General features: G+C 44.8%; 1 protein-coding gene across 3 annotated transcripts; it reads left to right on the top strand.

The window, feature by feature from the left end:
* The first annotated feature begins 20,923 nt into the window (after positions 1-20,923).
* On the top strand, positions 20,924-116,995 carry VIT (vitrin). Of its 3 annotated transcripts, XM_036334863.1 has the most exons (15): positions 20,924-21,157; positions 38,870-38,939; positions 47,218-47,283; positions 61,806-61,962; positions 66,947-67,080; positions 70,387-70,464; positions 75,635-75,826; positions 81,454-81,501; positions 87,138-87,182; positions 89,029-89,091; positions 94,220-94,367; positions 110,594-110,697; positions 112,136-112,362; positions 114,136-114,649; positions 116,412-116,995. In XM_036334863.1, the coding sequence occupies exons 2-15, from the start codon at positions 38,888-38,890 to the stop codon at positions 116,588-116,590; spliced, it is 2,007 nt and encodes a 668-aa protein (XP_036190756.1). In that variant the 5' UTR covers positions 20,924-21,157; positions 38,870-38,887; the 3' UTR covers positions 116,591-116,995. The 3 variants fall into 3 exon arrangements, with proteins under 3 accessions (XP_036190756.1, XP_036190758.1, XP_036190757.1); XM_036334865.1 differs by lacking the exon at positions 81,454-81,501; XM_036334864.1 differs by lacking the exon at positions 87,138-87,182.
* Positions 116,996-137,291: the final 20,296 nt, after the last annotated feature.

The raw sequence follows: 137,291 nt of genomic DNA, 5'->3' as shown, positions 1-137,291 counted from the left end.
CAGTGAATCACAAGGCCCTAAGTTATCTGGCTTCATTAGCCCTTTGACCTTCTTTATACCATCCTCCCCTTGCACTCTCTCCACTCCAGACAGCTGGCCCCTTCCTGACCACTCCCGACCGAAAGGCTTTGTACTTTTCCCCAGATATGGCATAGCTTGGACCCTGATTGCATTCTTGACTTAGTTCAACTATCACTTCATTTTAGAGATTCCTGAATATTCCAAAATAGACCCTTCAAACAACATCTATTTCCTAAACTGCATGCTTTATTTTTCTTCATAGCACTTGTCAGCACCCAACATGTTATAAATGAATGTGCTTATTTGGTTGTCCATATTTCTCCTCTAGGATGTGAGCTCCCCCTACTGGGAGAGTATGGGCTTTCTTTGTTCACGGCTGCCTTCCCACAATCTAGTGCAGTGCAAAAATATTTGTTATGGGCTTCATACGGCCCGTGGGCCGCGAGTTTGACATGCTTGTATTAGTTCATAAGATATACGATACATAAAAACAGTCACTTATGGTTTTACAATTTAAAGCTTTGATCAGCCTTAAATTTATTTTTGTATAAGCAGATAAAGAGTTAGTGCTATTTATTTTTTGTTCCAAAGGGCTATTCTATTGGCCAAGCATCATCTCCTTAATAACCCGCTGATTTGCTAATCTATCTTTATTGTTCATTTATGTACACATTCCTTCTTTCATTCAACAAATATCAGTTGGATGCCTACGGAAGGAAGGCCCACTGGATTTAAGCTGGAGCTCCAAGAATGAGGTTGAGCCAGCCTCGCAAAGAGCCAGGGGACAAGCGCACCATATGGAGGAAGCGGTGTGTACAGGGCTCCCAGGGAAAAAGAGAAAATGGGCCAGTGTGTCAGAGAGATGTGAGCATGGAGAGATGTGCTGTGAGATGAGGTTAGCGTGACCAGTAGGTCCAAATATTCAGTGCAAGACCATGGATTTGACTCCAATTGCATTGACAACCACTGAGAGCTTTTAAGCCAAAGGTTTTTATGACTCTGTTATGGTTTTAGGTAACAACTGGATGTTTTGACGAGAAAGGCTAGAAGGAGGCTAATGAAAGAAGTATGAGGACTACAATAAAGCAAATTAGGGCATCACTGAAGTAAATTTGGGGAAACAAAACTTCCATATACCTTGAGGTCTAGTTCAGATCTCTATTCTGTTCCATTAATCTGATTTTTATTCCCACACCATAACACATTAAAAACATTTCTACAGCTTTATAATACATTTTATAATAAAAATTATATAATATTATGTTATATTATATTACATATATAATATAAAATAAATATAAATTATAACTTCATAATACATTTGTGGTAAAGCAAATTTTCTCATCCATACCAACTCAGATTTCCCTATATATTCCTGCATGTTTATTCTTCCATTTGACCTTTGAAATCATATTGTCAAATTCACAAATAATCCTGATGAGATTTTCATTAGGACTGCATGAACTTTACAAATATGAAGTCTTCCTATCATCCAATAGCAAGGCACATCTCTACATTTATTCCTATCTTCATGTCTGACCCTCAGTAGCTATTTTTATAATAATTTTGTTAGTCCTGTACATTTCTTTTGAAGTTAATTTCTTTTTTTTGTTTTTTGAAGTTAATTTCTTGATTCTTTTTGTTATCATTGCTATTCTCATTGGGATTTTTTCCTTTATATTTCCTAACTTAGCTTTTGTCATATGTCCTCATATTTATAGTGGAAGGGGAAAGGATATGGGAGAGAGTTGAGGTGGTCGCATATTTTTCCCAATTCCTCAGTCTCACACCTGGATTAAAATTCTTGAAATTAAAAATCAAGAATTTGCAGCCTTTGCTATCTGGTTCTACCATCACATCCTCCCATGAAGCACAGAAAGCCTCCTGTCTCCTGACCCATCTGGGGAAGTGCTATAGAAATAAAAAGAAGTGTGTGTGTGTGGGGGGGGGAGGGGATAAATCAATGTGCTTCTAAATATCACCCCATTATATTATACAAAAGTATACATATTTACATGAAAACAGAATGTTGAATGCCATTTTTTTATGCTGTCTCATATTCTGCTACTCCCCCAAGACGGAGGTCCACACACTCAAGGAGATGTGCTAGACATTTTCTCGGCACTTACACACACACACACACACACACACACACACAAATCATACACACTCTAAAATGCAAAATGGAATCCTCCAAGGGATACAAATACAAATTGTTTTATTTTATTCTCATTACTCTTCTATATTTTCCAAATATTTGCCAATGAACCAAATTTACTTTTATGATTAGGGGTTTGGGGGAGTTAGCTACCTAAAAGAATTTCAAATAAATCAAAATAAAGAGGAGGAAGGTTCGATGCCTAGATATTCTCAAAGTATGTGGTTTCAAAGTAATACATGCATCTAAAAACTGAAATCTGACCATAAGATCCTCCGTAATTCCAAAACGATTGGAGGACAGAAGTGAGGGGAGACAGAGAAGTGGATGAAAGGGATAGAAACCGAAAAGCATAATGAACTCAGCGTGACTGCACGGGGAACTCTGTGATAAGTGGGGAAAGCCAAGCCTGTCAGGTTACTTGTTCTTCAGTTAAGAAATGGAAAACACGCCCTCAACAGGTAGGAGAAGGAAACGCGCCGAATGAATTGATCTCAGGCTCAAATGCCCAGAGTGCAGAAGCAATCCATCAACATCACAGCAAAGCCACTTCAGGTAAGTGTTACAAGATCACGGACAGTGGTAGGACTATCTCAGGCAGCCTGAACTTCAAAGAGGAGAACAAAACACTGTATAGAAGCAACAGACAGAGGAGTTTGATAGCCACTCCAGGAAAAGTCTAGTTTGAATTAAAAATTGGCCTTAATCTTTTGAAAAGTGCTAGCATTTCAGCTTTGAAACCCCTGAAAAAAAAAAATAACTCCAGCTCTCTTTCTACCCATTAAATTAGCTCTAATTGGCAGATGCATGTGATATTCTTTGAGCAACAGTTCCATTGTGCTCTGGTGGGAATGTAACAGACAATGATAGAAAGGCTGGAACCACAGGCCAGTCTCATCCCCAGAAATATTAATGCAGCAACGAGCATTTCTTCAGTGGCTGCTGTTTCCCAGGCATTGTGCCAGGGATGCAGTAATGACTAATGCACCGTCCTGCCTTCCAGGAGGCCACATCCCAGAGGGGAGATAGCTGGCAGGCCTATTACAACTGTGATAGCACCCAGAGACCATCATAAAAATGACACATAACCTTTCAAGGCCATAGGGACAAGACCTTGAAGAATTTGCCGTCTGAAGAGGTTGCCCTGACAGACAAAGCACTGTCTTTCCCTGGGTGTAGCTAAGCAGAAGCCAAATGGCTTTGTTTCTGGGATTCTTTAGATCCCTCTGGAAGCAAGTCTAGGTTTAGTGTCCTCTGACATCCCTTGTGTTCTCTACATGCCATACTTCGGTAAGATCAGGAAGGACTGAGAGTTAGTAAAGGCTTACAGGACGAGTGAGACTTCCAGGTGTTGGCACTCTCTCTCAGTATAGGTTTTCATTTGTTCTCACCGCCTACCTGACTGTACCATGTATTTCTGCAATGCGTTCACCAGTGGGGTAGGAGATTTTACCAACAGGCCAAGAAGAATAGAGCAAGATGCCACCAGAGTACATGTGTCCCCTCTCTGAAGTAACACATAGAAATGAAACGTGATTTACATAGCACATTCATTTCCCCTTTCTTTTCAAAATTGCTCTCTTATGCAAGAGCTATTTCATCCAAAAAGAAACAAAAGCATCAGTAAGAAAAATACAATCTTAAGTATAGTTATTAATAATAAAAAGATAAAAGAACAATTATAAAGGAATACAGAACCAATACATTAATCATTCCATCAACATACACAATACCAAACAACCAGACTGCTGTTTTCATCAAATTACCTGAAATTGCAGGTTATTTGTATAGTATACTACCTCAACCTAAATTGGTACACTGCATTATATCTGAAAAGACTCAAAGTAGACGGAACTTTAGGGCCTTTGGAATATTTAAAAATAATCTAATAGCTGAAATAATTCTTTCCATATTCACAAATGCAACACCTAAAATAGAATCTGTAATACAGCATACCACTTGCATATTTTAAAATTACTCTATGCTGTTCACATCCCCAAAGAATTCAGGCCCAATTGATACCATTCAACAGGCGAGTGTGGCACTTTTGAAGTGAGATTATACTATTATATACCCAGCAATTTGGTGAGGACATGTCTTCACTTAAGAATAATACATATGACATAACTCACTTATGAGAAACTAAAGCATTGCTCTAGGTTATCATTTGTATCAAGGTTCCCTTTCTGCCCACTGAAAGGGCAAGATACAAAACTCAATAGCGCCCCATTGTGGAACTGTGGAACAACTGACAGCTAATAAGGGTCGCATTATTTTTCTTTCTGCTTTGTTTTAAGGTTTTCTCTTTAAAAGAGAAACTTTCTCTAGTTTAGCTATAACAAAATTCTTTAGGAATTGACAAAAGCAAAGGATAGATCATTTCCATGAGTGTATTAATATATGCATGTTATAAATTTATATTTCTTAAAAACAAAATACCCTTCATATATCCTAACTCAGATGCTGTGACTATTCCAACAACTAAAGAGAAAATAAAAGGTACTTGTTCAAAATGCCATCTTATTTTTCCACTTGATGTCTTCAAGGTAAGGATATTTAAATCATAAAAAAAGAACACTGGCAACATTATAGAATTCTCTTTCCCCTAAAGGAAAGAGGCAAAAATGGGCATAAAATATAATGGCACTCTATTTCCAAGCTTCATCTCATAATTAAATCAATTAAATTTTATGAGAGCTATGTATATAATTCACACACTTACCTTTTTCTTTCTATTATGGAATGTATATTGTGCAGGTCTAAAAGCGAGCAGAGCCTGGGGCAAGGGCTTGAAAACCGTGCCTGTTCCTTCAAGCCCCACTGGCAGAAGGCACCTCGCTGCAATGTGGTCCATCTGCTTGTTGCATGGCTCCAATTAACATCTTTTTCTGCATATTAAAGCTAGGACTTCTTCCTTGTTGAGCCCGTTCCCCCCCCCCACACACACCTCCCCCGTTACCCCAATATTTAGGGCAGTCCTTATGCTTTCCTGGGTGTTCTGGTTTGTTGTTTTTTTAGATTAAAAAAATAGATTATTAATTCTGTCACATTTTTTAAAAATATATATTTTATTGATTTTTTACAGAGAGGAAGGGAGAGGGACAGAGAGAGTCAGAAACATGGATGAGAGAGAAACATCGATCAGCTGCCTGCCTCCTGCACACTCCCCACTGGGGATGTGCCCGCAACCAAGGTACATGCCCTTGACTGGAATCGAACCTGGGACCCTTGAGTCCGTAGGCCAACGCTCTAGCCACTGAACCAAACCGGTTAGGGCAATTCTGTCACAGTTTTAGTGCTAAAACTGTGAAAACGGTGTTCTGCTTATTAGGTGAATTTTTCTCATGATCTTAAATGCTCTCTCATGCAACACTGTTTGTCTGCTTCTCACTCCCCTAGTGGCGAACCAGAGGGCTGCACCTCCAAACTTAAACTAAGACATAAATGCAAAATGATCTGAAAGAACCAAAACAATACCCAGTGAGATGCGTTTTTAAAGCAATGAACACATCTTCAAAACACTTGAGTTTCCATTAAAGAGGTACAAGTCACCAGAAACCTAGAGAAAAAAAATTCCAAAAGTGGTGGTAGTCTCATCACAACAGTAACAAGAACATACATTTTTGCCCAAGTCCTGAAAGCAATGGCCCTGGCTCCTTTAAAAGAATAAGTAACGATGGTTGAAGCAGGAGGTGCTAAGACACCTGAAGAATGAGCCACATTTGTAAACACTAAGGAGAAACTGAAAGCACAGGTTGAGAGAGGATGCTGCGAAGCAAAGAATGACTGGCACACGGATGGGCATTTACCAAACGGAAGTGCCATGCCATTAATCAGAAAGATGACGACGGCTCAAAGACGCCGATAAACAACAGGACTATCTGCAACTACAAATAATGAAGTAATCCCAAAACGCCAACAACGAAGGACATATAAGCAGGGAATTTAAAAAACAAAACAAAAACTAGTTGCTGATCTGAAGGATAATTTCAGCATGTTATTATTCGGCAAATAAAAAAAGAGCCCATTCCGTTCGACTCAGAAACCATCCGCGCCGACATATACTTGTCACGATTTTACACTTTAACCAAGGCAACATTTCAAGACTGCCAGGAAGAAACAAGAAGAAACACTTAAAGATGGAAGTGATAAAAATGAATTTGGGCCTTTTATCCAGGCTTTTAAAAAAAAATCTTATAGAAAAACATCTTATAGAAAAACATCTAGGAAGTGGGAGAAACCGACCTGGAATTGTGGATTATGTGCTCATCTTCCTTGAACGTGGTCTGCTGCTGACCGGGGCAGTCAGCATTGCCAGCTTGTGTCCCAGAGCAGACCTCTCTGATCAGTGCCCAGAAAGTACAGTGTGCTAGAAGTTTAATAATCAGAAGTTTGGGGGCCGGAGGACGGGAGGACCCTGTGGCGCCCAGAGAGGAATTGAGGGAAGATACCGTGCTTCGGGGCAGTGTGTCCGAGCGGAATTATGTGGGAGATACAATCAGACGTCACGCCAAGCAGACTGCAGTCCTAGACGGACGTGACAGTTTTCAGGTAGAAGGAAACTGAACACTGACAGTCTAGGAGGGCGTGGCAGACAGGGGAGCGCACGGCAGCTACCTGCCCTTCCGTTTCAGCCCAGGGTAGCTTCAGTTCTTGGGGTACTCTTTTGCCCTAAGTGCAATTTTAATACATGTTTTTAAAATTCTTGGGCCCTTTATGGAATACCTGGTTCTCCATTAGAGTCAGGGGCCACTCTGTCACCAAATCTCCTTTCTCCCGAAAAAGAGAAGGTCAAAGTCACCAAGCAGAGATGGGACATGTTTCCTGAGCTCCAAAGTGTCCAGAGTGACGTGTTATGTTTTCTACGTGGTGGAATGCCCTGGCGTTTCTCGGACTGAATTAGGGGTTGAACTAATTGGCCAAGGAGATGAGAATGAAGAGTAAACAGCATCCTGGATTCTGTAGCTACTGGGAAGCCTGGAGAAAGCCCATCCTTTTTTCTTACCAACCTATTCTTAGAGATGCTAAACATTCAGCTGGCACGAGAACTAAATAGATCAGTTTACTTCTTGTTTTTCAGTAAGCTCTCACACAGCCCTCTCTTCTATTTTTATGATTTTATGCATGTGCTTTGATATTTTTCTATTTCTTTCCCCCATTTTCCCCTCAAGAGCCGACTGTTAACCACGAAGCGTAATGATTGGAAACATATATTTGTTCAAGATAGCATTAGAAGCAGTTTACATTTTTGCTTCGCTTTGCCCAAATGGGAACTTTTCTTCCTTTTAAGGTGTTTCCAACTACAAAATTAGGGAAGGAGGGAGGGCAGGCCACCCACGGAGAATCTGAACTCTGGTTGGCTTGAGTTCACTTTTAAATTTAGAGCCAGAAAGCTTGAAACTAAAACAAACTGCAATGCATTTGGCTACGTGTGAGAGGAAATGAGCTTTCCAATGCTGAAATCATAAAATAATTTATCATCAGAAATCCTCTTTAATGATAAGTAATAGCTTTTTCAACTCATAAATTTTACTTTTTTTTTTTTTTTTTTTTTTTTTTTTTTTGGTCTCAAGACAGATCTTAATTTGCTAACAAGGCAGGATGGCCATTGTTGAGGTAAAGGGGAAGGGACCACACTCCACGTGTCCCACCTGGCCTGACACTGACCTCAGAAGCCTAGTGCTCGGGGTGAGGGGCCGTCACGTGCAGAACGGAGGTTACTGACAGATAGAGAAGGGAAGACCACGGGAACCTAAGAGGAGAGTAAAATAGAGAAAGGAGCCTAGGACTGAGCCCTGCGGACACCAACAAACAGGGGAAGCAGAGGAGGAAAAGCCAGCGAAGGACACGGAGAAGGAGTCGGTGTGGTGGGATGAATCAGAGAGGGTGCTTCGGCACGTAAAGGCTGTGACCTGCCCTTGGATATCACATACCTGTGAGCCTGTTTGCCAAGTCCACTACTTTACAATTCCACCTTCATCTGAGAATTCCAAAAGGACATTCTCATACTGTTGCTATTAATGAAAGAGAGACAGAACTCTACAAATTGTTTTTTAAATCCTCAAAAATATCGCACATAAACCATGGCATTAACTTCAGTATCAGAACAACGTGTCAACTGCTACCTGATCAATTCAGTGAGAGACAGCCCCTCACTTCCTAAAAAGAAGGAGTTCTCTTCTGGCTTCTTACATTTAGTATGTAGCAACAGCGCCCTTTGATACCTACATTTAATGATCACGCCTTCAGTGACTACGAGAATTTCATGATCAAAATTGATGGTGTCTGGGCAAAAGGCACTTTGCACACTGAAATTTAAAAGCAGATTCTACAAACCAGTTATTTACTGAAACCCTTGAGCTATGAGTGGCAGAGTGAAATAGAGTGGTCAGCAATTGTCTAGTGAATTTTTAATAAGTTAAACCATTCCCAGAAAATAAAATGTCTATTCTTTTTAATGGTAGCTTTGCTTTTAAATTTTTCCAGGACAGTCTGATATTTAATAACCCCAGTTAGTACACATGCTCAGACAAAATATTCACATTATTTATGATTTTGTAAGCTATTAACAGGAACACCAAAAACATTATATTTCTATCACTAAACATGTATTTATTTAACAAACATTTATCAATGTCTGCCTGTATTCCAGGCTCTGTACCAGGCCCTGAGGACAGAGCAAAGAGCAAAACTTAGCTCCTGGATTCAAGTTCACAGATATTCACAAATAATTCTAGCAAGTGACACATACCTTGAATTCCCTTCAAGGTCCTATGGAAAGTGAAGACACATATGTAGAGAAGAATGAGCAGGAGTGTGCTAGATGGAGCCTGGCAGGAAGGACATTCCTGGCTGAAGAGCTGCACCTGCAAAGACAGGAAGGAATCACCTCACACAGAACAAACGGAGCAGGAGATCCGCTCCGCCTGTGCCCAGGGTAGGGAGGAGGGGGTGGGAAAGAGGTCAGTACGTCAGTACCATAGAACTGGCAGGCCATGCCCTGGAGTTTAGACCTCCTCCTGCCAGGAAGCAGGATGTAATCAGATGTATGCTTACAGATTCCTCTGGAAGCAGCGCAGAAAGTGGACTGGAGGTGATAAGACTGGGAGCAAAGAAACAAATTAAGAATGTGTACAACTGTCCAGTCAAAAAGCGATGAGCACAGTGGAATATTATTTCACCCTAAAAAGAACTAAAGTACGGGCATATGCTACAACACAGATGATCCTCAAAAACAGGATGCTAAGTGACAGGAGCCAGTCACACAAGCCCACATAAGTGTGTGCTCCATTCCTCCGAAGAGCCCAGAATTGGCAAATCTATAGAGACAGAAAGTAGATTGGTGGTTGCCAGGGGCTGGGAGGAGGAGGGGATGGGAGAACAGGTAAGGGGTGCTCTCTGTGGGGTCATGAAAATGTTCTGGAATTGTTTGTGGTAAAAGGTGCACTTATCTGAATTTCCTAAAAGCCACTGAATTGTACACTTTAAAAGGGTGAATTTTATATGTGGATTACGCCTCAATAAAATATTTTTTAAAGAAAAACAACGAGGCTGAAACAAGAGTGGGGACCATCCTCTGATGCTGACCTACAAAACTGGGTGAATAAAGCTACCACAAATCAAGGCATGGAATTCAGAAAGATGACAAGCCTCTGTCTGGACATTTCTGGACTTCTGGTTTGAGGCACCTGCGAAGTATCAGGATGATGATGAATAACCGCGAGGGGAATTCAGAAGAGTCCAGAGATAAGGAATAGAAAGAATTTAGCATATACAGGGTGTCCCCCCCCCCCCGCCCCCAAATTGTATACACGTTTTTCCTGATAGCTCAATTGCTGTTTCTTTCTTTTCAGATTTAACCCATGGAATTAATAATTATTCAAGTGTGTATGCATTTTGGGGGACACTCTGTACTTTGTACTTAAATCTATGGAAGTGAATTCAATAAACCAAAAGGGCCCCTGGGTGGAAAGAGGCCCAGGCTAGACCACTGAGGGCAGGCACTTTAAGGAACAGACAGAAGAAAAGGTGCCCTCAGAGGAAGGTGAAAAGAAGCTGTCAGAAGGCAGAGGTAAATAAATACCCCAACCCACTCGCTGAGTCCAGCCCCCGTCACTACCTGTGTCTCAAAATCCTGGGGAGCATCTCTCAGTACAGTTTTGCTAAATTAGGGAATCGGGGGGTCAAGTGCACTCCTCCTGGACTCTGTGAGATGGCCATGGCCCCGGAACTCAGCCCGCTAGCTGGACACTGACCACCAGACTTCCACACTTTCATGAAACGGAATGTTTCTGCCTTGGCTCCCCTGTCACCTGGGCGGGAACGTCATACTCTTCCCGCTGTACTGTTTTCATTTTCCTGTTCTGCTAATGAAGTGGTTGTGCTCAGCTGTCATCATAATTAGCATTCATTTAATTCAAGGGCTTTGTCATTAGTCGTTAATGCTAATTAATCTTTTCATACACTAATACATCACAAAACATGGGAGAGAAAACCATTTTTCTTATTAGCAAATTAAAGTAAGCCTAGTCAACCTAAAAGCAAGGTGGAAGGAACTCTAGCTCAACAAATCAGGCCAATGAAAAACCCCCTTTGCTGAAAAACGAACTCTCCCATTGTATTAGGTATTCTCAGTAATCTAGAGATGATTTAAAGCAGGGGTCCTCAAACTACGGCCCGCGGGCCACATGCAAATACAAATATTGTATTTGTTCCCGTTTTGTTTTTTTACTTCAAAATAAGATATGTGCAGTGTGCATAGGAATTTGTTCATAGTTTTTTTTTAAAACTATAGTCCGGCCCTCCAACGGTCTGAGGGACAGTGAACTGGCCCCCTGTTTAAAAAGTTTGAGGACCCCTGATTTAAAGTATAGAGGATGATGTGTGTAAGGTCACATGCAAATACTACACCATTTTATGTAAGGAACTTGAGCGTCTGGATTTTGGTATCCCTGGGGATCTGGAACCAACCAAGGGATGACTATATTCGTCCTGTATCCAGGTACAACCAAATGTGTGTCTAGTTTTCTCTTTAAGATAGATTCCCAGATTAAGTCGAAGATTACAAACTTTTATTTAATCTCATAGCACAACTTGCCAAATTGCTTTCCAAAAATGTTTTTAAAATATATTGTTACTGACTTCAGAGAGGAAGGGAGAGGGAGAGAGAGAAAAACATCAATGATGAGAGAGAGTCATTGACTGGCTGCCTCCCACACTGGTGATCAAGCTGCAACCCAGGCATGTGCCCTGACTGGGAATCAAACTGTGAGCTCCTGGTTCAGAGGTTGACGCTCAACCACTGAGCCACGCCCGTGGGGACGCTTTCCAAAAATTTACAACAATTTCTACTGCTTGCTGTAAGTAGTGCATGAAAATGCTGGTCTTCACCCTTACTAGTGTTGAATATTTTCTTTAACAAATCTGTGTCAACAAGCTGAATAAAAATGGTGTTTCGGTGTCATTTTAATTTGTATTTCTTGAATGTCAAGATAGGTTAGATGGTTCATCCCACATGTGTATTGCCCATTTGTTGTGTGTGAGTGGGTATGTGTGTATGTGCATTTGTTTATATCATTGGTCTGCTTTTTCCACTTGGTGGTTTTCTGAGGTTTTCTTATTGATTTTAAGTATTTACATTTTACAAATATTAACCATTTGTCATATTTATTAAAAATACCTTTGCCCATTTGGTCATTTGTCTTTTAATTCCTTCACAGTGTATGTGTGGATTTTTTTAAAACCACATTATAGTTTTTTGCTGTTGTAAACCTATCGCTATTTTCTTTTGTGATTTCTCCCATGGCTTTTCTTCCATTTTAGTTTTGTCCCTTTCAAACAGGAATACCATTCTCCATAGGACCTCTTTCCCACAGCAAAACTCTCACCTCTATCCAGAGGCGAGTCACTTAGACATGCTTTTCCAAATGGCAACCTGTCGTCGTTTTCTACATTAAGACCCAAACATTATGGCAAACACATTGACCTGTGACCAGGCTGTGTGAGGCATTCTTGGGGTCCCTTCCATAAAGAGACCCAGGCCCCCTGTTTGTGTTTAAAGGGCACTCAGAGCCCTCCCATAGGCATGTGGTGGGATGTGGTGTACCTCCAGCGGCACTACCTTGGTTGCTCCCCATCAAGGCCTGGGGCCTGGCTTCCATTTACTTCTCGTTCACACAGATTTCACAAGCCAGCACAGCTGGGTGCCGTAGGCAAACAGTAAAGTTTGCTATATACGTCTCCTCCAGAGCAGCTATAACAAATATTAAGAAAAGGATCTGAATCCTGGATACTCTGATCTTACGCATAACAAGGGCATATAACAAGTATCATTAATAGTAACAATTTGTGCAGCAATTTACAGATTACAGGGTGTTTTATTTTATCAGCTTCACCTCATTTGATAGTCAAAACAGTTAGGCAAGTTACTTTCCTCATTTTACAAATGAAGAATCTGAGTGTTCAAGTGACTTTTCCAGACCGAAGAGCCAAAGATGTGAAGATGGATCACCTGACACAAATATGATGATGTTTGTACTAAAATTTATCTATTTCTAATCCAATTTTCTATTCATTACATCATCTCTTTTCCTTTTTTAAAATTTATTTTCTTATATTGAAGTGACTTCAGATTTACAAACGTGCTGTAAGAATAGTATGAAAAATTTCTGAATACTTTTCATCCCGCTTCCCCAAATACTAACATTTTGCATGACTACAATTCAATTCTCAAGATCAGAAAGTTAACATCGATACAACATCATTATCTAATCTTTAGACTTCATTTAAATTTTGCCAGTGTTCCCATTAACATCATTTTTCTGGTCCAAGATAGACTCTAAGAGCACATATTGCATTACTTGTCCTATCTCCTTAGTCTTCTTCAATCTGTAACAGTTCCTCAGTCTTTGCCTTGCATGACCTTGGCACTTTGTAAAGGCATTAGCCTACTGCATTTGTAGACTCTTCCTCTCTTTGGGTTTGTCTGATGTGTCCTCATAATTGAAGTCAGTTACGCATTTTTTTTTAGCAGAGTACCTTAGATGAAAGTTATTGTGTTGTGTTTTCTCTGGGCACCATGTTAGGAGGTACATGATGGCAATTTGTCTACTTACTAATAGTGTATATGGTGATCATTAGGCTAAGTGGTGTCTTCTAGGTTTCTCCACTGTAAAGATATTATTTTCCCTTATTTAATGAATAAGTATCTCAGGAAAGATGCTTTGAGACTGCATAACTAGCCTGTTTCTCATCAACATCTTTTCACTCACTACTGTGTTATTTGCTGAACAGTAATTTTCTATTTCATCAACCTCTTTTCATTTATGAGTTGGAATTATTTTGTAAAGAAAAGCTGTCCCTCTCCCCCCATTTACTTATTCAATTACTTATTTATACCAGTACAAACCCCCAAATTATTAGTTTATTATATGTTTTAAGTTATTAATATCATTATTTGGTCTGTTGTTCAAATTGTCCCAGATTTGGCTATCGAGAGCACCTTTACATTGGCCCCTGCATCGTTTTCACATTACCATCATTTTTCTCACTTATCAGCTCCAAAATGTTCCAAGCACATATTATGCTTTCCCATCCCCAGCCCTAGAATCAGGTATTTTCCAAGGATATGTGATTCCCTTTATTGGAGAATGATATTTAGAAATCAAGTTTTTGTTGTACATATGCTCATTGATAGTGGGGTTTCATTGCTTCTAGGCATTCTCAGCAAACAGAGCTAAGAGCTATATGTATACACACACACACACACCTACATCAGTCTCTATACTGGTAAATAGGGAGAGCATTACTTGCTTTTTACTAATCCTTCTTTAATAGATTTCACTTTTTGAATTAATTAGCTAACATCTTTACTACAATGTGAACAGTAGTAGAGATAGTAGATATCTTTAATGAGTTTCTGATCTTTATATAAATGTCTCTAGAGTTTTCCCGTTAAGATGATGTATTTTCGGACAAAGGCATATTTATTTTATGTTAAAGTATCTACCAATTCTTATTTTCTTAAATATTTTTATCAGCAAGAACACAGATGAATTCAGACAGAAGACATGGGAAGAAAGACAGTATGGTAAACATGGACACAGATAAAATATGCCAGTATGTGTATGAACTATAAAAATGTTCACTCCTGCCCTGGGCAGTTTGCTCAGTGGTTAGAGCATCAGCCAGTGAACCAAAGGGTCTCAGTTTTTATTCCTGGCCTAGGGCACGTACCTCAGTTGCAAGCTTAATCCCTGGCCCCTGGGTGGGGGCATGTGCAAGAGGCAACCTATCAATGTGTCTCATATTGATGTTTTTCTCTCCCTCCCCCTCCACTCTCTAAAAAATCAATGAAAAAAATGTCCTCAGGTGAGGATTAAAAAAAAAAAAAAGTTCACTCCTGCCTTCATTCACACCCTTGCCATAGTGCAGGGGTCCTCAAACTTTTTAAACAGGGGGCCAGCTCACTGTCCCTCAGACCGTTGGAGGGCCGGACTATAGTTTTAAAAAAACTATGAACAAATTCCTATGCACACTGCACATATCTTATTTTGAAGTAAAAAAACAAAATGGGAACAAATACAATATTTGTATTTGCATGTGGCCCGCGGGCCGTAGTTCGAGGGCCCCTGCCATGGCCTCTTTATGGGCAGAGTCTCATTCCCTGCCCCTGGACTTGGGCTCAGTCATAAAACTTGTCTGGCGAATGAAATGGGCGAGAAATGACAGCGTGCCAGTTCTGAGACTAAGCCTTAGAGACTTCACATGTTTTCTGTTGTTCTCTTGTGACTTCGCCATGGCCCAGAGAAGCTCGTCCCTGCATAGCTGTTACTGTGCAGCCTGAGCACCCAAATCAACACATGGAGGACAGAGGCTCATCAGCCAACCCACACACCTGCAGCGAGAAGCAGAGCTGCACGGCACGCCATGGCACAGCACGGCACAGCAAAGCTTCGAGCAGCAGAGCCCCAGCTGACCAGTGCTCAGTGAACCAATCCTTTAGTTTAGACTCCATTTGCTTATTTGGCATAAAAGAGAGATAGAAGGCCTGTAATCTCCAGCCAACTATTTTGAGTAAAGTACTTGTTTTGAATAAAGTACTTTTGTATTTTTCTAATCTGCCAACCAGCAGCCTTTTGTTAATGTGAGGATCGACGTTATAACCACCAGTTCCCGATATCCTCCTCGTGGTCTCTGAATCTCTTTTATGCTATTCACAGTGACTTATCTGTATTTATTTTTCTGTCAATTTGGCCTCGAAGATTGTGGATGTTGTCCAGTATACAGTGGTTCCAGCTCATTTCTTTCAGGGAAGCATTTGGGAATAGTAATCTTCCTAACATTTAAAGAAAATGTTTTATTTATTGATTTGAGAGAGACACAGGAAGAGGCAGGAGAGAAACACTGGCACGCTTTCCCACCCATCTATGCATGCCTTGGTTGCTCCTTGCCTGTGCCCTGACCAGGGATCAACCTGCAACTTTGGCAAATAGGACTGGTGCCGTAACCAACTGAGCTACCTGGCCAGCCCCTAACATTTTTTTTAATAGACTGAGGAAGAAAATGAATTCTATTGGTTCACTATCTCCTTTGTGCCACTACATTTACCTTTTGCATCATATTTAGTAACTCCTATCTAATCTCTAATCCATGTTTCCCCTCTTATGTATACCTAAGAACTCTTTCTTCTAATTTTTGGAGGCTCTTTTACATTCATGGCAAAATCTCTTTGGGCCACCTACACTCTACCTGTTTGTAAGTTATTAGTGGTCCCAATTTGGCTCCATCAAATTTTTGAAAGATGTGTTTTTCTTCTAATACTTCTTTGCTTCTAACAGATAGTAATAAAATAAATTTAACAAAAGTCAATTATGGTAGTAAATTTTCCACTCTCCTGGACACTACTCAAAACATGTGTTTTGAGGAGGAACATTCCACAGTGTCCGGGAAACTGCAATGACACCTGCGCAGCACGTGGGGGAGGAGCCTCAAAACCACTGAAGAGGAGTTCAAGGCAAATCACATTTCTGTGAAAAACGGATGCAGCGTCAAACACAATAGAGCCTTCAACATTTCGGCGAGCTTGTGTTATAAAAGGTGTAACTCAGTAAAAGTATCGGGTGTCTGAAAAGGCTGCCTCAGTACTTGGACTCTTAAATTGCCATCCTGCATTTTTAAAAGTCACATAAAAGAATGGATTTGTGTGAAATTCAAAGTCACATTGAATTCCCTGAGTTCTAGCTCTGGGGTCAAAAAAAGAAAGAATGAGGCAGCATTTTAAAGAGGCATCAAGTCCAATATTTATGACAACAATAAGAAACTTTTAATAGACACTCTTCTAAAAGAGATTTGAGTTTTTGTGCTCAATACAGTACAAGACTGGGGCCCCAAGTTTACATAATGACACACAGCTAGTTTAGAAGGTACTGGTGCTTTCTCGCAACCACGGGTGACTTATAAGCAAAGCACAATCTCAAGTAGCAGTGCAGGAAAAGTGAACATCACAGTTTCTGTTCTCAACTAGAAATGATCCAGAAGTCCAGTTCATGCCAGGTAGCAAGCTCACGGCCACTTACCAGGAAGCCGTGGTCTTGTTTTAAAGAAGTTAGAAGACTTCCCTGAGGCCGCCCACTGGACTGTTTTATAGGTAAAATGCTGCGGCCTTGGGTGTGGAGAGTGGAATCAATTCTCTGCATCATCCTCACTGGTCCACACAAGACTCCAGGACTATTGCTTTAATGTTTTTTATTCCATTGTACCCCAGTTCTCTTTCCCCATAGGTAGGCATTCTAGTGTATTTGTAATCATTCATTTAGTTAACACTTATTGCATATATGCCTATTATGTGTCCATTTCAAGGACTAGGGATACATCAGTAACCAAAACACATTTTAAAAAAAAACCCTGCCTTGCGCTAGCTGGTTTGGCTCAATGGATAGAGCATTGGCCTTCAGACTGAAAGGTCCTGGGTTCGATTCTGGTCAGGGCACATGCCCAGGTTGTGGGCTCGATCCCCAGTGTGGGGCATGTAGGAAGCAGCCAATCAATGATTCTCTCTCATCATTGATGTTTCTATCTCTCTCTCCTCCCTTCCTTTCTGAAATCAATAAAAATATATTTAAAACAAACAAACAAGCAATCAAAACACCCTGCCTACATTCTAGTAGAGAATGCATAGTTTAAAAATTTAGTAGTAAATATTATTAAAGAGTAGTAAGTACTGTAAGGAAAAATAAAACAGAGAAGAGGGAGAAGAAATGCTGGGGGGTGCGGGTGCCATTTTAAACAGGGTGGTGAAAAGAGGCCCCACTCAGAGGGCAACATTTGAAGACTTGCAGGAGGTGAGCAATGGGAGCACACAGGTATCTGAGAGAAGCCCCAGCACAGCAAGCATGGGCTCTGAAGTACCCTGAGGCTGATAAGTATACATCTATACTAATAAAAGGGTAATATGCTAATTAGACCAGACATCTTCCCGACGACCTTCTGGACGTCCTTCCAGACAAAGCCATGGTGGCAGGGCCAAGGCAGAAGCGGTTAGGGACTATCAGGCTGGCAGGGGAGAGCAGTTAGGGGGATCAGGCCGGCAGGCAGGTGAGTGGTTAGGAGCCAGTGGTCCTGGATTGCTCTCTCTCCTAGATTGGAGAGGGTACAGACCAGGCTGAGGGAAACACCCCCCCCCCCCCGCATGAATTTTGTGCACCAGGCCTCTAGTTCATTTATAAGTGTCCTTGGAAAATGTGTACAGTTTTAGGTGCATACATTTTAATTTTTATAATTGTATTTAGACTTATCTGGGTTCTCCAGAGAAACAAAACCAATAGGAGATTAGATAGATGGATGGATAGATAGACAGACAGATAGATTTGTGGGAAGGAATGGCTAACATGAGGACGGAGGCTGCAGTCAGCAAGTTGGAGACTCCAGAGAGCCAGCGGTGTAATTCCAGTCCAAAAGCAGGAGAAGACCAATGCCCCGACTTGGAGAGAGGCAGAGGGGACTCTTTCTCACTCAGGCTTTCATGCTATCCAGGCCTTCAGTGGATTGGTGGAGCCCCACCCACACTGGGAGGCCATCTGCCTTACTCTGTCCACAGATTCAAATGCTCGCCTCATCTAGAAGCACCCTCACCCACCCACCAGAAATAATGTCTATCCAAATCCCTGGGCACCTGGTGGCCCAGCCAAGTTGACGCACAAAACTAACCATCCCGTATCATATTATATTTCTCATTCGTTTCTCACTCTCCTTCAGAACAATGTTCTCAAGGTCAATCCTTATGGTAGGCAGAATTTCAGATGGCATCCATGGTCTTCACCTTTGGGCATGATGATGCTATGCTATAGGTCAAAGCAACACTGAAGACACAATGATAGTTACGAATCAGTTGACATTAATATCCTATCAGCCTAACATAATCACATGAACCCTTTAAAAAGGGTTGTTGAAAAAGAGGAAGTCAGAGAGAATTCAAACCTGAATAAGATTCAACATGCAATGGGTGGCTTAAAGAGGGAGGGAGCCATGTGGCAAGGACTGGGGTTACCTCTAGAAGCTGAAAGCAGACCTTGACAGATAGCCATCAGGGAAACAGGGACCTCAGTCTTCCAAAAGCAAGGAACAGAATTCTGCCGACACCCTCAATGAGCGTAAGGGGGATTATTTCCCAGAGCTAGATAAGAACCCAGTGCAGCCAACACTGATTTCAGCCCTGTGAGGCCCTGAGCAGAACGGTGAGATAATACATGGGTGGTGTTTCAAGACAGAAAGTTTGTGGTAATTTGTAACACAGAAATAGAAAATGAATACAGTAGTCTTGATGTGCATTTTATTTTTTTTAAAAAAAGCACTTATCTAGTACTTGCTTTGTTAGCATTAATTACATTCATAATGCTATGCCATCATTGCTGTCCATTCCTAAAAGTTTTCATCGCTGCAAACATTGCTTTTTAATTTGCATTTCTCTTTGTGCATCTCTTCATATGCTTTTCAGTACATGTACATTTGACTACCTTATCCTATATAATAAAAGCCTAATATGCTAAGTATCCAGTCTTCTAGTTGTCCGTTCAACCAATAGAAGCGTAATATGCTAATGATAAGCTAAGGCCGCTTAACCACTTGCTATGACATGCACTGACCACCAGGGGGCAGACAGTCGACTGGTCAACCAGTTGCTATGATGTGCACTGGCCACCAGGGGGAAGACGCTCCGACCATTAGGTTAGCTTGCTGCTGGGGTCTGGCTCATCGGAACTGAACAAGACGGGCCAGACAGGTACTGGAACCCTCCTGTGGTCCCTCCCCAGCTGGCCAACCTCACACGTCCCTCCTCAGTCCCGACAATACACTAGTGGGGTCCCTCAACCTGGCCTGCGCCCTCTTGCAATCTGGGACCCCCTCAGGGGATATCGGAGAGCCGATTTTGGCCTGATCCCGAAGGCCAGGCGAGGGACTCCACTGGTGCATGAATTCGTGTACCGGGCCTCTAGTTCATCATAAGAAAATAAATTTAACTAATAAAAGAAGTTCTAAGTCCTAACATAGCACCTTGCTGTAAAATGGAAATAATAGTACTGACCCCTCTAAATTCTTCTAAAGTATTAAATGAGATGATATATGTAGAGGGCTTATCACCATGCCTAGCAAATTTGATGAGTGGCATTTAGCATTAGTATTAATATTAATGATATGATATTAATTCTTGCGTGCCATTTCATCTGAATCTTCCCTAACTCACACAGTGGGACAGGCCGCCTTCCACGTGACAGCCTCGTCCTTATCACCAATGGACCTATGCTCAGGACTTTATGGAGGAAAGAACAGGATTGAGAAATAATTTAAATGGAGAATCTACAGAAGAAAAAAGGATTAAATAACATTCAAACCATAATCTTAAATACGAAGCAACCCAGGGCCACCAGCTGAGGAAGGGAGGGCTGCTGGCAGGGGAGATTCTCCAGGCTGCCCAGTGCTTATCCCCCACAGGAGGGAGGCTCTGTGCTAGCTCCCCCTGCTGGAGGAAAGATGCTCTGCCACGCTGATACACATCTGACTCTCAAGGAGCACCAGATGTAGTTGTTTATGGTCTGTTTTTATAATGCTGTGACATGCTAACGCGTGTTTTGGGTCTGAATCCCTTCCATTTAATTGATGACACTAATATGTAAAGAACGAAAATCAGCAGATTTCGCTTATGATGCGAGCTATCCACCACTGGGCTTTTGAAACATGCATGAGTCCAGTTTTGCTTCCCACTATTATTATCTTGTGTCCTGTTACTAGCAGAAAACACTACAGTCATTTCAGTAAGCTTGCCAAAATGCAGAAGGGACCGAAGCAAACGAAGCCAAAAAACAGCTCTGACATGTCGGAAAAGCAAGCATCTCACTCCAAAAGCGAGAGGCTAGTACACTCAGCGTGTGGTGTTTGCTGTGCCTTTCTTTCCGCAGCTTGTTCACTAGCATTTGAAAAAGAAAGAAAATGGAATTGCCCTGCTTAAGCTGCCTTTAAATTACATATTTTCATTTTTTCTAGGTGTTTCTACTTATTAGAATTTCTAATTGTAGAATTTGCTTACTGAAAATGCATGCTTTGGGCTAGAAAAGAATATTTAGAAGTCCTTACCCTCCCCACCCCCACCCCCACCCTCATAAAAAAAAAAGCAAGTGGGAGTGGAAATTTGAAAGAGGACCGCCTAATTCAGCACTAAAACCAGTGTGAGAAGCAGCGTGTGTGTGTGTGTGTGTGTGTGTGTGTGTGTGTGTGTGTGTGTTGTAAAATGTGCTTTTCAAAGTGCTCAGAGGTTGATGGGAATGTTTGATTAGCTCCTCTGAGAAGAAAGGGTGCTTGGACCTCTATTTCTTCTCTAGAACAATTTGGATGGGATTTGTGATGCAGAAAAACTTAAGGAAAAAAGGATATTCATTCTGTGTGGTGGAAAATTCCTGAAAAAAAAATTTGCTTTCTTCAAACAAGGTATGTCTGATGAATTATTAAGCCATGCAGCTAGTTTGCTTTCCATTCCTTATTATGAAAACATGAAAATGTATTTATCATTAAGAAACTACAATACATACCTTGACCAAGAAATCAGTCTGTACAAATTTCAGTCTCAAGAGAACTGGAGGTGGGAGTGGGTAGTAGCTGACATCCTTGTAAACAACTAATATCAGGCATATCAACTATAAACAAACTGCACTGAGATAAGTTTAGAAGAAGATTTTTACTGTATCTTTAAGCCAACTTAATTACAATGAAAATAAATTGAAAAGTGTGACATTTGTGTAGAATTTTAAAGTACATGTAAGCCTTTTTTTTATACCTGGCTTCCTATATGAAATTTAACAGCACTGTAACAACTTGATTATAACAAGCTATCAAAAGCAGTATGAGAAACAGGCACATTGGTGCTAAGTTAAAAGAGAAATTATTTAATGTGGATCTGTGCTTCTCTCTACTTACACAGATCGGGGGGGAATGTGGCTGGATGTGCAATTCTGTGTCTTGTTTACACTGGAAGTGTTTTCTCAGGCTGAATGCTTTTTTACTGATAAGCCCGGGAAAGGGCTGGCATTGTTAACTACTGCAGCTCAGATCTGCACAGGAAAACATGGTACGGAATCTCATTTAAGCATGATTAGTGTCAAACCAGCATAAACATGAAACAAATGCCTCAAGTACAGATGAAACAGGGAGGGGAAGACTGAGTTATTAGACTTGATGGTTTGCTCTGAACAACCCATGGCATCTTTGCCACCTCCGAATCGAGAGTGGAATTCAAGATTTTCTTTGGGTTTATTGTAAAAATAAAACCAGGCATTCTTGGCCATGGTGGTTATTCAAAAATGTGAGCGCCAAGAAAATAGCATTTTGCCATTACGTTGTGTTGCAACAAATTTGGAAGTCTTGGTGGTCAAGTTCTGAGGTTATTTTCCCTCCGTCTCTTAAAAGATAAAAACACCCTGCACAAGGCGGGACTCATGCTTGCGTGCTTCCGCTGTTGTGTGTGTCCGCCGCAAGCGGTAGCTGTGCGCTGGAAGCGCCTGTCTCTTATTTACTGAATTAAAATACCCTCTTTGGTAAAAGGCTTTAGACAAAGAGTTGCAAGACTGCAAGGGCTGCATTGTTCATCGCAATAGGATGAGTTCCCAGGCTGAGCTTCATGTAAATAGATCTCACACCTCACCACTGAAAGGAGACACCCCAGGAACATCGGAAATGCTCCCTAACGATCCTGAAATCGTGTTGACTTTATGAATATGGTTGAGAAGGTCTAATTATCTTTTTCCCTAAGTTACTGAACAAGTGAAGAATAGTTTCTTTCAGAGAAAATACCCTGGGTTTGAAAATAGTTTACGAATAGCATCAGGAGGACAAAACTGCGTGCGCTGCTCGCCTCTGTAACTCCTGTGAGACGTGCCGTATACGGGAGGGCAGTGAGGCTCAGGGCCAAGAGTCCCAAATTACAGGAACAGCCCTGCCACTGCCGACCTGTGTCACCTTGGAAAAGGTGTGTAGTAATTCTTGACCCGTGTTTCCCCGTCTGAAACACAGAAACATCCATGTCTGTACACCCCTCTCCCAGGGTGGCCAGGAGGCTCAATATTGACTCTAGGTTTCAAAAAGGCTTTCAAATGTGGAAAGTTCTATAGAAATGTAATCTCTTTCTGCACATATTCAAGAAAAAGGATTATACTGAAAGTAGCTATTGGCCTTCAAAGTAATGCCTCTTGGACCCCACCATGTTCCTGTCACTTGTGCCCACGTATGTAGCTTCTCTCCTTGCTCGGTTAGAAGTATGAGCCTGGTATCAATGGCAGCAGATGCAGGACACGGGCCTCTCTGTCCTTAGAAGGGCACTCTCGCTGTGTGATCTTGGGGAGGTTACTCAACACCTCTGTGTCTCCGTTTCCTTGCATATGAATTGAAGAAGTTAGACAAAATAGTGTCTAAGTTTCCCTCCTAATCCTACAATTCGCCAATGTCAAGACATGGCCAGGCCAATTTCATTGACGGGACTTTCTGTATGTTACAAAATGAAGAAATATCAAAATGGGGTTTCAGAACTATGATATACTTAAAATGTTTATGTTTACCTAACTAAAGATTTTAACATATACAGAAATGGAGTGAGTGTGTGTGTGTGTGTGTGTATCTCCACAGGGTACTGAGGACAGTGTGGTCCAAGTTGTAGGACAGACATTTCTCAGGTCTCTGTTGTACTTCTATGGCTGCCTGTAACATATCATGTGGAGATAATGTCAAACATCCCAATATCAGGCCTTCCAGACACGGCCAAGGCCAAGGCCAAATGGCCCTCCTGTACTATGGATCCCATGGGAGTTTGTCAGGCAGGAGGTTCTGCCACTTCTTAAATGTATTAACTTTGGCAACTTACTTTTCTGAGCCTCAGTTTTCTCATCTCTAAAAAGGGTCTATTGTTAGTGCCTCCCTCATAGGACTGTGGCAAAACGCTTTGATCAATGTTTGGCACACCGTCTGCACCCAAATGTTAGCACATACTTTCTCCATTACATGTGACTAGAATGAAGAAATCAGAGAAGCTGTGAAGCAAAGCAACTGTGATCCTCTTCTAACTTTTCAACATTAACTCTCTGGATATGGTCAGCAAATAGACTTATGGAATTATGTGATATTAATATAATTATTAGAAATGTGTAGCCATCTCTTCATTCAGAGGGTCTGAGCTAATCAATCCATCAGCAAGTGATAACTCGAGAGGCAAGTTCTGTGATGTCCGTAACATGAGAAATCCCAGGGGTCCCCCTCTGGCGGTCTAAAAATGTGTGCCTCTGTGGTTGCAGAAGGTGGTGAAATCCCTGGCCTCCCGAACAAACATAGTGTGAGTGAGAGAAAAATGCAAAGGACTTTGCTGCTTTGCAGGTATGAAAGTCCTCGTGCAAACAGCAGTGAAAGCTTCTGTTAGTGCAGAGACTGGGGCAAAAGGGAACAATAGACCAGGGTAAATTTAGGGGAGGCCTCGGAAACGGCTTTTTGATTATGCTGATTGTCAAACTGTAATCAAGCTGCAGTAGCACAGCCCGACAGCTAGGGCGTCCACAGCCACTGCTGGCTTAGACCTGGCCCTGGCTCCTGTCACCAGATGCTCCACTGGGATCACCTGCAACTAGCCACTCCAGTTGTGCACTGCACCCCACTGGCCCAACTCCCAAACCATTTTGGAGCCGTGCACAGCCTGTGGAGACCCTGAAGCCACCGGAGTGTGCCTGACAGTTAGGAGCCCCGAAGCGGCTAGTGCACCTGCAGGTAGCCCGGTCCTTGCTACTGGCCCTGGCTCTCACCACTATATGTGCATCTGCAACTGGCTCCTGCCACTACACTACACAGGCATCCACAGCTGGCCCTGCAACCGAGCACAGGCACCCCACCAGCTCCGGCCGTCGCCACTGCTGCACCCTAACGCATCACTGAGGACCCCAGCAGCCCTTCCAGCCTCTGCAGACCCCCCACTGTGCTCACCAAGCACAGCGCAGCTGACGGTGCGGACCCCAGCAACATGATGTCTAGACAGCAAAGCCACCACAAGCCCACACTTCGTGCCTTGCACCACCAGACCCAGGATCACAGCCCCAGCTGCCTCCACCCACAGGGGAAAGTCTTTCCTGACCCTGCAAGGCTACAGGGATCGTGAAGAATCAGGGAAACATGACACACCAAAGGAGCGCAGTAAACCTCCAGGAACTGTACACACCACACACACACCACACACACACACACACACACACACACACACACACACACACGGAGAAACGGAGATATGTGAACTGCCTGACAAGAATGCAAAGTAACTGCTCTAAAGATGCACAGAGGGCTACAAAAGAACCCAGATAAACAATCGGATGAAATCGGGAAAACAATACCAGAACGGACTGAATTCAACAAAGAGACAACACAGAAAAGAACCAGATGGAAATTTTGGAGCTGAAGACACAATTTTAATTTTAAAAAATATATACACACACACACAAAATGTAAGTCAGTCTGAGATCTCCTAAGTGAGTTCCTGTTTACAGACCAGGAGGGGAAGGGCCAAGCTCCTAGGAGAGTCCCAGAGCCCCATGGCCACAAGGAGCAAAGGCTATTTCAGTTCTGTTGGTTGCATTTTCCTACGGTTACCTCATTGGTAAAACAAACAGCGGTGGAGACTGGATTTAGAATTTGTTTCTAATCAACTAGGAAACGTTTCCGCCTCTACTGCAAATCCTTAGAGACGGCCCATCTGAAATGCTCGGGCTGCCGGGGAGCACCCAGCACACCAGGCGATGCTCTGAGTTGAGACTTATAAAAGCTGCAGGTCCTGTGGAACCTGCAAAAGGCAGCTCCCCCGGGAAGCAGAGGTGCCTGGGCTGAACCCACTGCCACCGGCATTCCAGGGCTGGTACCCCGAGGGAGGACGGTGAACCGAGACAATGCCGCCACAACCTTTCCTGAGTCAAATCCACAAGCCAGGGTCTTGGAACAAGACAAATACATATTACTTTTGTTTTGACTCAGCTCAGAAAATAAGTTGGTGTTTGTTTTTTATTCTGGCCCTAAAATTAAAAAAAAAAAATGTTTAGCTCATTTCTGCTGCTTCTTACTTCACTAGATTTTTTTTCCTTCAGTTCTTTTTAAGAATGTTGGGTGTCATTCCTCAGCCATTTGATTGGCCCAATTATCCTACAATCATCTAGAAGATTTTCATGACGATGGGCTAAAGATCCTTATAAATCTCAGAGCAGAGAAGGAACAAAGCTACAGAATTGCTTCCTTTCTGTGTCCTAGAAGAACTGGACTCAATGGCAGTCACAAACCTATGTGGTTCCTTCGCCAAGAAGTCCAAAAATCAAGCATGGCCAACCCTGGGCAGCACCTTGTAGTGAGAGATTAAATTTATTGCTTTACCGCTGTTAAGTCCTCAACTAGAATCTAAATGGCTATGTTTTGCAAAAGGATGGTGATGAGAATGATGATGGCAGTAAACCACGATTAATCACCACCCCAACAACAACAATAATTGCTAACATGTACAGAGCTACTCTTACGTGCCAAGTACTGGTCTTTACACATACTAATTCATTTCATCTTACAGCAGGTACAGATTTACCCACTATATTATAACAAAATAGCCTCCATTCTCCCAGAGCTGCCAAGCTGTGGGCACATAATAAACAAACATGTGACAGTAGGAAAGGGGGTTGTTCTTGCCTCTGCCCAGGGTGAAATCTGAGCCCTTGACACATATTAATTCATTTCATCCTAACAGCATCCATATGGGATGGGTTATCACTATCCCCATTATACAGATGAGAAAACTGAGGTACTGAGCAGTCAAGGAAATTATCTGAGGTCACACAGTGAGGAAGTGATGGAACTCACCTTCAAACCCAAGCAGTCTAGTTCCAGAGTTCACACTCTTAACCTATCAGGCAATAACTGCACAGTCCTGGTTTTTCTATCACTGCCCTCAATTCATCTTTGTCATCTCCGGAAACACTGCTTTCAAGCCAAGTCAAATTTCAATGAAAACTATTCTTCTTCACAAGTATAGACAGGGCACTAATAAAGATGGTGAAGAGTGAACGCAAGGACTCCCAGAAGGCTGGTGGGAAGGAGGAGGTAGTTCTGGCATTCCTGGATCATCTCCTGATTTAAGAATCGCTTCTCCAGTGTGTTGGGAAGACATGACTCTTGGGAGGAAAGCACAGAGTAGGGTCATTATCAAGCCCTTTGAGTAGCCAGTCCCCCAAAGGTATCCTTTACCCCTATAGGTTAAGTCCTCAGTGAGTCACAGAAAGAATCTTATTTTCCTATGGCTCAGATTGCTTCCAAAAAATCACTTTCCCCGATAAGAGTCTCAACATTGACAAGACCCCCGTAGAAATTTCTCAAATTCTTTCCCTCAGTGAGAGAAAGGCAAAAGCTTTGTGTGGACATGCGGTGAAAATTCATAAAAATCGCCCTCCAGGCTATCGTGAGATGGGGCTCTGTTTCTGCATTCCTTCTCAAAAAGAAAATAAAAATCCCTTCCTTCGGGGAACCCAATGTCTGGTTTCCAGGGGAAGAGGTCACGGGCATCTCAGTGCTCAGTGAATTCCCTCCTCTCGGCTCCTTTGTGTCACAGAGAAAACATGCTCTGGCTGTAAGGTGCAAGCCGACTTGCCCGGACTGGCTTTCTTGTATAATACAGTGAGTAAATCTGTATCCTAAAGCTGAAAGGAATTTAGGGAAGCAGAGGCAACATTCAGTGACGGCAGCAGCAAATATTTATGAGGCCATCGCCATGTGCCATCCATAATTCTGTATTTGGGAAGAAGAGTGAACAAAATAATCTCCATTCTCCCAGAGCTGCCAATCTGTGGGCACACAATAAGCAAATACCCATAAGGGGCCTGGCGGTGATCTGGGCTATGAACACATGAGACAGTGGGAAGGAAGCTGCACAGAGCAGTGAGGGTGAGGGGGGAGTTACACTGCATGGTCATGTGAATGTCTTATCCAGGGAGGCTGAACAGAGAGGGAAGGAAGCCAGGGAGCAACCTAGGTGGATCCGTGGGGAAGAGGAGGGCAGAGGGAAGAGCAAGGGCAAAGGGCCTGAGGCAGGACCTTGCTCCCAGGCCAGTGTCTCTGGAGCAGGCTGAGTGCGGAGGAAGAGGGGAGATCAGGGTGTGGTTTGGACAAGCAGACACAGTGGATACCATCCCGATGCTCTTCCATTTCCCCCAACTGCCCGCTCGTACACTGTCCCGTGGGCGGTTCTTGCCTCTGCCCAGGGTGAAATCTGAGTAGACCCCTTAGTATTGCAGATCACGCTTCTATTTTTCAAAAAGACTTTGTTCATATTACATCTCCAAACAATCTCAGTTGTCATTCATATAGAGATAATATTTGGGTAATAACAACTTTACAATGGCCTTCCCAGTTTGAAGTTTCATCATCCACCTCTGGCTTGCTTTCTGCAATGGGAAGGGGCACGATTAGATTCTCTCCTTCTCTGCCTTATGCCTCTAACTGTCTTCCCCGTGGCTGCTGTGACAGTCTCTTTGAGGGTGCAGAGAGGAGAGGTGGGTGCAGAGAGGAGAGGTGGGCGCAAAGGGGAGAGGTGGTGCAGAGAGGAGAGGTGGGTGCAGAGAGAAGAGGTGGGCACAGAGAGAAGAGGTGGGCGCAGAGAGGAGAGGTGGATGCAGAGAGAAGAGGTAGATGCAGAGAGGAGAGGTGGATGCAGAGAGAAGAGGTAGATGCAGAGAGGAGAGGTGGGCACAGAGAGGAGAGGTGAAGGTGACAGAAAGGCCTCTGAGATGCTACTATTGTGAGCTGGCATTCCGGTCCATTGGGCTTGGTGGGAATTTACAGTTGGTTCTTGTTTCTGTGGGGTACTTCCCACTTTGTTGGGGACCCCTCACCCATGTTCTCCGGATGTTGATACATAAGAATCTGCTCTGGCTGGTGTTTACAGTTCCTCCCTCAGCCCCTGTGCAACTGGTGATCTAACCCCAGCTGCTTCCTGCTGTGGGCTCCCCAGCCCTCCACACACAACTGGTTTCAGGGAGTCCAACAGCGACTCCAGGCTGGCTCTCCACAGGTAGTCTCATTTGCCACAAGCTCCTCCCTCTCCTGTAGATGTCTTAGTCACCAGTCAGACACCAGTCCCCTATGCTCCAGCCCCAAGGGACACCACCGCTCAGTAATTTCCAATGGGGTTACTGGGCATCCAAGCTGGACTCAAAGGAGTAACCAAGAACCGCAATCTTCAGCTAACTGCCAGACTATACAGAGGTTACAGACGCCAAGAGGGTAGCTGGAGTCGGAGAGCAGGAATAGCTTTAGAAAAAACTGTTGGCAGTTCCCTCCTCCTCTTCATCCTCCTCCTCCTCCTCTTCCCACTCCACACACTCCACCCACTTCAGGCAATAGTGAGAGGAGCCTCAGGACCACTTTGGAACATGGAAGTAGTCGGCACGTCATCTCAGTTGAAACTAAGACAAAGGATCATCCCATTTTAACATTCCATGACACAGTCAATTACAATGCACTCAAATGTCTATTTAGATGGGCGTATTATGTCTGGTCAAATTTAAAAATATGCCTGATGAATCACTTTACCCTAAATAACATTTGTGTGAGAGAGAAAGCTGTGAGCGAATTCAGGCCCAAATATAACTCAAGACAATCTCTTGAACGTAGAACTAAGACAACTTCATTACACAATGTATGTATTTTACAGTGTGAGTCTTAACTACTGTCAACAGAATACTTTAAAAAGCCTAGGATATATGTATCAGCGTAAAAAGAAAGATGAAACCATCAGCGGGGTGGTCAAATGGGGGTACTGAGCGGGGTTCAATGTTTGAGGCCTGGGATGGAATTCTGGTTGTTCGACATACTCATTCTATAACTCTGGACAGCTTGCTAAGGTTCTCTAAGCCTCAATTTCTCACTCTGAAAAATGGGCATCAGAGTACTTACCTGACCGGATCACCATAATAATTCAATAAGGTCACATATGTGCAGTGTGTAGCATATAGTAAGCATTCAGTAGATGACAGTTATTGAAGGAGTGGACTCTAAACTTCTAAAACTTTCCATGAAGAACAAAGGTACCAATCCCATCTAATGTAACAGGCCACTAGATAGCTGGGTCAAATTGGCAGGAGGGTCATGAAAAAGGGTTCGAAGGCCTCGTCAGAGCTGGCAATGGTCCAGAGAGGGCCTCTTCTGGTTCCTTTGGAGCTGGGTCTCCTGCTTTGAAGCGACTCTCTTTCTGCTGGTCCCCACCACCCTCTGGGACTTACTCCTCCAGAGTCCCCAGTTGCTCAGCCTCACACCACCCTCCAGCTCCCCAGTGCTTGCTGGGATTCAGGAATGCACTTGGACGCTTAGCCCCAGGCCTGCCTCTGGGCGGCGTGGGGAGAGCTGGAACCCACTCTTTATCAAGAGGCAGAGAGGAAGATAGTATGCACTTTACAGACACACCCTCATCCTCCTTCCCACCTCAGCGGGAAGGCTCTGCCAGATGTGAAAAGTGTTTTTCCTGTGCCTCCGAATGGAAGGCAGAGCGAAAAGAACAGAATGTTCAGGCCAGGCAGGCTCTGGGGATCGCAGTTGGACTGAACCAAATACCCAGCTCCAAACTCACGGCCCCTTGGCAACCGCAGCCCCCAGTGCCCCAGGAGACAGCTCGCTGGGAGGAGGCAGTGTCAAACGCAGTAGGTGGAGAAGCTTCAGATGAGAGAACTCATCGTCCAGACTCCGCGGGAACGCTGAGAACGCGCCGTTTCCAGAGTAACTAAGGGGCGGTCAGGGCCCACCTCATCCTTTACTGAGGCCTCCCCCCTCACCACCACCACCACCGCCCCGGACTTATTGCTCTTCGTGCCCCTTCCATTACAGAGGATAAATGACTCTTGGAAGCAGTTCTCTAGAGCTCATTTGGGGGCATGCCTGCAAACTAGTATTTTTTCCCACTGGCAATATAAGATCTAAACTACCACTTCAGAAACGTAATTACTGCTTGCAGCCTCCCTAGAAATCACTGTTGGTTGAAGCCTTGGTGGATGTGGTAAGCATTACCATATGTCAGGTTCTTAACGAAGTAACGGTGACGGTCTGACACACACGCACCACAAAAGGCTTTCCCTTTTTGGTTCCCTGACATGTAGGAACATGCCACATGGATCAACGAACCCCACGGCCAGGCATACATCTGTCTTTGAGCACACGCATGAGCCCTCTGACGCACCCACGGGCCCAGGAGTGAAGATCTTTGCGTTAGGGTTTGCCCTGGCCGCACAGGCAATCCAAGGGATCCCAGAGAAGGGGATCCTGAGTAGGTCACATGTTAGTCATCAAGAAAATTACCTGTAATACGTGTGGGAAATTCCTACGCAACATTCTTTTTTGTATATATAAATACTTGGGGAACTAAACATGGTCTAAATCAGAGTTTGTCATTTCTGATGGATGCTCTTAGCATGTCGTGCTGGGTAATTCTTGGTTGGGTGGGCTGTGCTATGCATTGTAGTATGTTTAGCAGCATCCCTGGCCTCTACCCACTTAAAGGCCAGTAGCATCCCCCACCCCAAGTTGTGGTAAGCAAAAATGTCTTCAAACATTGCCAGATCTTTCCTGGAGGTGAGGTAGGGGTGGCAAAAACACCCCTAACGGCCCTAGCTGGTTTTGCTCAGTGGATAGAGCGTTGGCTTGCAGACTGAAGGGTCCTGGGTTCGATTCCGGTCAAGGGCACGTACCTCGGTTGCAGGCTCCTTTCTGGCCTGGGCCCTGGTCAGAGCTTGTGCAGGAGGCAACCAGTCAATGTATTTCTCTCACATCGATGTTTCTCTCTGTCTTTCCCTCTTTCTTCCATGCTCTCTAAAAATCAATGGAAAAATATCCTCGGGTGAGGATTTAAAAAAAAAATCACCCCTATGGAACCCTGACCATAGATACATGAGGGACTCCACAAGGACATTCTTACAGCAGAGTTCCAAGGTCACGCACTCCCTTTTGCCTCCCAGAGTGTTCCAGGTGTGCAGGCTATCTCTCCTCTCAGTGGCTGCCACAGCTCATGAGATTCTTCCCAGAGCTGGCTCCAGCGTCAGATTCAGCTTCTCCACCCCTGCCTCGATGCCACCAAAAGACAAGTACTCACGCCCTTCCCATTTTAATTGTTTTCATTTTACCACTAATCATTTCAGGGAAATGGGAGATAAATAAAACAACAAAGCTTCCAGGAACAGAAACTAACTCACACTGGCTCGCGCAGAAGGGCCCAGCAACATCCATGTCATGCACAGGAGACCAGGTCCAGCTGGACCTCCTTCAGACTGGAAATGGGACCTGGGAAGTGGCCAGAAACTAAGGCGTCTGCTCTCTCGGCTTCTCCCTGGGCCACACGCTTTCTCTCTCCATCTCGTTCTGCCCTCGTCTTCTACATCTTAATCAGGCCCCATATGGCCTCCAGCTTGGCTCCCACAGTGTTCAAGGCTTTCAGTGTTCCGATTCCAAAATCCCAAGGGAGATCTTGATTGGCCTAAGTTATCTTTTTTTGCCAGACCATTAAGTGTCCAGCTTAGTCACTGAATTTCAGTGAGTGTTATCTCTGCATCTGAGCCTAGTATTTGAGGCCCTTCAGAAGTCTTGTGTGATTAAAGTTATAGATGTAACCAGGCTTTTAAAAGTGAAAAGTGCTATACAAATGGGGAGTGGAATTTCCATTTTATCGTAATATCATACAATAAATCATGAAATCATTTGGAATTTACAATACCAGTCACATGAGGTGTTCGATAGAGTGAAAAGAGCACATGATTAATAGAGATCCGGGCTGTGTGCCCTTAGGGGACTTCACTGCTCAGAATTATAGAAATAATGTCCATTCTACTTCAAGAGGTCTTAGGTGGTCCAGACAAGAGAACTGTTCAGAAAACACTCTGCAGACTGCATACACCTATCTGCTCTGCATGGACAGGCATTGGGAACGAGGGAGCAGTCAGGAATAATCTTTCAGCTGCAAGCCCAACTGAAAGGGAAGTTCATTGTCTCACCGGCCTCCAGGCACAGACAGTCAGAGCTCCAGCTCCATTTCTCACCACTCACTTAGCTCCCCGCCTCCTCTCTGTGTTGGCCTCAGACTGACTTGTCTCATGGTCAGGAGCAGACCTAGAGCAAACTGCCCCCCATTCATTTCCAACCCGAAAGGTAACCTCTCCCTGAAAAACATGGGAGTCAAGTCCTTCCGTTCTGATACAACTCAGGACACGCCCCCTTGAACTAGTCACAGTCCCTTGGACAAGGAGGCCCTGTGCTGATGGGCTCAAGCCTGAGATCTTGAAGCAATCATCAGCAAGGGCATATCTGTATATGTAATAGAGCTCACTCTCTCCTTCATAGAATCCCGGGGAATTATAATAGTGACCGCTGGTGTCATGGCAACAGGAAATGCGGTGTTTCAGGCCCGGCCCAGAGCAATGTGGTCTATGTAAAGTTTCTCTGCAGATGGAGGCCACCTCCACATAGTGGCTCAAGTACCAACCTTCCCTGTTCCATCTTCACCAGATAAACTCACGCCCACGGACAAGCAGCTGAGGCCTTGCATCAGGCAGGGATGAGGAAAGCAAGACCGCAGATGTGGCCGCTCCCCATTCAGAGATGTCTGTCCTCAAGGGAGTTCTGGCATTTTGGAAACACAGCACAAGCCTCTCAGAACTATTAAATGTTTCCAGATGGGTCTCGGATCTCTCTGCCTCATGGACAAAGAGTATTGCTAGGTGCTCCCATGTAGCATCATAGATCAGGCAAACACCAGCATTACATAAATCCTACACATCCACCAGGACATATTTTCTGCAACCAAGTGGCTCAAGTAAGCCTCTAAGGGGCTTATTAAAAATGATGAATGCACAAATAATGTTTAGGCCTCCGATTTCTCCCTACAGCCTAAAGGATCCATTCCGCATTCTTTAGGGATGACATTCAAGGCCGACATGGCCCCTTCTTTACTCTCTACCAGTCTGATTCTTCTCCCAGCCTGGCTGAGCAGCTCCTAGTTTCTGAAGTTGCTCTGTCCCCAGTGTCCTGTCTCTTCTTCACAAATCATTGTTTTCCAACTTGCTAGTTAAACTAATCCAAGCCTCTTCCATCCCCACACCCCAGGCCTATCTGACCACCCACCCTTTTTGCCATCACTGTAACCTCAACAGTGGAGGTTCTCATTTGGCTGCATGCACAGCGGAGTCACTGGGGAGCTTGAAAGCAATACTGATATCAACTCAGACCAATTAAATCAGAATGTAGAATGAGGGAGATGTCTTGCTTGTTATGAAACAGCCATGGCAGGTGGTGGGATGCAAATGCACGGCCTCTGGACTCAGAATTCCTGATTTGAATTCCAGCTCCTCTTTTTTCCAGCCTTGTAGGTAACCTTGGGCAAAGTACCTAACCTATGTGTGTCTCCAATTCCTTACCTCTAAAATTAAGGCAAGAAAAACCCGTACCTGACCAGGTTGTTGTGACGATTATGTATTAATATATTACTGACACTTAGCATGTGCTCAATTAATGTTAGTTATGATGAGTGCATCAGTCTCCCTCTAAAAGACTCAAAGCAACATGATGATAGGACTTGCATCTATTCCTGTCTGCCTTGCCCAGAGTATACACAGAGATTGTTTTTCTGAATGATTAAACAGATGTATGGATGAAAATGAATTTTGACTTTAGGAGATCAAGAAGATTTACATAGAAGAAGTGGTCCATAAGCTAAACCTTGAAAGATGGATAGTTATGGGAGGCAGGTGAGGAGTGGTAAAGTGAGGTATTCCAGCAAGCCTGGGTGTGCTGGGGTCAGAGGAGAGGATTACAGAAGAGAATTGCTATGAGATGCTTTGAAAGGTAAGTTGGACCATTTCATGATAAGTTTTTAGTGCCTCACTAAGGAATTTGGGTTTTATTCTGTACAAAATGAGGGGACTATGAAAAAAAAGTTCTGAGAGGATGAATACATAATCAGACCTGAGCTTTAGGATGTTGATTCTTTCCAACTGGAGAGAAGGTTGACCTTCAAGCAAGGAAAGCAAGGAGCAAGGAGTGGCTTAGGAGATGACTGTGGCTTCTCATTTATATCAATATTGTCTGTAAATGGAAAATCTTCCCAAGAGATCGTCTTATTAATTTCTGATTTATTAACATATGTGCACAGGGTAAAGATTTAAATAGAACAAAACTGTAAACTCAGTCCCATCTCTGATCGCCACTTACCCAGTTCTCTTTCCCTGAAGCAACAACTGTTAGTGAATTAAAAAGAATTATGAGAGTACTATGAGCAATTTTACATAAACAAATTGAATAAATTAACAAATTCCTAGAAACACAAAACCTACCAAAAATTATTCATAAAGAAGTAAAAAATCTAAATAGATCTACAAATACTAAGGAGATGGAATCAGTACTCAACATAGACTGGAAGTTCTAGCCAGAGAAATTAGTGAAGGAAAAGAAATAAAAGTCAACCAAACTAGAAAGGAAGAATTAAAATTATCCTGTTTGCAAATGATATGACCTCATATGCAGAAAATCCTAAAGATTCCATAACAAAATTACATTTCATCAGAACTAATAAATAAATTCGGCAAAGTAGCAGATTACAAAGTTAACACACAAAATTCAGTTGCCTTTCTATACACTAACAATGAACAATTCAAAAAGAAAATTAAAAAACAATTCCATTTATATAAAAAAAATACTTAAAAATTAACCTAACCAAGGCGGTAAAATTCTTGTACAATGAAAACTACAAAACATTTCTGAAAGAAACTAAAGCAGACATAAATAAATGGAAACATATCCCATGTTTACAGATTGGAAGACTTAATATTGTTAAGATATCAATAGTACCCAAAGCTATCTACAAATTCAATGCAAGACCTATCAAAATCCCAATGATGTTTTTTGAAGAAATAGAAAAACCCTTCAAAATATTTATATGGAATCTCAAAGGACCGCAATAGCCATAGCAATCTTGAAGAAGAGGAGAGCGAAAGGACTGTTCCTGATTTTTTATAACTGACTACAAAGCTACAGTAATCATAATAGTGTGGTACTGGCATTGAGACACACACACAAACAAATGGAATAGAATAGAGGCCAAACATAAACCCTCTTGTACATGGCCACGTAATTTTTGAAAAGGTGCAAAGACAGTTGCTTCAACAAATGGTGCTGAGCAAAGTGGATATCCACATGCAAAAGAACAGTGCTGGACCCTTGCCCAACACCATATACAAAAATTAACTCAAATGAATCAAAGATCTAAATATGAAACCAAAAAATTACAAAATTCTTAGAAGAAAACATAGGATAAAAGCTTCAAAACATTAGATTTGGCAATAATTTCTTGGATATAACACGCAAAGGCATAGACAATAAAAAATAGATGAATTGGACTTCATAAAAATTAGAAATTATTTTGCATCAAAAGACACTAGCAACAGAGTAAAAAGGCAACACAGAATGGGAGAGAATATTTACAAATCATATATCTGATAAGGGACTACTATCCAGATTGAATAGATAACTAAACTTCAACAACAAAACATGATTAAAAACTGGGCCAAGTACCTGAACTGACATTTCTCCGAAGAAGAATACAAATGGCCAACGAGCACATGAAAAGATGTTCAACATTACTAATCATTAGGGAAATGCAAATCAAAACTACAATGAGATGCCACCTCACGCCCACTAGAATGAATACTAGCAAAAGAGACAGAAAATAACAAGTGTGGCTGAGGATGTGGAGACCCTGGGACCCGTGTGCAATGTTAGTGGGATTGTAAAATCGCATCGCCACTCTAGAAAACACATGAGGTTTCCTCAAAAAATAAACATAGAATTACCATATGATCTAGCAATGCCACTCTGGGAATGCACACGAAAGATTTAAAAACAGGACCGCAAACAGAACAATGCACACCCATGTTCATAGCATAGCTTGAGTGTCCATGGACTGATGATCAACTGATGAATAAATTAAAACATGGGGTATATGCACACAGTGAAACATTAGTCAGCCTTAAAAAGGAATTTCTGACATGTATTACAATATGAATGAACCTTGAGAATATTACACTATTAGAAACAGGCCAGTCACAAAAAGATCAATACCATATGACTGCACTTATATGAGTGTACTTAGAGTAGTTAACATGGCAGAGACAGAAAGCAGAATGGTGGTTGCCAGGGCTGGGGGAGCAGGAGAATGGGGAGTTAGCGTTTAATGGCATAGGGCTTCAGTTTTGGAAGACAAAAAGAGTTCTGGAGATGGATGGAGATGATGATAGCACAATAGGAATGTGTTTACTTAAAAATGGTTACGATAGTAAATTTTATGTTTGTGTATTTTACCACAATAAAAAAATTAAGAGAAAAATACTGCAAAAAACACACATATAAACATAAGGCCACATTGTTGTTTGTTAGCAACTTGCTCTTTTCTAGCTCTGAGCAACAATAGATCTAATTAAATTGGCTGGCTACTCTACTTGCTGCAATGTGTGTTCTTATTTCACAATCCGGCTTCATTTGCCTCACCAGACTTCCCATTCAGGATTCTTTCTATTACATCTCACAGCACAATCCATAACATTATGAATCAGTAACACATTCTTTTGAAAACCCCCATTGTTCCATTTCTGCTAGAACCATGGTGAGCACATGAGGAATTAAGATTACCACTGTGGGCCATAACTGGTTTGGCTCAGTGGATAGAGTGTTGGTCTGTGGACTGATAGGTCCTGGGTTTGATTCTGGTCAAGGCCATGTTCCTTAGTTGCGGGCACATCCCCAGTAGGAGGTGTGCAGGAGGCAGCTGATCGATGTTTCTCTCTCTCATCGATGTTTCTAACTCTCTATCCCTCTCCCTTCCTCTCTGTAAAAAAAATCAATAAAAAATACATTTAATTTTTAAAAAAAGATTACCATTGTGTACCCCACGCTCCATGACATCGGACCACCTACAGAAACTGCCTAACAGGGCTGGTGGCTGTCCTCAGCCGGCCGCAGCCTCTAAAATGATTGAGAGAGAGTTTGAATTTTTTTTTACACATTTCAAAAGGCACATTTACATTTTAAGTGTGTGAGCAAAGAGAGTAACTGAAGTTTTAAGAAGGAAGACTCAAAACATTCTCATTCCAAGAGACATGGAACAGACTGACGGATCTCGGATGGGAAGGGAAGGGGGCCGGAAGAGATTAACCACAGAACTTATGTGCATCTATGCACTGCCCGTGGACACACACAGTCCTGTGGAGAAGGCCTGGGGTGGGGCGGGCACTGGGTGGAGAGGGGCAATGGATGAGGGAAAGAGGGGACATCTGTAATACTCTCAACAATAAAGATTTTTTTTTTAAAGATTTTGGAAGCCTTGCTCTACACCACTGGTTCTCAAACTTGGCTGTACATTTGAATAACCTGGGGAGGTTGTTAAAAGCTTAATGCCTAGACTCCACATGCAAGAGATTCTGATTCAGTTTGTCTGAGGTGCAGCCTGGGCATCTGAGCATTTTAAAACTCCTGGATGGCACTAGTATGCAGCGAAGTTTGAGAGCCACTGCTCTATAAACTGTCCTATCGTCCTATGGGGCCTGCACAGCCTCTAATGTTATAGTGATATGTGACTACGGATGTTTTCCCACTTCTATTAAACTATGTCTCTTAAGAGCAAGAGTTGTTGTTTAATTCCATTTTTTGTCACCTAACAATACCTAGCCATATAATAGGAATTTAATACTTATTGAATGAATGATAAACAAATTATTTGTAATCTAAAATTGCTCTCTCAGTACCATAAGTGTGGCTTCTGTCCTAATTTGAAGACCGGTTGGACATATTCTTGAAATTGTCAAGTTATTTCCGCTTCAGTTCTAAGCAGAGATCAGATCTCTGAAGGGCAGAAGGCTGGTGGCTAGAACGGGTTTTCTAAGTGAGAATGAACTCTCTGGGTACCAGCGCACTGGCCACTACCATCTGCATGAGCTCTTAGAGGAACTTGCGGCTTAAATCCTCAGACTCCAGAGGGCAATGCAACACGAACAGCCTTGCCCCACACTCCAGTGCATCCCGCTCAGAACTCCTGGCTGAAATGTGATGGTGTTATTGTTTCCTCCCCTCCAGGGTGCCACTTGGAGATTCATGGGGGTTGTTGTCCTCACCATGAAGGCAGCTGTTATTGAAATGGTCCTTGGTAAGTACTTTTATATGTGTATCTGGATACACCGTTAACATTCTCCTAAGGTCCAAAGAAATCCTGCCAAGAAAAGCATATAACAGCATAGAGTATCTCTTTATGATAAACCTTTTGGAGAGAAGTCGAAGTGAGAATGCTAAGTGTAGACCAAATTCAGGGTGTGTGTGTAAATATATTTTTATGTACAGCAAGTACATCCATTACATTAGAGTGTCTCTATGTATTGCATACACACATATACACACATATATGTATATGTATTCTTCAGCAACTAACAAATATTTCAGATAGACCATATTTACAGATTCTGAACATAGAGGCGCTTTTGCCATATTAATCTCTCAAGAAGTTGTATCACTGACAATGGCCTTACTTGTACCATTTGGCAACTCATACCTTCAGAGATGAAACCCTTTACACTCCTCCATTATCACCAGAGAATGCAACACGGGAATCAGCAGGTCAACCAGAAGGGGGAAGATTGCAGATGGGTGTAGCAGTAAGCCAAACGGTCATCTTCTGCTAATCTCCACCCCACTGTGCTGTGGGCTTGTCAGAAGGGTCCCTGTGAAACTATTGCCAGGAAAGGCTTTCCGACAATCTGTACTAGTGGACTGGGGCTGCCATAACCAAATACCACAAACTGGGTGGCTTAGAACTACAGTTTTATTCTCTCATGACTCTAAAGGCCAGAAGTACAAACTCAAAGTGTCGGTAGGGTTGGTTTTCTCAGATGGTGAAGTCTGTTCCATGCCCCATAATGAACCTCATCCTATCTGTGTGGCATTCAACTGGCCATTGGTCTTACTCTCCGAAAAGCTGTGTCTTGCTCATGTTGCGTTTCCAGTGCTGAGCACATCAGATAGGCCCTCAAGAAATACTGCTAACAGTCAATCAAGGAAAAATACCACATGGTCTCACTCATTCAGGGATAATAAAGACCATTATAAACTTATGAACAATAATAGATACAGAGGCAGGGCTGCCTCAAACCTAATGTCAAACTGCAGCAGGAAGGCCAGGGAGGGTTGGGGGGCAGGAGGGAGGGGGGTAAGAGATCAACCGAAGGACTTGTATGCATGCATATAAGCATAACCAATGGACATAAGACACTGGGGGGTAGGGGAGGCCAGGGGATTGTCAAGGGTGGGGGGGAAAAAAGGACACATATGTAATACCCTTTGTAATACTTTAAGCAATAAAACAATAATAATAATAATAATAATAATAATAATAATAAAGAAATACTGCTAAATAAATTATTCTCCTAAGGGATGCCAGATTTTTAAGGTAGCAGAGTCCAATCCTGCCCGTTTTGTTTTGGGTAACAAATTATGATCAGAGACATTGATCATGTCTTTGCCAGCAATGTATTCAACACAGGTCTGCTGCAGGAATTTCAGAAGCCAGCAGCACATGGGATAATGTCTCTCAATGAGCCAATAAAGAAACAACATACTCCAAAGCAGTGATGGATCAACTGCACTATTTTTCTAGGCAAAGCGAGATGAAAGAAATAAAGTCCAAATTCAGATGAGGTGTATCTTTTCATATGCTAGGCACGCAGGAGAGCCGGCTTAACCAACTGCCCACTGACCTACAGCTGCCAGTGCCCAAAACGAAAGTCACGTGTCGCTGCCACGTTTCTAGGGAATGGCAGCGCTGGTGCTGGCGGGCAGATGGTCTTTGCTAGGTCAGCATGTGGCATTCACCACTGTCCGAGAGGAGTCCCTTCGCCAAGACAGAAGCTAATGCCCCAAGGGTCTCCCAAGGGCGCTTGGTCAGCAAAGTGATTCCTGCCCAGACAGACACTCTTGATGAGTCCTCACAAACTCTCAGTATTTATAGTACAAATGTCCCCTTGGCACAGTTTTTCTCCCCGTGTTCTGATGGCTAAGCCCCCTGCAGGGACCCTCAGCAGCTGAGCCACTGATTATCAGCCACAAAAGATGAGACGATGATACCCTGACACGACTTACTTCATCCTTATATCAAAGCAACTTTATTACTAAAAAACTCTGTTGTTGTTTTTTTTGTCTTTGCACTTATAAGGAGCAAGTAGAGAAGAGGCAAAAGCTGTGGCCAGCAAACCTGCATTCTGGTTCCAACTTCTGTCCCCAAAAACTGTAGCTTTAACCAAAGCATACACCCTGACAATGGTTTCTTTTCTATAAAATAAAGGGGTGACCTCCAAAGCTCCTCCCAGCATTACTATTTTATGATTTGAAACATAATTTTGTGATTTATATGACTGTGGAGCATGTGATTTATATGACTGTGTCTTTGCTACGAAGCTCTGATTTATGTGATGCTAGATGCTTCATTGAGTACATAATCCCAAATTAAAGCATGGGGGAAATTTGAATGTCTTTAAAATGATCTGCTTTTTATGTCAGTTTTTAGGAAGGCATTGTGGACAGTGGTAAAGAGAACCAGAGCTGGACAGTGGTTAAAGTGGTAAAAACAGGCTTTAATCAGGGAAAAATGACAGTATAGAACTGGGCTCAGTTCCGAACACAATGAAAGTGGGTGTTTACAACCAAGGAGGAGGTCAGTGGATGGAAATCACTAAGAGGAGACATTATAAGTAGACGGGTTCTCCACGAGGGCAGCTTTCTCTCCGAGGTTTGCAGCAGTTGCTGGGACTCTGAGAGGCAGAGCCTCTGGGAACGGGACTGAGAGCAGCCATAACTGCTCGCTCCGCCCGCCCTGTAGATCCCCAGGGACCTGCCCCGCCCAAGCCCTGCACAGAGCCATTTGCTGGATAGCCTCAGGCAAAGGCTAGATTAGCACCGCCCTAGAGATCCAGCACAGAAGCTCTCCCACTGCAGACACAGCTGATTCTCACAGCCAGTTGACCTGGAGGTCAAATCCCCCTAGTATTACTACAACAATCAAGGCTTAACTACAACAAGACTGCGCACAAAGACCACTAGGGGGTGCACCAAGAAAGCATAAAAAATGCGGAGACAAAGAAACAGGACAAAACTGTCAATGGAGGATATTGAGTTCAGAACCACACTTTAAAGGTCTCTCAAGAACTGTCTAGAAGCCGCTGATAAACTTATTGAGATCTACAAGAAATCTAATGAGACCCTCGATGTTGTGATAAAGAACCAACTAGAAATTAAGCATACACAGACTGAAATAAAGAATATTACACAGACTCCCAACAGCAGACCAGAGGAGCGCAAGAATCAAGGCAAAGATTTGAAATACAAAGAAGCAAAAAACACCCAACCAGAAAAGCAAAATGAAAAAAGAATCCGAAAATACGAAGATAGTGTAAGGAGCCTCTGGGACAGCTTCAAGTGTACCAACATCTGAATTATAGGGGTGCCAGAAGATGAGAGAGAGCAAGATATTGAAAACCTATTTGAAGAAATAATGACAGAAAACTTCGCCCACCTGGTGAAAGAAATAGACTTACAGGTCCAGGAAGCTCAGAGAACCCCAAACAAAAGGAATCCAAAGAGGACCACACCAAGACACATCATAATTAAAATGCCAAGAGCAAAAGACAAAGAGAGAATCTTAAAAGCAGCAAGAGAAAGAAACTCAGTTACCTACAAGGGAATACCCATACGACTGTCAGCTGATTTCTCAACAGAAACTTTGCAGGCCAGAAGGGAGTGGCAAGAAATATTCAAAGTGATGAATGCCAAGAACCTACAACCAAGATTACTTTATCCAGCAAAGCTATCATTCAGAATTGAAGGTCAGATAAAGAGCTTCACAGATAAGGAAAAGCTAAAGGAGTTCATCACCACCAAACCAGTATTATATGAAATGCTGAAAGGTATCCTTTAAGAAGAGGAAGAAGAAGAAAAAGGTAGATACAAATTATGAACAACAAATATGCATCTATCAACAAGTGAATCTAAGAATCAAGTGAATAAATAATCTGATGAACAGAATGAATTGTTGATTATAATAGAATCAGGGACATAGAAAGGGAATGGACTGACTATTCTTGGGGGGGGGAAGGGGTGAGGGGGATGCGGGAAGAGACTGGACAAAAATCGTGCACCTATGGATGAGGACAGTGGGTGGGGAGTGAGGGCGGAGGGTGGGGTGGGAACTGGAAGGAGGGGAGTTATGGGGGGAAAAAAGAGGAACAAATGTAATAATCTGAACAATAAAGATTTAATAAATAAATAAAAATAAATAAGTAGAGGGGTTCTGGCTGAAGCAACTTGACAGGATTCCTGCTAAAGGCAGACCAGGGTGCTAGGATTTTCTGGGAGTGGAAGGGATTCTCTCTAATCAGGATTCCTGTTAAAACTGGGCAATGCAGGTCCAAAAAAGATGGACACTCAAGCCCAAGGTCAAAGCATAGTTGAGCAGAGGGCTTAGAGGAGTCTGACTACCATTTGATCAAGGAGAGGGTCCTTGGCAACACTCCCTGAGTTAGTATCTTTAAGGCTCTAGCAGTTTATGGGCTAGAATGAGGCACTTCTTGAAAAGTCCCAGACCTATGCTAAGCATTCAGAAGGTGATTCCTGATGTGACCACTGATCAGATGTTCTGGCACTTCATGTCTTTCCTTGAAAGTAAATGGATTCTGATTATAACTCATTACTGACAGGAAAACTGGAACACAAGTTCCCATGAACTCTGTCAATGGTTTTAGAAAGCATTTTTCATTACTGTGAATATATATGATTTCAATATGACCAAATTAAAGAAAAATTATGCTGGCTTTTTCTAAATGTAAGAGAAGCATAATCAATATAAGACATAGACTATATATGAGAAATATACTACAAAATGGGAAAAATACAGGTAAGACAGAAATTATAATTACGTCCTTATTAGCATTTGTTGTATTTGCTCCAGTTACTTCTCTCTACGTATATTCTCATTTTGTCAGAATTACTCTTAAGGTGAGAGCTGAGCATGTCCCATGTCACTTAATCTTCTACATATCATTTGTAATAAATCTTATGATTTTCCTGTTGTTGGAGCATTTCCAATATCTCATTACTTCCAGATTACCACTAGAAATAATGCTGTAATGAACATTGTTTACATAAATCGTTGTCTACATCTCTGATTATAACTTGGGCTATATCCCTAGAGGTATATATTCTAGGACAAAGAATATGAATGTTTTTAAGGCCATGATTGCCTTGGAACTTTGGCATCTAGACATAATTTCCTCAAGGCTTCTAGACACTAATGGCCTCAGTAGCCAGATGACTACTCCCCCAGGAGGGACTGGCTTTCACACCTGTATTTTGCTTTGTACTCTGAAGTGAGCATCAGCCATCTCCACCTCTGACTGGTTTCCTAAGAAAAGGAACACAACTGATTTTTCTCTCACCCAAGTTCAACACCCAATGCAGCAGTTTTGGTAGAGCAAGAGAAGTCTTACTGATGAGGAATGAAGACTCGCCCCAGGGCACAAGCACATTTGCAGCCTTACTGCCCAGCCCTCCTCTGGAGAAGTGATCTCTGGGAGCTTTAATTAACAAGTCTCACGAGGGGATGGCCTCTGTGAACCACTGAGAGTAATGACTTTATTAACCAGGGCTGTAAACTGAACCCCCCCTCTGCATGTTTTCAGCCTGGAGGGTCTTGGGTGAGCAAATGTGGGTGAGGTGGTCTTACTGAAATATTTATAGTCCTAATGATACCAGGGCTTATGTACTCCACTTGCCACAAACACACAAGCCAGACAGGATTTGGTTTTCCACAAAAATGGATACCCACATTTATTACTGTGTCACTTATTCCATCAACTTACCTTGTGCCATTTACTTTCTATATATTTATTTAGTACTTGTGTTTTTTTTTAATTTCAAGGATTCTAGTTATTTATTTTTGTCTATAAAATGAAAATGTGGTCTTTGCAGTGTTAAATGACACGGAGGCTACTATAAAAAATGAGACCTCCAGGACGCTCACACACACCCAAACCCCAGAAGTAAATAACACCTAAGAGTGTCTGCCTTCATTCTGCTTGGCTAGACTTTGGGCTCTCACTGAATTCTCTTTCATGTTTCTGTTCGTACAGGACATGGTATGTCATCTGTCCCGGCCTTGGCTAATGCCAGTTGTCAAAACTGGGGATAATTCAGTGGCTGCATCATTGGCAGAGTAGCTAGAGAATCATAAGATAAATAAAGTCCCCAGAACAAACTTGGGGACATTGACTCCTTTTACCTTAAAGACAGTTTCCAATTCAAGAATTTCTGAGTCCATTTATGCCTAAATCAAGCCTCTGTGTCCTGTGAAAAAACAAACATAAAAACTAGAAAGGAAAATGCCTGTTTTGATTAGTCTATTGCCTCAGTGTTCACCTCAGAGTCCCAACCCTGTCCAGAAAGCGGGTTTCTCAGAAAAGTGGCTAAAAGGGAGGTAAGTTAAAGCAGCACTACCTTACGATGCCTGGAGAGGAAAGAAGAACAGGGAACTGACTGACCCTTTGAAAGGAAAAACATTACTGGTAGAATTAGTATAGGTACAGAGAAGTGAGAATTTTGCCAATAAAAAAAAAAGTCACAATATAAATCAAAATCTTAAGAGGGCATAGCTTTCAGGTAAGAAATCCTATTTGGAGGTTTATTTTAAGGAAATGATAATGGATCAGTGCAAAGATGGAGCTACTCATGTTAAATTGGAAATTGGCTAAATTATGATACATGCAGAGAGTACATATATATATAATATGTACACACACATTTTTTTTGTAGGAAAGCAAGCAAGAATTTATTGACTGCAGCAAACATATTCTTAGGCGGGGCTGCTCTGGCTCACTGGGAAGTCCGAGAAAAGGGGTCCTTGGAGACAGGTGCAGGGGGTTCGCCCAGGACGAGCTGCCATTGCCCATTGCTCCCCTGATTGCAAGTCTCCTGGGGACCCTTAGAGGTTAGGCGATAAGTTCCTGTCGGGGAAAGAGAGTGGGGGGAGGGGGAGGGATGGCGTGGGTGTGCTCCCTGAAGGGAGAGCAACAGTACATATATTTACAGGCAGTTAAAATTATTTTAACAGTAACATTTAATGACAAAAAAGTCTGCGTATATCCTTAATAGACATAAGTTCTAAACCACTGGGAACAGTATGACAATGATCAAATATTTGTTTAAAAGTACCTATATGAATACACATGACATATAGAAAAAGACTGAAAATATACTTTTGTGTTCATCCATGTTTTCTGTACTGCTTTTTGTGTTTTTTACATTTTCCTGCAAGGAACCTATGTATTCTTTTGGTAATAAAAAAAAAATCGGTCAGTGTTATTTTTAAAAAACATGAGGCTCATACTGGTAATGTGACTTTAAATTTAAAAAGATAAAGAGGTCCCCTTTCGCCCCCCACTGTTACACTCCCCGAAGGAGAACAGCATCCAAATGCTGCCTGCAGCTCTGCTCCTGTTTCTGAGGAGGCTCAACCATCCGCAGGTGGCCTTCGTGGGGGGTGCAGAACCCTGTGCTGCTGGAGGGACCATCAGGTCACACCTCAGATCTTGTAGCCTCTCTCTACCCCTTTTCCTTGTCACCTTTTCCTCGTCTTCCTTTCCCAGACAGCCCTCCTCTGGGGCTTTTCACATACCCCCTCTATTCATTCCTCCCTCTGTGGCACTTGCGCGCCACACACACACACACACACACCCCTCTGTGGCACTTGCACGCACGCGCGCCACACACACACACACACACCTCTGTGGCACTTGCACGCACGCACGCACGCCACACACACACACACACGCACGCACGCACATGCCATTCTCTGGCCATTTGGAAACTCCCATTCCTGGGACCAAGCAAACCATGTTCCCTCCTTTGCAAAATGGAGATGGTAGGATTAGTGTGTTGAAATTTAAAGACAACAAAGAAAAGGCTAGGCATCTGAAAAGTATTTCTGAAAGACTTTTCTCCACAGAGGCTAAGTGTACAATAGACATGTCTTATTTCCTCACCTTAATATAAGGAGAAATTAATTTAATTAATGAGAATATTTTAATATGTGACCCAAGCAAATGTCAGGATCAAAAGAGAGAAAGTGGCCCTAACCAGTCTGGCCCAGTGGATAGAGCATCGGCCTGTGGACTGAAAGGTCCCGGGTTTGATTCTGGTCAAGGGCATATACCTTGGTTGAGGGCACATCCCCAGTGGGGAATGTGCAGGAGGCAGCTGATCGATGTTTCTAACTCTCTATCCCTCTCCCTTCCTCTCTGTAAAAAATCAATAAAATATATTTTTTTTAAAAAGAGAAAGTGTTTAGGTAAAATCATATTGATTAGTTATTTTGTGTTTTCTTCATGTAGTTTTGCTGGTGACTGGAATACATTCAAATAAAGAAATGACCAAGAAGATTAAAAGGCCTAAATTCAGTAAGTAAAACTGTAATTCCTCACTGACATAAGGCTTGTGTCTCCATGAGGAGGGTTGTTACGTGTTTTTTTAAGATAATTTGGAAGGTTTTTTTTTTCTTTTTCTGTACAGTGGGGCCTTGACTTACGAGTGTCCCGACTAACGAGTTTTTCGAGATACGAGCCATCTCTCGGCCGATTTTTTGCTTTGAGTTGCGAGCTAAAATTCGGGTTACAAGCCAGCTTCAGATACCCCACTGCTAGTTGGCGCAGCGAACGTCACAGTGAACACCACAACATCAGCCCAGCATCACGTGTCTCACTCGTTCACTTTTTGATTTGACATACGAGTAATTCGTCACGGAACGAATTAAACTCGTAAGTCAAGGCCCCACTGTATTTCACTGTCTACCCCAGCTCCATCCATCATTCACATTTCAGCCAGTGAAAAGGGAGGAAGAAGGGAACATACCCACACCCTTTAAAGAGGAGTCCAAAAGGTCAAAATGCCACTTCTACTTAAAGACCCTCGGCCATCAGTAAGGGAGGATGGGAAATGTCTTGATGTCAAGCACCCACACGACTAGGAGAATGGATGTTGGGGAATAAGTAGCAGGACAGGACACAGAGGGGAAGTCTCACACCCAAACGTTGTGAGGAACCTGGAGCAAGATCTGTGGGCTTGATGGAGGTTCGGGTTAAGGTTTATGTAGAAAGGACCATAGAAGAAAGGCTTGGGATATAATCAATGCTCTGGGCTCTCCACAACTGAAATGTCTTCGCAGGCATTACATTTTGGTGCCTTGAAATCAGCGACATTAATAATTTGAAATAAAAGAAAGAGATTTGCTTCACACACCATCCTTTTTTTTCCTTCGGCTCCTTTATAACCTCCATGTGGGATTTCCTGTTGAAATGAGACCAGAAGGGCAGCCATCCACAGCCTCCTCGCCTGAAACACTAAAAAGGAATCTGTTGTTTATTTATTCCTGTCAGGATCCAGAGCCAAGAGAATCGGCCCAGGGGCAGATGTGTGTTCAAAACAATGATTGGGTTAATATGGAGACAAATGCACACCCAAGTATAAATTCCTTTGGGCTGTTTCCAGTATCTTCATTAACTCGTATACAGAATCATGAAAGGTTCCATGATTACCATGACAACAGTGTTCAGTGACTAAGAAAGTCTGAGCTAAGTGACCCAAGGGCAAACCTCTTCGAGAGATCTCAGATGGATTGAATTTCTGATACACTGAATTCTACCCTTAGTCTCAAAATCTCCTCAGCGATTCAAATGCAGAACATTTGAATCAATAAGTGCATGAGGCCCTTTTCTCTAATTAGAAACTCTGGCACAATCATTAAATAAAGGGGGGGGGGGGATACAATGAAGGTAATGGGATATTCCCAAACCATGATGATATCTGATTCTTCACCTCAGGAGTAGTTCCTAATTATAGTCTATAGCTTGGGGCCAAAGTAATTTTCATTTTTTTCTACTCAATGTTGTCTATCTGCCACTGGGTAAGTGACTGATGACATAGGAGCACAAGCACGTGGTTCACTCATTTGACAAGCATTTATCAGGTGCCAGCCAAGTTCCAGGTATTGTGTTTAGAGGACAGCAATGGAGACTCAGTCTTTGCTCTAAGAGAGCTCAAAATCGAGGGAGGAAGAAAGACAAGTCAACAGGCAATTATGTTGTCTTATGTAAGTGCTCGGACTGTTAAAGGCGCTCTGAGACTCTGGAGAAGCAGCTGTGTATCTGGGAAGGCCAAATAGAAACTGGCCAGACAATAAGGAGAAAAGAGTGTTACAAGAGGGGGAGAAAACAGCATGCTCAAATCCTGAAGAGTAGAAAGAGCTTTAAAAAAGAAAAAAAGTAGCTAAGTATGACTGAAATATAAAGTAGGAGGTAAGTGTGTTCAGATAAGAGATGGAAGGGTAAGCAGGCACCAGATCCTGCAGATCTTTGTTACTGTGTCCAGGAATCTGGACTTCATCATGAAGGCAACAGCGAGTATCTCTGGGAAGGTTATTTCGGATGGAATTAGCAGAAATCCAAGGCCAATTTGCTTAAGCAATAAAGGGAATTTGGGCGGGAGGTGGGGTAGCTTGCAGAATCCAAAGCAGGGAACAACAGCTGGAACTCAATGGGACTGTCCCCCAGATATAAAGCCCTCAGGAATCGGCACCTCTGCTTCTCTCTGTGTATCTGCCTCACTGCGTGTGTCTCTCTCTCTCTCTCTCTCTCTCTCTCTCTCTCTCTCTCTCTCTCTCTCTCTCTCTCCAGACCATGTCTCTCAGTTAATCCCAGATTCTGGGGCAGGGGGGGAGGGGTTGAGGGGGGTGCCGGGGTCTAACCCCAGCAGGTCCAGAGGTCCCCAAAGGTGTGGATGGAGTCGGCGAAGAAGGAATGACATAGAGGCAGCATTCAGTTCATCAGCGGCCTAGCCAGGATCTCTAGCCAAGTTCTGGTCTGGATCTCCAGAGAGGTTCTGCTCTGGATCTCCAGTGAAGTTCTGGTTAGGATCTCCAGCCAGGTTCTGTGTCCATGTTCTCTTGCTAGGTTCCCAGGTTCTCCAGCCAGGTTCTGTAGCCATGTTCCCTCGCTAGGTTCTGTCTCTAGGTTCTGAGGCCAGTTTCTGTCCAGGATCTTTTGCCATGTTCTCTCCAGCAAAGTTCTTCTATCTCTAGAGAACGTTCTGTGTAGGTTCTGTCTTCTTAGTTCTGTGTTCTAAGTTCTGTGTCTTGCTGTCTTATTACATCTGTATTTATACCAGTTGATTCAATCCTATCAATCTCTATTACAAAGGTTAGGGCGTTTCTTATCTCCATTCCAGGGAGTAAAGATTATGTAGCTTAAGCATGATTGTTCGTAGTTAAAGTGATTAATTACCCGCCTGGCACTTAGTTAAGGGATTTTATTCCCTCCCTAACTTCAGGGGAAAATCCCTACCTGGGGAAACAACCTTTCTCAGAGACCTTGGTTAAAACACATAGTGCCAAGAAGGTGAGCAAACATATTAAGAACAGTATGCCATATATGCCAGGTCCCTTGAAACAGCAAGCATGGACCGGCTCCCGGCAGGGGGGTGCAATAATCTAATTGCATCAGCCTAGGTTGGCACAGTGGTTCAGCGAAGAGTAAAGTGGACAGGGTTGTGTTAGAGAAATAAAACAATCTTGGCAACAACAACAAACCCTTTGTACCAACACATAAAGAGAAAAGAAAGAGAATACAATGTATTAGTGAGTAAGTATTTCAGATTTACACGCAGGAGGAATGAAAGTGCCTACCAAGAAGGTCACACAAATTTATACAGTAAAGTGGAAAACAGAGCAATTACAGTTTCTCTTATCTCCTTGAGATATGCACACCTCGCAGTTGTCTCTGGTAAACCTAGACACCTCTGACTCCTCTGGAGGGAATGTTTACGGACCATTTTACTCTTACAGTTGACACTTCAAAATATATCTTACAAGGAGCTACTAATGGGTTTTGAGCAGAAAAGCAACATCATAAAAGCAGGGATTTAAACAAATCACTTTGGCTTCAGTGTGAAATGGATGAGGTCAGTGGTTCTCAGAAGGTGTTCCTGGACTAGCAGCATCAGCATCACCTGGAACCTTCTGCCCCACCTACCCCAGACCCCTGAATCCAAAAATTCTAACACAGCGGTTCTCAACCTGTGGGTCACGACCCCTTGGGGGGGTCAAAAGACCCTTTCACAGGGGTCGCCTAAGACCATCGGAAAACACATATAGAATTACATATTGTTTTTGTGATTAATCACTATGCTTTAATTATGTTCAATTTGTAACAATGAAATTGGGGGTCACCACATGAGGAACTGTATTAAAGGGTCATGGCATTAGGAAGGTTGAGAACCACTGCTCTAGGGGGAAGAAGGAGGCAGCAATCTGTTTTAAGAAGCTCTCCAACGCCCAGTAAAATTTGAGAACTGGTGGACTAGAGAGAGAACCAAGATCAGGGGGTGTGGACAGGTTCTCTTCAGCGTCCTCTGACCTCTTCTAGCCAGCCTCGATTTCCACCAGCATTTGTTCCAGACTAGAAGTCCTCACGACCCAGGAGACTGGAGGTAACATAACAAGGAGGCGGCAATTTGAGGGCTTGGGTCAGTGGGCAATTTACTGACCCTTGCTACACATGTGGCACTGCTCTCAGCTCTTGAGGATCGGCTGTCCAAGATATGGTCCAGCCAGCTGGCAGAGCCAGATTTGAAACTCGGGTCCATGTGAGGCTCAACCCTAGACACTTTCCCCAAGGCCTCCTCCCAGTGAGCCAGGAGGAAGGAATGAAATGTCTGTTGCCTGGAGGCAGATGAAGGTGTTGGATGACCAAGGGCTAACTGAATAGGAAATAAAGCAGAAGAGACTCGGGGATAATGGGAAAGCGAGGAACCAGGATGAGTTTCTTCCCTTGGCTTGGCCTGAGACGATATGCCTTACCAGTGTATCTATTCTGTCTACGCATAAGATCGCTGTTGTTTTAGGTAACTGTCTCTTTCTCTCCTCCCTATTTCTTTATTTTCTTGTCATCACCTTTTCCTTCTTTCCATTATTTGGTCTTCTCATGGCCCCAGTGGGGGCCCTTTGGACCCAGAAGTTGGTATATGTTGAAAATAATCCGGCATGGGAGTTTTAAAAAGGGAAAAGCAAAGATGAAAAAAGGGATGCCTTCTTACAGCTCTACTCCCAGTGGTATATGACCATTCATTCCAAGCTAATGTTTCGTTTTCACATACACAGTTGTATTGGGTACGGTTTTACTCCATCGCATGTGGCTTATCACATCACCGAATTTTCTAAATCAAATCAAGTGTGACTGATTCCAAACTGCCAATTGTCAGGGCGAAAAAAAGTCAAATTCCAACACTACAGGACTTCCTCCTTCCCTGCCCCAGCCCCTGGATGCCTTATGCAATCTAGAACCGTCAGGGAGGTCCCTGAGATCATGAAAGCCCGCCTACCATCTTAGAATAATAAAGGGGGGAGGGGGAATAAGAATAAGCATAAATTGCTAAGTGAAATAAGCCAGCCAATGAAGGAAAAATACCACATGATCTCACTCATTCATGGATAATAGAGACCATTATAAACTTTTGAACAATAATAGATACAGAGGCAGACTGCCTCAAACAGATTGTCAAACTGCAGCGGGGAGGCCGGGGAGGGTTGGGGGGCAGGAGGTAGGGGGGTAAGAGATCAACTAAAGGACTTGTATGCATGCGTATAAGCATAACCAATGGACATAAGACACTGGGGGATAGGGGAGGCTAGGGGACTGTCTAGGGCGGGGGGATAAAATGGACACATATGTAATACCCTTTGTAATACTTTAAGCAATAAATTAAAATAATAATAATAATAATAATAATAATAATAATAAAAAGAAAATATAGAATGGCAACAACAAAAAGAATAAGCATAAATTAATGTCTTCATAAATTAACCTGTTGGATAGTCCATGGGAAAGTTTACCTCACTGAACGGAATGAGTTTTATCGAGTTTGTTTTCAGAGGTGACTTTCCAAGGCTCTCGTTTTCCTGATGCTATGGAGCCACAGAGCTGACCTTCCCCAGGGGCAGCTCCATGGTGGATTCAGTCAGCACAACCCACCCCAGCAGTTTGGAACAAATGACCAAAATGAGGCTCCATTTCTTTTGACTGCTGAAGGCTACCAATACCGACTGAAGGCTGTCGGTGTGTTCCTGGCACTCCGCTCCTAAGGCAGTCATGACACCTTACAGATTTTAAGAATGAACTTCAGTTAAGTGTAGATTACACATTCAGAAAATGTTCTACGCAAGTCAGAGCCTCTCAGCACATACTGTAATAAACCCATCGAACATTTCCACATATATTACGCCAACCACTGACTCCAGAACATCCCTGCATCACAGAGTGTCTGTGCTAGAGAGGGGAAAATCTATTAAGTTGTAAAATGGCTTTTCTACTTGTAAGGAAGCCCTGGAAGAGTCCAGATGCAATGGCCTTGGTCCAAAACGGGTTCAGATGAGCTAGCGTTACACAGGTGAGAGCTGTGGTTATTAACTCCGTCCATCTCTGACTTCAGTGGGCATCCAACCTTGTAGAAGATAAAATAAATGTATGCGAAGGAAAGCCTTCCTGGACCCAACTCCAAATGCCAACACACACATACAGAACTAGTTTAGATGGCTCCTGTGTGTGCTACACTTCCTCTAATATACTTATCACGGATTATTGTAAGATCTCTTTTACAGTCTGTCTTCCTAACCAAACCAAAAGCACCATGCAGATATGCTTATTGCTCATTAGGTATTTGCTGGATGGATGGACAAATGAACAACAATAAACCACTATAAACTACAACAGGATTCATACTAGTTTCATGAAAGAGCGTCCAAGGAAGGACATGAAAAAGAAGAAGAATTTTACAGGCAGAGGTAGATGGCAGGGCTCTCTAGGTGGACTAAGCCCAGATATCATGGGAAGCACATAGAAGTTTCCTGTGGAAACAGTGAGTGGAGTGGTTTTGTTTAAGGGTCGGGGTGTCATGGGAGATGCAGCTGGAAGGTGGGTTCAGACCTGGCAATGCCAGTCTGAGAAGCTTTGTTCTTCCCCATTTTTTCGCCCCTGACAATTGGCAGTTTGGAGTCAGTCACACTTGATTTGATTTAGAAAATATGGTGATGTGATAAGCCACATGTTAGGGGATGGGGACTGAGAGTTTTCCAGGCAGAAAATCTAGATGATGAACACAACGATCAGCAAGATAAATAAAAGCAAGCTCTTCTCCACGGGCAGTGAGGCCACATTCTGAAATATTTTTATTATATTTGAAGTCTGTTGAAATAGTCTTACCCTGGAGTGAAATGTACAACGTTTAATTCACATAGTTCTCTCCAACAGTTAACGTTAATACCTTGTAAGGCAGGGAAAGATTTTCCCAATCAACCCTGAAAGAATAGATGATTCCCAGAGGTACTGCCTCAGGCATGGAAAGGCCATTGTTCTGAGATTTGGTTATTTCGTGTATTGGATACTGATGAAGAGAGATACAACTCTGAGGTTATGGGATTTTGGTATAACATGCATTTGGCTTCTTGAGTAGGTTCCCATATTGTTAGCTGTAACAACTTGTAAGTAACTCACAGTGTCTGCCTGCTCCTTAGACAACTGGTGCCAACACCAGTGTGCTCTCCCTACAGATTGGTGCATGTGCCCTCTCTCAGACCATGAAAACAGAAGAGGATTAGCTTTCTAGCTCTTCTTCTTCTTTTTTCATTGATTTCAGAGAGGAAGAGAAAGAAACATCAATGATGAGAGAGAATCATTGATTGGCTGCCTCCTGCACACCCCTTACTTCGGATTGAGCCCAATACCCAGGCATTTGCCCTTGACCAGAATCGAACCTGGGACCCTTCAGTCCCCAGACCAACACTCTATTCACTGAGCCAAACCAGTTAGGGCTCTAGCCTCTTCTGATGTGTGGGTGAGAAGGGAGGTGAACTCTCTCAGTGTTAAAGATGTTTAGTTATGTAAATTCTACCCATAGCAATTCTCAGAAATAACAAGAAACCAATTTAAGGAAAATTACACTAGAAGACTTGCCTTGCAGGTATTTGGGATAAATGCACAGATGGAAATACACACACACACACAAAAACACATGCACACACACACTCATCCACACAACCTATTCACAAGACATATCCTGCATTCACCCACCGGTAGTTGTCAGTGACCTTCAGTCAGAAAAGCCCTGTGGCATCAGAGTAAGGAAGCAGCAGTTTAACTCCTCTTCACTTATAGAAGAGGCAGCCAGGTAGAGATGGCAAAGTTTCGAGCTTAGAGTCAGTGGATCTGATTTCAGATCCTGGATCTGCCACTTTATTGGTCCCCGAGTCTGAGCAATCAGCTTACCTCTCTGGAAATGAAGACAGTATGCCTCTCGGGGTTCTCAAAGGGTCAAGTGAAAAAATGTGTCTGATTGTCTTTGTAAACTAAAAGTAGGTTATTTTTAATCACAAACTTCTGCAGCTGTCCAAAAGGTATGTTGCTACAGAAAAGTTCACTCTGTTATCCAATCACTGCTTCATCGCCATCCTTCCATGGCAAAAGCGCTGGTTAGAGGACCAATCTGAACAGACTTTGAAGTGCTTAAAGCCTGGGCTTGGTGTTATCTGCTGAGGCAAGTGCGCTTTACCACGTTTGTCTTTATCAGCTACTTCCATCATGTGTCCTGTTTTCCCCAAACTGTTGCTTATATATATATTCTTCTTGAGAAACCTTTAATGACCAAGGGAAAATATTTCTTTAACCGCCCCCCCCACACACACACACACACCTTCAATGCTGCACATCGTCCTGGCAAAGGCTTGCTTGGCTCAGGAGAGAATGTGATACAGTGTAAGAATCAGACACATCTGGGTTCAAATCCAGCCCCATCACTGACCAAAGCTGTAGTTTCATCATCTGGAGTGGTGCCATCCAATATTTGCTTGGCCACACGGCTCCTCGGATGTCAGGTTGTATCTGTGTGAATACCAATTCCATAACCTTTTTAGAAGTCTGGAGCTCTCCCTGTGACTTATGGGGAACCTGACCTGCACTCCTCAGTTTTATCTACCAAGCCCGCCCGTCCTGTGTTCCCATGGCCTTCCTGTCCAGCTCTGCCCTGTGACTCAGCTACTTGAGCAACTCCTCAAAGAAACTTCCCTTCATTGAACATTTTTTCATATCTGGAGCCTTTCAGATTTTTAAGGATCAAAAGAAGGAGTCACCTCGTGGAACACAAGATCTTCCATCAGCACCTCATTACATCCTCACCCTCTCTTCTTCACCATTTTACACACAACCTTCTCTCGCCCGTTTAACAAGCCCGTTTTCCAGGTAGACTCTTCCCCATGCAGGCCCATGGAAGCGCAGCCTCTGACCCAAGTAGGCTTGTCAGGAAATTCCTCCTGGAAAGAATACTGTGCAGCCTGAAGATTTATGTTCTTTCACCACCGAGCCCATTCCCACATGAGAGGTTTTGCCCTGGCTCTTCCTTCTGTTCAGAAGGTTTTCTTCCAGGCCTTTGCGGACTGACACCTTTTCATCATCAAGTAACAGTGTTAGGAGATTAAGTACAGAAGAATTCAGAGACCAAATCCTTTAAGGCCTTATAGATCACCTTAAGGAGCTTTGGCATTATCCTGAGGGCAACAGAAAGCCAATGAGGGGTTTTAAGCAGGAGAATGATGAAATCTGATTATGCTGTTAAAAGCATCACACTGGCTGTTCAATGGAGAAAGGACTGAGGCAAAGGATGCGTAACATGAAAGGGAGAAAACAAGACAGGAGGCTATTTATTGGGTTAATAGCTGAGACAGGAAATGTCAGTGACTTGGACCAAGGTGGAGGTAGAAAGAAATAGCAGATCTGGAACAGCAGGACTTGCTAATGGACTGGTTTCATCAATCCCTGACATACACTCTGTTGGGCAGCAAACAAAAATCCTGCCCTCATGGAGTATATATTCTAGTAAATGAGTGAACTGTTAACTGGAACTGGGACACAGAAAATGTAGTATCATTTGGACACATGAACAGAGAAAGAGTTCCAGGTGTGAGAAATGCACAAGCCAAGTCTGCTTCGGAAAACCACAGGGACAGCTGTGGCACATTCCGTGGAGGGGACTGCGGAAAGGCCTGAAGGATTCGGGAATTTTTCCTCAAGGCAGACAAAAGCTATTGACCAAAGGTCCAAATTTGTCTGAAACAAAAGTGATCAGAGGCTGCCTAAGAAAAATGAGGAAAAATGCTTTACGACCTAAGTCAGTAGAAAGGAAGAATTAACATGATCTGGCCACTGAAGCTCAGGATCACGGAGAAAAGTGCATGCATTTTCCAATTTTACTTAATGGTCATTTTTATTTTGTTAAGCTAACTTTTTGCATAAATCTCTTAAAATGGGATTTTACTCTATTTGAATACCACAGTCCAACAGAGCCATTTACTATCAAAACTCTTTATGCATAAGTGCTTTTATGTTGTAATAATTCCTCCTCATTGACGTCCAGGAGGCAAACTTACAATGGCCTTCTCAAATTGGTTAGGAAATGTGCTTTCCAGAAGCAATGGGCTTGCCTAGGATCATTGAAAAGATGAATGGCAAAATAAGAAGTAGCGCACACAGTCTGATTTGGCTTGCTACATCCCTGGCTGATTGCATGTGACATCCCTCAATAATGCCTCTGTTACTAGACCCGGCAGGAGACTCAAGGCAGAACAGAAACATTTGCAGTTCCACCTTTAAGATCCCAACGTTGCATGAAAATAGTGGCTCAGGCAATACCTGTTTTTCCCAGGAACTCTTGGAGATCAATACGACAGACACATTATCTCAATGAGTAGCAATCTGAAGGCTATCCCACAGGTCTAACCATCTGGGCTGCAAGTGCTTCTCCTCTTTTCCCTGGGGCTGGTGCCAAGGACCACTGGAAAGGGATCCTTGGCAGATTCTGAGATGCTCCAATGGGAGCTCTGTCATTGTGACCGTGACCTTGAGAGGTCAAGGTAACCTAAAGGAATCCTATGAGAGAGAAGCAGAGCAGGTGGCCAAGGAACAGGTCTGTGCAAAGGCCCCAGTGAAGCAATTCTGGGCTCCCTCAGGACCTCTGTGACTTTAGCCCAGGTTCCCTCACTCCCATCAGCAACCATCCGCTCAGGAAGGATGCGAGAGTCTCAATTCTTGTTGTTTCCAAATGCTCCTGGGAGGAAACCTTCTATAGCTTCTGCCTAAGTTCTCACCTGAGGTGAGCAGCAGGGACACAGCATCCCCAGCACCCGGTTCTCTGCTTTGACATTTGTCAAATATCTTCCTGTCCCTTCAGACCTGGGAATGAGACTTCTTGAGCTGCCTTAATTTTGACTTGTCCTCCTAAGCGAGGCTTTTTTCTGCACTTTTGAGCTAAAACCCAGAGAAGGGAAGGGAGATATGAAAGTGAACCTAAGCAACAAAAGAGAAAGAAGGGAAACCTAAGCTAAAAGATGGAATCGCTCAAAAGTACCCAGAGGAAATGCAAAGATAAGTCATTTCATACGGGCCTAAAGCAGAAAAAGGGAAGATGCTTGGAAGGTTATGGGACAACAGACAATTTCACACATAACTGTGAGGAGACTGTCAAGAGGTAAACCATGGCTTCCATTGACTCCAGCGTGAGCTGCCAAAAGGGGCAAATGGCTGCTTCTCCCCAGCTGGAGTTAGACATTATCATTCCCAGTGACTTGGACAGTAACTCTGACATTTTTACTTAGCTCCCTCTCTCCAGCTTGGTTTTCTGTACACACCTAACAGATAGCTGACCTTTAGCTACACTTTGCCATTGCACTTTGTTTTTCCAAAGTGCATAAACCTGGGTGCTTGGTTTCGTTTTTCCTCCCCGTGGGATGAGCTGATCCACCAGTTTTGCTAACCCATTTGGGTGCAGATAAAGCAGATCTTATTTAAGGTACTTCTCAGGTCTATGTGTAAACAAGACCAAACAAAGAAAAAAAACAATGCTCCCTAAAGCAGTGGTTCTCAACCTTGGCTGCACATTAGAATCACGTGGAAATCTTTTTAAAATCATGATTTCTGGGCCTTATCCTCCGGAAATTCTGTTTCTTTGTTATGGGGTGGGGCCACAACATTAGTAACAAAGAAACAGAATTTCTGGAGGATGAGGCCCAGAAATCAGGATTTTAAAAAGATTCCCAGGTGATTCTAATGTGCAGCCAAGGTTGAGAACCACTGCCTTAAAGGAAGGGGTAGAGAATTTGATGAGCAGGAAGCAAAATATTCCTATGGAACATTTCCCCCCTTATCTTTTTAAACCAACTATTTCATGAGACATCCCACTGCGTGTGCTCAGTACACCCTGAAGTCTCTCAATAGGTTTAGTCATCATGTAGAACTCATACAGTAAGAATCTAGATGGAGCCCATTTACTTCACTTCCGAAGATTTGGGTTGGCCTGCCAGGAGATACAAAATCTTAGAGAGCCAAAGTTATATCCAAATTGAACCCCAGTTCACAGAGCTTGTCACATCAACCAAGAAGGGATGGTTTCCTTTACTTTCTAAGGGAGGAGGTGCATTTGGGAGTGGGGATGTGATCGGCAGACAGGAGGAGAACTGAACGCACTGAGCTACACCCAGGGATCAAACAGCGAACCAGTTTAAGGAGAGACTACACTGGCATCGTCAGCTCCCAAATTGCCTTAAAAAAAAAATACTCAAAATAGTAAATGCAGCCTTGAGTATCAGGGTTTAAAAGAATGAAAGATAAAAAGAAAATAACTTCGGAAAGGAGGCAACCTGTGGCGGGAAGAATGAAACCACAAAACTGTTTTAAGCACAGTGCTCCTCTCCTTAACCTAGACCACAAATTGTTTTAGTCTGTGATCAAACTCAGGCCCTGGGCTCCCAGGAGCAGGGCTCCCCTACTGGCCCAGCCCTGACTGTCAGGGAGGGGTGTTTAAGGAAAGAGTAGGCGTCCTACCGCCCCGTTCTCTCCAGTCGGAGTAAGGTGCCGCTCTGCCCCACTCAGGTAGGTAAGAGTTAAGGGAACCAGTGTGCGCTCTGACTACAGCTGGAAGCCATTAGCAGCTCTGAGACCATCTCAGGAACCCAGTCAGAGGGTGGGTGGCCTGGCAGAGCTCCTGACCTGTGTGCATGCATGTAATCACAGACTCCTGGCACTGGGTGGGGCTTTCGTTCTACCTCCCGCCCACTGTGGAAAGCCCCTCCTCGATTGTCTAGTCCCTCCTTGCACACTTGAGCCCATTCACTGCTCATGGGGCGGCCCGCTCCTCAAGGGCAAACTCTATTACCAGGTAAGTGTTTCCTGGCCACTCTTGTCTACGCTTTAATTCTAACTCTCCCCTCTGGTGTCAGCACACAATGGTCCCCCTTGTGGAGACAGCTGTCACTTGCCTCCAATTTCTCTCCTTCTTAGGGCCAAACAGCCCATGTCTGCCAGCCATCCCTTCATCTGGTAGTTTCCAGACCCCCGTGAGCCTGCTTACTCCTTGAATTGTGCTCACGTTTCAGAGTCTCCTCTGAAGAATGGGCCCAGAGCGGGAAACATTCCCAGCTCAAAGGGCATCGGTATAGTGTCATCTAGGAGACCTTTTCCCTCGGGAGTTTTAGAGGGAAATTTTTTCAGGGAAGATGCAGCCGCACTTCCTTGTAGGTCCTGCCATTAGAGCCTCTCCCTGGCGCACCTCTAGCAAGCTTTCAGCTCGGAAGACTCGCCTACTCCACTGGACAGAACTAGCCTGGCAATTACAGTCACAGCCAAAAAGGTGGGGAGGGGAGGGAAGGATGAACGAGCTTCTCCTGGGTGCTCAGCAGGGAGCTCCCAGCTTTCCACCAAGTGTGGAGGCAGATGAGGAAAGATCCCCTCTTGACCACGGACCTCAGACCCAGCCTCTAGACCAGCGGTTCTCAACCTGTGGGTCGCGACCCCTGAAAATACATCCTGCATATCAGATATTTACATTACAATTCATAACAGTAGCAAAATTACAGTTATGAAGTAGCAACGAAAATAATTTTATGGTTGGGGGTCACCACAACATGAGGAACTGTATTAAAGGGTCACGGCATTAGGAAGGTTGAGAACCACTGCCTAGACCCGTGGTCAGCAAACTGTGGCTCGCAGGCCACATGAAGCTCTTTGGCCCCTTGGGTTTGGCTCTTCCTAAGCCTTAGGAGTACCCTAATTAAGTTATTCAGAATGTACCTACCTATATAGTTTAAATTTTAAAAATTTGGCTCTCAAAAGAAATTTCAATGGTTGTACTGTTGATATTTGGCTTTGTTGACTAATGAGTTTGCCAACCACTGGCCTAGACCAAGACAAAGAGATCACTTCCATTGTCTATCGCCCCTGTCCCAAAACCTGCCATCTCATCCCACCTCCCCATGGGACACACTCAAGCCTCCTCCCGCTGGCCTGGCCTGGCCAGTCCCAGGCCTCCTAGGGACTCCAGCCCGGGGCCTCTGCCACAGCCAGCCTGGCCCAGCCAGTGCGGAGCCCGAGGCCCCTGCATCCTTGTTTGCCTTTCCTGGAGCAGCTCTCCTTCTCGGGGAGAAGCCCTCCTTCTCCGGGGAGGTTGTCTGCGAGTTTTCTCTTTCCCGGGGCGAGCTCCAGAGCACCGGAAACACCAGGGCGCCTCAGCCAGGGCTCCCGGTGATATTTCTGGTCACTGGAACAGGTCTTTTCCCAGAGTTCTCTTCAATTAATTGATTGCCCAGATAAACACAGGAATGAGCCTTTTGCTTTTGCTCTCGGCAGTTAAATGCAACAGAGGGTGTTTGTTGTGTGTCTGGTCTGAGGGCTGTCCTAATTAATTACATCTTTGCTTTCATTACATGGAGGGGACCTAGGGTCAGCCCAGGCTCTGGCTCTTCGTGATTAACTAAATGAATAGTTATGACCCGACAGAGTCACCCCATATAAGCGGATAGCACAGGGTGTCAGTTTGACCTATTTTATATTCTCAGCGGTGCCTCAGATCAACTGTGATGTCAAAGCTGGGAAGATCATCAATCCCGAGTTCATTGTGAAATGCCCGGCAGGATGCCAAGACCCCAAGTACCACGTGTATGGCACGAACGTCTACGCTTCCTCCTCCAGCGTGTGTGCCGCTGCGGTTCACAGGTGGGTAGCACGGAGCTACTGAACAGCTAGCAATCAGGGTGTGGGCGGGGAGCCAGGGCAGGGTTGCCCATGTAGCAAACAAAAATGTACGAATGTAACTGAGCACCCTGGATTCCATGTGGCCTGCCTGCCCCTCTGGACTCCGCAGGAGCTGCGGGTGGTCCTGGACCTCCTTTCCCAGTGCTCTGTGGACAGCAGGGCGCCCTCCTCTGTACCCCTCAATGGAGACGGGCTCCTGACAAGGACACCAAAGTTCTTGATGCTGTAAATACCTGTGTGTGCTGAGCAAGAAGATACTAGGGATGAGATGAAGGCAGGCCCAGACGTTTGGAGAAGAAATGTCCCAGCCACGGTGATGCCTGAGACCGAGGGACAGGAGGAGTGAGGAGGAGGGGGCGGTGGTTCTGCTTGGTCGGCTGTTGGTTTGAGACCAGGCAGGAGGACAGGAGGCGTGGCATGCTTTGGACTAAGTCCCTGCCTAAAAGAGGAGAGGCAAAGGTGACCCTCACAGAATCCTCGTACAACACAGGGAATGTATACTTACTTATACTGATTTCAGAGAGGAAGGGAGAGGGAGATAGAAACATCAATGATGAGAGAGAATCATTGATCAGCTGCCTCCTGTACACCCCCTACTGGGGATCAAGCCTGTAACCCGGGCATGTGCCCTTGACCGGAATCAAACGCACAGGTCAACGCTCTATCCACTGAGCCAAACTGGCTAGGGCTTTACTTAGTATCTTTGATAATAAGGTTAATGTGTATGTGTCAAGCACCCCACCTATGTTATCTTATTTAAACCTCGCCATTGCCCTATGCGGTATCAATTACGATTAACCACACCTTAAGGATGAAGAGAAGTTGAATAGCCACACTATTAAAATGTAGCAGCACATGGGGACTCGAAGCCACATCAGTGCCCGCAGTCCTAACCACCACAGGCCCTGCTGTGAGACGTGGCTCCTGACTCAAGGCATGGACAATGGATACTAGATGGAGTGTCTGAATTATTCAGGCTTCTGGTATCTTTCCCCTTTCCTTCCTGGCACACCAGTCGCTTAATTATTCGGTTGTACCTCTCCAGAGAGGGGGGAGAAGATGTAAAATGCATTTCCCTTCAAGGTGTGTAGCAAGTAGCTTCTCTGAAATTGAAAAAGCAGTAAGAAAAGAAAAAAAATCTACGTGTAAAAATAGTTGTAGGAATTACTAGATTTTGTTGGCCGTACTCCTCTTTTCCGCATCACTGCAGAGAGAGAAGGAATTAACGGATCGTTCAATGTGGCAGGACTACAGAGGCTCTATTAGAGACAAGTAGAGGAGTATTAAAGAAAAACAACACTAAATGCTATTTCTTAAGTCCAGACTATGGAATAACAATATTTTGCTTTCACTCTGAAGTCAATTTCATGCCAAAAGAAAAGAGGTATGTAAAGATTTATATACACACCTGTACGTGCACGAATACACACGTGCATGCCTCCCAAACATACCTGCACGCGTGTGCATGCTCACATTCATCCTTCACGCCCATGGGCGTGCCCACAGTTCCACCACATCAGCTCTCTCCCGTCTGTGTCTGTGTAGACACTGACCTCTGTTGCAGAGGCTGAGCCTGTCTTAAGGTGCCTGTATTTTCCCAACTGTGATCTGAGATGGTTGGCACTGGTTTCCGCCGACCACTCTGGCTCTCTCTTGCCTTTCCATGTTTCCTATGCAGGACAGAGACATGCGAGTTCATGTGACCTCGCCAAAGATGTCATCAGAAGGGCAGTAATCCTTACACTGTAATTCTCGCCTTTTAGCATCATCTCAACCCTATGAGGCTGCTACTAGCATCCCCATTTGTTAGAAGAGGAACTGAAGCACAGGGAAGTGCATTAAGTTGCTAGTTAGTTGCACATTCAGGATGAGAAGTCATGTCCACGATTCCAGCCCAGGGCCCAGGTGACACACTTCAGGCTCTGTCCCTCCTCCAGGATCTCCTGTGGTGGTCAAGGGCCTGGTGCATTCGCCTCCCTGGACTGCTGTTGCCTCCTGTAGTTTACAGGCCACTGGCCTCCCAGGATCTGCCCTTCTCTGGGAGAATGTCTGGGAATGTCCTCACCCTCCAGTTAAGTCCATAACATGAGGCTCATGCTCTTCTACAACCAGAGCACCTCACGGGAGCACCTCACGGGAGCACAATAGGTCTACACCTACACCTTTCCGAGTCTGGGTTTTCAGTCTTACGTAACGTCCACAAGTCCATCGTAAGAACCCTGGCGGCCTCCACAAGCCTTTCCAACAGCCTGAGGAAAGCACAGCACGGGCCCCTCCCTCACTCTGAGTGGCAGCTACAGGGAGGGCACACACACACTTCATCAATACAATGGAACATAAATCCAAGAGCAGAATAATTTCTCTGGGGGAAAATAAAAAGCCATAAGTTATTTTTATTTCCCCCATTAATTATGAGTAAAGAGACCACGGGATAATTTATTTTAATAATTAGAAGTTTCCGGATACACCACTGGTATGCCGGTAAATGTTTAACCACCGGCTCTCCAAAAGGGTTGGGGTTGTTGATTTACCGATTTGTGTGGAATAAATACTCCCATCGTGTCTGATTTCAAGCTACTGATGTGACATGAACCAGCTCCCACAACCCTAAAGCTTACCAGTTGGCTTTGGGAAGCAGAGCCCAACACCATCGACAGGCCTGCTAATCACAGAAGCAGGAAACATGGTTGTTCCCATACGAGAATTTCCAATCTAGCCGGGAGACCAAATTAACTCAAGAAATGTTTAGGCAACAGCACAAGACGAAATGAAATCAGAGTCTCAACTGGGAGGCAGGACTTTAAGTGTTGCTAGGAAGGGGCCTAGGGAAGTCCTGTCAATCTCGGTGGGGAAGGCGGGGCTAGGGATCCAGTGAGGCAGAAGTGGGAACCAGGTTCTCAGAGCAAACATTGCAGCTTGAACTGAGACAGTGAGAAAACCAGGGTCTGTCAGGGGAGCTGAGACCAGCCCTGCTGCAGCTGGGAGAAGTGAGGTCACGGATTCTGAGAGCTCCTGAGAGAAGAGACAGCAGGGTTGCAAGGACATGAGGAGTTGGCGCCAGGAGGTACCTGTGCTTTTGAACCCAAGAGGCCACTGTGACCAGTGGGACAGACCCAGGATTCCAGGTCACTTAGACCTGGGTTCAAATCCCTGCCTTGAAATTTACTAGTTACAAAATCTGGAGTCACTAACCTCTCTGTTTCTACGATCTGGGAATAACACATTCACTCAACTCCACAACTCATAGGTTTGCTGAGGGACTCGGAGACACCATATATGGCAGCTACCAGTATTTCCAACCTTTTTCATCTCCTGGCACACCTAAACTAATTACTAAAATTCTGCGGCACACCAAAAAATATACTATATTTTTTGCCAACCTGACAAAACAATAGGTATGATTTTGATTCATTCACACCAGACACCTATTGTTGTGTTGCCTGTTGTCATTTTTTTACTTGACAATCTAAACGAAAAGAGGTCAGTGCCCCTGACTACATAGTCAGGTTTTGGATGTTTTAAAAATTCTTGCAGCACACTGGTTGAAAATTGCTGATATATAGGGATGATTTTAAAGCAATTTAGTGCTGTAAATGCTAAGTATTATTATCACTTTCTTTTCTTCTGGGTCATGAAGTTGAGTATTGAACGTTGTTGACTCCCATAAGGCGGGTGAGCAAGAAGTGGCAACCACTACTCCTGGAGGGAAGGAAGGCTGTTGATAAACACAAACCTAAGTGTTTTTTAGCCCCCCTGTGCCATAAATTACAGACACCCAAAGAGCCACGTTAACCTCTGGGGCCAGGGGACGACAATGTGAAAATGATATTCAGAAACCAGAACTGAGCGTCAGTTACATCATGTCAGGATCCAAAACCTTCAAAACCTAGAAATGAAATCAACAATTCCAGTGTTTGAGGACTCTTTTAAAGAGTTTCACTTAGCTGCACACCTTTCTAGCCCAAAATAAAAGGAATAATTTGCTTTTAAAAACATCATACCACACCCTTTGAAATACATTCTGTGATGTCACACAGTGAAATTGGAAATTGTCAGGAAAGAGGTTTTACTTAAGAGAACCAATGGGGCCCTGGCAAGTGTCGCTCATTGGTTAGAGTGTCGGCTTGTGCATGGAAGGGTTGTAGCTTCGAGTCACAGTCAAGGGCATATACCTGGATTGCAGGTTAGATCCTGTCCTGGCTGGGGCATGTGCAGAATTTTTCAAACATCCAAAACCTGACTATTTAGTCAGGAGCACTGATCACTTTTCCCTTATCAGTGGTTCTCAGCCTTCCTAATGCCGCGACCCTTTAAATACAGTTCCTCATGTTGTGGTGAACCCCAGCCATAACATTATTTTCATTGCTACTTCATAACTGTAATTTTGCTACTGTTATGAATTGTAATGTAAATATCTGATATGCAGGATGTATTTTCAGGGGTCGCGACCCACAGGTTGAGAACCGCTGCCTTAGATTGTCAAGTAAAGAAATGACAACAGCCAACACAACAATAGGCGTCTGATGTCTCTCTCACATCAATGTTTTTCTCTCTTTCCCCCTCCCTCCCTTCCTTCCACTCTCTCTAAAAATCAACAGAAAAATATCTTTGAGTGAGGATTAACAACATCAAAAAGAAAGAACTAGTGGGAATGAGGAAACCAGGGAAAAGAAATTTGAGGCACGGTGGCAAAGAGAAATTCCTGACCGAACAATCAGGTCCTGCAATTAGAAAAAGAAGGACATTGGAGCTGGGAGGTGGATGCTGGGCCATGTGGAGGAGGCACGGTTCTTGGGGGCTGGGCTGCAGGTCAAGGTGACCCTTTTCTTAATCTCGCTGCTTTCCTATCTCTAAATAAAGATGGAGGCTGGTTTGGTCTTCTGTTGATCACATCAAACAATATTTGTTCTGTTCTTTCTTCAAAACATTTCTTTTCTCTTCACAGTGGTGTGCTTGATAATTCAGGAGGGAAAGTACTTGTTCAGAAAGTAGCTGGCCAGTCTGGCTACAGGGAGAGTTATTCCAACGGCATCCAGTCCTTATCCCTACCCCGGTGGAGGGAATCCTTCGTCGTCTCAGGTACGCCCTCACTCCGGGGGACGCTGCTAACACGGGTGCTTGGTTAAGTAACCTCTTGGGACAAAACGTGCTCTTTCCAATGTGCTGTGAGCTTTAATTCATGGACCACCTCATTTCATAAAACCTGAAGGATTCTTCTCATAATTAGGATCATCAAACAATGAGTTATAATTACATTGATAAATCACTGCAGTCTGGAAATACTGAAAGGCTCCAATTACTCATGTTAAACACACTGCAGCTCTCTGTAAGCCCAATCAAACTTTTTAATTAAGTGAATTACACTTAATAACTTGGGTGTTGTGTTTTTTTTAACTATTCCTTTGGTTATGCCAAATGAATCTCAGATCTAGAACCTTATTCCTCGAGATTTCTAGTAAATAAACAGATAGGAACAGGGGAAGGTGATGCCCCCATCACACCTCTGCTGCTGCCACTGCCGGCAGCACAAGCCTCAGCTGGCCCTGGTTACCTGAGCCTCAGGTGGCCCTGGGCAGCTGGGGGGGCTGAAGGGGACTGGGTGCCGCCATCTTTGAGGGCGGGGCAGTCAACAGCATATTCCCTCCTTATTGGCTGTGGGCGCTGCCATCTTTGCGATAGCATGAGGGTCAATTACAGGGTCAATATTCCCTCTTTATTAGGTAGGATTGTTGCACTAGTCAATCAGTTTTCACTATCTACCTCTACTGGATTTTTGTAGAAAATCATTTTCACTTTTCTCCCCTTTTCCAAAGAGGTAATGTTGGTGAGCTAGTGACTAGTACGATTTCACAGTGAAAAAGTAACCAAGTATCTTTGTATTATCATGACCCCCCCCCCGACCCTTTTATTATATTTGTGAATTTTCCCAACCTAACCTTTTTTAAAAAATATTTTTATTGATTTCAGAGAGGAAGGGAGAGGGAGAGAGAGATATAAACATCAATGATGAGAGAGAGAATCGTTGATTGGCTGCCTCCTGCATGCCCCCCGCATGACCTCCTGGTACATAGGTCAATGCTCAACCACTGAGCCATGCTGGTCGGGCTCCAATCTAACCTTTTATTTTGAATTTTTTTTTTTTATTAATCAAAGTCCATATTTTATTCATATTTTTAAAGTTTTTAGCTAATATCCATTTTCTGTTGAATTTTTTTTTAATTTACAGAAAAATTCGCATGAATATAATGAATATCTAGATCCCCTTTACCCAGATTCACCAATTGTTAATATGTTGCTATATTTACTTTATCTATTTGTCTACCTATCATCTGCCTGTATTTTGTCTAAACCAGGCAGGCATCATGACACTTGATCTTCAACACTCATCTTGCAAGAGCAAGAACATATTCCTAAAAAACCAACACCATATCTAAAACATTAGCATTGATAAGATATTACCTAACAAATAGTTTCTATTCAATTGTATCCAATTATCCTAAAATAGTCTTCAGAATAATTTCTTCCTTTTTTGGATCAACAATCCAAAGACCATCCATTGCATTTAGTTGTCACGTCTACTTGGTGTCCTTCAATCTAGAACTATCTCAACACATTACCTTTTTGGTCATGAACGGCAATGACATTTTTGAAGTCCCAGCCAGTTGTCTAGTAGTATGTCCCACAATCTGGACCACACACAGGTCCAATTTTTTCCTCCTGATTGGATTCAGGTTAAATATTTTGGCAAGGATACTATACAGGTAACATCATGGCATATCCATTATGTCATATCACAATGACCATATCAGAAGACACATAATGGCAATGTGTCCAGTTGGTGAGGCTAAATTTGATTAATTGGATACATTACCTTCCCTCTCCATGCTGAAAATACCTTGTAATTAATAAGCAACCGGCAGGGTGATACTTCGAAACAGCATGAATAGCTTGTTTCCCAACAAATCACTCAGTGGTGTAAACATCTATTGATCCTTGCTGCAGCAAGAATTACATTAGCAATTACAGTTGTTCTAATTCTGTCATTTCTTCCACATTCATTAGCTAGTATTTTTATAGAAAGAAGAAACAATCCCCTTCCTCGCCTGCCCCTCCCCTCGCCCCCTCCTCCCGCTGCACACTTAGGATACAAACTAGACTGCTTCCTAAGTCAGAGAGTGGAAAGTTGCCAAACACAGTACTATGAGGTTTGCCTTGTAACAAAGAATTCAGAAACAAAGAATTCAGAATAGGGGCCTTATGAAAATGCTATGTCTAGAATACAAATTTGTTGCGTATGGAGAGAAATATAATCTCCACATAGGTGTTTACCAAGTTGCTCCTGGCTAAATAAGAGTATTTTGATCTAAAGTACTTAGCCTGCAATCCAAGAATCCCAACAGAGGTTTAAAAGAAAAATTAATTCATGAGCATATCAATCTGCTGAGATTATTCCCTATAAATCTCAACTTCCACATCCCCTCATTCCATCTCCTGACATATAACCGAAAATCCTTTTGGCCAGTGATAATAAACACTTGTGCTTCTGCAATGGCTAGAAGTGTCTTTCTTTTTTAAATATATTTTTATTGATTTCAGAGAGGAAGGGAGAGGGAGAGGGATAGAAACATCAATAATGAGAGAGAATCACTGATCGGCTGCCTCCTGCACGCCCCCTACTGGATCGAGCCCCAAACCCAGGCATGTGTCCTTGACCGGAATCGAACCCGGGACCCTTCAGTCCGCAGGCTGACACTCTATCCACTGAGCCAAGCCAGCTAGGGTGGTCTTGTTTTCTATGTCTCCATTATTTCCCTGCTATACATTAGCATTCCTTCTTGCCTGGCATCTAACTTTCCCTCCCTGGGTGGGCAACTAATGCTTATGGTCATGGCTGGTCTACAATTCCGTTTCCCTACTTCCAGGTTTCTGTAGGGCCATGGAATTCAAATGGATCCCACGGGGTCCATGAAAGTGAGAGGCAGCCGTTCAGGCATAGCCAGCCTGTGGCCAGAGCTCCAACATCTGACGAGGGGCACCGGGAATGTTTTCACATCCATCTCTTGACCTAATTAAACATTCAAAGCCACATGTATGAAACCTCAGCTTCCATGTCACATCTTCACGGGCAGAACAGTGGATGCTAATGTGAGCTCTGAGTCACGGAGGTTTCACTGCTTCCTCTCGAATATTAATGCAGCACCGGCTGTCCAGGAAAGCAAGATGCCACTTGACTTGTGTGTTGTAATCAACAATTCAGCACGGGGGAGACGGACTGATTCCACTGAACTCAAGAAAGACAAATTGGAAGGAGGGAAGCAGCTTATCAAAACAGAGCCATCTAAAGCCTCTAGTTCTAGAAATAAATCTTTCTTCTCTCTTTTGCAGAAGGTAAACCCCAAAAGGGCGTAACCTACCCGTCGGCTCTTACATATTCATCAGCTAAAAGCCCAGCTGCCAAAGCAGGCAAGTATTCATGAGTGATTTCATCTAAATCTGAGTTCGTAAACATGCAATGTTGTGTCTGAGGAGATAGTGCAGCAATTAACATCTTAACCGGGCAAGGTCCACTGACTTCAGTAATATTTTAACAGATGCCAGGAAGATGGGTCCAGAAATCAATGGGATTGGAGGGCTGGGGCAGAGGAATGAGGCTTTTTGTTGTTGCTTTTTCCCAATTCCAAGATTATCTCTGTTTATGTCATTCATTCAGATTTCAATGCTGCTGCCTTCAATTTTATTGTATTGTTACTTTAGAAGATGACATGGCATTCTGTCTGGAAATATTCCCAGGCAGCTGAAAGGGAAAAGGCTGTCTTCACTTAGGTATGAAATGAAGGGAAGGGAAGGATGTGGCTGAGGAGATAACAGCAAACAGCGAATCTGAATCACCCAGGCCACAGACATGCTGCCTCTGAGGCTGGGACCTAGCATCATGTAAACCTCGGGCCAAGAAAATACCTTTCTCTAGGCTTCTGTGTTAGAGCGGGAAGTGTGCTCTGCCGCAGTGTGTCTGTGGGGGTTCTTTCATTTCCCGCACAAAGAGAAGCGGTGTGTTGCGTTATAATGGGATTTTGCATTGCTCCCAGAAACTTGCTGGGCTGGCCCATTTTGTTCATGGACTTAAGGAGAACATGGTGTAACAATAGTGTGAGAAGCTAGCATTTGCTGTGTGCCAGGCACTGTTCCCAGAGCTGATTACTGCATTCCATCACCCCAACACCATGGGTAGATACTATTCTTAGCCCTAATTTACAGTTGAAGGAAAATACAGCACAGAGAAGTTCAGTAACGTGCCCTTTGTCACACAGCTAGAGCCGAGAATCAAACCCAGACAGTATGGCTCCAGAAACCTCTCTCTATACCATTAATCTGTATGTTTATGCTAATAACAGTGTATTTAAAGAGCCTTGATTTGAGAGGCCTTGGGATACAAATAGCAACTGTTTTTCAGCCCACCCCCCACCCCCCACCCAGTTCCTTCTCCAACTATATCTTTAATGGCATTTTAATGTTTCTGGCTATCTAGCCTTGTTTTGGTTGAAGTACAAGGATACAACCGTTCCCCACCCCTACCCCCACGCTGGCAGCAGACTATGGTGGCTCAGGGACCATTTCTGATCTCGCTCCTGCCCTCTTTTGGTGTGGGCACAGAGGAGGAATAGGTGACAGAGGTCCATACAGCCTGACCAGCTGATGGAGGGAGATCGTCCCTGGCCTCTCTGTTGTCTCATCGAGGCCAGCAGTTCTCCGTGATTTCTGGGAGGTGATTATGTGGATACATCTGGGGCCAGAGGATGGTGCTCAGCTGCATCCTGGCCCCCTCCTGCTGGGCCAGCGGCTGGGCCCACTCTTCATCTGAGTTAGGTCCGCTCCCTGGCTCAGCAGCCGCTTGGCACAGAGCCATGGGAAGGACTGGGGTTGTCTTCTTCCTCTCAGGGGTTTGAGGAGAGCAAGGATGGGGTGAGGTCACCTTTCCCTTCCCATCTCACTTCACCTTTGGCCTTCTGAGCCCTGCACCCACCCCTTCAGAAACAATCCCTATGTTCAAGTAAGCCCCCCAACTTTAGGGACCACATGTCAAGTACCCCTATTTTTACACTGAGAAGGAGAGTACTTCTAGACTCCAAGAATACTCCTCGAAACTTTTTCTGCAAGCCTGCTTCTGCAGTGCACCCGGTGGGCCCGTGGGTGCTGCGGCTCAGCAAGATCAGAGAAGAGAGAGGCCCATCTCCCCCCCTCAGGCCCCTGCAGTCATGGTGAGCCAGTTCCTGGAAGTTCCCTCCTGTGGCTTGGGAAGGGCAAGGCCAGAAGGAAGGAGGAAAGGTCCTAAACACAGCTGTCCCCAAATAGTGGCTACTAACCCCAACGCTTCTGGTCCCGTCCTTCTGCTGACTGGCCCCGGTGACGTGGGGCTGGTAATCGCGCAGATTCTAATCGAATGCCCCCACGACCCCCTGTGGGAAGTTCAGTGGCAGTGCCCTCATTTAGAATGGGCACTGGGGCCTTCTGGCTCCGCTCTGGGCCTCAGCCAGAATCCAGACCACGAGGGAACCCAGACAACCTCCTGCGACGGTAGCTATCAATGAGCAAGTGTTTTCCCTGCCAGACACCTGTACTTCAGAGACTCTGAGGCAGAGTGCCAGTGGCCCCAGCTTCCAGATGAGGAGATGTTTCATGCCTTGCCCAAGGGCACCCCTCTAACTACCCCATGCCACATGCAAACACTGATTGCACCCCTCAAAGAAGGTAAAGAGTGGGGAGAGAGATGAGGGGGAGAGACTTTACAGCCAAATGGCAGCTTAGGTTATAAAATCCGTTGGGTTTCTACATACTCACATCAGAGATCATTTCCAAAACTTCTCTATCTACCCCAAGTGCCATGGCCCAGCTCACCACCACCTACTTCTGGCAAGTACTTATTCCACACGCCTGAGTTACTGACATCCAAGAGGAGGGTGGAGAAGCCAAACAGGCTTTCTTGCACATACATTTAAAAAGAGGAAAAGCCATCGTTAGAACATCAAGTCAAGTATTGCTGATGTCACTTGTCCCCTCTACCAAACCTTCTCTATCTCCAATGGCATGATCACCGGGTAGTGCTATCCTATTACAAGATCTTGTAGAGTTGTCATAGTGGGAAAAATTAAGTTCATTCATTCATTCTTTATTCATTTATTCAATAACCATAGATCGAACACCTCCTATGTACCAGTTTCACCATGGAGTTAATTTCACCCACTCAAATAAAATATCCAGAGAGAATTGTGAAAGGGTGGCCCCTGTGTTGCTACTCTTCCTTACGTGATGAAATTCCTGTAGCAATATGGGGAAAGCAGGAGAGAGGGAGATGTGAGGCCAGCAGCTGTTCAGGTCTCAGCAGGCCCCTATAAAATACCTCCTCATCTCCCCAGGAATGTGAGTTAACAGGTAAATCAGGTTAGCATGACCTCTCAAAGCATCACAGCCTTCTTCCCTGGGAAATTCTCTCACTCAGAAAATAGGAAGCACCCTGACTTGGCTGCACAGCTCCTGCTGGACAGGTGTCGCTTAGATTTAAATGCTGCTCCCCAGGCAGAGGCAAACAGCCGTTATCTGGCTACAGCCTTGAGCTCCTCTGAGCTCAGTAAAAACAGGTGTTTGATTCATAATTTGCAAGTAAAGTGTACTGTCCATTTATTTATATCTTTCTCTCTAAAGTAATAATTATATCCCATTTCAAAAAATAGACAATGATTCTATTATGGCTTTTTCCTCTATGAAGTAGGCTGGACCTGGGCTGCACCTCCCTAAAGAGGCATGAAAGCTGGTAGCACTTACCAGAGGGTAAGACAGAAGAGAACTTTAGAGAGATTAGAAACTTCCCGAAGACTTGTAACGAGAGCTCAAGTCCTTTAAAGTCATGGAAATGCCATAAATCACAGGTTCGGTTTTGCCCATGGGTGGCGTGAAGCCTGGCCGAACCCCAAAGCCACTGCCAGCTCTTTAGCAATTTGTCTGGCACAGTCTAGGTAGACTTAAAGGCGGGATCTGCTTCCTGCCTTGACAGGCCGATGCCCGTAGGCGCAGACCAGATGACCAGACTCCAGCCCATAGCAGGGAGGGCGCTGTGTGCTGACTGCTCCCCCAAGTCAGTGATTGGCGCAGGAGGTGACAGTGTCAGGGTGGGGAATGAGCAGGTGCCAGTGCTGAGCAGTGGATCTGAATAACCCGCCACACATCCCTCAGCACAGCTGGCCTGGGGCCATGGTAGGCAGTTTCCCAGCACGCTGCACAATGTCAGAGAGGAATTGGGTGGTTCCCACAAAGAGTGCCCCACCTTTTCATCTCAGATGTTATCCCCTATGCCTGCTGATCAGTGTACCTGAGACACACCAACCATGAGCCAAGTTAAGGCTAGAACTGGGATGCTGTGGTAGGCTGAAATATACCCCCCCACCCCACCCCACCCCAAAGATGTCCATGTCCTCATCCCTGGAACCTGTGAATGTTACATGGCAAAAATGGGCATTGCAGAGGGGATAAAGTTAAGGATCTTGCGATGGGGAGGTTATTCTGAATTATCCTGATGGGCCCTAAATGCAATCACATGTATCCTTATAATAGTGAACCAGAGGGAGATCTGACACACTCACACACAGAGGAGAAGATCAATTGAAGATGGAGCAGAGAAAATTGAGGACACTGGCCTTTAAGATTGGAGTAGTGTGGCCACAAGCCCAGGAATGCCAGCACCCACCAGAAAATGGAAGAGGCAGGAAACAACTTCTACTCAAGAACCTCCCAAGAAAGCTCAGTCCTGCTGACACCTTGAGTTCAGACGGGTGACACCTATTTCCAATTCCTGGCCTCCAGAACTGTCAGATACAGATGGTCAGATGGAAAAGCTGGCATAACCCCATGCCTAGATCCACCAGGCATTTTCAAGGGGGCTGTTGTCCTCCCAGGACTGGGGTGCTCTTCACTTTGTGGGACCCTTTTGTGTCTCCTTCCGGCACAAACACATGCTTCTGAAGACAATGCCCAGTGGGTAGCCACATGTCTCCTTGCCCTAAACCATCAGAAATACTTTCAGAGCCCCCAGAGTAGTAACAATCTCATTGAAAATTGTGAAAGCAATCTAAAGTGTCACACATAGATGAAGAGCACAGGTTAGCAGAATCAACATGATCCTTACCATCTAACTAGTTCTCTTACTTCATTGGACAGATGAGGAAACTGAGGCCCAGAGTTAGTTGACTAGTCATGAAGTAGAAATCTAGAATGCATTCTCTAAAAGTAAGTGAACACTAGAGTACCTTTTATCCCTGGACCAGTGCTAATTGAAATATCAAAAAAGTATGTTTAAGACCATGGCCTCTAGCGTCTGGAAAATCAACTTGGCAATTAATCATGTTCTGCCTTATCCACATCTCTGAGGTTTGAACTGTCTTTAATTACTTTATTGTTCTTCAGTCTTTGGTCTGTGTATTGGCTTCTTGCTCCATCCCTGTGGGGCAGGCGAATTCCGCCCTCCGCAGCCGCTAGCACAGGTCTTTGCTCATAAGCTAATGTCCAATAAACGTTTATTCTGCATCTGTCCTGCAGAGTCTACTGGCTATTTGATAGGCCCCAGGGTAATTTCATTTTTTTACAGATGAGACCACAAAAGCCTATCAGAAGCCATCAGTTCCAGGGACAACCGCACAGCCAGTGACCCTGATGCAGGTACCGGGGACCACCTCTGCAGAAGGCACCCACACCACCTTGCCCAAGCCATCCCCCCCTGCAGGCTCCGCCGCCAGCAGCCCCAGACCACAGCCGGTGGGCCACAGGAGCAGGGAGCTGGGTCAGTAGGTACACTGTGTGTTTCCATGTGCAAGAAAGCGGGAGACTGGCTTTTAGATTAGCCCTCTGTCTGAACGCCTATATGGAGTGCCTGCCTCCCACCTTTGGAGCTGGGTAAGGGAGGAATGCCTGAGACCTGGGCCAGGGGTATGTGTTCTCCCAGATTTAAGGGGTAAAAATGAGCCCAATAATAATAGTTTAGGATCAAGCTAAGAGCTAATAAGCAAACTGTATAGAAAGGGTTTTAAATAGATTTAAAAATAAGACCTTTGTTATCATACTTTTGAAGGTAGGATATCACATGAAACTTTCCCATTACAAAATCCCCATTTCTCCAAAAGCTCAGCTGAAGGGATAGGAGGTTTCTCTGTAAATACTGTTGAGTTCTGTTTTGTTTTAAGTGACAGATTATAAACTCCTGGGAGCTTTCAAATATTAGAAACAAATAAAACCAAAAAAAAAATCCCTTTAGGAAAAGCCAGATAGCTAAAAATCTTTATTCCTTTTCTGACTGCTTTTTGTCTTCCTACTTGTATCCATTTCTTAAGTAAAGCTTTAGGTTTTACCAAAGTCTCTAGTTTATGGGATCAATCTCGGTATTACCTCAAACACAACCTGAAGCGTGCACTGGTAACCCAATCTCCAGTTTCTATGTACCTCAGCTGCAGGCTCTTCCCCGGATTGGGCCCTGGTCAGGGCTCATGCAACCAATCAATGTGTTTCTCTCACATCAATATTTCTCTCTGCACAGTTACGTGTGCATGTAAGCCATCCTGGCTCATCAGCACCTCCTCATTTCCACAGGCCTTCTGGGAAGCGGGTGGAAAATTCCACTGGAGTGTCACCGCTGTCTCAGCAATTTGTCCTAATATTTCCCTCCTGGGGCCACTTTGTCCTTCAAGGAGGAGGTGCTCAGAACTTGTCCTTTTCAGCCTCACCTCCAGCTTCCAAACATTCCGGCCACACAGCACGGCCCTTCCCCTCCATATCAGAGCCAGCCAGCTCTCATTCCATCTTTTTATTTAACCAATACAAATACGCACTTTAAATGTGCTACATACTCTCCTAAGCATCTTACAAATATCAGCCTATTAAATCCTCACAACGACCCCATCACGTAGATGTCACCTTCCATTTGGCCCTTCCAATGTGTTGACAATGAGGAAACTGGTCCCAGATCACACAGCGGGGCAGTGGCACAGCTGGGTGTGAGCCCTGGCAGCCTGGCCCTCCTGTGGCTCCCCTTGCAGGAGGCATCCCTGCCATAAACCACACCCAGGTGCTAATGAAGATCACAGAAACAGGCCTGACCCATCGTGACATGGATGGGTGGCAAGATTAGACACAGCCAACTCCCACTGTGATTAACAGCAAGTAATGGAGCCCACAGTGGATAGAGTGTCCACCTGCGCAAACCCAAGGGTATCGGGTTCAATTCCTGTCAAGGGCATGTACCTCGGTTGCAGGCTCTTCCCTGGACCAGGCCCTGGTCAGGGTGCATGCAGGAGGCAACCAATCAATGTGTTTCTCTCACATCAATATTTCTCTCTGTCTTTCCCTCTCTTTTCTACTCTCTCTAAAAATCAATGGAAAAATATCTTCGGGTAAGGATTAAAAAATAATAATAAGTAATAGAATGCACATAGTCCACACTTTCCATGGGCCAGGCACCCTGCAAGCATTAATTTATTTAATCTTCCCCAACAACCCTATGAAATAGAGATGATGATGATGATGATGATGATGATGATGATTATTCCATTCAATGAACAACTCATGGAAGAAGCTATGATATAAAGTCCCCAAATAAATATAATTTTGGCCTAGCTGGCATGGCTCAGTGGTTGAACATCAACCTATTCCCGGTCAGGGCACATACCCAGGTTGTGGGCTGGATCCCCAGTGTGGGGCGTGCAGGAGGCAGCCAATCAATGATTCTCTCTCATCATTGATGTTCCTATCTCTCTTCCCTCTCCCTCCCTCTCTGAAATCAATAAGAAAAATATGTTTAAAAAGTAATAATTTCTGAAGATTGATAGACACTTCTCACCACCCTATTCTTATTCACCTCAGGTTAATATGAACACAGGCACACTATGCCTGACAGCAAACGAGGAAACACTTAGGAAGGATGCTGGGGACAGAGCTCCCATAGGCAGACATTTTCCATTTTCTTAATTTCAGGCTCTTGACTTTTGGAGGCTTTGATTCTTTCAAAGATTTTTGAGTAGCTGAGTAACTTGTTGTTTGCTCCTGGTGTCTCCTTTGAGGACAACTTTTACCTAACACATATCATCAAACATGTGCGTATTTGCTTGGCTACCCTGGAAGCTTGGAAATCCTATTACAAGTGGGGCCTGTGCTTATGGAAAACCTCAAGCAACTTGCAGTAGTGGCTCCCAACCTGGCAACACTTCATTATTCCTGGCCTGGGGATAGGGACCTTGGACAACAGCCCCCCCGCCCATCAGTGCTCCTTCTTCATCCTTGTCCAGCACCCGCGCCCATGCTGCCCCACAGGCTGCTGGGCAGATCCGCTCAGAGCGAGCGTCCATGCAGTATGCCCAGTAATTGCTAAGAACGGAGCCAGGCCATGGAGGGGGATGGGAGAGAGGACTTTTAAAAGCTTATATTGCCTACTCAAGGGACTTTCTGTAGGACTGAAGAGAAGTGAAAGCTGATGTGTGAAGGGCTATGTCTTTTTAATAACAACTTGATTGAGATACTTTTCGCCTACCATACAATTCACCCATTGAAAATGTACAATTCAATGGTTTTTAGTATATTCACAAGGTTGTACAATCATCACCAACAATCACTTTTAGAACGTTTTATCTCCCCAACAAGAAACCCTGTACCCCAACTGAGTCATTCACTATATCACCCTAATCTCTCCTTCCTGCAGCCCTAGGTAACCACCAATCTACTTTTATAAATGCCTATCTTAATATATGGCTATAGATGTTTTCTGTGATATTTTATCCCAACTATACAATCTTTAGTTTACAAATAATTCCTTTGTTTCTTCAAATGAGCTGAAAATAATCTGCCTCCTATAAGAGAGTAACCCTGCTGCTGCTAGACGACTGGGTTGCTGTTATTGTATTTATCAAGGTTGGCTTTCTGTTTTTGTTTTCTCTTATTTTGACTTTAGTCAAAAGATTTAAGAAGTGGTTGTGAATGAGGGTGTTCCCGTAAAATCCAATTCATTTACTTATTCGACAAATATTTACTGAATGTCTACTATGTGTCAGGCACTGTTCTAGGATCTTGGGCTACACTGGTGAACACATCCCACCAGGGTCCCTGTAGCAGGTCGCTTCAGCTTAGGACACATGAGAAGTATGCAGGTGGGACAGGAACAATCTGCCTTTGGGGTCCATGACTCATCTTTGCTTTACAATGAGGTACAGAGCTGCCTCTCAGATGGGACATAGGAACTTGGGAGGGATTTTAGTAGAAAGTTTGTGGCAGGAAAAGACAGGGGAAGAGGAGCTGATGTAGGTGGAAGGACTCCAATGAAGATGGGACTGGACACCAAGGTCTCATCATAGCCCCTTTACTGATCCACGAATGTGCAAAGCTAACAAGATATTGAGGAGCAACTCATGGTTGGGGGTAAGGGGTCCCAAGAGTCAGAGTGACAGAGACCTCCTCTCCCAGGCAGGAGTGAGGCTGTTCTTCAGGTAGAGGCCAAGGACTATATTGGCACCCACAGGAGTCAAGAGGCCACAGAGCTGCATCCTAGGACCAGAGGGGGCAGCCTAGAGAACCATATCCATAGAGACGCTGAGGAAAAAGTTCTGGAAAAGATGGAAAAATCCCTCCAGGCCCACCTGCAGAGTCAGCTGAATCCACCAGGTCTGCAATGTGGAGTGGCTTTGCCCAGCACGGCTTTCCTGGTCAGGTTCATTTTAAGAAGCTCCATGGTTGCTTCAGCTAATCTAGCAGATTAAACGCCTCCACAAGGAAGGGTAGACCAATGAGGGAAGCAGAGCGCCACCTAGTGGCAAGGCACAGTGATGGCTCTGATCACCTTTCTACTCCACTCCACCCTCTGACAGGTGTTAGAAAGGAGAAGGAAGTGGTGAAACCTGGGACAGGAAGGCGACCAGCATCTGTAACTGCCCATCCCTTCCTCATGCAACTTCCCTGTCTACCAACATTTATCTCATCTCTGAAGGTTTAATTTCCTTAAGGTGTCTGGAGAAAGTTTTTCCTAAAATCCAGTCTTACAAATAGGAAAACAAACATTCCAAAAGAAAAATGGGTGAAGGTCATGACCAGGCAAAGATAAAGTGCAAGAACTATTACGTGGCCAATAAATATAACAAAAGATGTTCAACCTCACCAAGAATAAAACATGCAAATTAAGCAGTAAGGTGTCATTTTCACCAATTCACACTGGAAATTGATAACACACCGTTATGGCAAGCGTGTGGAGACATGACCCAGAATTTGCACTTACAGAAATATATTCTCAGGTAATTACCAGCCAAGGGTGTAAAGAAGCCCGGACACGGATGTTGTTCATCATAGAAAACTAAATGGAAACGATTTAACTGTCCATCATCAGACCAGTAAAGAAGTTACTCTACAGCCATTAAATTTTGATGACGAGGTGCACTTACTGACAGAAGCTTAGCCTGGGACAGATTGTGAGGTTAAAGAAGCAGCTATAGAACAGCACAGGCACCCATCTCATGCTCGTAACTGTGTGTTGTGCGTGAGAATGCTGCATAGAAAAGAGGATATAATTCTACAAACCAAAATTGCATACCAGGTTAGACTGGACACTCGAATACAGGGATTACATTGCAGGTGATTTCTTACTGTCCTTAGTATACTTTTTACAGTAAGCATGTGTTGTCTTTATAATTAGAAAGGAAAGCTAGTTTGTCTTGTGTCCAAATGATTGGAACAAAGACAAAGGGAATGGAAAATTGACGGCAGATAGATTTGATTGCAAGAGAAGCTGATGGTTTTCCATGGCCTCTTACCTCTTCCCCTCCATGAAATTTGGTTCTTTCCCTCTGCTGGTTTTTACGTGGCCCCTTCTCCCCCAAAGGGATTTTGCATTGCTCTTTACAGAACCTCCACCCCTATCTCCGTTCTCCCTTTTAAAACCTTGCTTCAGAGAAACTGCCCAATAAATGATGAACGCTGAAGCCTATTTGATTCTCTCTCAGAGTAATTAAGGATAACCCATTGTGTACCTTTAAAAATCACCGAGCGCTAACGCTATTTGCATCAATGCCACGTTAACACAGTTTAAGCAAACTGCTCAATGTTAAGTGACATGTCTATTGAAGGATTACTTTAACCACCTTGGAAGTGGCACAATTGAGAAGAATTATTGTAATAATGAAGTATAAAAATATGGTACTTTCGTAAAAGAAGTGAAATACAAGGGTTATTATTACCTGGAATAGTGTTTTAAGTTCAACCCTTTTCCTTTCTTTCTTTGTTTTTCCGTTTCAATGCTTCCTCTGGGGCAGGTTCAGACTGCCCAAGGACAAAGCTTTACCTTGGTTCTGGCCTTGGTAATGTCTTATTAGGTTAGATCATGGAAAGAAGGATTGCGATTAGATTAACATTCATGCTCTGACCAGTCAAATGTTATTACAGATCTCTGGTCCACCACCACCAGCCAAAACAGCCCCCGTGCCAATCCAGGTAAGAACCTGAACTCACCTTTCTAGCTGATGAAAGTTAAGTTTGTTTACACGGGTTTTGTCTTTCCAAATCCTTGCCATTTGATTTAGATTTGGAGAGAAAGCATTCCACCGGTTATGCCAACAAAAGATACAGCCCAAGGGCCCCACTTGTAAAGAAACTGGTAAGAAAAGTAAGGAAGCCTTACATAAGCAAAGTTTTCGCTCATCGCCATTCCCTGGAGGCAATTTTGTGGGGGGTTTAATAAGAAATTCCTAAGGATTCAGTAACTGGCTCTTATAAACCTGAAAAGGGATACTCTCTAGGGCTTATGCCTGAGGAACTAGGGTAAAAGGAGGAGAAATTTTTATCTTTTCCCAGGAAAGGCAGAGCTAAGTTGGCCCTGGTACTTCCAGATGAGGAACAGAAATACGTTCCCTCCGCTCCAGGATTTCTCCTGTGCACTGTGAGGCTCCCTGGCTCCCTCTGCTCCCTTCTGTGCGCCCTTCAAGGTCTGACCCAAGCACTGGGAATGCAGAGGAGGGAGCAGTGCTCTTGATGTTGAAGCCTGTGGCGATTAGAAGGGGGAACTGAGTGACCTTAGAGCAGTGGTTCTCAACCTTCCTCATGCCGCGACCCTTTAATACAGTTCCTCATGTTGTGGTGACCCCCAATTTCATTGTTACAAATTGAGCATAATTAAAGCATAGTGATGAACCACAAAAACAATATGTCATTATATATGTGTTTTCCGATGGTCTTAGGTTACCCCCAAAGGGGTCGCGACCCACAGGTTGAGAACCGCTGCCTTAGAGGCTTTCCACTACCTCCAGGCCCTGAGCTCAGAGATTTGATACAAGTACTATTCCCTTTGCAGCTGCAGGGCGTTCGGATGGGCCCAGACCTCCAAGGAAAACAGAGTAGGTCTGTCTTTTGCTGGGGGTACCTGCCTGCCCTCCACCTAGAGAGACGGAAAGTTCTCTTTTGCTTTGATGCCCATTGGAGCAGGGGCTCCATGAGGTCCCCGGACAGGGCTAGCAGCTTCTAGGAGCTTCACAATTACACTCTTGCTAACGTGCCTGCTGCTGTCCTGGACAAAGGGCTTAAGAATCAGATCGCTGGGCGGGGCGAGGACTGCAAGGCCATTTTAGGCCTTAATAGGCCCAGGGGAGTGTTCAGGCAGCCAAGCATGGGGCACTCCTTCCTCCTGTCCTCTTGGCCAGGATCTTTGCCTCCTCTGCAACCCCCAAAAGGAGGGCCAACCACAGAGAGCTCAGCTGGCTTCCAAGGAAAACCTGAACCAGGGCATTTTCATCAGGGGGCAAAATGAGGGAAAGAAAGCAGACTGCTGGCTGCATGTGGATCGGCCAGCCCAGTGCAATCCCCTCCGGTACCGAAGGCTGATGCTCCGGGAGCTGCTCTCCGGAAACCTGCGGGTGGGTGGTGTCAGCCTGGCCAGGCTGCCCGCTGCTCAGCACCCCCGCCCGGCTTCCCTTGCCGACACGCCCTCCCCACATACTGCGGGCCTCGGCGGCTCAATCCAGGTCACCCGAGTTGTGTTAACCTCTAGAAAACGTCTCTTGGCTTTGTCTGTTCTGTCGAAGAGAAAACTTCTGCCGGCCCAGACACCCCAGGGCTCTCCTGGGGCTGGTCTGCTTGAGAGGCCCCGGACCTGGGCAGCCTAGGCTCTTGCCACTGGAATCAGGCACGGCCAGGGGCACCGCCAGGGGCATGGTTGGCAACAAGACCTATCTCCAGGCCCTACTTTCTTTTTCTTTTTTTAAAAAAAATCATGTTTTTATTGATTTGTAAGAGAAAGGGAGAGGGAGAGAGAGAGAAACATCGATGATGATAGAAACATCGACTGGCTGCCTCCGGCACACCAGGGATTGAGCCTGCAACCAGGGCATGGGCCCTGACCAGGAATTGAACCGTAGCCTCCTGGTTCATAGGCTGATGCTCAACCACTGAGCTATGCTTGGCCAGGCTCCAGGTCCTACTTTCTACTGTCCAGCAACCCAAGGTTGTTGTCAGCCTTTGACCACATTCCCTTTTTCTATCCTCCATTTCTCCTCCATCCTCCTCCTGCTCCCAATAATCACGTCCGCTCTCGTTGACCCAACAGATGCTCCCAGCTCCCTTTCTACCCTCAAATCCTACCCACTTCTGCTGCTGCTCCCCCTCCACCATCATCGCTGCAACTTTGCTCTGAGGATCTCAGATCCTCCCAGCGAGCCCTTGGCCTCGACCAGCCGTGAAGCCCCGTCATGGCTCCTGCAGGTGGAGGGCACCCCCACCACACACTGTGGATAACGGCAGCCCCTATGCCAAACCCCCCCTCCACCAGGGCCCTGGGAGTCGGACAGGAGCCACCTGTGCCAGCCTGGTGGCTCCCGCCCTATTCGGAGGTGGAGGCAGGAGCGGTGTGCTCCTGATGACTGACATTAGAACTGGGTGACTTTCCTTGGAACCATCCTTTTGCCCTCTGAGCTCTGTTTGATCAATGAGCTTCGCTGGCCTGGAAACCTAACCATGGAGTTAATGTTGTCTCCATGGGAAAAGGGCAGCCAGGTCCCAAACAAATACCCCGTACCGAGCTTTGGAGGGTGATCTGTTTGTAAACGGGGCCTGTCGGCTTCACGGGTGTGATGGCTCATGCCCAGGCCTCAGATGGTCCTCAGCCTTCTCGTGGCTGCAGCCCCCAACAGCCGCAGCTGCTCTCTGCCTGCTTCCTGGGTTCCCACAGCCAGAGGAGAGGAAGCTCAGGGGAAATGTGCAGCCCCTGCTGCAGGAGGCCAGGCCCAGCGAGGGGGGAGGCGTGGGGGGAGGCATGGGGGGAAGTGTGGAGGTTCCCCAGCTGCCTCTCAGAGCGCCACCTCCTCCTAAAACTGCACCCCGGGGAGTCACTGGGGAGAAACCGGGGAGCGGCAGGGCCACCTGTGCTTCTGTCCCATAAACCTTTGGCGCCGAAGGGCCCTGTGTTGCAGCTCCCGCCTGGGTCCCCTGCTGGTGACTTCCAGATGTGCGGCACGGAAGCAGCTGTGACCACTGCACGGGTCATCACTGGGGTCTTAGTGCGGGAGGGTCCGGGCCCTCTCACTGCAGGAGGTGTGCCAGGGAGCGAGCAACTCAGGGGCCTACCCACGTGCCCTGAGACACTGACGCAATGACTCATCGCGGGCCACAGACGGTGGCTAAGTGCAGGCCCAGAGCCGCCTGCTGGCCTTGAGGTTCGCTCTGCCACTCCCTGGCGGCAGTTTCCTCGCTGTGAAATGGGAACATCGTCGTACCGAACTCAGGTTCTTGTGACTTAACCTCCTCTGGTGCGTGGTCAGTGCCTGACACCAGGTACGCTCTCAGGAAATGCTAATGTTTCTACCTTGTCACTATGGACATCAGTCAGAACCAATACTTCCCTTAGACACTGACTGTCCCGATGAGACGACCAAGCAAGAACTGTCACAAAATTAACTCCTTTTTCAGCAGTGACTGACACTCCAGAATGATTTTGATACATTTACCTCCATGTGAGGCAGGGTGACAAGTCTTTTTTTTTCTTTTTAATATATTTTTATTGATTTCAGAGAGAGGAAGGGAGAGGGAGAGGGAGGGAGGGAGAGAGAGAGAAACATCAATGATGAGAGAAAATTATTGATCAGCTGCCGCCTGCACGTCCCACACTGGGGATCCAGCCTGCAACCCAGGCACATTCTCTGACTGGGAATCGAACCGTGACCTCCTAGTTTATAGGTCGACACTCAACCACTGAGCCACGCTGGCCGAGCACAGGTCTCTATGACTTCAGCTTCGCCGAGGAGACTTAAGGTCAGAGAAGATGGGCGAGCCCCGCAAGTGCCTGGCTAGTGTTTGGTAGCCCCAGGATGGGTCTTCCAGCTTCTTTTTCCACACCACCCTTACGCCTCAGCACAGGAATACAAATGTTCTAACAAATTTACTTCCTTCTCACTACAACCAAGTCCAAAAGCACCAAGTCTCAGCTGTCCAAACATTTTCCAGCCTCGGCTTTTGGATAAAAGTGATTTGGTTCAAACTTGTCCCAAATAAATGAAAGTGGCACCAACAGGACAGGCTTCCAGGACAGGCAGAGGCATGGAAACGGTCTCTCCCCGGCTAAGGTAACAGCACCCAGCATTCTAATTCTTCATAACCTTCAAGGTGCTGAAAGCCTTGGGCAAAAACAGATGTCACCAGCACCTTTTTTTTTTTCTTTAGGGAAAGGGCAAAGTGCATGTTTTTACCAGTAGGTGGCAATAGAGTTATAAGGCTAAAGAAGCAGGATGTTTAAACATATAAATCCTAAATATTTTGAACCTGGCAATCATCTCACTCAATCTGCTAATGTTATTCACAAAGGAATTAAGGTTCACAGAGGGCATGTGACGTGCTCAAGGTCACACACCTGGTTAATGGCTGAGCTAAATTAAACTCAGCTCTCACCATTAAATCAGAATGTGCAAGAGCACAGAGTGACTTGCAAAACAGCTTGCCATCTTAAACGTGTGAACAAAAACACCACTTCTTTTGAGTGTGTTAATACTTCCAGCAGGCAGTAACAGTGATGGCTTTGAGAAAACAGTTTGTTACACCCTTAGCTCTGGGCTTTCTGAGTTGGAGTTGGGTGGGGGAATAGGGGAGGGAGGGAGGGAGGGAGGGAGGGAGGGAGGGAGGGAGGAGGAGGAAGGAAGGAAGGAAGGAAGGAAGGAAGGAAGGAAGGAAGGAAGGAAGGAAGGAAGGAAGGAAGGAAGGAAGGAAGGAAAGGAAAGGAAAGGAGGGAAAGAAACAGCTGTTTGGGTGTCTTTTTGAGGCTTCCTAACATGCCAGTGTTGCCTCCCAGCCCCTCTCAACCATGATTCCCCCAAACAGGTCAGGGACTTGGGGGGAGGAATCTCCCCTTCCCAACCACCCTTTCTACTTTATCAGCCAGCACCAGTGCGTGTGTAGGGGGTGGGGGAGCATTAAATATTTTACTGCAGAAGGAATGCCAGGTGCCGCTTGCTTTATTCTGCGTGAGGCGCACAGTGAGAAGCAGAGCCTCAGGAAATGAGTGCCTGCTCCCCGAAGGGCCCACATTTCTCCTGTGAAGTCCCAAGGAAGAGAACACAAACAGATGGCGGGTGAGGCGAATGCACCTAGAACGTTGGGTACACGCTGTGTTTAATTGGTGCGGAGGGAGGGATGGCGGATAAAGATTTCAGATGGATACAATGAAAATTTTCCTCAAAGTCTCAATAGTCCAAGGAAGAATTCACTACTTTGGTTGTGTAATTAATGAGTTCCCCATCTCTGGAGGCATTCAAGCACTAGCCATCCACTCACTCTGGTAAGGATGCTAGGCAGTGTTTAGGTTGGATGACCTTTTAGGTTCCCTTGAATCCCAGGATTCCTACTTTTCCATGATCATTCATGCACAATGAGAGGAAGAAAAGAGCAAAGGTGTTTTTGCCTTGGCTTCAAGACCTTTCAATGGGAATATCCCACACATTTCAGGCTGCTTCATCCAAAAGTCTGCCCCCTGCCCTGCCCCTTCACTGAACTTCTGACACCGTTGGAAAAGGTGATCATCCTGGGGGGTCACTTGAGAGAGACTGCTGGTTCACCTACATAACAAGTTTGTCTCTTTTTACTCTGAAAATCAGGGGACACGGACTTGTGGAAACCTGGATCGGTCCTTTTAGATGCAGGTAATTATGCAGCCCAACCTCCTCACCAAGACCAGATGGAGATACATAGGATTCAGAACCAGGGAGTCCAATAACCCAGCCGGGCCCAGAGGCCAGGCCCATAGAGAACAGCCTCAGCGCTTTCACCTCCCACATCAGGGTCTGATGACCACGCACAGGGCACCTGGCAACTCCACAAGAGCCTGGGCTAAGGGGGGACATTATAGCAAAGCAGAAAAGCAAACTGTGAAGACACAGAACCAGAAGGGAGTGCGGTCCCTGCTCCCAAAATGGGTTTGGACCAGTGGTTCTCAACCTTCCTAATGCCACGACCCTTTAATACAGTTCCTCATGTTGTGGTGACCCCCAACCTTAAAATTATTTTCGTTGCTACTTCATAACTGTAATTTTGCTACTGTTATGAATTATAATGTAAATATCTGATATGCAGGATGTATTTTCATTGTTACAAGTTGAATAATTAAAGCATAGTGATTAATCACAAAAACAATATGTAATTATATGTGTTTTCCGATGGTCTTAGGCGACCCCTGTGACAGGGTCGTTCGACCCCACCCCAAAGGGTCGCAACCCACAGGTTGAGAACCGCTGGCTTAGACCCTCTCTCCATCTGGACGCGCTTGACTTCCTTCTGTTTCCCCTTCCTGCTTTGCAAATGGTACTGAGGCTTTCCCTTCACCTGAAGGAACAGTGCTCACTGTTCGCTGCCTTAAGTGTTTGAAGCTGTAGCAATAAACCGGCCTCTGGCTCTCGGTGCAAGAGCAGGACGGACAGAGTGCAGGAGAGGACTTAGCCTGGGGACTCCCATTTCTTCTCTCCCTCCAATGCGGAGCCTGGGCAGTTTCCCTGAGAGGCTCCTGGCTGAGAAAGGCCCGCAGATGCCCAAAGTGAACTCTTTAAATGACGTGAGGCAGTGAGATGAGTAAGCTGACCTTTAATGGGAAGATGAAATCATGTGCTTTGCAAGTTGGAAAAACGAACAAGCCAGGAGCAAGCTCACTGCCGCCAGGAGTGGGCAGAGCCCCCAGCCCCTTCCCCCACTGCCGGACTGGGAGGCTGGGGGCTATTCTGAGCATCCTCAAAACAGGGAGACCCACTTCCGGTGCAAGTTTCCCTCTGCCTGTGAGGTCACTGGCCTTACCAAGCCTAAAAAGAGTGCTTATGTACTGTCTTTAACTCCTTAAATGATATATTTGTGATGTTGGCTCCCATGTAAATGGCTTCTAAAAAAAACAACCTGCGATTGAAATTCCGGTCATACAGCCTCTCAAAGCACAAAGCTGTTTTGCACCTTTACTTAGAGGGGCCACATTTTAGATCCTCTTACTTGTTTGAGTTACTTGTACCTTCTCCACCCCTCTAGACTCCACCCCCACCCCGCAGGATGGTCCTCCTTGTGTCTCAGCCATCTTTGTTCACTGACTCAATCACCAAATGTCAGCTGAGGACCTGCAGGTGGTGGGCACCGTGCGGGTTTATCACGAGCGAGGCACGGGCCCACCCCTGGAGGTTTTCATAGTTCTGCAGAGGGATGAACTACAGTGGCAAAGCACCTCATGCTTTCAGATAAGGAAACTAAGGCTCAAATGAGTCAGTTAACAGCAGGAGACAGAACTCAAGTCCGACTTCCAATCCCTGTGAGCACCAACTGTGTCTTTAGTGGACAGTCCGTCAATACTAATTTCTTCTTATCCCTTATGATGGGGGTGGTGAGGAGAAGAGCACAGCCAGCGATAAGCCAAGCCCCCTGAGGTGGGTGCGAATACCCATTATGTCCCCATCGCCCAGGGTAAGGCCAGATGCTTCCTGCCCTTCCAAGTCACCAAAAGTTTACTGCTTTTTCCAGGATTTGTCCCAAATGAAGAAACAAGCACACAGCCTCTGGACCCTGCATCCCAGGGAGATCCAAGTAAGTTAATTAACAGCTAGAAACCCAGAGTGGCTCTGACATCTGATCTGCTCGCTCCTCTCTTCCCACTCACTCCCACCCAAACCCGCCTCTTTCCTACCATGGATCTGCTTACCTCCTCTCTTCTGTCACTTTGTTCTAAGGGGAAAGGGAAGGCTTGAAGGATTTAAACTTGCTGTGTGCATGAGGGGGAGAGGATCAGCTGCTTGAAACATCACTATGGCAACAGGGTAGGAGGGGAGACAAGAGCATATGAAGAGAGGAGGCTGGCCAAAGGACAGCGGTCCAGTGGTCCAGTGGAGATGAAAGTAGACAGAGCTCAGAGTTGCAGAGAAATAGCAGATTCAGTAGATATCAAGAAGGGAGCATCTACAGCGTTGGAGGAGGAGGTGCAAGAGAAGGAGCAATTAAAGATGATTAGAGCAACTAGGGATGGTGCTGCCCTGAGGACCCCAACAGGGCAGGTTGGGGCAGGGAGGTTGTTTAAGTCTGTTTATCTTCTGCAAAACACTGGGAGTTGACTACCCAGACTACCCTGACACAATGTTCAGACGGAACAGCCCAGCCAGAAACTTAGAGTTGGAAGGTGATGAGCTATGGCTCAAAACCAAGCCTATGAAACAGGCAATATGACCTAGGACTTATACCTGAAGAACTTTAACACTAAATAGGTGGAGGAGAAGCCACCTGAGGATACCAGAAAGGAGGGACCAGAGAAAAAGAGGAAAGCCAGGAGGGAGTTGGGTGTGCAAGCCAAGGAGAGCATCCGCAAATTCCCCCAGAAGCTTACTATGAATCAGCCACCACTGGGCTGTGAGGCTCGATCCCACTGTGTATGAGAATCATCTGAGGACACTTTTAAAAATTAAAGATGACCAATTCCTGCCTCATACCTACTGAATCTGAGTCTAGATCTTGCTATTCCAAGTGTGGTCTGGGGACCAGAAGTGTCGACATTGCTTGTTAGAAATGCAGAACGCCAGGCTCCCGAAGCAAGTGGTGACTCTGCACAAGAATTTCTGAGAAGCAGGCACAGCCCACAGTGCCTCCCGGGCTGAAGCTGCCTACACGGCTGAGACTCACCCAGGGTTAAGAAACACTGGCCTGATGGCCAACACACAGCATCTTACCTAATAGACAAACATGGTAATTGACCATACCTTCGCTACGCCTCCCATTGGCTAATCAGCGAGATATGCAAATTAACCACCAACCAAGATGGCGGCCGGAAGCCATGGAGCTGCAGCAAGCAGGAGGCTTGCTTGCTCCAGTGATGGAGGAAGCAACAAAGTTTCAATTATAGAGGGTAAATAAACCCCAGATACCTGCTTTCAGCCGGCTGTGGCCACGGACTGGAGCCTTGGGTTGCCCCTGGCGATGGAGGAAGCCAAGCCCTGGCAGCTCTGAGCTCCACACCAGGTTACAAAGTTTCAATTATAGAAGGTAAATAAATCCCAGAAAAAAAAGAAAAAGAAAAAAAGGAGAGGCTGGGAGCTTCTGTCGCCGGGGAGGCTTGACCAACCTGAAAACGGGCCTCAGCCCCTCACCCAGACTGGCCAGGCACCCAGTGGGGACCCTTACCCTAAAGGGGGTGTGGCCAGCCTGAAAACAGCCATCAGCCCCTCACCTAGGCTGGCCAAACGTCCATGGGGTGGGCTTGACCAGCCTGAAAACAGCCACCAGCCCCTGACCCAGGCTGGCCAAACCTCCATGGGGTGAGGGTCCCCACTGGGGGTGAGGGGGCTTGACCAGCCTGCAAACAGCTATCAGTACCTCATGCAGGCTGGCCAGGCACCTCAGTGGGGACCCCCACCGTGAAGGGGGTGTGACCAGCTGCAAACAGCCATCAGCCCCTCACCCAGGCTGGCCAAGCACCCCAGTGGCACCCCAGTGGGGACCCCCACACTGAAGGGCAAACCAGCCGGCCCCCACCCATGCACCAGGCCTCTATCCTATATAATAAAAGGGTAATATGCAACTGACCCTAACAGCAGAAAGACTGGGAATGACTGAAGATTATGACACACACTGACCACCAAGGGGCAGATGCTCAATGCCGGAGCTGCCCCCTGGTGGTCAGTGTGCTCCCACAGGGGGAGCTCTGCTCAGCCACAAGCCAGGCTGATGGCTGCCAGTACAGCGATGGTGGTGGGAGCCTCACCTGCCTCCTCAGCAGCACTAAGGATGTGAGACTGCAGCTTAGGCCTGCTCCCCGCTGGAAAGTGGACATCCCCGAGGGCTCCCGGGCTGCCAGAGGGATGTCTGATTGCCAGCTTAGGCCCAATCCCCCGGGGAGTGGGCCTAAGCCAGCAGGTGGTCATCCCCTGAGGGGTCCCAGACTGCGGGAGGGCACAGGCCAGGCTGAGGAACTCCCCACCCCACCCCACCCCCCAGTGCACAAATTTTTGTGCAATGGGCCTCTAGTTAATCAATAAAACTGTACCTTGTTGGAGAAAACCAAAACAATTAAGAACATGGATAGACTGATTCCTGTAGACAACATACCTTACCTTTTCTTTCTAGTCCTCCATTCTCTACCATAACAAATCATTCATGCTAAACATTTCATAACCCACTTCCATCCTTCAGTATTGATCTCATCTCAATATGAGAAAGCCACTAGGTCTCAGTGAACACATGCCTTGAGACGGAACCATTGTCATTAGATCATTCTGGGAAAGGGGGAGCAAAGGTGACCCCAATATCAGCCATCAGGCTAGTGAGCAAAGAGAACTACCCAAGAAGAAAACCACCTCACTTCCTCAAAACCTAGCTGCAAAATGAACATGCCCATCCTGAACACAGTTCAATGTAAGAAATAAGGGGGGGGGGGGGGGGAATGGTCTTTGCAGAACCAAATCAGAGGCTACAAAAACCATGGATTCTACTTTATACATTTTAAAACAAAATCTCCTTTGGCTCTTACTCTAATTAATAGTTACTAAAAAAAAAACAAAAACAAACAAAAAAAAACACACACACACACACAACAGAAAACAGTATTCATTTTAAAAGGTGCATTGAACTGCTCAGCTGACACCTGGAAGGCGAACGCTCTTCAGGAGTTACTTCTCAAACTTGACTGTTCCCACAAATCACCTGGAGACCTTGTGAAGAGGCAGGTCTAACAAGATGGGCTATAGGTCTGGGTGGAGCCTGGGAGTCGCATTTCCAGCAAACCATAGGTGCCAGGGGGCAGCAAGCCCTGAAGACCACCAGTGCCACCTGCTGGCAACAATTCACATTGCAAGCCCAGGCCTAGGAAAGGAGCCGACAAGCCATAGAGCAGTTCCTCTTCTCTTTTGCTTTATCCCAGGCTTTAGTGCAGCGGTTCTCAACCTGTGGATCGCGACCCCTTTGAGGGTCGAACAACCCTTTCACAGGGGCCGCCTAAGACCATCCTGCATATCAGATATTTACATTACGATTCATAACAGTGGCAACATTACAGTTATGAAGTAGCAACGAAAATATTATGGTTGGGTCACAACATGAGGAACTGTATTTAAAGGGCCAAGAGGTTGAGAACCACTGCTTTAGTGGCATCTTTCATCTCCACTTCCTGACTTATTTGCTTCTTCCAATCCTCATGTCAAGGGTCATGCTGAGGCATAGGCAGTTTGGGGGCAGCAAGGACAGGGCAGGCCAGCTGAACAGGAAGAGTCAGCAGGCACTGTCCAGGCAAAAAGGAAGTAAAAGTTTGCAAGATCCACTAATGAGCTGAGGCACCGACTGCAGCTGGAGCGGAGCCAGCCAGGCCCACAGAGGTCCCTGTCAAAGCCTGCTTCTCTGGCTCAGATTGCCACGAACCACCCCACCCCACGGCAATAAAGCACATTCTCACATGTAGCTTCTCCCCTTCATCGGACAATTCTGTGATCTCTCTTTATTAAATATTTCTCACCAATTCTGCTTAAAACTGTGTCAACTCATGCCCATTTCTTGCTTTCATGAAAAACAAAAAGAACAACAACAAAACCACATAAAAACCCCTCGCTGCCTACAGAGCTTCTCCTCCTCTGGTCACAGGGAAGCACTGCCCATGCCGTGCAGGGAAGAGCAGCCGGCGGCCTCATGGTAACCACGCAGCAGCTCAGAGAGACCCAGGCTTGTCTGGGCAGCGGCACCACCCACCCACAATACTCCAGCCCGGAAACTCCTATCTTTACTGCCTCTCTTTTACTCCCCATCAAACTCGGTTTTGAAATACGTTGTCTCCTAAATTGCAGTCATTAAATAATTCATTCCTCATTTTTTATTAATCAAAGGGCTGTCTACCTCCCACAAGAAACTCTGATCAGCATGGAATAATCAGTTTTACCATACTGAGAGGATATCACTTCAGCCAAGAGCGAAGAAGACACTAACTTTTATCCGTGTATGTGGCAGTCCACAATTTCTGGTTAGCATTTGAAAGGATGAAGTAGCTTGCAGGCCCACTGTCCTCCCCTCCCCCATCATAACCTTCATATATGCACAGAGGTCCAGAGATACTAGATGTAACTGTCCTGCTCATTATCACAGCTAAAAGAAAGGAGAAAATCTAAGATGGCTACAAACAAGCGCTGGCATCTGTAGATACATGTGGGTGATGCTATGGTTGCCTCACCCAGAGGAGTGAAGGGGAAGATTGCTATCAATTTCTCATCCTGTAATTCCTGCCGCTCAGCATTGGCTTTGCAGGTTCTTTCGCACCTTTATAAAGACCCAACATATAATTCTAACAGGTTAGATGGAGAGTAAAAGACTACAGACTCCCAAGTGTCAGTCTCAGTGAATTCCCATGTCCGGGCTCTGCGCTTCTATGGTCTGAGCCTAGGACACGTTCTGAGGGCCTTCCTAGGCTTGACTGGAGGTCCCTGCTCTGAAGTCTATAACTATGGCTGATACCGAGATGCTAAAACAGCTGTGGTAATAGTACTAGCCCACACATCCAGGACCTTGGTGCCCAGTGAAAGTCTGTATCGGATGTAAATAAATGGATAGACCCTGCATCTTGCTACTTCTTTTTACCTTTTCATTGAATCTCGGGGAGCTCTGGTGGAGAAAGAGGGGGGAGAGCGCATGCATGCACAGGTAAGTGCAATGAGAGATCATCAGAATAACAGGGCCCTCTTCCACTCCTCAGGCTGCAAAGTTGACCTGGCGTTCTTAATTGACGGGAGCTCGAGCATTGGCAGTCGTCGCTTCCGAATCCAGAAGCAGTTCCTGGCTGACGTTGCCCAGGCTCTTGACATTGGCCCGGCAGGCCCCCTGGTGGGGGTTGTTCAGTATGGGTAAGTGCTATTCTAATTCAGAAACCAAGAGAAGTCACATTGGCTTAATTTTGTGCCACAAATAATACCAACACATCCATGCGCACAAACTCATTCTCTGCCCTAATACTCATGTAAATGAAAAGGGACTGAAGCGAACCAGATGCCATCTAAGGAATCTGAGATTCCAGAAGGAACAGATTATTGAACACTTGTAAGTGAATGGCATTTGTACTTGTGATTGGTGGGGAAAATACTGATTTGGGAGTTAGGACCTCTGGGCTCAAGTCTTAGCTGAGCTGTGTGACCTTGAGCAAGGCCTCCACCTCCCGGCATCAGTTTCCTCATCTGTAGATCACGGTGGACTCCTTTCCACCTTGACTATTCGAGCATTTGTTTGAGGGGCTGCACCCTGTGCTCCCACATATAAGGAAGACGCCTAGACAACATGGTGCTTTAGCCCGAACTCTTTCTCCAAACACCCCGAGGCCTTTGCACTGGTCCTGAAGAGCTGGCCAGGCAATGTGAGACTGGGCGGGAAGGGGAGTGGCCCCATCACTCAGCTGAGCACCCAGGTGACTATCCCCAATCCGTTTTATTATTTTAGGGGAGAAATTGAACATTCATATCCACTTCTGATCTCAACCTCTTCTCTTATTTGGGATAATAATCAATTTTATTTCAGATAGGAATAGGTTTCTCCCTAAAACAGATACACAGATTTTTTTTTTTTTTAAGTACTTGAAATAAAATTTAATAGATTCTTACGACATTTCCTGTCGTTTTCTTTTTTTTTTTTTAATTAAATCTTTATTGTTCAGATTATTACATTTGTTCCTCTTTTTTTTCCCCCCCATAACTCCCCTCCTCCCAGTTCCCGCCCCACCCTCCGCCCTCACTCCCCACCCACTGTCCTCATCCATAGGTGCACGATTTTTGTCCAGTCTCTTCCCGCATCTCCCACACCCCTTTTCCCCCCCAGGAATAGTCAGTCCATTCCCTTTCTATGTCCCTGATTCTATTATAATCACCAGTTCATTCTGTTCATCAGATTATTTATTCACTTGATTCTTAGATTCACTTGTTGATAGATGCATATTTGTTGTTCATAATTTGTATCTTTATCTTTTACTTCCTCTTCCTCTTCTTAAAGGATACCTTTCAGCATTTCATATAATCCTGGTTTGGTGGTGATGAACTCCTTTAGCTTTTCCTTATCTGTGAAGCTCTTTATCTGACCTTCAATTCGGAATGATAGCTTTGCTGGATAAAGTAATCTTGGTTGTAGGTTCTTGGTATTCATCACTTTGAATATTTCTTGCCACTCCCTTCTGGCCTGCAAAGTTTCTGTTGAGAAATCAGCTGACAGTCGTATGGGTATTCCCTTGTAGGTAACTGAGTTTCTTTCTCTTGCTGTTTTTAAGAGTCTCTCTTTATCTTTTGCTCTTGGCATTTTAATTATGATGTGTCTTGGTGTGGTCCTCTTTGGATTCCTTTTGTTTGGGGTTCTCCGCGCTTCTTGGACCTGTAAGTCCATTTCTTTCACCAGGTGGGGGAAGTTTTCTGTCATTATTTCTTCAAATAGGTTTTCAATATCTTGCTCTCTCTCATCTTCTGGCACCCCTATAATTCTGATGTTGGTGCGCTTGAAGCTGTCCCAGAGGCTCCTTACACTATCCTCGCATTTTTGGATTCTTTTTTCATTTTGCTTTTCCGGTTGGGTGTTTTTTGCTTCCTCGCATTTCAAATCATTGACTTGATTCTTGCGCTCCTCTGGTCTGCTGTCGGGAGTCTGTATAATATTCGTTATTTCAGTCCGTGTATGCTTAATTTCTAGTTGGTTCTTTATCATAACATCGAGGGTCTCATTAGATTTCTTGAGGATCTCACTACATTTATCGGCGGCTTCTAAACAGTTCTTGAGAGACCTTAAAAGTGTGGTTCTGAACTCTATATCTTCCATTGACAATTTTGTCCTGTTTCTTTGTCTCCGCATTTTGTTATGCTTCCTTGGTGCACCCCCTAGTGGTCTTTGTTCGAAGTCTTATAGTTAAATCTTGATTGTTGTAGCTAATTCCAGGGAGGGTTTGACCTCCAGGCCAAGTGGCTATGAGAATCAGCTGTGTCAGCAGTGAGAGAACTTCTGTCCTCTAGGGAGGTGCTAATCTAGCCTTTGCCTGAGGCTATCCGGCAAAAGCCTCTGTGCAGGGCTTGGGCGGGCGGGTCGAACAGGATCAACAGGGTGGGCCAGAGAGAGCAGTTATGGCGGCTCTCAGTCCTGTCCCCAGGGGCTCTGCCTCTCTGAGTCCCAGCACCCACTGCAAAGTTCAGAGAGAAAGCTGCACTCGCTCTGACCGAAGCCAGACAGTCCCGCTTCTCCTGTTTGAGTCTGGGTCCCTAAAGACTCGCCCGGATCTGGAGCTCAGAGACTGCGACTCCCTCCCGATTGAAAACGCCAACCGCGCCCTCCGCCGCCAGCCCGCTCCGCGCACTCCGCACCTCAGAATTTGACTTCAGCACTGCGCCTCCTCTGAGTGTCCGTGTGCGTTTCTCTTTCCTCCTAGTTGTAGGACTTCCACTCAGCCAGCGTTCCTGTGGTTCTGGGTGATGTCCCTTCTGTTTTTTGGTTTCACTTTTGAAGTAGTTGTTCAAAGCAGCAAACTCCGGCGTTAACCTATGCCGCCATCTTGGTTCTCCCTCCAGATACACAGATATTGACAGATAACAATAGAAACATGAAAAGATCAAGCAAGCACAAATCTCAAAATCTCAAATAATAAGTGGACTTTTAATCAAGAGACATTCAGGGCAGGATAATTATCTCCCTTTCCACAAAGGACCATCAGACACAGCATCACACACACACACACACACACACACACCCCCTGCAGCTTAGACTCGAAGGGGACACTAACCTAGACCTCGGTGCCTCCTGCTCAGAAGCGACAACACAGCTTATTTGCTCCTCCTGAAAAGGGACAGCACTCACACCTGCCAACACCCGGGGCTCTCCAGACCCTGTGAACAGCTCCTGAGGACTCCTCAGAGCAGGTGGTCACTGAAGCTGCTACCTGAAAGACACGAGATATTTATGTTTGAGTTGTCAAAAGAAATAAACAAGAATGCCTTTTCCTAAGAACTATAACACAAGCATTTAGAATTAAATTCCAAGAGCACATTTAGCACTATCTTCTCTTTCTATGAAGAAAAAGTCGATAAGTGATTCTTGTCTATAGTTAGAGTCAAATATGTGCAAACAACCAATGCTTACAAATGCTAACTCTCAACGTCAAATGATCTATCTTGAGGAATTTAACGTGAAATAGGAAAATACATTTTTTGGGTCATTGTTTTCTTGTTTTCAAAATGTCAACCTATTTCATTCCTGTGTCACTTTTCAAAGATAGAGAGTGGAGAGCGAGCTTCTCCAGGGAGGAAATGGAAGTGCTTTTGTGCCAGGTGTCCATGGTCCATTGTACTGGGAGGGGGGGTGGGGGGGGATCTAAAGCTTGCTGTGTCATCTTGCATTAAAAATAGCTGCTTTAAAGGCTGTGTATACTGAGACTGATCGCATAATATGAAAATAAAGTGATAACTATGTCAAGGAGAAGAAAAAATGGCAATATAATGTTGTATGGTGATGAGAGAGAGCGTGGATGAAAGAATAAGTATAGCAGGGAAGGAAAAACAATTCAAGAAAGACTCCGTCCCCTCAAGAAAACCCCAAAATTCTTTTCCCGTGTTTTCCTACTGTGAACACCATTTGCAGTTAAGAGTTTATCTCCCATGCTTTCCAGTTCTTCCTTCTAAAAATGCCTTCGCTATTTGTCTTCTTCCCCCCCCTCCCCCCACACCTGAGTCCCTTATTAATTTGGAGCACAGAAGGAAAATAGGCCTGTTTTCCTTCACTCAATTGCTCATACAAACTAAGCCATCATCCTCACCCTCCTACAGCCACAGGGTGGAGTGGGAAGCACAATGACCTGGGGACAGGCTGTCTTGAAATCTGGCCTGAGTCCCGCTCTGTGACTTTAAGCAAGTCACTTACCCTCTCCATGTAAGTGCTGCCATCTGCAAAGTCCAGGGTGGAGCAGATGATTTATGGGGGCTCTGCCAGCCCTGGCGCCCTGTAATTCAGGGACTGGCTCTGCACTCGGAAGACATCCCATAAATGAATACCTGGGGCTAACAGACTGGACCAGCCGCCTCTCCCTGAAGCCTGGATTTCCCTGTCGGTGGATCATCAGTAATGAAATGCTGGCATGCCCTACGTTACACACCCACCAGTGGGCCGTGAGGAACACAACTATCGAAGGGGGTGATGAGAACGAGCTGAAACTGCTTTTGATTTCAGCGGCCTGTCTTCCTTGCCTGGGTGGGTCCCCTCCATCCTTTCTTTCTTTGTTTTTTGTTTTTTCTCTTTTTCTTTTAATCCTCACCCAAGGCTATTTTTCATTGTTTTTTAGAGAGAGTGGGAGAGAGAGGGGAAGACAGAAAGAAATACAGTGGGGCCTTGACTTACAAGTGTCCCGACTAACGAGTTTTTTGAGATACCAGCTGTCTTTCCGCTGATTTTTTGCATTGAGCTGATAGAGTAATTTGAGTTAATGAGCTCCTTAACGAGCTCGGTCTCTGAACGAATTAAACTTGTAAGTCAAGGCCCCACTGTAACAATGTGAGAGAAACACATCGATTGGTTGCCTCCTGCATGAGCCCCGACCAGGGCCCAGGCCGAAAAGGAGCCTGCAACCGAGGTACATGCCCTTGACCTGAATCGAACCCAGGACCCTTCAGTCGGAAGGCTGATGCTCCAGCCACTGAGCCAAACCGGCTAGGGCCCCTCTATCCTTTCTTTACCAACCGGTCTAGGTGCCTAGAGAGGGAGGCAGTGGGGCAGGAAAGGGTAGGGAGACAGAGGTAGATGCCACTATGGGGCCTGTGTTTCTGGAAAAGGAAAAGCAGGCAGGCCAGCAGTTGGCACACCGGGAAACTGGTGCCTCTCCTGGCACTTGGGGCCCTCGTTACACCCCTGGGAATCACAGCGCACTGGGCCTGGGGAAGCTCCTGGCCCCACCTCCTCGTGCTATCGTGAGGAAAGGAGGCTCTGAAAGAAGTGGGCCCCCCTCAAGAGCCAGTACTCGAAGGGGAGGCTTAGGTTGGGCAGGAGCTGGTCGAGGAGGGAGGCCCCTGAGCCTCGGAATTTCCCCTCCTCTCCGGCTTCTCACTCCACTAAGTTAGCGGCCACTGGCCCACGAGGTCCCAGGAGGGTTCCTGCCCTTGGTGCTTCTTAGGAGAGCTAAGTCAGGATTTACACTTTTATGTCTAAAGTTAGACTTTTAAATTTAGAGTTGAAAAAACTCATACTAAGTATTAACAGAAATAGAAGACAGTGCTAAATGTGTTAATGGAATAGAATTCTAAAAATACTTAGGATATCGTTCTTATGAAAAGAAGGCAAATAAGAAATAAAAATACAAGAAATATAAACACGGTCTGATTTGCAAAATGCAATGTTCATCCCACATTCTGACCCCTGGGTCACAAAGATCTTTGGGGTACAAGAAACAGAATACCAGCCCTGGTAGCCCAGGTGAAGGGGGGACTTATGTCACAGGACTGCCAAGACCATGGTCATCCCCTCCCTCCTCCTCCTCTCCCTGCATCTGTCTGTCTTTCTATTGGTCCACTCAGGTCTCCTCTCAGCAGGCCAGTGTCGCCCTCTACCAGGCTCTTGGGTTCTATTCCCCATGACTTCACCTTGTACTGAGTTCCACCGTTGATACCGGCACGCATTCTTTCCACAATCATCACACACCTCCCGTAAGAGAGGCTGCGTGTGAAACAGACTCAGAGAGGGAGAGCATCTTTCCCAAGGACAGACAGTTAAATGCATGACGGCTGGGGAGAGGGCAGGTATGAAACCTTGGGTGGACCCCTAAAAAGTCAAGCAAAATTGACTTCAAAGCAGAGATTTTCTCACCTGCCAGAAAGCTTCTGAAGCTTTCCGCCAGACTGAGGGCTGAGGACTGAGACACTGTGCTTGAACGAAGGCCAGGGATCAAGCCCTCATCTTGCTCACACATTCTGCTTTAGAATTACACAGCCAACAGGCTCGTGATGGATCTTAATACCGACAGGAACGCTAAAGGGCTAAATGGGAGAACGGCCAGAGCAAGCAGCTCTTAGGCGAACTCCCGCAGACGGAATGAACAAGGCCACGCGGCTAGTGTCTGGGCTGCAGCCTGGATCCACAGGGATCAACGCCCCCTCGACCTTCCATAAGATTTCATTCGAGTCCCCAATTGCAGTACAAATGGAACAGAATTGCACATGTTCTTTTTAACTTTGTAATCAACCCTGGGATATCAACAGTGGAAAACAGTTGTAGAACAAAGCAAAATGTTGGTGTTTCTTCTTTTAAAAATGAAATAGTTGTTTTTTTTTTTTCTATGACAGCTGCCCTGTGCTTTAGGGAGTGGCCCTGAGTTGGGCTGCATCTCCTGTCTCTTCTTGTCAGCCCCAGACCGAAGACCCTGAGGGAAGAAGTGAGGTGTCAGGTCTGGTGTGGGAGGCAGAGTATTGGCCTCCCTACCCCGAGCTGTCCACATCCAAACCCCTGGAACCTGTGAATATGCTGCCTGCCTCGCAAAAGGGACTTCGTAGGTGTGATTCAAGTTAAGGACTCTGAGATGGGAGGTTATCCGGGACTATCCGGTGTCCCAATCCAATCCCATGACTCCTTAAAAACAGAGACCCTGCCCCAGCTATTGTCAGTTAGAGGGGGAGGCTCTGGGAGGATGACCAGGGATGGGGCTGCAGGCGGTGAAGGTGGAGGGAGGGGCATGAGCAAGAGACGCAGGCGCCTGTAGAAGCTGGGAAAGACGAGGAAATGGATTCTTCCGAGAGCCTTCACAAAGGAAACAGCCCTGACACCTTAGTGTTAGCCTCAGGACATCCACGCTGGAGTTCTGACCTCCAGAACTAATAAGTGTGTTGTTCGAGCCACTGAGTTTATAGTCATTTGTTACAACAGAAGTAGAAAGCAAATACACCGAATACACCAGCAAGGGGGACCATTCTGTCACATTCTCTAGAATCTGCATCCTCAGCAGGTGGGAGGCCCCGGGCATGACACACAGCAGGTGGGGGCCACAACCACAGGACCGGGAGGGACCCTCTGGGCCCTGACTTCACATTTAAAAATGCCGAGGCCTGGGCCTCACCCCAGATCTATTCAACCAGAATCTGGCAAACACCCAGAAGTCAGTATTTTAATCTGCAATTCCACCTCCAGCCAAGGCTGAGAATCACCAACTGCCAAGAGGGAAGGGACTGCCCAGCTTCCCGGTACAGAGTGGCAGCGCCCAACTGGAACGCAGGCCGCTTCGCACCCCACACACTCGGTGCTATTTTTACCCCCTCGGCCTACTTCACCTTTACAGGAACTAACAGAACCCCAGAGCAGCTGCCTGTCTTCTGCCTGGAAGGGGTGGGGGGGGCTCTCCAGGGCCTAATGGCACTAGCAAAGGCCCACCGTGCCATCCCCTCCCCGCTGAGACAGGCAGGCGAACCCTTGAGCCAACTCCTCAGGGACAATCTCAAAGCTGAGTGAGCTGTGGATACAATCTGCACAAAAGTCGAATCCTTTTTCTATTCCCCAGCATGCAGTTCTCCCACAGGTACAAATACCACAGGGCCTGCATGTGACTTCCTCCGCTTCCACCCAAGGGCTCCTCTTGGACTCCCTCTGCACAGGCACCGGGATCATTTTCCCAAGATCTCCAGACCCGAGAGAAGCAGATGATCACCACAATACACACTAGGACCACTTGGGGAGCTTCTGAAAAATCCCACTGTCCAGACCAAACCTCAGATGAATTAAGTCAGAATTCCTGAGTGGGGCATCACTACTCCTCAGCACTCCCCAGGTGATCCCATTGCACAAGCAGAGAATGAAGGCACAAGTATCTCCTCAGGCCTGTGCTGTCCTCAGTGAATCCCAGGCCCTCCCACCTCTCTGGAGGGCCCTAGGAGCTCCACCCCCTCCCTTTCTTCTTGGCCTTTCTCTTCCTTGCTCTAGACTCGTTCTTCTACTCCCTTCCTCTCGTCACCGACAGCTCCTGTGCTGATGTTCTGGATTCTTACAGCATCCAAGACACTGCTACTCAAAGCATGATCCACAGTAGCATCCCGGAGGCTGTTGAAAGGCAGATCTCAGCCCTCACTCAGATCAACAGAATCAGAATCCCCAGGTGATCAGATGAGTTCAGGAAGCTCTGCTGCCAGGACATTCCCTGGCCCAGTGTGAAGCCGCAACCAGCACGGCTAGGGTTCCGGATCTGAAGAAAGGGCCGACGCACAAATGAAAACACTAGACAAGAAATATGAATTTAGAAATCATGGGGGAGCCATGATAACTTCCCTCTAGCAGAGAAGCTCCCTGAAAACTCGGTCCCTCTGCTTGAATACACATTTGCTTTTTAGGAAGGCAAACAGGCATATCAAAGGTAAAGTTCGGTAAACAGTAAAAGGATTATCTGATTATGGCAGTGGTCGGCAAACTGCAGCTCGGCAAACCGGGGCTCGCGAGCCACATGCGGCTCTTTGGCCCCTTGAGTGTGGCTCTTCCAAAAAATACCGGCTCTTCCACAAAATAACCTACTTCTGCACATGGGCCACAAAGTTTCAATCGCACTGTATGTGCGCGCCCACACATGGTATTTTGTGGAAGAGCCACACTCAAGGGGCCAAAGAGCCACATGTGGCTCTCTAGCCTCGGTTTGCCGACCACGGGATTAGGGGATTGCCTTGAGCCATTTGGCCAACAGCAGGGCAATATTATGCTGATTTTCAGCCCTGCTGAATATCAAAGTCCATTAGCCTTCTAGTGGGACTTTCGCATTAATATGCTAACTACTGTTGGTCTTTTCCTCCAGCAGCCCAGCACTTTCCAAACCCTAGGACACAGTTACAGACTAGACCAGCGCCCCGAGTTCCTCCCAGGCCAGCAGATTGCACACCTGCCTTTCCTCCTGCAGGAAGAGGCATGTAGGTGGTAGACGGGTAGAATTACTGTTACTAATTTTAAAAAACACTCATCTAAAACTGAATTTGGTTATAAGTCCCTGCTCTCCATCTCTGATCCTGGGAAATGTGAGAAAGGCCAGTATCTTTTCAAAAGGGGCAACTGGGTTGGCCATAGTGCTCAGCCCTCTGAGAGCCTGGGGCAGAATCATTTTCATCTCAACCAGGTTCTGCCTCCAGGGGCAAGTCTGCCACCCAACCTACAGCTGCCAGCATGTCCTTGGGCACCAGGGACACCCTAGAACATCTTCCTGATTTCACAGGCACGGTTCATCTCAGACTAAGTCCATAAATCACCACATTTTAGCCGTTAAGAAAATTAAATATAATTAGGTTATTTTATTGTAACCTTAAGTTGATATCTTCTTGAAGGAAACGATTTTGAAAGGTTCTTGCTATAGGTAATATGATTAGTTGATATGTCTCTACTGGCATAAAAATTCATTTCGGACCCTCATTTCACGTACCTGAAAGTGTTATGGAGCAAACCAGGAGACTCTGGGACTTTAACCCAATGGGAGCCTTAGGACTGAAAGGGTCTTCAGAGGTCAGACTCCGGGGCTTCCCCACATTCCTGGAGAGAGATTCGCCTGGATCCCTTAAGAAAATATTCCCAGACCCCATCCAGACCTACTGAACAGAGCTTCTTCTGTGGGGCCTAGTAACCCATGTAGTTTAATTAATGCCCCAGGTGAGTCAGATGAGGGAGGTCTGGAAACACTGATGAACAGCCCCAATTCCCTACCCTCAGGCCCCCAAGCCTTGCTAGGGATCACCTGTGCCCACTTCCTACAGATGTTCTTTCGTCTTGAACACTTGTAGGGTAACCGTTTTCTATTGCACAAATAATCCCTTTATATGCACAGCCAAATTCTGGATCTCCACAATGTCTCTTCATTAGTCCCAACTCTTCTTTCAAACATAACCCAATTTTATATTTTCTCCTTGAGCTATAAATGTCTTTTTCCCCCCTCTTATTTTCAAAGAAAAGCTTTGATATTGCTAAGGGGTAAAAAAAAAAAAAAAAAATGTGGTTTCCTTTAATAAGATTTTGCAATAAAATTAAAAGGTTTACATAAAAACATAGTGGCATAGCTCTTTGAACTTTTAAAAGTAGCCAGGCTAGGGTGTCAGGCCACCAGCCCATATATCCTGAAAAGGACACACACCAGGTGCTCTGGTACCGAGAGCCGCCACAGGCTGCAGGTGAAAAACTTATCATTCATTCCTATGATTTAATTGCATTACAGCTTAATAAAGATTTATTGAGTGTTTCCCATGTACTAAGCACTCTGCCATTTGCAGGGGATAATGAGGTAAAATTCATGTAAGTGGTTTGATCACATTTGCCTATAAGTCCCTTGGGGGATGAGCCGTGGTTTTGCCCCTAATCATCAGTTTAGCAATTGGAAAGAGTTTCAGAGGCCCTCTGATCCAACCTTTCAATCCAGTAACATTAAATAAATAAATGTGATAGAGAGTCTGTTCTTCAGGACTTCACCATCTAGTATGGGAGGCAATATTTTTTAAAGAAATAACATTAAATAAAATTAAAAGCATCTATTCATTGGTCATATGAATAGCTCATGTGTCTGCCTCTGAAGATGGATTCATCTACCTCAGTGATGTCATACAGAGTGAGTGTGATCCGTGGAGCTCAAGGCAGAGAGTGCAGCTCCCCCCGGGATGATCCAAGAGAGGAGCGGACGTGTGAGCCTCCTTTCTTAGTTATTGCACAATTATCCATTACCCCTGTCTGATAAGCACTGGGGGTGGGAAATACTAAGACACAGTGTCTGTTCTCAAGTCGCTTCCATGTTTGCAAAAACACCGACTCCCTAACATTTATTTGTAACTCCAAAATCAGTTACTTGTGGCACTTTCCTGGTCATTTGTAGACACGCACAGGGGAAGTTTTTGAGTCCTTTAACACACACACCTTCCCCGCTGAGGTCAAACGAGGCCATGCTCTGCTTTCTTGTTGCAGCTCATACTTAAACAAGTATTCTTTTCACAGCCTGTTTAGTGCCACATTTTTTGCATTTTTGTGCTTTTCTGGTGGTAATTTCACTGTTTAAAATGGCCCCCAATGGCATAGGTGAAGGTGGTCAAAGGTAGAAACTTCCAGTTATAACATCAGTCAGTCCCAGGGATGTGAAGTACGGCATGGCAACTACAGTTGACAATACTGTACTATATACTTACAAACTGCTAAGAGGCCTTAAAAGTTTTCATCACAAGAAAAAAATTATAACTATGTGTAGTGATGGATGTTCAACAAACTTATTCCAGTAATCATTTCACAATATATATATTTGTATTAAATCACTACATTGTACACCTAAAACAAATACAATGTTGTATATCAGTAATATCTCAATTTTAAAACCTAAATAAATACAATGACCCCCCCAGTCTAGGCTTCTAAGTGCAAGAAGGTTGTGGTGTGCTTATGGAGAAAACACAAGTGCTGGATAAGTTTCCTTTTAAGTATGAGTTATAGTGCTGTTGGTTGTAAGTTCAAGGTTAACGATACATTTAGAAAAAGAAAGGACATCTGCTGATCTGCATGAGTCTGCTCTAGAAAGTGCTAACGTAACATCGATAGTGCATGTTGAAGTTATGAAAAAGTGGCTGAACATATAAATTCATGAAATGACAGCTGATTTTTTAAAAATGCATAGTGGATGGCATTGTGAGGCCGAAAGCCAAAGATATTTGTGTAAACATTACCCAGAGTCAGGAAAATGTTAAACCCTTCTCAGCTAGTGTTTTATTATACAGAAATATTTCATATAATTAATTATTTGTAAGAAACATATATTAAATTAGGTTTCGTCGAACAGAAACATACATCAATCAAGTTTCTGTATTCATCTACTGATGCAAATGTTGTAACCAGAGGCCCACAGGAACCTAGCCCTGTATTTCCCCTGGGAGCAATGGCCCAGTATTTGCTAATTTGATGCTCTGAGTGACTTCACAGAAGATAACTACCACACAAAAAAACAGAGACCCCAGTGTTTATGTAGAATAGGAAAGAGACGGGTAATCAACAATTGCTCTACAAAGTGATCAACATCAAGACGGCCTCAGCCCAGGGTTCTGGGGGAACACCATGGATGTGACTAGGCAATTAGGTTCCACATCTAAATAATGTTTTTTCTGTAAAAACTTTTGAAAGAAAGTTTTATACTTTTGTTTTTTAAATTATTTGTCTACAAGCAACACAAATTATAATTAGGTATGATTTCTCCACAATCATCAGACACACTCAGGAAATCTTTCCAAGTGAGAAAATCGAGCCCACAAATCATTTTCAAATACAATTAAAGTTTTATGAACTAAAGTTCTTACAACTAAAGAAGTATATATATATATATAGTGTTATTTGGTAAACAATTACATATATCTTATGGTCCATATCAATTTTGCCTTTTCTTATTTTGTAGCCAATATTATTTTGTTGTTGTTGTTGTTTCAACTTTTTCTTTTAGGCCCTAAAAAAGTTCTTATTCTTGGTCACCAAGGGAAGATCCAGACTTTAGGGACCCTGAAACGCATGCAATCTGGGGTTCCTTTTAGGAAAATAACATGAAATTACAAATACAAAATCAGGACCTTTAGAAGAAGCGTCATTCTCATTCTGCCCTGCCTGCCTCTGTTTTGTTGTGTAGTTGTTTTTCTAATTTAATCCTAAAGTAGAACTTGGTTTTCCTCTGGTAGCGCTGCACCTCTTTGGATTTTTCCGAATATCCACCTCGGTTGAGCTTGTTTTCAACTTTCCTTAGTCTTCCCTGAAGGTAGCTGCCTTGGTTTTGCCTAAGAACCAGCCCATGCCTCTCGTACTTACTAGTACAACGGAATACAGAGGGTCATCTTTCCAGCCCCTTTACAAGTTCTCCTCTGACAGGTCACTTTGACCTAACTAGGAAGGTCAGCAAACAGGGATGGAGCTAGGGAAGGAGGGAGGGAGGCAGAGACTGTCCCCTCTCAGGTCCTCTGAAGGACCTCTAAGGCTCCATGCACTGTGGCCCCTTCGAATTCCAACCTGGAACTGTCTAAAGCTGCTTCTTCCTGGATCTACTTTTGGTGTTTGTGGAAAGGCTGCTTTTACTTTTTTTATTTTTCAGTTTTTCATTTTTAATGAACTCATAAACAGAAAAGCTCCCATTTAAATATATATATCCTATCTAATAAAAGAGAAACATGGTAATTAGCTGTACCTCTGCTACCCTCCCCATTGGCTAATCAGGGCGATATGCAAATTAACTGCCAGCCAAGATGGCGGCCGGCAGCCAGGCAGCTTGAAGCGAACATGAGGCTTGCTTGCTTCAGTGACGGAGGACTCCAACATTCCCCGCCTGCCTTGCCGGCCTCTGAGCTTGCAGTTTGAAACATTGTTATAAATATAGAAGCTAAACAAAACCCCAGAAACCTGCTTTCAGCCAGCCAGGATCTCAGAGCTGGAGTTGAAACAGTGTTTCGATTATAGAACCCAAACAAGCCAGATACCTGCTTTCAGCAGCCGAGGCCTCAGAGCCGGAGCCAAGCCTCAGAGCTAAAGCTGGCCCAGAATAAAAAAAAAGAAATAGAGGAGCGGTTGGGAGCTTCAGTCACCCGCCAGCCTGAAAATAGCTCTCAGCCCCTCACCCAGACTGGCCAGGCACCCCAGTGGGGACCCCCACCCTGAAGGGTGTGTGACCAGCTGCAAACAGCCATCATCCCCTCACCCAGGCTGGCCAGGCACCCCAGTGGGGACCCCCACCCTGATCCAGGACACCCTTCAGGGCAAACCAGCCGGCCCCCACCCGTGCACCAGGCCTCTATCCTATATAGTAAAAGGGTAATATGCCTCCCAGCACCGGGATCAGTGGAGCCGAAAGGCCTCCCGACACTGGGATCAGCCTGACAGGGGGCAGCGCCCAAATCCCCTGATCACCCTGCGGCTCTGTGTGTGACAGGGGGCGGGGCGACAACCTCCCTATCCGCCCTGCTCTGTTCGTGACAGGGGAAGGTGCCCCAACCCCCTGATCAGCCCTGCTCTCTGCCTGATAGGGGGGAGCTCCCTGATCGCCCTGCGGCTCTGTGTGAGACAGGGTGCGGCGCCCCAACCGCCCCCCAATGGGCCCTGCTCTGTGTGTGACGGGGTAGAGCCATAACCTCCCGATCGGCCCTGCCCTGAGTGTGACAGTGGCGGCACCCCAACACCCTGATCCGCCCTGCTCTGTGTGTGACAGGGGGCAGTGCCCCAACTCCCCTATCGGCCCTACTCTGTGAGTGACGGGGGAAGCTCCCCAACCCCCTAGTGGGCCCTGCTCTGTGCGTGACAGGGGGGAGCTCCCCAACCCCCTGATCGACCCTGCTCTCTGCGTGACAGGGTACAGAGCCCCAACCCCCCTGATGGGCCCTGCTCTGTTAGTGACAGAGGGCAGCGCCCCAACCCCCTGATTGGCCCTGCTCTGTGCGTGACAGGGGGTAGCGCCGCAACCTCCCCATCGACCCTGCCTTGAGTGTGACAGGGGGCGGTGCCCTAACCCCCCAATAGGTCCTACCCTGAGCGTGACTGAGGGTGGCATTGCAACCTCCCGATCTGCCCTGCTCTGTGCATGACAGGGGCGGCGCCCCAACTCCCCAATCGGCCCTGCTCTGAGCCCGACCAGGGGCTGCACCTAGGGATTGGGCCTGCCCTCTGCCACCCAAGAGCAGGCCTAAGCCAGCAGGTCGTTATCTCCCGAGGGGTCCCAGACTGCAAGAGGGCACAGGCCAGGCTGAGGGACCCTCCCTCCCCCCCAAGTGCACAAATTTTGTGCACCAGGCCTCTAGTATACATATAATCTCCCAGGTCATATAGATGTTTCCAGTGATTGCATTTATCTAAGCACATACAGCCTTTGTTTCTCCCCAAATCTAGAAATTTTAGTTCATATGTACACTGGCCAGTGGTTGTGGACAGCCATTAATTGGTGTAAAGACCTTAATTTCAGTATAAACTGGCGCTGGGCAGCTTGGTGATGCCGTGTCCCGAGTTGTAGCCGCTGTAATTGTATTAACTGAGATAAGGCTGCTTTCTAAAGTCTCCTTCACACTCTCCTTGGAGACTTAGCAACCTGCAGCCAGGAGCAGCCACACAATTTGCAGGGACGCTTACTGAAAACCTATGAAGAAGTCGGAGACAGCGGCATTAGAGCATTGAACCAGGTGCAGCCTTGCCTGGAGTCTAGGGGCTCTGTGGGACCTTAGACGTCTCACTCCCACGGAGCCCTGCCAACAGCCTTGTCGGTGCTTCCTAAGATGGGGTCTTACTGCTCACCCGCACTCGCTCCTGGGCGTGGGCGCACACACCCCTGGCAGCACCCCTCTCCCACCTGCGCATGCGGGTCTGCCACACTCTGCCCAGCTGCTCCCAAGGCTGTTGTTTCCCCACGGAGGCTCCTCTCTGGAGAAGGATTACCCCCCGTTTTTCCACTTCATTCGCCCCAGCTCCTCTCGGGCTCATCTTTGTCAGGCTTCAATCAAGGAGATGCTGACCCCCTGGGTGAGAGGTGAATATTCTCACCCAGTCACGGGAGCCACAACATGAAAAAGCTGAAGGGATGTCTTTGTTGGACACCACTAAGATTCATTCCAGTGCAGAGGTAACCCAGGGAGTGGCCAGCAGCTAGACTCTTTCTGGAGAGGAGGGTTTGGGGCAGCCTGGGAACAGCCTGACATTTGCAAAACCCCACTTGAAAACAGTCCTGCTTTTTAGCAATATGAGCACTATGGTCTTTGTTTTTACCAGATGAAGAAGCTGAAGCCCGGAGGAGTTAAATGATTTCTCAAGGTCACACAGCTAAGAAATAACAGTCAAAACTAGAACCCACATGTTCTGAAGCCTGAGCCAGCCTGCTTTCCTCGCACACACTGGGAGGAGCCCATCCTCCTGTCTCACCGTTACTTCTGTCCACAGTGGGGTACTTCATTGAAGCAGCTTCCACTCTACGTGTACATCAAGCATGCCAAACTCAAAGGCTAATATGGGGCAAATAAATGAGGCATGCCGCCCACGGGCTGCGAGTCTGACATGCTTGGTGTACAGGAAAGAATCCGCCATGATTTCTGCTTTCCTCCACCGGTAATAACTGTTCACCTAATTTTTATTTCTTGTTCTGGCTCCTCAGAGATAACCCTGCTACCCAATTCAACCTCAAAACTCACATGAGTTCCCGAGATCTGAAAGCAGCCATAGAGAAAATCACCCAGCGAGGAGGGCTGTCTAACGTAGGTATGTGATCCGGATTCGTTCTGTCTTCCTACCAGGATTCTCTTTCTACATGATTGTTTTCTAGCATCATAGATAGGACAAAAAATGGTAATACGTCAAGGAATGATTCACACAGTATCTATCATATCTCAAGTATGATCACAGATTCAGTATGATCAAGCATCGTCATCACCCATATGCCAAAGGCCCTTGGGCCTTGAGGGAAGTTATGCTTTAGTTATGAAAGCAGTTCTCAGCAGCCAAGGTTTTCTCTGAGCAGCCAGCTCGCGTGGGATCTCTAAGACATTTCTCCAGCAACTGCACATGTAACCAGCTGATCCTTTCACTTGACAGATACGATTGTTCTGGCCGGTAAAGTCAGGAAGCTGACCAAAACCAGAAAAGTGTTGGCTGTAATGACATTAATCCTAAAGCCTTAAGAAGGTAGTTCTTAACTTTCATTTAGATTGAAGACCCTTTAAGAATCCCCTGAAAGCTATGACCCTTCAACCCAAATAGATACTTATACATACAAAACACTGAATCATTTCAGGGGATTCATGTATACACACCTCCAGTGCCCTAGGGATCCACAGACCCCAGGTTAAGGGCTTTGTCTCACTCACTATATGCAGCTATGCTGACTTGAGGGTGACCAGTCATCCCAGTGGGCCTGGGAGCATATGGGCCTTCAGTGCTGAAACTGGGAAAGTCCTGGCAAACTGGGACAGTCACCCCAATTGACTCCAAAAATTTCCTGAGACCCTTGGCAGTATAAAGCATGCGCTTGGGAAAGGCATGCTGGAGGCTCCCTTAGTCACGACAGTTACGCTCAGCTGAGGCAGTGTGTTGTCATGGAAATCCAGGCACAGAGACAGGCAGTGACCTGGGGCCACACAGCCAACAGGCAACAGGATTAACGCAGTGCCTCAGCTCTTAGTGGGTGTTCACAGTGCCCTGGCAAGCCACACCTGTACCCCTGGCATGGAGCTGGATAGAAGGGACCATGAATCCGGAATGCAGCCCTCCACGCCCAGCAGCCCCTGTAGCCCCAGGCTCCCCTCAAGCTGCAGGAAGGCAGGCAGGTGGTCCGGTCACTCGGTAGGCTCCCCCCGCTCCGTGCTCTGGAAAACAAGATGGGACCAGCTAATGGGCTTCGTGGGGCTTCTTTGTTCCCAAGAAAGTTTTCTTACCTGCTTGCTGGTCCCCTCTTTTTTTTTTAATATGAGACAATCAGAAATCAAAGGCTTAAAGGGAGACTGCAGAGGGAAATGGATATTGGTGATGGCTGCACACCATTGCAAATTTGCATAAGCTACTGAGCTAAAAATAGTGAACGCGGCAAACAAAGCAAGAAACAAGGGAGGGAATGAGAGCGTTTTTCTGGGCCTCTTTATGCTGTTACGATCTATTCCTATCATTATAATCACTCCAAGCTTGACTTTTGTTTTTCTTCCAGGCCGGGCCATCTCCTTTGTGACCAAGAACTTCTTTTCCAAAGCCAACGGAAACAGAGGCGGCGCTCCCAACGTGGCTGTGGTGCTGGTGGATGGCTGGCCCACAGACAAGGTGGAGGAAGCTTCCCGGCTTGCGAGAGAGTCAGGAATCAACATTTTCTTCATCACCATGGAAGGCGCCGCTGAACATGAGAAACCGTACGTGATGGAGCCCAACTTCGCAAGCAAGGTATGTAACAGCCAGAGACCCACCCATCGCAAGGATTCTCTGCACTTTGCAAAGCTGTAATAGCCTTCGGGGCTGTTTTTCTTGTTCCTCCAAACAAACCTTAAGCTCACGTCTAGGCAGGAGGTCTCCAGTGAGGGACTAGTACATCTGGAGCCAGGAATGGCCCTCTGAAAGCAAAACCCCACAGCAGCTGGGGCGCTGAGGCCAGCAGCTTGGGAGGAGCAGTGTCCCCAGGTCCCACAAAGAGGCTCCTCCACAGTGCAAGGGACCTGAGCCAGGCAGCCAGTGAGCCTTCCCATGAACATGCACACGGGCACCATACACTAGCTCACACATGTGCATGCATGCACACTGCAGGTTAACCACGCTGATGAACAAGGAAAAGGTGGTACTGAGCCAGGTCAGGGAGATCATGCTTTCAAATGCTGCTCCTGACTCTCTGCTGTGACTCCCACACACAGGCCCTGGGCTCCAGCCACGGGCGTCTGTCCACACCCAGCACCACTGCTCTCTCCCACCATGATTTTACTCAGGCTGCCGGGGGGGAGTCTCTCCTCTCCATCCATCGGCTGGATTTCAGCTCAGCCTCCACACTCATGTCAAATGTCACCTCGTCCAAGGAAAGCTTTATGAACTCCATTTAGGTTCTTATGAACTAATTTAAAATATTTCTTGGGACACTGTTCAGCTATTTTTTGTTCTGAATAAAATGTGAATTATACCAGCTCATCTGGCGACAGCAGGTCTGCGATTCTCCTCTCTAGGAAGACCAGCCGGGTCACTTCCAGGAGCTCACCGACCAGGTGGCTCCGTGTTTATTCGCAGCTGCATTACAGTGTTTCCGGAGCGAGCTTGGGCACAAGTAAATAAATATTCATGTGCCCGGAGGCAGGGTTGTCTGGAGGACACAGATTGGGCTTTTAAGGCAGAGAGATTTATGTTCTGGTCTCAGGGACTGGGGATGTCCCTTGCCAGCTGGCCCTGGGTTTGTCCCGTCATGGCAGAGGAGTTATAATTCCAATTTGCAGGAGGAGGGTGGGGATTTAATGAGAATCCCTCCGAAAGCATGGACTGTAACCCCTGACACATGCGAGGCCCCTTCTCGCTGGGCCCAGGGCTGCTCTGGAGACATTTCTGGCGCTGCCTCTCGTGTGTGTGTCTCATTTTCTCCATCAGATCAAAAGTATTCTTTAATCCTCCCATGCCTGGTGCCCACCAGCGCCAATCATACAGCTGGCTCCCAGCACAGATAAACCAACGACTCTGCAGAGGCATAAATATGAAGCCAAAGCCCGTGCTAATGGATGGCTCTCCACCACACAGAGACCCTGCTGAGGACGGGGTGGGAGTGAGTTCAGAGAAAGCACCAGGGGTCTGCCCCAGCCAGTGCCAAACCGGGTGAACCGAGAGAGAGAGAACTTTAGGAGGACTAACTAGAGTAGCAAACAAGGGTCTGTTTGCTTCTTCCCTGCCCTGGTGGGTCCAGGGTAATCGAGACAGACTGGAAACTTTAACCCAGGGGTGGGCAAACTTTTTGACTCGAGGGCCACAATGTGTTCTTAAACTGGACCGGAGGGCCGGAACAAAAGCATGGATGGAGTGTTTGTGTGAACTAATATAAATTCAAAGTAAACATCATTACATAAAAGGGTACGGTCTTTTATTTTTTTAGTTTTATTCATTTCAAACGGGCCGGATCTGGCCCGCGGGCCGTAGTTTGCCCACGGCTGCTTTAACCCCTGACCTGGCAGGTGTGCCCCCTCTGTCTTCCAGGCCGTGTGCAGGACAAATGGCTTCTACTCAATCAGCGTGCCGAGCTGGCTCAGTCTCCACAAGAGCGTGCAGCCCCTGGTGAAGCGGGTCTGCGACACCGACCGGCTGGCCTGCAGCAAGACCTGCTTCAACTCGGCCGACGTGGGCTTTGTCATCGACGGCTCCAGCAGCGTGGGGACGGGCCACTTCCGCACCGTCCTCCAGTTCGTGGCCAACCTCAGCAGGGAGTTTGAGATTTCAGACACGGACACACGCATCGGGGCTGTGCAGTACACCTACGAGCAGCGGCTGGAGTTTGGGTTTGACACGTACAGCACCAAGCCTGACATCCTCAATGCCATCAAGAGGGTGGGCTACTGGAGCGGTGGGACCAGCACGGGCGCCGCCATCAACTATGCCCTAGAGCAGCTCTTCAAGGAGTCCAAGCCCAACAAGAGGAAGCTAATGATCCTCATCACCGACGGGAAGTCCTATGATGACATCCGAATCCCGGCCATGGCTGCTCATCACAAGGGTGAGTTGGCCCTCCTGACCAGTCTGCTGCTGAGTGGGCCGGTGGGACGAGGAAGGGACTGTCTTTTTATGTCTTGCTTTTGTCTACCACTTAATAGAACGTTCAGAATCATAAGCAGAGCCCTAGCCGTTTTGGCTCAGTGGATAGAGCATCAGCCGGCAGACTGAAGGGTCCCAGGTTTGATTCTGGTCAAGGGCATATACCATGTCCCTGGGAGTGTCCCAGTCACGGCTGGGCAGCCATCTGTCAGAATTGCCAGGACAAGGTTCTCTACAAGGGTGGGCTCAGGGACCTGAAAAACCGAATTTCTAACACCATTTGCATTTCTATTGGGGTGAGGGGACAGCCTTTCCAACTTTGAGCGGAAATGAGAGCTTAGTCAGTCTAAGCCAGCCCCATTCTGCCGCAAAGCTGTTCCTCTGCCACTTGCCAGCATGTTAAGGCCCAAAGCTGGGTGTTCCCAATGTAGGCGATATTCAGAGAAGACCCCGGAAAGGTAAGCAAAGGGACTGGCAGCCTAAATGCCGTTTAATGAGCCACAACTGAAAAGCAGCTTAGACCAGAACCCCGTGAGGTGTGGATGGCTCTCCAGTCAGGACAGGGCACCCAGAGGACGCTGGAGATCATGACATGGGCCACTGTGCGTGGCTGAGGGACAGAGGCCTGTTTCACAGCATCTTGCTCACCCCACTCTGGCCAGCCTGAAGGTGGCCTGGGAATAGGCTTTTGTACAGTAAGGTCATGTGCCTGCTGGCCAGCTGCCCCCACCCCAAATCAAGAACCATACACCAGTGTCCCTGATTTCCCCCTGGAGAGGAGACGCCTCGTCTCTGAATCTGTCCTCTGCTCCCCGGGCACCTCGCTCCCTGCTGTAGTCCCACCCCTTTAATCCCACTATTTGCATCTAGACATCCTCGAGCCTCTCCCTTCCTAAAAAATAAAAAATGTTCTTTGGCCCCATGCTCCAGCCTCCTCCCCTTACAGCCCCACCGCTGGAAAGGGTCAGCTGTATGTGCTGCCCCGTATCTCCATTCCTTTTTCACTCTCAACGCACAGCAATTCATTTGGTTTCTTCGGCATCTACTCCCCTGAAACTGCTCTCTCCAGGCTACCAATGTCTCTTTGTTTTTTTCTAAATCCATTGAGCACTATTTTGTTTTCATCTTACATGACCTCCTTGCATTATTTAACACTGTTGGCCACTGACGTATCCTGAAACCCTCCCTTCATGGCGACGATGGAGCACGTCCTGAGTGGCTGTCTCTCCAGGTCCTCGTACAGTGTCCCTGCTCTGGGGATGAGCTTGGAGTTCATGGCTTATAAAGCCTAAAGTCATCCAATGCCACTGTCTTAGTTAAAAAGATCTTGAACTGCCTTTTTGATGCATTTAAGACTGATATTTTGTGTGGCTCCTCACGCAGGTAGAGCGGGCTTGTGCCATGTGGTATGGTCTGCATGGCAGCAAAAGTTTCACTTGTCCCAAAATATCATCCCCTCTGCTGCTCATGGATAGGAAATTCTGATCAAGCATTTACTGCATTTATCTGTTGTGGGGTTTTTTTTCCTCAAAAGACTATAACCTCCGGTGAGATAGCAACTGTATCAAGTTGGTTACTGTGAGTATATAGCAGATGTTCATGCTTTGGGGCACATTTCTGATTCTGGATTTGGCTGCCAGCAGAGCAACAGGAAGGCAAGGATTCATGAGCCGTGCCTCTGCCTGGAAATTTCCATCTGCTTCATGGAAACTTTGTCCCCACAGGAGTGATCACCTATGCAGTAGGCATCGCCTGGGCTGCACAGGACGAGCTGGATGTCATCGCCACTCACCCAGCCAAGGACCACGCCTTCTTTGTGGACGAGTTTGACAACCTCTACAAATTGGTCCCAAAGGTCATCCAGAACATTTGTACCGAGTTCAACTCACAGCCTCGGAACTGAATTCGGAGCGGGCAAATGCCGCTGCCCTGCCTCCCGCTGGGACAGCCTCCAACGCTTCACGGGCACGCACGGGGCAGGAGGCATGTGGGCTGGAGAAATGCCGTGTCATTACTATTCTTTGCCAGTGTGCTTTTTTCCTATTTCAAAACTTGGAGCTAGGAAGATGATCATGAATTTGTAGAAATGAGCCAAAATGATACATCCTTTTGAGGATGCTGAGAGTTTTATGTTTTGACAACTGTTTTCAAAATAACTATTCAGAATAGAGGGCAGCACTTAAGACAGGCTTAACCAAAGCTTTTGTGAGGTTTTTTTTTACTTGTCATTAGAACTCTGTAACCCTCAACAAGTTTCATTTTTGTCCTGACAATGTAGGAGTTGCTTAATTAAATATTTAAAAGGATACATGTGATCATTCTGTGTCATGGGTAGCAGTTCAGTGTTTGTGGCAGGGCCACCCTCTGCTCTTCTCCTTCCCCAGAGCACTTGCAGTGCACTCACGCCCAGCTCAGGGCGACGACACACCCAAGGGGCAGAGACACTGTGCTGGCAACCGCTAGTTTTAGGGCCGACTGGGGGCCGGCCCCAGAGAACCAGTCGGTCTGGCTTAAAAGCAGGTACAGAGGCTCTCAGCCCAGGCTGCGTATTAGAATCACGTGAAGACTAAAACGCTGGTTCCCAGTCCCCATCCCAGTCCAGTGAACTCGGGTCTGGGAATGGAGCCTGAACACCAGCGTGTCTGAAGGGTTCTCTGTGGGGCTGAGATGTTATCAGAATTGAGAACCACTGAGCTCCCTCTGAGCAGTCAGTGCTACAGCTGTTTCCTGCGGGAGCCCTGTTTGGGTCCCATCCAGTTTAGCATTTGTCCTGGATGTTTCTATTTGTTATCTAGACATTATCATTAATAGCATTACGTTGGGATGGTTTGGTTGAACTCCACTTTTTGCTTCCAGCTTCTGCGAAGGACTCATGTGTTAAGATGTAAAATCATGTGCAACTGGGAAACATTCAGTAGATTCACAAACAGATGACATTCAGCAAGTTATGTTTTGTAAAAAATGTGTGTTGAAGCATGCTACTCCGAATGGAGGCAAAAAGGTAATACCTGTGTAAATACCTGGCACAAAAGATTTACATAAAACATTTTGAATTAAAGTCATCATCCGTTTAGCAGAATTTGCATAAAGCTTATCAAATCTCTCAGTACCTGGAGAGAGAGTATAACAATTTTAAATGTGGGCTACAGAGAAGAATCAATTAACAGTGTCAGCAATTTCAAATTTATTAACCATAAATTTAACTGTAAAGGCAATTGTACACAAATACGTTCAAAAACTTCAAAATATGAAAACTATTTTTCAAAAAAAAGGAAATTCTTTGTAAAGACACCAGTGACACACGATTAATGACAGATTCTGCTCAGAAACTAATCAAAGAACTTCAATAAGTACTACGAACAGTTACTCAGCCTATATTTTTAAACATGTAGATAATCAATATAAAGGAGTTTGTTTCTTTTTTCAATGTACACACACAAGTAATTTATTATTTTAAGAAAAATGTTCTTTGAAAAAAAGAAAAATGTTCTTTTGGAAAATAGTTTTGGAGTATAATTATTTTATAGGGGCCTTAGTATAAAAACCGTTTGTCATCAATAAGTAAATATTTCCAAAAATAATATACTTTTAATTACTCTGGTATCCTCTTTCATTCGCAAAATTATCCCAGTTTGGGAAATAAATACAGTCACCCCAGTTATAGAAATTATAATTTTGAAGATAAATGGAACCTCCTCCAATGGGCCCACTGTCTCTATGTTTGTTGTCAATAACTGTTGGAGTGTGGAGGAAGGCATCCCCAGAAATGAGGTGCCCATGGCTACGGTGTCATTAGAATTGTCTATGTGGGTGTTCAAGTCACCAAAGATGGTGAGGGGAGTCAGGATGTAAAAGGAAAGAGGGAACCCAGCTTGGTAGGCTCAGCAAGTGAAAGGAGGTGACTGGGAGGTTGGGAGAAGGCAGCAGTGACAGGAGTGGAGGGCTGAGGCTAGAGCTCCAGGGAGCAGGGTGCTTTGAGGGAAGAAAAAAAGGAGCTTGGGAGAGCAATGGGGGCGAGGAGCAGATCTATCCCTTCCAGGCCTGAAGTCCAAGGGGTGAGAGAGCACAGCCCCCACTCAGGAAGGCGCAGAAGACAACCAGGCTTCAGGTAAGTGGAGGCAAGAAAGGGGTGAGGCTTCCGGGAGCTCACAGACAACAGAGAGCAGCTCCTCACAATGTGGTGGGAAGGCTGGGGTGGGAGTGGGGCTGGGTCAGGTCTGGTTTGCACAGAGCAGTTTAGAGATAAAGGTCCTACTGGTGATGGGTGACACGGAAGGCTTGGATATAAATGCCGCCTTGCTCAACCTAAACTGTGCCCAACGCTGCTGGGGAGACACTGAAATCTTACACTAAAAGCAGAACCTTAGAGAAAACTCATGTCACACCCTCCAATGGCAAAAAGGGAACCCAGGCTGGAAGAAGGTTGTGTAGATATGACATGAAGGGACAGAACTGGAATTCAGGTCTCCTGTCTGCGAATCCACCGACTCACTAGATCGCCTTCTTGCAGAGCCTGAAGGCCCCCCACTCTCTCCCGCACCCCATCCTACACACACCCTGGTTCCGCACATTCATGGGCTCCGGCCCAGCCTTTGCAGGGCTCCCTGGGTCCTACAGACTCAGAGCCGATCTCCTAAGGCAACTCCTTCAACTGTGGTCTCAGCAGAAAAGCTCTTCATGCCTTCCCCCTCCCAGGCAACCAAACAAGCAGACCAGGAGCCTCGACTGCTCCAGCCTCTCTGGGTGCGGACAGTGCCGACACTCCATTCACGTCCGACCCCTCAGGAGTGAGGGCTCTCTGAAGGGTTTCTTTGCTAAGAGTTTTGCGACAAGGCTCTGCTAAAAGTCTGCAGCCACGCGGACAGGGTTCAGATATTTCTTGTTTCTCTTTAAACCCTTTGAACAGGACGAAGTTCCATGAAGCAGGTCTGCCGGCAGCGGTCTCGGGGGATTGGCACGGGTTTATAAAGAGGACAGTGCTGCTGTAGCCAAGGATTTTCAGCCTCAAAGAGGAGTTTCCGAATAATAATATCATTTTCCAGTCACAATCTTAAGAAAAGTTCTCCCCTTAGATTACCAGCACATAAACGCAGCAAGTAGGAAATATGCTTGAGAGCATGAATTCAATTCTTTGGAAAGAGACATTTATTCAACTGATGCCTCTGAGGGATTCACAGTTCAATAGGAAACCACACACAAATGAACAATTAAAATTGCTAATTAATATCATGGGATTATGCACAAAGTGCGTGACGGGTGACTGCCAACAACCTCATGAGAAATCAAATCACAGTAGTGCCTAAGAGTGAGTGTGCGCTGCACACTGGGAATTGTTCTAGGCCAGTGGTCGGCAAACTCATTAGTCAACAGAGCCAAATATCAACAGTACAACTGTTGAAATTTCTTTTGAGAGCCAAATGATGGGAGCCAAGGCAAGGAGGCATGAAACAGGGAGACAGAAGGACATCTTAAAGCTCAAGGCAGGCGTGTCAGGAAATGAAGCTGGAGGAGAGGGAGGGACCAGGCCATGGAAGGTAGTGTTGGTTCAAGTTCTCCTGGTTGCAAGTAACAGCAACTCAATTCACAGTAGCTCGAGCAAAAGGGGAATTTTTGGACAGAAACTGGAGTAGCTCATGAACTCCAAGGTCAGGGAGACGGGAGAATCAGCTAACCCCCTCACGCTACTCTCCTCCACAATGATCTTCCTCTGGGAATTGTTGAACAGAACCACCCAGCAGAGGGAACCAAGCGAGACTTCCCACCCAGTAAAGACTGACCCCACGACACAGCCTCCTTCCGCAGGGCCACCAACAAACCATAGTTCTTGCGAAGAATAACCTTTTGAAATTCCTTGAAGCATCAAGCTGTCTTAAGTGCTGACAGATGCATGGCCACAAGTCCCTGAGTTTAGAAAACCAGATGCAGGCTGACAAACAGTCTTCCTCTGTGTTGCTTAGCTTTACCCAACAAAACCAATGACTGTCTCTCTCAGACTCCCTTCCAGTTCTCTTGCCTCAATGGCTACAAGATGCTACTTGTTTACAGGCCATTAGTGGTTGGAAACTGTGAAGGCGTTCAGGGAGGCTTAGGTGCTGATCTGGGATCCATTTCTGTTTTTAGTATGAAGGTCTGGCTGAGGATAGTAAATGTACTATTTTGATAACCATCCACATTGAAAACTAAGGCTAAAACGCCACAATTTCAATGCAGGCTTTGCTCGTTTTCCTTCTCTCTCTCTCTCTCTCTCTCTCTCTCTCTCTCTCTCTCTCTCTGTCTCTCTCTCTCTGTCTCTCTCTCTCTCTCTCTCTCTGTCTCTCTCTCTCTCTCTCTCTCTCTGTCTCTCTCTCTCTGTCTCTCTCTCTCTGTCTCTCTCTCTCTGTCTCTCTCTCTCTCTCTCTCTCTCCTCCCCCCCCCCCCCCATCCACCCGTAATTGAAAAATACTGAGCTTAACTTTATCCCTGCCATCCTCTTGCACAAACGGAGCCTGTAGCAAACAAGCTGCCCAAGTAAGCAAATGCTATACTCGGCTTGGCAGCTGAGACTTTCTTACAAAAAAGCACACAATTCCAGCTGAATGGCTCCTTTCTGTGACTCCTCAGTTTCACACTTCCTTGAGGTGAGCAGGGTGTATTCAGGTTAATGGCAAATGGGAATCTGGGTTCTCAACAAAGAGCCTTTACATGACTGCCCAGGGCACAGAAACCGGGAGGGTCTGGAAGCCATGGAAACCGTGTAAACACCAAAACAAGACCCCAAATCACTGTAATTGTTGTTGGTCTGACATCCCCAAGGCATCTTGATATTATGATATTGATTTTCCCCCCAATTATCTCAGTCCTCCACAAGTTCTCCCTGAAATTGGAGTGAAAGGGAGTTTCTTTCCAATCTCAATAGAGGGTGTTGTGTGGCATTTTAAAGCCAAAGACGGAACAGGGACAAGTCGAAGGTTATAAACCACTGTGGTAATGACCGTCTAAGATACACACCAAGCAAAATAAATGAGCAGATGAAGTTTTCTGAAGGGCAAAGTAGCAGTGTCACTCGGATTTCTCCCGAGAGAATACTCTCTTTGAACTGGGGCGCTACTGCAGGGTGGAAACTCAGGGGATCTTTCCAGCTCCTGTGACCTCAATGAAAGGCCTGGAACACCCACAGGCCTGTCTCTTCCTACAGAGAGGGGGCATTCTCCTGGGGTGGAAAAATCAGCCCTTTCATGCTGGCGCCCTTCTGATCCCGGACAGTTAGCAAAGATCTCTGGAAACATAATACGGGGGAAGCCATGGCAGCCTCAAGGGGAGTTGGCCACATGGGCAGCCAGACTGTCCTGGCAGGACTGCAGGCTTGTTCATGGGCAGATCTGGGACGTCCCTCAGAAACACCCCCACTCCCTCAATACCTGGGCCTGCACTATGCCAGGGAGGGCAGGCCAACACCACTGAGTAATTAATTCTTGTTCACGAGACTTCGTTTGCACCCCCAGGCTGGGGAGGGAAATTCTAACGACAAGAATAAGACCAACCAGACATCCGTTATGAAGTCCCAAAGTGCCCCGAACCACTTTGCCATGCCATTCAAAACACACAAAACTCACATTGTCAAAGAAATGTGCACTTGGAAGCCCTTCTCCCACACTTCGTTTGGGAGGCATTGGTCTTGAATGACAATCATAACTGGGAGTTGGCTATGGGATGAACATGGATATCTTCATAGTTGATTACACCCTCCATTAGTATTCCGTTTCCCAAATGAAGGTCGTGAGACTCAGAGAGGTTAAGGAATAGGCCAAGGCCACATGACCCTGGGTCTGCTGACTCAAGCCCTCCTGCCCTTGCTTACAGAACAGCTGCCTGGCCTGTTTTCTCCTCTCTCTTCACCTGTGAGTCATCACTTCCCCCTCAGCTGTTTCCCTCTTCCGCCCTCCAAGGCCCATCTTTTCGGCTCCCGCATTTTGTGCCTGTATGTTTTCCCCTATTTTCTATCCTGCAGCATGGAATCCAGGATCTTGGAAAGTTACTCGGAAGTGCTCAGGTGCCTTCTGGACCTCTCTGGGCAGCCGAGGGGTGAAAACTCGAGTCCCAGTGCGGAACTTTTTCTATTTTAAAGAGAAGTTCATTAATTGTTTTGGCTTTCAACACAATGTTCACGGGACTCTGAACATTCACAACTACGCGTTTGTAGAAACAAGTTCCTCTAGAAAATTGTCTTTGACCAAACTCCACGCCTAGCTCGGGATAATTACCTTGAGTGAAAGCCGTTTCAGGTCTGGTACGGGCACTCTCCACGCCAGACTCCAAGATAGAGGCCTTGCCCGTATCTGCTTCCTTCAGAACGGGTGGCCCCTGTGGGGAAATGTCAACAATAGTCCTCAAACTGGGGGGGGGGGGTTCTATTCGGGAGAAGTTTGCAAACCCAAGAACTCAGCCTCAGGTGAAAACTGCAAGTGGGCTCCTGTGAGATAAAGGGGAGGCGGCTTTTTATAAAGCCCCACCCCACCCTGGTTCCCGATTGGTCCATTTTTATGTAAATAAGGGCTCCAAATCTTACAGTTCTGATTGGTCCAAATAGCACAGTCCTGACTGGTCAGAATCGTGCATTGTGATTGGCCCTTCCCGAGCTGCTCTGATTGGCCTGAGGCAAATGAGACTACAGCTAAACCCTTCGGATCAGAGGGGGCAGGTCCCAGGCCATTGGTTAGAGAGGATACCGGGAACTCCCTCATAAGGGCTGACTCAGGAGCGGGAGCACAGTGCCCAAGGCTGGTAGCTCTCAGTGGGCGGCTTTTCCCTGAAATGCAGGGTGTGTGAGAGGCCTCTGTCAGCAATGGCTGCTGGGCTGATTATGAATCTGTGCTCAGGGATCCGGGAGGAGTCCTCCTTGTCAGATATATTCCTTCTCGAAATTCAGATGTCCTGCCGTGGCACTCTGGCAACCTTGCCCCTTCACACAGGCCGCGTGGGCGAGGCTCAGCTGCAGGTAATGACCAAAGTCTTGCTGGAATGTCCCCAGATGATCCAAAGAACAAAGCAAGATAGGAAGTTTCGGAGAAGCTGTCCAAGGCCACCTTCCTTCACCTCTCCATCTCCTACGAGGTGTCCACAAAACATTCATTTTAGCCTCCACATTCACAATGCCAAGTCCTGCCCCAGCTGCAAGTGATCTGCCAGAAATTGGGGAACTTTTTCATACGAAGGAACAAAGTGCAGAAGAAAAGAATTCTCTCTCCAGATCTATGAATGTTTGCAATTAATTACACTGCCTTCACCCCAGTGCCACCCTGAAAGCCTTGGGCCTGGGATGGTGGATAGGGTGTTGCCAGGGCAGATCAGCTGGTAGTGACTGCCTGAAGAAGCATATGAAAATTCGGAGGCCCTCAAAGAAAGAGATGCTAAAATCAATTCGTGATGTCTGACAAGGCGAGGAAGGGAGGGGCAGTGTCAGTTCTCCTAGTTGGTATTTACCCACCTCTCTGGTTTAAGGAGCAAGGCTGCATCTTGAAAAGCACACTTGGGGAATCAAAATGGAGCTTTCTTAGCTTTTCTTCATGAATATGGCATTGCCTATAAGTTTACTTAAATCTATTTTCTAAGGAAAAAAAATAGGACTGGAGAAAATTAGTTTTACTTTCATTTGACTCCCTTTTTAAGGAGGTTTCTAAATAAATCACCTGGAAACATTCAGGCCATGCATGCTCCTAAACAAGGAGGTCTTTGTAGTGTGTTGCTTTTGATTGCTGGGTCCAGAACTCTCCAGTGAAGTTTCTCACTGTGGGGGAGGCACTGTTTGCCGCTGCCCGGGGTTGGCAGGGGTGGGAATGAGAAAAACGGAGTGGAGAAATTGGCCTTTCTGAGGGGCTTTTTTGTGCCTGCCACTATCTTTGGGGGACTTAATTCGGATAACAGATGTGAAGACACAATTTTTAGAGAGAAAAATAGAGACTCGGAGAGGTTAAGTAACTTGTCCCAGGGTCAAACATCTGATATACTAGTATAGGTAGGTTTAAACCCAAGTCTGTCTCAGAAAAAAAAATTACTTAAATAAATACAATATAATTTAAGTAAATACAACAAAATTATGCACCAATATTTGGGGGTTGGGGGGAAACAACAGTTATTTAAGGTTTGTTCCTCACAGAAGAAAACAGAAAGCCAATAAGCTAAAAAGCCATCAAACATTAAGTTAAGCTACAGAAAAGGTTCAACTTTATAAATTCTGAATCACATGGAGGAAAGAAGGATGTCTAAAACATGAAGACAAATATAGAAACAATACTGTTGTAGAAGTTTCCAGTATATATAGAAACTTCCCAAATACTAGGTAAGAACAACTTTCCCAGAACCAAGAAATCCTGTGCCTTTTCCTCACAGATAAACACATTAGGTCTTACTTGATTTTTGGAATTAGATCAGCCACCAGCAAGTAGAAAAGTAGTATTTCTCCTTACCAGAGACCTATTTTCTTTTTTTTAAATTAAATATTTATTGTTGAAAGTATTACATATGTCCCCCATTTCCCCCATTGACCCTTCTAGCCCACCCCAGGCCTTCACCACCCTATTGTCTGTGTCCATGGGTTATGCATATATGCATACAAGTTCTTTGGTGGATCTCTTTCCACTCACCCACCCTCCCCTGCATTCTCTCTGAGATTCAGCAGTCTGTTCTATTTTGTCATTTTTCCTGGGTGTGAGGAGGTGTTGCAAGTCCCCTCCTTGACCCATTCAGGCAGGAGCTTGTTCAAAATCCTTTCCCACCAATATATTTTCAATAGATTTGGGGCAGTTTTACATTCACAACAAAACTGAGCAGAAGGAATAAGAAATTTCCCATATACCCCCGGTCCAACCCCTAGGCTCCCCCACTATCAACATCTTAGACCAGAGCAGTACATTTATTACAACTGATGAACATATATTGACACGTCATTATTACCCAAAGCCCATAGTTGTTTTTTAAAAAATATATTTTATTGATTTTTTTACAGAGAGGAAGGGAGAGGGACAGAGACTTAGAAACATGGATGAGAGAAAAACATCGATCAGCTGCTTCCTGCACACTCCCCACTAGGGATGTGCCTGCAACCAAGGTACATGCCCCTGACCGGAATCGAACCTGGGACCCCTCAGTCCGCAGGCTGAAGCTCTATCCACTGAGCCAAACCAGCCAGGGCAAAGCCCATAGTTTTCATTAGGATTCACCCTTGGGGTTCACCCATATGTTCTATGGGTTTGGACAAATGTATGACAGGTATCCACCACTGTAATATCATACAAATAGTTTCACTGTTCTAAAATTCCTCTTGGCTCTGCCTATCCGCCACTTCCTCCCTGCTAATCCCTGGAAACCACTGGCTTGGTAGTTTCCAGTATGTCATACAGTTACCGAATCATACCATATTATAGTCTTTTCAGATTGGTTTCTTTCACTTAGTAACATGCATTTAAGTTATCACCATGTCTTTTCATGCCTCTTTTTAGTGCTGAAAAATATTACATTGACTGGATGTACCACAGTTTATCTGTTCACTTACAGACAGACATCCTGGATGCTTCCGAGTGTTGGCAGTGATAAAACTTGTGTAAACATCCTTGTGCAGGTTTTTGTGTGATTGTAAGTTTTCAACTCAGTTGTGTAAACACCAAGGAGCATAATTGCTAGATTGTATACTAAGCGTAGGTTTGGTTTTCTAAGAAACTGCCAAACTGTCTTCCAAGGTGGCTGTACCATTTGCATTTCCACCAGCAATGAATGCATGTTACTGTTGCTCTACAGCCCAGTGGTCCACAAACTGAGGCTCCCGAGCCTCATGCGACTCTTTGGCCCCTTGAGTGTGGCTCTTCCACAAAATACCAACCTCTGTGCATGGGCCACGAAGTTTCAATTGCACTGTACATGCGCGCCCGCACGTGGTATTTTGTGGAAGAGCCACACTCAAGGGGCCAAAGAGCCACATGTGACTTACGAGCCGCGGTTTGCCGACCACTGGCCTAGCCAAACAAAATACTTTTTCCTTTCTCATTTTCTTTTGATTCCTGGTTATTTAGAAGTATTGTTTGATTTGCAAATACTTGGACATTTTCCAGACATCTTTTATTGGCTTCTAATTTAATTTCACTAGTCAATGAACATACTTTGTGTGATTTGAATCCTTACAAATTTATTGAGACTTGTTTTATGGCCCATAATATGGTCTATCTTGGTAAATGTTCTTGGCACTTGAAAGAAAAAAAATATTCTGCTGTTGTTGAGTGGAATGTCCTATAAATGTGAATTAGGTCAAGTTGGTTGATAATGTTACCTAAGTCTTCTATATCCTGATTTCCTGTCTACTTGTTCTTGACAAGGAGTTATTGACAAGGAGTGTTGAAATTCCAGCTATCATTGTAGAGTTGCCTATTTCTCCCTTCATTCGATCAGTTTATTTAAAGGTCTGTTATTAGGTGCATAAACTTTTAGGATTATTTTCTCTTGATTAATTGACTTCCATTATGAAATGAACCTCTTTGTTCCTAGTAATCTTTTCTCTAAAATCTATTTTTTCTGATATTAATAGTCACTGAAGCTTACTTTTGGTATGGCATACCTTTTCTATCCTTTTAATGTATTTGAGTCTGTTTAAAATGGTTATTTTGTATGCATTTCGTGTAGATAAGGTCTCATTATTTGTACCCTAATCTGTCAAACTTGCATTTTAGTTATGGTATTTAGACGATTTACACTTAATATCGTTACTTATATGGTTGGCATTAAATATACCATCTTGATATTTGTTTTCTATTTGCCATATCTGTTGTCTCCTTTCCCTTTTTGTTTCCTTTTGGATTAATTGGCTATTTTATTATTGTTCTATTTTGTATTCTTTGTTGGCTTATTAGCCATACTTTTAAAGAAGTGGCTTGTTTAGGTTTAATAGTATAAATCTATAACTTATCACAGTCTATCTTTAAGTAATATTATACAACTTCATATATAGTATAAAAACTTAACAGTATACTTCTATTTACCCTCTTCCAGTCTTTGTGTTATTGTTGTCATATATTTTACTTATACATTTGTTTTATAACCCTCTGTATAATATTGACAGCTTTAAACTGTCAATTATCATTTAAGGTGACTTTAAAAGTCATTCTTTCAGTTATTAGCTGACATTGATTCCATCTGGTATCAATTTCTTATGCCTGGAGGATGTGCTTTAATATATCTAGTAGTCATGAATACTTTGGACTCTTGTATGTCTTTGCCTTTGTTTTTGAAGGATATTTCTGCTGGGTATAGAATTGCAAGTTGATGGGAATTTTCTTTTCTTTTCAGTAAAGATGTTATTTCATTGTCTTCTGAGATATCAATCCTATATAATAAAAGCCTAATATACAAATTGTCCCCTCGACTAGGAGTTTGACCAGGGGGCAGGGCCAGCTGGCCAACCTTGGGAAGGGAGGCCCTGGCCAGCAGCCAGCAGCTGCTAGGGACCCTACCCATGCACGATTTTCATGCACTGGGCCTCTAGTATAGTTATAAAACACTTAAATGTCATTGTTTACTAAGTCCATCATATGTGTTAATTTTGGGTCATTTTCAATTTATTACAATTTCTTGTTTTTTTATTGGAAGAGTTTTTAAATTGGTGGGAAACTGTCTACTGACTACATCAGGAATCAAGCTAATTTGAAAACTTTCCAAATGACATGAAAAAGAGGTAAGTTTGGGTAAAGCACTGAGATCTGAGGAAAGGGGAGAAAATAATTGGTATCCTTACTTTCCAAAGGTAAAGGAAATGGAGGGACTGAGCAATACACCACCTCCGTGACTGATCCAGGAACCTTTAGGTGGGATTCTGAGCAAATTCTTTTTTTTTTTTTTTTTTTTTTTTTTTTTTTTTTAAATATATTTTATTGATTTTTTACAGAGAGGAAGGGAGAGAGATAGAGAGTCAGAAACATCGATGAGAGAGAATCATCGGTCAGCTGCCTCCTGCACATCCCCTACTGGGGATATGCCCGCAACCCAGGTACATGCCCTTGACCGGAATCGAACCTGGGACCTCTCAGTCCGTAGGCCGATGCTCTATCCACTGAGCCAAACCGGTTTCGGCTGAGCAAATTCTTGATCCACCTTGATTTTCTCCTCATGCCATGGAATTATGTGTGAAAAATGAGTATTTCTTTTGTTTGAACTGTTCACCATTTATGATCATAGAGCATAGATTAGAGTTATTAAAGATTAGTTTTACCTGTTTTATCCTTTATTTAAAGGAAAGCACACAGTACTCTTTTATATCTGGCTTTTTAAGGCTCAACATATGTTTCTGAGACTCATTCATATGTTGCATGTACTTAAAATAGTTCATTGTATGGATACACAAAAACATATTTATCCATTCAATAATTGAGGGAAACTTAGGTAGTTTCTGGTTTGAAGCTATTACTAATAGTGTTGCTATACATATTTCAAGACATATCTTTTGATGAACATATGTATGCATTTTATTGGATATATGCTTAGAAGCACAGTGACTAGATTCCATGTTATGAATATTTCACTTTGGCAGATCTAGCAAATGGTTTTCCAACATGTCTGAAAAAACTTACATTCTCACCGGGGTGAGTGAAACTTGACTACTTCCACATTTTGCTGATCATCATTTCTTACACTTAATAAAATAGTCCACTAAGGAAAGCTATACAGTAATCTCTTATGAATATGCATGTTAAAATTCTAAATAAATGATTAACAACTGAAATACTGACTATAAGAAAAGAATAACACATTATGACCAAGTAGGCTTTATTCCAAGGACACACAAGAGTGATTTAACGTCAGCAACTCCACATACAATCCAGCTAGTCAACAGATTAAAGGAGAGTAACATATGACCATGCCAAGAGATGCTGAAAGTCATTTGATAAAATTCATTCCTAATGAAATCTCTTGGTAAAACAGGAAATAACTTATTTAAATAAAATAAGAGTCTTCACCATAGAGCATACAAATATCCTAAATAACTACTCAAACTCTCTCAACTAAAATCAGTAACAGAATGCCCACTATCACTATTATCACTCAACTCTAAAATAGTGTTTTAGACAACAAAGATTCTAGAAAAGAAAAGGATCTGTCAAACATTGGGGGAAAAGTTAAATTATTTTTGTGAGAGTCATCATCATATTTCTAGGGAAAATTACTGTAATTAATGATAAAAGTAAGTATATGTAATAAATTTGTTATATTAAAGGTAAGTACACATAAAATAGGCTTTTTATTTATAAGAAGCTTTTAGAAATGGAAATGGATATGGATTTTTAAAATCCATTCACAATAATAACCCAAAGGGTAAGAAACAAGAATACATCTAATAAAAAAGTTGCAGGATTTAATGAGAAAAACTCTCAAAACTTACCGAAAATATAGACAAGATCTGAGCAAATGGAAAAATGATACGATTTTTCTTAGTTCTTAGAAGACAATGTCAAATTTCCAAAATTAACCTGTAAATTTCATGCAACTTTAACCCCTAATTGAATAAAATGATCACAAAGTTTAAATACTTGAGAATAGCAAAGAAAGGAAGTAAAAATTTTTTTTAATTAAAAATAAACAAAACAAAAAAACAACAGGCAGGAGTGTAGGAGGGGAAAAGCTCTATCTGGCCATTTTATTAAGTCACTGTATACAAACATGTTATCAGTCACTGAAATTGAATCCATATGATATTGCCCTATGTAAAGAGAACTATAAGTGAAACAGAATCGTACATTGAGAAATCTCATTGTATATGAAAATTTAATATATGACAAAGATGGCATTTTAATTCATTGGGAAAAGATAACTTATTTACTAAAGGGTGCTGAAACAACTGGCAAACCATTAGAAGAAAGTGGGATTCGTAGCTTGTATTCAATACAAAAACAAATTCCAAATGGAGTAAAGACAAATGTAAAACCACTAACAACAAAACCAACAGTAAAATGCAGACGCCATTCTAGACTTGCCACCCAGGAATGAAGACCTTAATCAATATAGAATACTTTGAAATTTTTATATATTCACAAATGTATACATTTTGTAAAATAATATAATATACTTGAATACAATCAAGTTTTGAATGGAAAAAAGAATTATAAATATGATTGACAAATTACAGATTTTGGAGAAAATCTGAAAATATGAGTTTATATACAATATACAAAGAGCACTTACAATTTTTTAAAAAGTGCAAATATGGACAAAATATTAATAAAATGAAAAATAAAATGAATGGAAAAAATAAAAATTTTAATTGTGGCCTGGCTGGCATGACTCAGTGATTGAATATAAATCTATGAACCAGGAGGTCACAGTTTGATTCCTGATCAGGGGACATGTCTGGGTTGCGGGCTCGATCCCCAGTGTGAGGCATGCAGGAGGCAGCCGATCAATGATTCTCTCTCATAATTGATGTTTCTTTCTCTCTCTCTCTCCCCTCTCTCTTTCTCCCCCCCTCTGAAATCAATAAAAATATATATTTTTAAAAAAATTTAATTGTGAATTAAAATATAAATATGTAATTCACCTTAAGAGTAAAATCTAAATGGCTAAGTTTTCTAGGGAAAAAGTATTTATTAATGTGGTCTATAGGCAACTTATAATAGTTGGAAAAAATATTTGCAACCAAGAGTAGAAAGTCTTAATATATATAATATACAAAAAAACTCCTACAAACTAGTTAAAGAAAAAGCCAAACACAATAGGAATATGGACAAAAAATATGAATAAAATAAATGTAAAGGAAGAAGTAAAAATATAAATCTTTGTGATAGGAGGAATTCTAAAGAATGACCCCCCAAGGTTTTTTGCCCCTGGTGTTACTCCCATGATGGTTACATTTACAGAGTAAAAAGATTCTGCAGATGTAACTAAGGTTACTAACCAGGTAACCTTAACATACCGAAATTATCTGGCTGGGCCTAACCTAGTCACATGAGCCCTTTAAAAGGAAGCAGAGAATTTTCTCTGGCTGGTAGCATAAGAGATTACAGACTTAAGCACAAAAAGGGTCTAATGAATCCTTGATTGCTTTGAAGATGGAGGTGACCATGTGCAAGCACTGCAGAGCAACCTCTAGGAGCTGAGAACAATGCCTGGCGAACAGCCAGCAAGGAAACAGAGACCTCCATCCTACTGCCACCCTGCATCCGATAACTGCAAGGAAATGAATTCTGCCAACAAAATGAATAAGCTTGAAAGTGAATTCTTCCCCCATTCTTCAGTTAAAAGCCACGCTGGCACACACCTTCGTTGCAGACTTATTTGGACACCAGAGAGCCCAATCAAGTGTGCTTGAAGTTCTAACCCATAGAACTATGAGATAATACATGGGTCCTGTTTTTAGCTGCTAAGTTTATGGTAATTTGTTATGCAGCAATAGAACACTAATGCATTAGGTAATTTAATTATAGGTGAGATCCAAATGACCAAAGAACAAATGAAAAATTGTCCTGCTTTCTAGTTGTTAGGAAAATGCAAACAAAATAACACTGGGAAATACTCACTGCCAGGCATTTTTATTGTTTGTTGTTATTGTTTTTAATGATGCAATATCTATTGCTAGTGGGTATAAAGGGTAAGACTATTTTTATATATATATATAAATTGTTCCAGCCATTTTGTGAACCAATCTGCCAATGTGTATTAAAAATGGTTTAATTTATGTATCTCTCAATCCAGCAATTCTATTCCAGGGAATCTGTTCCACAGGCGTGAAACCATCATGGTTGTGAATATGTGCTCAGGCAAAATTACCATAATCATAAAAATCTGGTAACAAAGTAAATACCCACTGATTATGGAAGAGGCTTAATACGTCATCATCATAAAATATTAAATGGCATTAAAAAAGAATGAAATAAGAGCTAAAGGTAGACTTGGAGGGATTTTCATCATATATTGTTAGATGAGAAAAGATGCAAATCCCATTTATCTAAAGCAAACTGACCCACCAGAAAAAACTCATTTTATGCATAACATTGTATATGTATATTAAGAAATTTAAAAGCTATATATATAGACTTGGAAAATGCTCACAATACACATAAAAATTATAAGTTGTAGGGTAATGGGTAGAAGACAAAACCCCATATGTAATATGTGTATACATATTTGTATGAACAAGAAAAATACATATATCAGACCATCATTGAGAAGTGGGGGTGAACTGGTATGGTGGGGTATTAGCTTTGCATTATGCACCTTATTTCATTTATTGCTTTTTTGTTTCTTTTAATTGTATTATCGTTCTCTTAATTTGCATAATTCTTATAATCTGAGAAACATAAAATCATCTCCCTTCCCTGCTTTGTTTTTCCTCAGCACTTATCACTAATATTCTATTTATCTTACTTGTATTATTTATTGTTTCCCCCCCACTGGAATGTAAACTGCATCAGGTAAAGAATTTTGTTCACTGCTGAACACCATCACCTAGAACTATCTGGCATATCACAGGCACTCAAATATTGATGAAAACAGTGTTATACTTGTAACTTCTTTTTTAGGACTACTCTTGATGTTCATTTAAACCTTATTGAAGAACCTGATATTCTAGAAGCTATCAAAAGTGTGACACAATCACATGCCAAGAATGTGAATTCAGGGAATGAATAATAATTATTGGATGCTTATTACTGCCTGACATTTTATCAGGTGCTTTATGTCTATTATCTCAAAGCAATATAACGAGGTGGCTCTGGAAGCTCCATTTTATAGATGAGAACCAACTTGGAAGAGTCAGCTTGTCTATGATCTCATAGACAATTAATCTCCTCTGTCCAGGCCCAAATCCTGTTCTTTCCTCTGTGCTGTGTTGATCTTCAAGGAATCATATTTTAACAATTAAAAAAGAGAAAATTTTACATACTATAAAGGTTTCATATTATTTTGAGATTTACTTAGTTGAATATTTCATACTCTTGGAATTCACTCCTCTATTGATGATTCTATTAAGAATTTAAGTCATTTGATTGTTAAATAGATATATCTACTCACACTTGATTATTTTATTCCTGAAACAATTAAGCTGTTCAGCTCAAGGCCACAAGCCCCGTGGGCCCTGCTGGCCTGCAGCAGCAAACCAAGGCAACACAGAACTATTTCTAGGAGGGCTCAGACTTTGAGATAATTACCATCGAAACTTCCAGACAAGAAGAAGCCCTGAGAATATCCTGAGGGATTTGGTCCCAGATTCTTCAACTCCAAAGCAAGCTCCCGAGAGGAATGCCTTTCTTAACAAGCTTCACTGGAGGAATTTTCTACCTCCTTGGAGAAAAAGAAGCCAGTCAGGAATAGTAGGGCCACCTGCGGCTCCCAGGGAAAGAGTGGTGGATCTGGTCTGGGCCAACAGTCAAGGTAGGCTGAAGTTTCAGGCTAGAGGAGCTCCTGTTAAGGGGTTCAAGGCCAACAGGTTGGTGTTGGGAAGGTTAGAGAAAGAAGGGACACCATAACAAGGCTGGGAGACACCTCCTGGTCCCCCCAGGCTTTGCTCTATTCCAGTGTAGACAGAAAGAGGGTGCTGCCTGGGAACTGGTGCCACCCTCCAGGTGAGGGCCAAACCCTTCTTCACCTTAAAATATTCAGCCAGACCTCAATCTTAGAATCAGCTCCACAGACCTAAATACATTTGATATCACCTAAGGACTGGAAGGCATGATGTTTTTGTCTTTGATGACCGGTATAGAGTTTTAGAAATGTGCTGATTACTCAACCAACCAATATTTGAGTACCTTCTATATAGTAAGGCATCAGGAGAGGTGCTAAGGGTAATATAAGAAAAATAAACATTGTCCCTGCCTCAAGGAGCTTCTAGAGACAGAAGCAAACAAATAATCATTAACTGTTTCTGTTGTTGTTGTTAGGTCACCAACAGTACTTAATATGTAAAATCTGAGTTGAGGATAGGGTAGAATCAAGGCATTCAGAATAAAACTCATCACACTATGGGTTACCCATGCCTCAAAAAACCCACAAGCTTTTAAATATGTAAAATAAACATATCTTTCTTACCAATTTTGTACTCCCTAAATAATTTCTAAAATAAAACTTGTGTCTATTTGTAGAGGCAAGCTGTATATAACTTACATCCAGGGCACAGATCTGCCTGGATCTATCATCTCCCAAATTAAAAAATAAAATTATTTCTGCCTCCAGAAAGCAATGATGTTTCTAAAAAGAAAGAAGTCTGCTTGCAAGCTTCATTTAAAAAAAAATTGGAATTAGATATGTATTCCTAAGTATCCTACAGCAGTGAGAAATAGGAGCTTATTGTCTTGCTTGTTCAAAAGGCAGATGAAAGGAATAAGTGAAAGTCTGAATGTTTTAGTTGGGAGAAAGCCTGATTTCTCTGCCTCTGAGATAGACAAGGAAATTATTTCACTGAAAAGCAAAGCTTTCACTCAAGTGAATTGAATGATAAATAGTATTTTGGTTAAACCTACATACTTTTAAAATTTATTAATGGCAAACTGATTTTAACTTACCAGTCATTAACTCTGAGGGGGACACTACTAATTAACATTATTTACATCACATATATACTGTATCTAAACATTCCACTCATTTTAACATGTAGCAAAAGCATAAGGCTCCATGTTTATCTGCAAGCTATGTACAGTACTATTGCTTTCCCTGTCAGCAAACTGCTGAGACGTTTACCAAATATAAAAGCATTCCTACATAGCAGTTGTGTATTGGGGGCGGAGAGTGGAGGGCATCAGGAATGTTATTCATCAATGAGTGTCAAAAGATATGTAAGACCATTGAGGTCTGTTTCTAAAATATACCTTGAATGAAATTATGCCATTAAAAGGCTATTCTGAAATATCTAGGCTCAAAAGTCTGTAGAAAAAGATGTAAATATATATTTTAAATACTTTCAAAACAGTCAAAATCATTAAAAACAGAACTGATTCTCCTGTCTTTTCATGAGATTATCACTTGGCCACATGAAGACATTTCTCACATGTCTAGTCCTCATTCAGATATGCACATGACACAGCATACCTGGGCCTGTTAATATAGCTTCCTAAAATAATATAAAAGCTATGTTGTCTGACACTTTGTGGGGGGGGGGGGAGTTGAGGGAGGGGGACAGGGAGGAAGGTCTCCGAGGCATTTCCTAAAAACCTTTAGATTACAAGGACTAATGACAAGTCAGAATTGGATCCATTCACTTTTAGAGGTCAAAGGACCTCAGAGGTCAGCTTTCCAGGCCATGTAAAGACAAAGGGAGACAGTGAGGGGTGGACTCTTCCTTCTTGGTGTGGTACTTCTTTCCCCACACCCTCACCCAACTTATCCAGCGCCCAAGTAAACTGTTTCTATGATATTTCTTTTGCTCTATGGTAAACTCATCTTTTTAATGAAATATTTCTGCCTTGGTGCCCCTCCCATAAAGAATTGCACGTTAGCATACTTCAACATTGCAGTACATCTATATAGATAAAAGCCTAAGTGACCGTCAGGACCGGTCAACTGAACAACCGGTCGCTAGGATGACACGCTGACCACCATGGGGCAGATGCTTAATGCAGGAACTGCCCCCTCGTGGTCACTGTGCTCCCACAGCCAACCTCCCACGGTCAGAGGCCCGATAGGCCAGCCAAGGCCCAATCAGCCCAATCAGGACTGTGCGAGATGAGCCCTGATAGCTGGCTGGGCTGAGGGACCCCACCTGTGCACGAATTTGTGCACCAGTCATCTAGTCCTATATAAACCACAAGTATTTTTACAGCTCATGCTTAGCATTACATTTTGCTTTCCGTGCAGTTTTTAATTAAAGGATGTTTGGGAATTCTCATTTGTGGGTGATGGGTTTCCTTACCATTACCCTTAATATGATGTTGCTATTATATGAGGTAATTAAAATTCTTTGGTTTGAGGTCATAGATTGGAAACCTGGTACATGCATTGGATCTTACGAGGGCATGAAGAACTTCGGCACATGAATTAATAAATACTAACTCTAGTACTCCAAGCGCTACTTAACAGATGTTTTACTGTGGGCTCCCCTTCACATCACTGGATTAATTGTCTCTTTAAAGAGGCACACAGGAAAAGTAAATGTGGTGCTAGCATCTGGACAGTCTTCATGTAAGGTGAGGTGCTAAATTACCAAGGACAAGAGAATTTTCTATGAAACAGCCCCTTCTTATTAGTAAGAATATGGCAGATTTTGTTCACCCAAATAGTCAGATCCATCTTCAAGTCTGACCATTACCTTTAGTCTAATAACAACTAGGAATAAGATAGGGGTTAGGATTTTGCAGGATCGAAGTGAAATTCAAAGTGAGTCATTTTTTCATTTGATGGATTTTGGATTCTGTTTGATTTTTGAAAGAATCAAAATATACTAAGTATTTTGCATTCCAGAAAATACTGATTCAAATTTTCAGAGTTGTATGTGAGTGCTCCTCCTTAGAATTGGAGTGTCCCAATCAATGTAAACAAAGTGTAACTGAGGAATAACAAGTGGAGGGATGCTTCATGGTTATAGTGATGGTGGAAAGCCTGCTGCCAGGCTTCCAGGTATTCCTAGGGAATACCCCAAGTGCCATGACAACTCTGGGACCCTGCAAAAC

The sequence above is a fragment of the Myotis myotis genome, unplaced genomic scaffold (genome assembly GCF_014108235.1).
Source record: "Myotis myotis isolate mMyoMyo1 unplaced genomic scaffold, mMyoMyo1.p scaffold_m19_p_14, whole genome shotgun sequence".
Classification (NCBI taxonomy): domain Eukaryota; kingdom Metazoa; phylum Chordata; class Mammalia; order Chiroptera; family Vespertilionidae; genus Myotis; species Myotis myotis.
The sequence above is the reverse complement of the archived record's forward strand: the minus strand, read 5'-3'. Positions and strand labels throughout refer to the sequence as shown.

Excerpts from the sequence above, each read along its gene's own strand:
- VIT (XM_036334863.1), top strand. The coding sequence starts at position 38,888 with ATGGGGGTTGTTGTCCTCACCATGAAGGCAGCTGTTATTGAAATGGTC. Across the intron at positions 75,827-81,453 it reads CCACAGGAGCAGGGAGCTGG|ATCTCTGGTCCACCACCACC; the intron begins GTCAGTAGGTAC and ends ATGTTATTACAG. Across the intron at positions 94,368-110,593 it reads GTGGGGGTTGTTCAGTATGG|AGATAACCCTGCTACCCAAT; the intron begins GTAAGTGCTATT and ends CTGGCTCCTCAG.